At 40.8% G+C, this 143,467-nt stretch overlaps 2 protein-coding genes and 1 long non-coding RNA gene across 23 annotated transcripts in view; 1 reads left to right on the forward strand and 2 right to left on the reverse strand.

Annotated features, from left to right (window-relative positions):
* Window positions 1-1,554: 1,554 nt before the first annotated feature.
* On the reverse strand, window positions 1,555-82,093 carry IL23R (interleukin 23 receptor). The gene is made up of 11 exons (XM_070078295.1): window positions 81,883-82,093; window positions 80,092-80,163; window positions 78,015-78,308; window positions 70,891-71,014; window positions 43,030-43,190; window positions 38,206-38,351; window positions 25,045-25,201; window positions 11,986-12,078; window positions 9,529-9,631; window positions 5,873-5,963; window positions 1,555-3,567 (listed from the first exon to the last, which is right to left on the reverse strand). The coding sequence occupies exons 2-11, from the start codon at window positions 80,159-80,161 to the stop codon at window positions 2,938-2,940; spliced, it is 1,869 nt and encodes a 622-aa protein (XP_069934396.1). The 5' UTR covers window positions 80,162-80,163; window positions 81,883-82,093; the 3' UTR covers window positions 1,555-2,937.
* A 34,617-nt stretch (window positions 82,094-116,710) lies between these two features.
* Window positions 116,711-143,467, forward strand: part of C7H1orf141 (chromosome 7 C1orf141 homolog) — a 67,198-nt gene continuing 40,441 nt past the window's right edge. For 2 of the 21 annotated variants that reach the window (XM_017346198.3, XM_070078302.1), the window contains exons 1-4: window positions 116,908-116,989; window positions 117,941-118,130; window positions 122,807-122,897; window positions 130,475-130,632. In XM_017346198.3, the coding sequence (XP_017201687.3) occupies window positions 122,820-122,897; window positions 130,475-130,632 (236 nt within the window). In that variant the 5' untranslated portion in view covers window positions 116,908-116,989; window positions 117,941-118,130; window positions 122,807-122,819. The other 19 variants (XM_070078310.1, XM_070078311.1, XM_070078299.1 and 16 more) reach the window with 18 other exon arrangements.
* The window catches only part of LOC138850636 (uncharacterized), a 22,628-nt gene continuing 19,269 nt past the window's right edge, over window positions 140,109-143,467 (reverse strand). The window contains exon 2 of the long non-coding RNA XR_011390672.1: window positions 140,109-140,483. This is a non-coding gene — a long non-coding RNA (uncharacterized lncRNA). The remainder of the gene's footprint in view (window positions 140,484-143,467) is intronic.

Raw genomic sequence — 143,467 nt, forward strand, 5'->3', positions numbered from 1 at the left:
GTGAAGGAGGACCTGAAGTCACCAGCTCCTCCCTATAGTCCCATCTGCTCTGCTCAGATTCCTCTGACCCTCCCCCTACTTCTACCCCATGCACCAGAAAATAGCAGTTTCCACGAAACTGCTGCTTAGAACAGGTCCTGCCAAAAATAACTGACACAGCTGCTGGCTGAACCTCCACAATGACCTTTAACTAATTATAATGTCATCATAATAAAATTACCATGGCTGACACCCCTGCTCCCATCATGCACCTGAGGCCATGACACTTTGAAGTTCACAAAAGAGGGCAAGGAGAAATGTTTAGTACTCAAACTCTGCCTACTATGAGTATTCAGTTATGCCTTGCCCTTGACGCCACATCTATGGCCCCAAATCTTATAAAGGGATGGACCGAAGCTCACTGAGTGCAGCTCACCTTCAGGCACGTCCACGTTCCCTTTTGAGTGTGTACTTTGCTTTGCATGTAAATAAATCTTGTTCCTCTGCTGACCTTTGCCTACATCTTTGTCAATTTTTTTTTCTTGGGCCAGAGACAAGAATTAAACCCAGGCCTCTTGACCAAGCCACCTTATGACACAATCACAAGTGTCTCCCGCATGCTGAAGAGTGATGTGAGTGAAGGGAAGGTACCGAAGAACAAAAAAGCTCCTTTTCCACTTGTGCGGGCAAGGAGGAGCAGTTTTAAAGGAGGCACTCACTCACTGCCTGGAAAGCATTTGTAGGAGATCAAATAATGCTGTAATCCTTTAAGCTCCATAAAAGCTATTTTGATGAGAAGTGGGTCAGTGAAACGCCTTATTAATATATTCTTCACCTGTTACCAGATATCTTTATCAGGTTGGTAAATATCAAGATTTGCCTTGTCTCTTGTTACCTCTATCTGAAGTACTATTTGCCTCTTTGCTTCCTTACAGTTCTCCCTTTGGAGGGGAATAAAGCAAAGGGATCTGAAAATTTACAAGTCAGGATATTTTACATTGGTATTTCATTAGTGATTAAAACATGCTCTTTTCAGAATATGTAAAGCAAACAAATAGGTACGTATTTTAGGGTGAACGGAACACAATATCACAGCAGGGGATTTTTTTTTCTTTACATTGAATATTAATGTTCCATGTTGAAGAAAAATGACTTTAGTAAATTATAAAAAATAAAAGGAGATTTTCCACATAAAAAGATGAATTCTCATGAAATACTAGTGCATTAGACATTAAACAGACTTTGTAGACTAAGTGAACATATGACTTAATCACCTAAATGGGAGATGTGAAAAGGGGCACTCATCAAAATGAACACAAGGGACAGGAACAAAAATCATGGAAAACTAGGCTGTGTAGTTAAACCATTACGGGAATAGTCACTGACACTGAAAATTGTACCTTAAAATACAATGTGCATGTTTTAATAGAAATGTCAAACAATATCTGTTCATTTGTGTCCTGTAAAATTGCTAAATGTAATGACCAGTATAGGTTGAAAGGAAAAAATTCACCAAATTTTTTTCTTAATTACTTAGTCTATGACATAATTAAATTAAACCCGTAAATCATTTGGTGAATTCTTTTCAAACTATACTGGTCATTAAGAAATTTTACAGGACCACAAATTCATCAGACAGATAACTCTGCTATGGATCATTTCTCGAGTTAAAACATGCACTTTGTATTTTAAGGTCACCCCTTTTCAGTATTGAGCTGGTTGGCAGTTTCATCTCCCATCCTTGTCCTTATTGACTGTGGCCATCAAAGAGGTCCCGGTTGAGCACAGCAGAAAGATATCTGGTGATCAGTTAGTGATGTCTGCAGGAGACATAGTATGTGGAGCAAAGGGAGGTAGGGCAAAGATGTGCCATCCCAGATTTGGACAAGGATCTGTGCTAACAATATCTGATATACATCTACTACATAGTTAATAACAAAAAATAATGACGTGCCGATGACCCTGCATCTACTACTTCTCACAAATGTTATTACAGTGTAAGTAAGACAGCAGTCTCACTATGGGAGGACAATACCATCACTCTTAACTTGAATGAAGACAGCCAATTTATTATTTCCACACTTCACTGTTCTACAACTCTTCTATACCAGAATCACACTCAGGAGAAATCAAACCCCTGATCTTTTCCCTGAATGGAAAGTAGGGGAAAAAATAACCCAGAAAACATCCTAATTAACTGCTCCTCTGTCTTCTACTTATTTTGTTGTTTGGGGCTATATTTTTATCTGATCATGAGAACTTTAAGTGACAAAATGAAAAGTAACCTTGATTCTCCGTTTGCAAGTATATAATAACATTTAAAGAAGTTTTCAGTGTTTAATTTCCTGCCACATATTTTGTATCGCTCATGTTTTTTTAAGATTTTTATTTTATTTATTTGCAAGTCAGAGTTACACAGAGAGAAGGAGACGCAGAAGGAGAGAGAGAGATCTTTCATCCGCTGGTTCACTCCCCAATTGGATGCAACGGCCAGAGCTGCGTCGATCTGACGCCAGGAACCAGGAGCTTATTCCTGATCTCCCACGTGGGTGCAGGGGCCCAAGGACTTGGGCTGTCTTCTACTGCTTTCCAAGGCCATAGCAGAGAGCTGGATCAGAAGTGGAACAGCCGGGTCTCGAACTGGCGCCCATATGGAATGCCAGCAAACAGAGCAGGCGGCTTTACCGGCTATGCCACAGCACTGGCCCCGTGTATCTACTTCATACAATGCAGAGAACTGCTCCACCTCTTTCATGGAGGGGCCATAAAGAGGAAACAGCTGATACTTTAAACACAAATATGGTAATGCTGCTTTTCTCCTGACTTCAAAGTATATTCCATCTTTGGATCTGAATTCTCTGATTTTTCAAAATGAGGCCAAATCGAATTTCTATTGAGGAGGAGATTCAATTTCCAGCTGCAAGGTTATGCTCCCATATTGCTTCTGACCACCCAGCTCTACTTTTCCAAGAGTGAAATCCTGTTGAAGTTGCTTTCCAAAATATTTTGTGGAAAGTAAGAATCAGTAGATGGCAATTCCTCATTCATGATCCCCAAACAGGAGACAAATTCGTCAGGCAGAAAGGTCTGTTCTGGAATAGGCTCATTGGGTGCATCATTTTCCAAAAGCGTGCTGGCTCCTTCCTCTACTGAGTTTTGTATGATACATTCCCCTTGGTTTAAAATGAGGCTTAATTCTTCAAGAAGTAGTGTGTTGCTCAGTGAATTCATGCTGGATATAGAAAAAGCAAAATCTGGGTATTTTTTTAACCTTGGGTCCTTTCCCAGGTCTAGGGCATCCACTGGTGCTTCAAGAGTTGAGGAGTCTCTCTTGTCGTGGCTGTTGAGAAAGTGTGAAATCTGGGGCTTATATCCAGTGTTGAGGTCAGGAATATACACGAGTGTAGAACTGTCAGGCAGGGACTTCTGCGGGCAGTCTCTTGTCTCCAGGGAGCCTGTATTCTTTTCCTTCTTAGAGTCTGTAGGCTTGTGTTCTTCTGGGAGAAGGATTTCTCCTATCTCAGTAATCATGGGATCCACATATAGGACTTGTTCACTGGGGTTATGATTCATAAATTCACTTTTATCCTAGGAAAAAACAACATTGTTTAATGTTACCTCCCAAAAAACAACTTTTAAAAGACCAGCTGAGCAATTGAATAAGGGCTGAAATTTTGCTTTCCCTCGACCTTCCTTCCTCCCCACCTTTTCTGAAGTTGTTTGTCTTCCCCTGTGATTTCCTTCTTTTGTCTTTTCGTTATTCTGCTTACTTCCAAATCCTTATTACATTGTCTCATAAGGAGACCAAAGGAAAGGAATAATAAAAATAATCCATGTATTAATCACATCTCTTGGTTAAAAAATTTTAAAGAGAAAGAAGAATCTTGCACATTATTTGAGGGTCTTTCAAAAGTTGGGTTTTTGACTATGTTGGGATATTCTTAATTTTATGGAGCCTATGCCAAGAAAATAGGTTGCTGCTTGAATCAAGGAAAAGGGGGGTAGAAGACTATGTTCCTTGCATATTGAGAATGAGGTTGTGATAAGTGCCTTGTGCTGAGGTTTTAAAGGCACTAAAGCTACTCACAGTTCAAATCTGTCTGTGATGATCAGAATGGGCTGATGACTTTTCTGTCAAGAAATGGACTGGAGGCCTTCCAGCTCGTGGCTGCCCTCCCAGGGCAAATAACTCTCATGCAACATAATTATAAAGTTATCACCACCTGAATGCTATGTCTCCCCTCCAAACTGGTCTGTGGAAGCCAACGGTATGTTATTTGGAGGTGTGGTCCAGGGGAAGTAATTAGGTTGCAGGACTGGCACCTTCATGAGTGAATGGAGTAGGTGAAGAAGAGACGTGGGAGAGACGATCTCTCTTTCTCTCCCTGCAATGTGAGAAAGCAGCCGCCTGCAGGAGAGCCCTTGCCAGGAACGCAGGTGGCCAGCCCCTTGATCTTTGACTTCTCAGCCTCTGAAACTGGGAGATAGAAATGTCTTATTTAAGCCAGTCAGTCTATGGTGTTCTGTTAGGGCTGTCCAAGCAGACTACACCACCATTCCTTAATCTCTTGGGCAGAAAACCACCTCATCAGGAGAAGCCCCAGGGTTCACCTCTAATTCCAGGAGCCCAAACGAAGAAGGGAGTTAGGCAAAGAAGAGGAGTTTGAGTACAGTGGCGTGTGGCGCCATTCAACTTTTCTTTGGGCCCAGCTCCATGGGGGGGGGGGGGATAGGTCACCAGATTTTGACAGGAACAGCATGTTGGGTGCTGCTTTATCACAAGGTGTGACAGGAGGATGGCTGGAATAATGCCAGAAAGCGACTGGGATCAGATTACAGAGGGTCTTGGGTAGTGGGTCTTAGACTTTGTTCCATTCTGTTGACCAATGGTTCAAACTCAAAAACTTATTTTTAACTCGGATAACCTTTGTTCAGATGATATATGCTGGAGAGAGTGTTGGTTAGTGGGCTCAATGAAGCTTTCAGCAGAACCACTTTTATTTGTTTCACCAAATACCTTGTCTTCCTACCCCACGTGCTGTTTTCACCTCTTTACGCTTGCTCATGCTGTCCCCTCCACTTTGAATGTTCTCTCTTTCCACTAAGCAAGTCCTTCTCATCTTTCATTGTGTTTCTTCTCTACTCCCATTGTATGTCTGGGTTCATTTTTGTCGCTGCACTGCTAACACTACACGGCAATACCTGGATGCTGTGTCTGACCCCTCTGGCCGGGTTGTGAGCTCCTTGTTTACCAAGAAGAGTGCCAGAAAATAGCAGAAACACACATAACGGATGCTTCCCCCACCCCCCCCACCCCTCCCCTGCCAAACTAGCAAAGACCTTATATCCTCAGGGTCTTCCCGATGCATGCTCTTCTCTCCTTTGCTGAAATGGAAACCTAGCTCACCCCTGGTGACTCCATCATCCACAGTCTTCTTCCATTAATGTTCTCACACTGCAGGGAGTCTGAAGAATGAAGCGAGGCCCTGCTTGGGCTCCACCTACTGTTCCATCGCATGTAAGACAGAAGTCCCTCTGAGTCTCTGAGGCTCAACCCAGCGAGCTCCTCTTCCTGCCCTCCTTCCTTTGTCTCTGAAGACACCTGCCAATTCTGTCCCAGAATCTTCCCCTAACTTTTCTATTGCACTGACTATTCTTCCTTCCTTCCTTCCTTCCTTCTCTCTCTCTCTCTTTCTCTCTCTCTCTCTTGCTCATTTCTTCTCCTATCTCTAGTCTCTCATCTCTGTTAAGCAGGATTTGAAATATGTACAATTTGGTTAGTATAGTTGTTTATGATTATGTTACTATGTCTACACATAGAATGGGGAATTCTAGATTAGTTATTAGATTGTCTCAAATGCCACTGAGGTTTTGTTAGATGGTGTTTAGTTACCTGCAGAATTTTCACAGCATTACTGTTTTCCATATTAGGAATGTCCTCATAAAGCCACTTTGGTATTAGCAATAAGATTCTTCTTTTAATTCTAAAAAACAAAAGTGACATATTAAGAAGATTAAGAATCACTTTAGTATTTGGTGCAGGTAATCATATAGGAGATTAGGATGTCAACTAAACTGCAAACCACAATAAAAACCAAGTTTTCTGAAGTGTGAGTAAGGAAATCATCCCAGTAAGGAGATGATGAGGTGGGGAGCAGATGGGAGGTCCAGCGAAAATTTTGTCCTGTAGTTCTGATCTGCCAGCGAACTTCAAAAAGTTAATGGAAAGTGGAATCAAAGGATAATTTTTCTGGTCAAAATAACAAGGAAATTTATGCATATGAGAGGTCTTCAAAAAGTTCCTGAGAGGGGTGGGCATTGTGGCCCAGCAGGTTAAATCAATGCTTGGGACACGTGGATTCTATATGGAGTGCTGATTCCTATCCTGGCTATAGCCTGGATTGTTGTGGGTGTTTGGGCAGTGAACTAACAAAGGAAAGATTCTCTCTCTCTCTCTTGCTCACTCTCGCTTTCGCTGTCACTCTCTCTGCCTTTCAAATACATAAATAAATAAATCTGTTTCAAAAAAAGTATATGAAAAATACATATAAAAATTGTGTAGACTTCAAAGATTTTTTTGCATAAAAATAAACTTTTAATTCCATTTTCCATAAACTTTGTGAAGGACCTTGCGTAGTCTTTTGACTACAATTCTGAAATGCACAGATTTTGGAAAAGAGTTTATGTATGTATGTAATATAATGTATATACTTACTTTCTTGTTGGTTGCGTTAGGCACAGTCACTTGGCAACAAAACTTCACAGGAGGCTTCTTATCATAGCTACTTATCCCATTATGGTAAAAAATCATTCATTATGCATCATTGTAAAAAGTTGTGCACAGGAATAAAAAAAATCGAATTTTCTGATACAGGAAATAAGGTTTCCTCTCAAGAAACTTCAGTGGGAAGCTGATTGAATACCTTTCAGATTTTCCTCCTGTTTCTGTAGGTCTACCTCTTTCTAATGAGCAGCAACACTTCAAAACACTCACACTAGATTCAAGTAACTGGGAGAACCGCTCTGGCAGTGAAACTGTACACATGCTACATTTGGCAAACCACTAGCAGCAGAGTGGGAGAGTTTGAAAAATGTAAAGGATATTTTATAGACTTTTCCAAGGTGACCACAACTACATGGTATTAAAGAGGAGAACGTTATTTAGTGAAATTCTGGAATTCAGGCAATTCTAATTCTGAATTTTGTAATTATTCCAGATAGGGTTGCAATGATAGTGGTACTTCCAAGCTTTTTTTATATGGAGGAAGTAGGAGATGGGTAACTTTGCCTTGCGGTTTTGTGGAACTCTGAAACTGTTTTTTTTTTTTTTAAGATTTATTTATTTATTTGAAAGAGTTACACTGAGACAGAGGACGACACAGAGGAAGAGAGATCTTCCATCTGCTGGTTCACTCCCCAAATGGCCACAGTGGTTGGGGCTGGGCCAAGCAGAAGCCTGGAGCCAGGGGCTTCTTCTAGTTCTTCCAGATGGGTGCAGGGGCTCAAGCACTTGGGCCATCTTCTGCTGCTTTCCCAGGCATATTTGCAGAGAGCTGGATCTGAAGTGGAGCAGCCAGGACTCGAACTGGAGCCCATGTGGGCTGCCAGTGTTGCAGGCGGTGGCTTTACCTGCTATGCCACAAAGCCGGCCCCTGAGGCTGGTTTCTATTTAGAGTGTGCTTATTAAGGATCATTGGAATAGGATGATGCAAAAAAGGGAGAGAAGTTGAAGTGTCCTCTTCCCCCAAGCAGCTCCTCAGAACCAACAGTTTCTGAGTTGACTCTACAAAGTAATTTGAGCAAGAAGGTGGTGCCAGGAACTTAAGAGAGACTAAACTGATCTCAGGCATGTTTCTACATGTTAGCCATAAACCCAGGAACGACGGACCAAACCTGTTTATCTGTTTTACAGGTTCTCTAAGGACTTCCACTAGCAACTGAATGGCTAAATGAACTTCACGAGTCCAATTTGCTCTTGAACTTTAGGGCAAAAATGGTTTCTTTACACATATTTATATAATGGTTTATGATTCAGTTTTTAAAACTAATTCATATTCTCTTACTATATTTACAATTAGACCAAATCAGTAAGTCTATTCTATTGTAGCAAAGTTTTTATATAGCACACTGATACATGGAGGGCACATGTATGTGTATTTACCTGCTCTTGGTTTCATTATGTTTAAAATATTTGTTGTCTAGTCTATTTCTGTTTCTTGTATAAGGCTTTTATAAATAATGTATGGTTATATTAACCATGTCTGCTCATATGTAAATGTCTATATTATCTCTTGTTTCTTTTATCTTTTAAAAGACGTACTTATTTAGATAATAAAATTTTCAAAGATTACCTGGCTTCCTTATTTGTTATTACCAGTGGACAAATTTTAGGTTATTCTTAGTAGAAAATTTAACATTACTTACAAGTTCACACTAACCAGGGCATCTTTGGATAATAGCACAAATACTGATATTTTTATGTGTATTAGTTGGAAGTTAAGATAATAGAAAGGATTTTATAATCAAATATTTTTTAAAATCTAATGTAAATATAATTCCATATTAGTTTGCCCAACTCACAATGGCATTAGGAACACATTTATTAATGTGTAATTTAAATTCTGAATGTTACAGAAGTTCTGATGAAAAAGCCTACGTAGATAAGAAATCATGAGTATACTTTATTCAGAATAGCTCACTTAAAATCTTCCTACTGCATTTTGATTACAAATTTAAAAGAGAGATGATCTCATGAAGCAAGTGATGGCAAGAAAGAGAAACTCAGTGTGAGTCTGGCAAAGACTGTGCGTATGTGTCAAAATCTGTGACTAATTGGGTATACTGGGAGACTGCCACAAGAAACAACTTGTCTGTTAACAGATGAGAAATCTCCAAGCATCCAGTAAAATGTAGAAACCCAGAGGCCTTGCTTTCCTCAAAGTTTCATTTTCAATAACAAGCCATATTTTTTATTGATACTGATATAGGAAAAATTACACCTGATGGAAGGAGGCCAGGAAGGTGTTGTGGGACTGGATGTTGGATCACCAACCCAATTGGTAACCAAGTGACAAATGCAAACCTGCCTCATGTCTCTGCACACTGATTCAGAGGACTTGTTGGGTAGAGCTCAAGGCAGACCATGACTTAACCACTTTACAGAATCTGCGTGCAGTAGATAAACTGGAAGCACAATGAAAAAGGCTGGGTCTTGTCGAAGAGAACGTGAGTTTTGGTTTCAATTGTGTCTGGACTTCTGGCTTTGTGCTCAGCGACTGCGGGTGGAGGACTCATCCTCTCCCTGAGCCTTGTGTTATCATCTGTAAAATGGGCCACAGAGCTTTTCCGGCAGGGTCACAGTGAGGACTAAATAAATGATTTTTGACCAGAGTCTAGCAGGGATTGATAGTCATCTTACATTGCTGCTTTCATTTTCCTCTTTCTGAATGAAAACGTTCATGGATTTTCCTTGTAAATAACTGAATTGATTACAGTTTGATGGTACATATTTAGTCTAAGTTGGAAAAGAGAAATTCTACAAAAACCTACCCAGTTCGGAGTGTTCTGTTAAATATCCCAATCAAAGAAAGAATTGACAACATTACAGCGAAGAGGATCATTCCCAACAGAAGTCCAGTGTCTTGCCTGCTGTCTAATGGAAGGAAAGCAAAATAATGTTAACTATGCACTAGTGTTCATCATCCTCCCTACTCTGCTCAAAGTGAAAGTCATTGGTCTCAAGGAAAGGGGGAAGAAGGAAGCAAAATTACCCTTTACCTTGGACTGTAAAGTGACTGTTCTTCCGAACTGCACACCTGTACCCCAGGAAACAACTGCTTGTTTGAGAACATCAAGCTGCACATATCTGATGTCAGTGGGTTATCTCCAGCACATGTGGTCAGTTTGTGAGTGCATATTTGATATAAATATTTTCAGTGATGAACCTCATTTGGTTTGTCTGACACAGGGGAGAATTCCCAACTGCCTGTAACAGGATCTAAAGCTGACCACAATCACAACTGAGGTGTTCTTTTTAACTTTTTGTGCACGATAAAATTTACATGCAATGTGTCATCATTCTTCAAAAATTATTGTTCATGAATTTTTTTTCCTGTTAAGAAAGGACATTCACTCTATGTTGAACAATGTGTTATAAAAAAGAAACAACAATTGCCATCTATCTTGCACTCACACTTATTATAAAAACAATGCTTCTCTTGAATTTTGAAGTTGAATCTATTTTCTAAAAAATTTAAGTAATTAATATAATTTATTCAGCAAGTGTTACCCAGCAGGGTCATCACATTTTCTACATGGGCTATGAAAAACCCTATCTTCAAATACCTACGGAAGGTTGTTGAGACATGCCTTACGCATTAGAATTTGGAGACTGAGTAATGACCTTCCTTCCATCCCTCCTGCTCCATCCCTCCTTCCTACAAATATGAATTAGATACTTACCATGTGGCAGACACTGTATAGGCTCCACCCTAGTTAGTCCTCATCTGTGCCTACCGTACACATGTTGGTCTCCAGCCCCTCTTCTAAAGCAAAATGGTGGACAGGGCCTGTGTGGCTTTAGATTACTCCAAAATCACAGTGGGCTATGGAATTAGTGTTTTCCTAGGGCGAAAGACCTACTGCTGAGTATTTGAAACAACAAATGGTGTGGGGGGTGATGTCCAGGCTTACAAACACCCTTGGGCTTTAGTGCCTGGAGGAGGACAGAGCACCCCCAAGTTATCACTGTGCCAGGCAAAGGGATCTAAAGAGTAGAGCAAAGTGACCATGAGCACCCCTTGCCTGGGTTCAAATTGAGCTCTGCCACCTATCAACACTGTGACCCTCCATCATAATTTGAAACTTGCCAAGGCCCAGGTTTTCTGTTCTGTGAGATAGTACAGACCCAATAAAGCTGCCATGAGCTCCTAGCCTCCACAATTCCCACAGAAACATGGAGGTGCAGGTCTGTGTAGGCATCTGGGCTTCAGGGATCCATACAGAACCTAGGCACAGCCCTTGGCTTACAGCTGATTCACATCTACACATTCAAAATGCCCTAACCTCGTTTAATGCTCCTCTGGGACCCATCACCACCACAGTACTTGCTGTCTTCTTCGTGGCTTTCCTCCCCTGTCTGTCTAGCATGGAAGCACCATGCAGACAGGGGCTTGGTTGGTTCATAGTTTACACTGCTGATCCCGCAGTACCTGGGACAGTACCTGGCACATAGGAGTTGTTGAGTGAATATTTATTGAATAAATAAACAAAAAATGCAAAGAATATCAATGTAACCTGAAAAATTCTTGTACTATTCCTGCCTTATTTCTGTGTAAGGAGACAAATGGTCCACTTGTGATTAACGGTGAGATGGTCCTGTCTAAAGTTTTTTTCATTTGGAATTTATATTTGGAGTCTTATTTGCTCCTTGCATACTTGACCTAATATTTTTTCATATCTGAAACATTAAGCTTTGCTCCTCAACAGAAGAACACTCGGTTATACTCACAACATGGGAGCTGGTTTGAATGAGTACAGACTTCAGGATGTAGAACAGGGTTTGATTTTTTGTCTGCCACTTAGCGGCTGTGTGGCTTTGGATAAGTTTCTTAGCTCTGTGAGCTTCGGTTTTCTCATTATAAGATGGATATACAGCACCTCCCTGGCTTGTTTCAAAGATTGAAAAAGGTGATGCATCAAACTCCATCATTTGTCCGTGGTAGACAAATAATGACATTTTAGAAAGAAGTTTTGGGTCTTGAGACACAGCAGCTATTGAAATGAGAAGGTATCCAGTCCGTGGCAAAAGCAGGCATATTCCACCCAACCCACTCTAAACTGAGTTTTAGGCAGATATTTGTAGTTGGTCTATTATTTTCCTGTAGAAAGTGCATAGCACACCTTGTAATCCAGAAACTTGGGTCTGATCTATGATTGTTTAACATGGAGAGTTAAAACGAGTAGTTACTAAAGAGCACCCCAAAAGCCCAAATGGTGTTTTCTTACCAGAAATAAAGTGGTGTTCTTTAAAGGTGGAAGCAACTAGAAGGCCAGAGGTCTGGGTATCGTGGTGGACTGATTCCCGCATGACCTGGGAAACTTAAACAAAAAGAAAAGAGCCTCAGCTTCTCACATTTTACACCTCCTCAGTTAGAGGTGATTAAATTCAACCTGAAACTTTAATCAGCTTGAAAGACAGCATAAAAGCAATGGCTTTGCATGAGTCTCTCTTTTTTATTTAATTGGGTGAATCTCAAAGGAAGACACACAGCAAGGGCAATGAAAAATTACCTAGGGTTTGTAAAACTTGAGGGCGTGTCCCCTAATTTCCCGAAGCTTCCAGGCAACAAATCCCTAGGAACTTTATTTCACTGGAGCCAGAAAAATGCCCAGCGACTACTTTCTACACGATTCCTTCCAACAGATGATGTAATCAAGTTTGAGTTTCCTTAATAGCCTCCAAGATGTGTCACTTTTGCTTTTGTGCAATCTTTGGGGCGCTGCTCAACCTCTCTTGGCTCTGCATAAGAAGCCGGATTTTGATTAGCAGACATTTTGGGGTTGTAACACAGGGGTGGAACGTTAATGACTCCTCTCTGCTGCTTTCCTGCAAAGATCCTGGCCAGCCCTGTCTAGTCATCAAGGCTGTCAGGGCCCTTGCTAATGAAAGCTTCTGACCAGGGTGGGGTGAGCAGCCTTGGCAGCTAACTTACTTTCATTCTGAATTCAAAAGAATCCTGCAGTGGCTTTGCCCAGCTCCTCCCTCCTGATAATTAAAAGCTGCCAGAGGTGACTTCAAGGACACAGTTCTCTTGGCTGACGTGTCTGAAGATGGTTCTCAGGTCTGGATCCCAGAAAATGCTTCAAAGGCTATTTATTCAGTCATTCAAGTTTGGGGGTCCAGATTGTTCTTTTCAAAAAATGACTTTTGCAGCTAGGGAGAGATTGCGACTTTGACGCATCTCTGTCATTGAAATCTCACAGGCTTGTGTGATGAGCCACGAGGTCCGAGGAGCCTGGGACTCTCTGAGAAAAGGATCACACATTTCACAACAAAAAGGTTCCTGTGGGTCACTGGAAAGTTTTGTAAAAGGCTAATTTGGGTGCAGGCATAGGATCACGTGCAGGGTATTTTTCTGAGAACAATTGGTAGAGGATTGTAGAAGATGAAAACATCAGAAACTCCAAAAAATTCTTTCCTATGCTTTTATTCTGGTTTCTCCACAGTGAGTGGAAAAGGGTTCCTGTGAATTGTGATGAATCAGAAACTCTCTTTAGCTTCTCAAATTTCTTTTGCTCCCGGGGTATGTTGTTTCATTAGACCCCGAGGGAATACGGTTATGTCCTCAAGGCCAGGTTTTTTCATCTGAATCAGTACTTTGTAGGCCAATGTTCACTCAGGGAGCTCAAGCAGATGCTACGTTATTTTGAAATTTAAGAATAGAAATAATACATTAAAATGTAACACAGTTTTCAATTTGGCAAAATTATGGGTTTATAGCATATGTTGCTATATTATTTTTGTTTTAACAGATTATTTTTAGGTTAGTAGTTTTATTTAAACTGGATGAATGGTTCTATTGGCTTTTAATGCAGGTTAATGTAATTCTGCTGTATCAACTGCAGGTGGTTATTTGGCAATGAAACTTGGTTCAGTTACTAATTTATACTGTATAAAAATAATTTTTAGATCTGAAATAGGGCTTTAATAGCCGTAAGAAAGAATAAACATAATCTTCCTTTTAGAGTCTGTTATCATAGTTTCAAATCAAACAGGTGCATTAATTTAAATTAGATTAACTAACTCATTTAAAAGAAATGCTTAATTATCACAGGGTAATTTCACAAAGCATCAGATATCTGAAGTAAATCAACTTATGAACAAGATTGTGAAAGAAAAATCAAGTCTATCATGACACTTTTAGCATAGGACTGAAATGAAGCCACACAGAGGATATTCTTCAAGGCATACTGCCACCAAGTGGATAGGTCATTTCTTCTTAAATCATACTTAACACTGCTCACTATAAAAGCAGTAATTATAATAGGGAAATATTTTTAATAGGAAAAATGAAAAGGGGAGAAAAGAACCACACCTAATCGTATCTTCCTTACTTCCATGCTGTTAATATTTTATAGGGTTTTCAAGTATTTTAACAGACAAAAGCATCCACACACGATGATAGAACATACACACACACACACACCACACACACACACACACAGAACTTTTACAAACAGCTGTAATCATCAGCATGTTGCCTAAAGTGCTGGAAGAAAGTGCTGGAAAATATTTTAATTATTTATTTGAGGGCTGTGGTATTATGTTCATAGGGGACAATTCTATCTCTCCCCGCAGCAGAGTCTTAAATTATGCCTATTACTATACTATTACTATTACAATTATTACACAGGATATAATTGAATACACTTGAAAAACCAAGTCATTTCTTTTTTTTATAACTTCTTTTTATTTTTTATTTGACAGGTAGAGTCATAGACAGTGAGAGAGAGAGCGACAGAGAGAAAGGTCTTCCTTCCATTGGTTCACTCCCCAAATGGCCGCTATGGAAGGTGCTGTGCCGATCCGAAGCCAGGAGCCAGGTGCTTCCTCCCGGTCTCCCATGCGGATGCAGGGGCCCAAGCACTTGGGCCATCCTCCACTGTACTCCCGGGCCACAGCAGGGAGCTGGCCTGGAAGAGGGGCAACCGGGACAGAACCTGGCGCCCATATGGGATGCTGGCACCGCAGGTGGAGGATTAACCAAGTGAGCCACGGTGCCGGCCCCAAGTCATTTCTAATTTAGGAAAAGTTTTTATGTAGCTTATGCACAGACATTGGACATCAATATTGCAGTAAGCAGTGTGTAGGGAATTTGTAGTGGTTTCAAATAAGAAATGCCATCTCTTATTCTTGACTACACTCTTTGTTTAGTTTAATCAAACCTTGCTTTAGAAATACTGTAATGTTTTACATCTCTCTCTTAGCGATGGTGCCAAGTCATTGCCTCAGCTCTGCTCTCTGTCTACCTTGGGGTAATGTTTTTTGTTATCCTTTCTAAGGAATCAATAATGTGTTCTGATTATGTTCCAGGCAACATACTGTCTCTCAATTAATCATCACAACAACCCAATCATGAAGATAATAATATTGCCCTCATTTCATGGACAAAGAAACATGCGTAGAAAGAATGAATAACTTGTTCCAAGTGCCTGGGTAGACACTGAAGAGTAGAAAATCCCAGGCAGAGCTGACACAGAGGGTGTCCTGATCACCGGCCCCATTAACTAATAACCTCACTTCTGCAGCAGGGCGCTCAGGGTGGGCGGAACAGGCAGGCAAAGGCAGTCCCTCTAGCAGCTGCTCTGGCTTTGCTGGGCTTCAGACCATACCACGACAGGCTGACTGGGATAAGCTATTTAACATTGATTTATTGGATCTTCCATTCCAGTGTTATTTTCTTCTTAAAAGCAATCATTTTCAGTGCCATCCCTGTGGGGTATCAGGTTAAGCCTTTGGGTGCTGGTTTGAGTCCTGGCTGCTCCACTTCTGATCTAGCTCTCTGCCAGTGGTCTGGGAAAGCAGGCGAGGATGGTCCAAGTGCTTGGACCCCTGCACTCATGTGGGAGACCCAGATAGAGCTCCTGGTTACTGGCTTCAGCCTGGCCCAGTTCTGGCCATTGAGGCCATTTGGGGAGAGAACCAGCAGATGGAAGACCTCTCTCTTTTTCTGCCTCTGCCTTTCCTTCTCTGTAACTGTCTTTCAAGTAAATAATTGAATCTTTAAAACAAAACAAAGCAAAACACTCAACTATATTCCTTGATTGTACAAGCAATATATGCTAATTTTAGGATGGTTGAAAAGCTTAGAAATGAAAACACAATTGTTTATTTGTCCACAAACTAGAAGCAATCATTTTTTATGTTTGTTAGCAGTGTTTTTATGGATGTCTGTACCCTAGTGGAGATGATACTCTTTAACAATGTTGTACACTATCTCCTTCACTCAATGTTATATAGCAAACATTTCCTCATTTTATTAAAAATTGTTCAAAGCACCCTACTATCCCATCGTGATTGTATTCTACTCTTTTCCTACTGAGAAAGTATAGGACTTGGTGATTCCAAACACCAACAGTGAACTCAGATGAAATTTAGTCCAAGTTCTGCCTGCACCACTTGGAGTAGCATGGCCCAGGGCTAGTAGCTTAACTTCCCTGTGACTCAGTTTCTTCATTTGTAAAATTGGATAATAGCAGTGCTTCACTGATGAGGTTTGATGAGATAGTTCATAGCAGGCACTTAATACCATATTTGACACAAATTAAAACCTTAATAAGTATCAGCTAATACTGTTGTCAGGCTTTTAGATTGCTTACAAGTTCTTATTTTTTATCACTATTTTTTGATAGATATCATTATATATGAGTTTCCTTTCCGTATCTTTGATTATTTCCTAGGGCTGGATTTCTACAAGCGGGATTACTGGGTCAGAAGGTATCGGCATCTCTAAAGTTCATTTACTTCCGTCCTTCCCAAACTTGTTGGTAAGGGCATACTAACACATGAAGCTTTCTGGACTGCTCTTGCAGAAGATTGTAGATAGTCAAGAAAGAGGAGTCATATTACAAAAGATATAGGGTGTGTTTTTTGAATTATTGAAGGTTTTTTGCCTCTCTCCTATGTTTCTTAAGGCATAAGCATCTCCTTTTTGTTTCTCTGTTTCTCATCTCATTTTCATAAGTCAGTTTTTCATAGCATTTTAGTGATATCTTCTCAAACTGCCATTTCAGATATATGATTGGAATTCAACATTATTAGGCCAAGGGCAAAGATTTGATCCTGGCCCATGTCAATTAGCAAGGTGAAAACAGTCATCACACATATCAGATAGGCACCAGCAGCCCAGGGCAGAGAAAACTATATGTAAGAACAAATTTATTACCACATCTTGCAAAACAAGTCAAACAATGAATCATTTAGTGGATTATGGTGTCATCCATGTAAATTAAGGATGGCAGGGTGTATATAGCATACTCAAGAGATTATCGTCAATCTTCTATTCCTGGGCTGTAAGTACCTGGTGTGTATAGGCAGAAGATAAGAAACGTACATATGCAGTCATATCATTAAAAAGAAAGAATAAGGGGAGGAAAAGGTAAAAGCAGCAGCCACCATGCCCTAACTGACATAGACTGTGTGGAGATACAATCTGGTGTCAAAGTGCAGCAGACTTCCACAAGCCCAAATGGGCAGTTTCCACATTTACCAAGTGGTCAACAATTCTTCCAAAGTGCAGCTTTGCTCTCAGCTACAGCATGCCTCTGTCCCCGAGTCTGAAGAGTCAAATGGACATTTGTCTTTTGTTTCCATTGCCCAATACCAGGACATATACTTTATGAGAATCCTAAAATAGGTAACAGGCAGGCATTGCTTCCCATTGTGGAAGTCTCAAGGGAGCAGAGACTCTCTGCACAGCCAGCAGTTGACAGTAATCTGAAGACCTAAGCCCAGCCAATAAGATACTTCTTCCCCAACTCTCAGACTCAGAATATGGACTGAATGACAAAGAGCTTCAGGAAGCCACCTAGAATTCAACGTGGGGACAGCAGCTGTACCCAGAGCCTGGTGATAGCAACCTCAGTGAGCTGTCCAGGGTACAGGGCAGGAGGGGGCGGCAATTACTTTTCAGCTGCAGGGTCCTTACCAGATTCTTCCTGAGCTGCAGTTTTGGCTGTGGTTATGACTCCTGCTGACATTCAGATACTACTCATGCCATTTTGCCAGTCTCTTTACAGATTTCCAGCTATATTTCCAATAATTCCTTTTTGATTAAGATATCTAGATTTGATTTCTTTTGCTCAATTTTACTTAAGTATCCTGACTGGTAAGATTATGTCTGTAGGTAGTGGGTGGGTTGATGGGGAAATGTGGTGGGACAAGTAACGTGCTGCCCATGCTCTAGTCCCTGGAACAGGTGAGTGGATTGCCTTCTACAGCTAAAGGGACTTGAGAAGGGACAATTATCCTAGATTAGATGAGTGGATCCAATGAAGGGCAACAGTCAGAGAAAGACTGAAAGATGCTGTGCTTCTGGCCTGGATGGGGCCATGAGTCAAGAAATGCAGACAGCCTCTAGAATCTGGAAAAGACGATGAAATCGACCTGGATTTTGGAGCTTTCAGAAGGAACATGGCCTTGTTGACACCTTGGTTTTGGCCCAGTGATTGTGCTTTTTGATTTGTCACCTCCAGAATTATAAGAAAACAAATGTATGTTGTTTTAAGCTACCAAGCAGCCATAGGAAACTAATACAGAAGATGTTACTTCCTCATGGACAAGTGTAATCTTTATTCTCTATTAGTGGGTTACAAACCTCAGAGAGATTATGAACTTTTCTGAGCTTTTAAAAACAATTTTACTTATATTTTCTTGAAAGGCAGAGGCTAAGAAAGAGACAGACAGATGGACAGCCAGAAATTTCCCATTTGCTGCTTCACTCCCCAAATGCCCATACTAGCTAGCATTGGGCCAGACCAAGCCAGGAGCAGGGAACTTAATCCAGGTCTCCCATGTGGGTGGCTGGGATCCAACTACTTGAGCCATCACCTGCTGCCTCCCAGGGTGCATATTAGTAAGAAGCTGAGCCGGGACTCAAACCCAGGCACTCCCATATGCAACGTGGGCATCCCAAGTGGCGTCTTAACAGCTGGGCCGAATCTTACCTCTCTGAGGTGCTTTTTTATTCTAGAGAAACCTGGCGGTTTATTAGGGACAGGACACAAAGACGATTCAGTCTAAATTGACTAGTTAGGGCAGATATTTGGCTTAGAAGTTAAGATGTTGGTTTAGATTTCGTGTTCTACCCGGGATTCCTGGGTTCAATACCTGGCTCTGGCTTTCAGGTCCACCTTCTTGCTAATATAGACCCTGAGAGGCAGTGGTGATGGGTCAAGTAGCTGGGCCCCTGCCACCCATACGGAGGACCTGGACTGAGTTCTCTACTCACAGCTTTGGCCCACCCAGCCCTGCCCATTGCAGCCATTTGGGAAATGCAACAGTACATGGAGTACATGCACACCCTCTTTCTCTCTCTTACTATCAAATGCATTAAAAATAAAATAAAATGATTTGTTTTTTCAAGAAATACTATGTGCCTGTTTAGCACAATGTAGTAACACAGAATCTGCAAATTCATAATCCATCTCCACATGGATTTCTAATTAGAGATAATAGAATTTTTGAAAACACACTCTGTGTGCCACCATCTCATTTGCATTACATTTAGTGTTGCCTATATTTAGTTCCATTGGTCTAAGATTTGCTTTTCTCTTTTAGTCACTAAAAGTCCTGAAAAATTAATGAGAATCATCAAGGACTTAGAGTTAATCCAGGAATCAGTAGTGTTTTGTGAGAACAAAGTAATATGTTGTTCAGTCTCTTGCTCATACATGCCTTCCTCTGGAAAATTGTCAAAAAAAAAAAAAAAGGGTGACATGGTATCTCTGGGAAACTCTTCTCGGGCAAATAGCAATCGCAGCAGGTTAATTAGTCAGCATGAAACGTGGCTGCTCTTCCTGCAGGCCTCTGACTTGTCATTACCGGAGTTATAGAGCCTGTGTCTTAGCTTCATCCCAGAGGGATATGCGTGTCGATCTGTGGAGTGCAGATGTGCCGAGCCTGTCCCGCCCGTAAGTCTGTTTCACCTTTTGCACGCGGGAAGTGGATTTAGGGAACTGACGTTCAGGATTTCAGGGTGGGTTTCTATACTGATCAATGATCTTATCAATGATCTTCTCTACTGTGGGGCCCTTGTGGCCCTGCTCAACAAGCCCCAGGACATTTAACAGTGACTTGTCCAGGCTGGTGGGTTAGAAGCTCCAATGTCAGTAGCCCTCCGGGCTTCTCAGCATCTCTACTGCAGCCTCAATCCAGAGGCAGGGCAGGATCTGGGCAGACGCGGGTGTGAGGAAGGTGAGCTGGGGCAGCAGACCTGTGTCCTGGGCTTCTTGGGACTCTGTGCTGCCAAGCTGGCGAGGGACAGTCAGAGCCTTGGGGGAAAGAGCAAGCGAGAGGGGACCAGACAGTATGAGAGGTAGCTCTCACATGTCCATCCTTCCCCACCCCCTGAAAACACTCACGATGGGTTGGGCAACCAGGTCTCCCCTTTTCTGTCCACATGTCCTGTTCATATCCTGTGGTATCTTGCATGACACTCCCCCTTCTTATAGGGAGTCTGACTTCTATGGCACTGGTTCTTATGCATCATTTTAAGCAGGTGCCATGGTTTCTGGTGCAGAAACACTGCTTTTCTGGACCAGTTCCAGTGGGAAAACGCAGTAGTTACTCGGTGTGCTGGTCCAGTCTTTGCAAATGCACTTTTCCCACCTGTACTGCATCCTTGTCTCAGACTTGCCCCTCCCAAGTTTCCTGGAGTTTCAGGGTTTCTTCTTTATCATCTCAACCCCAATCTGCTTCTACAACTTGTATTCTGGCCAAGGTAGAAATGGCTGGTAACATCAAGTGGCTCTTTTCTGATGTATTTGCATTTTCCCAACAAACCCTGCATTGGAAATGAAGCTCAGTTTTATTGCTAACTAATATGCACAAGAGGACTTGGCCAGGTGGCTGGTGCAGGGTGGGGGACAATGTGAGACCCATCTATGTCTCTTAGGAAGGGGACTGGAATAAATAATGTGCTGGAATCCCAAAGCCCGAGTTGTGCCAGCTTTGCCATTTACCAGCTTGGTAACATTTGGCAAAACTGCGGTATTTCCCTGGGCATCATCCTCTTCATCCACGCCGTAAAAATTACACTCCTGGGGCCGGTGTTGTGTCATATTGGGTGAAGCCTCCGCCTGTGATGCTGGCATCCCATATGGGGATGCTAGTGCATGTCCTGGCTGCTCTACTTCTGATCCAGCTCTCTGCTAATAGCCTGTAGAAAAGCAGCAGCAGATGACCCAAGTCCTTGGGCCCCTGCACCCATGTGGGAAACCCAGAAGGTGCTCCTGCTCCTGGGTTCAGCCTGGCACAGCCCTTGCCTTGCAGTCATCTGGGGACTAAACCAGTGGATGGAAGATAGATCTCTCTCTCAACTGGTGGATGGAAGATCTCTCTCTCTCTTTCTCTCTCCCTCCCTCCCTCTGTAACTCCAGCCTTCAAATAAATATAAATCTAAAAAAAAGAATTCCAAAGAGTTACACTCCTATTTATTTATTTATTTATTTGACAGATAGAGTTAGACAGTGAGAGAGAGAGACAAAGGTCTTCCTTCCGTTGGTTCACCCCCTAAATGGCTGCCATGGCCGGCGTGCTGCACCGATCCGAAGCCAGGAGCCAGGTGCTTTTCCTGGTCTCTCACGCGGGTGCAGGGCCCAAACACTTGGGCCATCCTCCACTGCCTTCCCAGGCCACAGCAGAGAGCTGGACTGGAAGAGGAGCAGCCGGGACTAGAATCGGCGCCATATGGGATGCCGGCGCAGCAGGGGGAGGATTAGCCAAGTGAGCCACGGCGCCGGCCCCAAATCATACTCCTTTTACAGAGAAGGACAATTCAGATGTGAAATGCATATTGTCCAGTGCCCAGCACACAATGAAGATCCAACGAGCATTATTTCTTCTCCTGAAGTTACTCAACACTTCAGCCACTTAGCTGGTCTCTTGTACTACACTAGGGTGGAATACAGCAGGTCTCCTACCCAGATACCTCCAGTGTTGGCTAAAGCTCAGTGTTGCATTCTGAGGAGTTGATTTTCTTTCTCTTTTTTAGTATAGGGCTTTGTTTTCCATTAACATCTAAATATTTTAAGGGGGAAGAAAAAGAGATCGAGTCGTATATGTTACTTGTAGACCTTCTTGCAAACGAGTTGTCTTGGTTTCTTACTGAGACCTGGTTTTCAGAGGCTGAGGACAGGAGTGGTCCAGAGAAGGGACACACCAGCAGGTGGGGGACTGCAGCCCAGGCCGCCTCTGCGTTATGATCTGTCCTGCAGTACTTGCTGGGCATCATTTTGAAAGCACCTTGTAGGGGCCGGCGCTGTGACTCAGCGAGTTAAAGCCCTGGCCTGAAGCGCCGGCATCCCATGTGGGTGCCGGTTCTAGTCCCGGCTGTTCCTCTTCCGATCCAGCTCTCTGCTGTGGCCTGGGAAAGCAGTAGAAGATGGCCCAAGTCCTTGGGCCCCTGCATCGGTGTGGGAGACCTGGAATAATCTCTGGCTCCTGACTTGGGAGCCTCCTGGCTCCAGCCGCTGTGACCGTTTGGGGAGTGAATCAGCAAATGGAAGACCTTTCTCTCTGTCTCTCCCTCTCTCTATCTGTAACTCTACCTCTCAAATAAATAAATAAAATCTTTGAAAAGAAGATAAGGCATATTTGACAACATACATCTGCATTTTAAAATGTGCTTCTCTGACCTCGGAATCAGCCCTTAAGGCATTCTGGTCTGGCTGAAAAGCCCGTGAGAGCATTTCAGGCATGGAAAAAACCAAGGCACTGTGGCAAAAAATGATCTATGTGAAGGATCTCTTTGGATGAGACCCCAGTGGAAAGAAGGGGCCATCGAAGAAGGATGTATTTTTCTCTGAAGGGAGGAGAGAACTTCCACTTTGCTTATGGCCTTGTCTAAATACTGACAGAGTTTGTGGATTCAAAAGGCTTCCACAGCCTAGGCAGCTCATGTCAAGAGCCTCAGGTGATCACTGACGTCATACATAAGAGTGTTAATTGTTAAATTAACAACAGGAGTCACTGTGTACTAACTTTCCATGCAGGACCTCTGTCCTCAATGAGTTGTATTATGAGAGTTAACTGTAAAACTTGTTCTCAGATTTATTTCATTTTAGTTTGTTAAGTGGAAGATAAGAACAGCCCTTGACTCAATTATTGAGTAACAGGTGTTTTTTTTTTTTATGTGCAAATTGCTGAAATCTTTACTTATATACTTATATAGAGTTGGTCTTCTGTGTATTAAGTTAATTGAAAATGAATCTTAGTGGAGAATGGAACTGGGAATGGGAGAGGGAGGAGGACGAGGGGTGGGAGTGTGGGTGGGAGGGCTGATATGGTGAGAAGAATCACTATATTCCTAGGGTAGTATTTATGAAATACATGAAATTTGTACTCCTTAAATAAAAGGTTTCTTTGGGAAAAAATAAAATTTTGGCAAAAATAAAATTAATCAAAAAATAAAATGTGCTTAACATTTGATCCAATTCTTTTTTAGACATAAAGAAATAAGAGAGTTTGAAAATAAACCTACTCAAATAAGTTTGTTAATAGTAGGAAAAAATGGAAATAACACAAATTATTTATTTAGTATGATTTAAATAAGGAAATTACTAAATAAATAAATAAATTGTAATACATTCATAAATTAAAAATAGATAAATTAATAAATAATTGTAATACATTAATTAATTGGAAGGTTGCACAGCCATTAAATTAGTTTTTAAAAACTAGACTAAGAAAATCAGGATATAAAACAGAATACACACCATAGCATCAATCACTAGAAAAATAGGTGAATAGGAAAAAAAAACCTAGTATTCATTAAAATGTAAATAACAGGTGTTTCTCTGTTGTATATTATAAGTTTGAATTGCTTTTGCAAACAAAAAATAAAGAAACACATTCTCAAAAAGATTTAATATTAGCACTTTCCATAGCATGTGTTCACTTCCTCAAATAAGAATTTGTGTCAAGAAAATAATCTTTTGTTTGTCTTAGCTAACATACTAAACTTAGATAACTGCAAGTTTTCAGGAGTATTTAGCATATTTTTCCCCTTCAGGAATTTTTCTCCTTAGGAAAAAAGCCTTTCAATTTAAACTATTGAAGAGCAGGTGTGGTGTTCTTATTCCCTATTTCCTGGTACTTAAAACCTTACCTATGGAGAACAGCCTGATATACAGCAGGTGATGGTTGGGAGACCTGGACTGAGTTTTGTATTCCTGTCTCTGGCAGCCCAGCCCCAGTTGTTGTGGGCATTTTGGGAGTGAACCAGCAGAAAGGAGTTCTGTCTGCCTATTTGTTTCTCTTTTATGCCTCTTCACCTCTCAAATAAATAAAAATTTTTAAAAGATAGAATTGATAGTATTGGAAAAAAATAAAGAGACACTTATTCATTTAATGTATTTCTAAGAGTTGGGCATTAGGGGGCGCTAGAAGAGCTTTTCAGCTCATCTGGCTCCTCTTGCTCCCTCTTATTTGTCTGCTATTAATAACGCCAAAGCATTTTGAAAACATAATCCTAAAATGTAATAAGAATGATATTAACAATACTGTGATTATGATTAAATCCTTCAGTCTTAAGGGGAAATTTTTAAATTTAGTGCATAAGCTACCTTCAGTAAGGGGGTGTCTTCAGATAAATGAGGCTGTTATAAAGTTTTATGACAGCTAAAATAGATTTTTTTTATTATTACACTTGAAGTCCATTTGGTTAAGATGTTATAGAATGACTTGGGTAAGTGGATATAAAATTAAAATAACAATATTAAAAATAAGAAAATATTCTACAGCTCTACCACCCTGAACACACGAGATCTCAGCTGATCTTAGAAGAAGAAAATATGAAACATCCTGTTGTTGAGAGGATAATTAATCTCAAGTTTCTGATTGGTTTACATATAGTAGTTAACCAGTGTTTATTGATAAGATTTGATTTGTGTCCCTTTTATCAGAATGTCTTAATGAGTTTAATGTAACTATTTTTCAAGACAAGATCTTTGATTAATTTACACCCCACAATCACATAAGACATTTGCACACGTGAGATTTTTGAGAACTCCCTACTTCCCATGGTGGAATCAAACCCTTGGTGGGTGGGGATGGTGAACATGCATCTCAAACAGACACCCTTACGTGGTTTCTATGCCCAGGTATGTTTGAGGACTATTGCATCAATTATAGTCAGTCTCAACAAAATCAAAGAAAAATGACAATTCAGATTGTTTTTTCAATTCTGGTATAAGTCAAACAGGAAAAAAAAATATGTACTTAGAAGAGAAACAAAAGTTAAAATAAATGAAGCCTAAGAGAATAAAGTCAATAAATATTCTCACCTTTTTCAGGTGTCCTATGAAAGAAGGGTGTACTCCAGGGCTGCCAGTACTTTTTCCCTGTTTCTTGACATCTCACTTGAAATATATATGTAATGTTTAGCTCCAGGCAGAATTCTGACTGTTGCACATATGTAAAGTTGGTGTTTAATTTTCTAACCTAAAATGGATGAATGACAGTGAAAATACAGTATACAGTGAAAACACAACAATTATTCCATTCAGCAGAAACGTATGAGCGCCTTTTATCTTCTAAGCACTCTTCTAGAACCTGGAAAAACAGAAAGGGATAGAGCACTGTTAATGCAAGTGTCTTTCAAAAAGTTCATGGCAAGATGAAATTAAAAGTATGAGCTCATTTTGGTGCAAAAAAACTTTCTAGTAATATTTGGACAATGTATATTGTGAGAAAGCTAAGATGGATTTCAATTCATTCTTTTTTTTTAAGATTTATTTTATTTGAAAGGCAGAGTTACAAGGTGGGGGAGGGGAGGTAGAGAGAGATTGTCCATCTGCTGGTTCAATTCCCAATGGCCACAGGTGGAGGATTAACCAAGTGAGCCACGGCGCCGGCCCCAACAAGGCATCATTTTGAAAAGGGTCTCTATCAGAGCATGAATTCTGTTCAAATTGAAACAAGGACAAACATCAAATTTATGGTGATGCTTGGGGCCAAAATGATAAAATCATCGACGTTTTACAAATTTTATGGTAACATTTCCCCAGAGAAGTCAGGAGTTTAAAAGTAGATCATTTATTTTAAGAAGGGATGAGACGATGTTGAAGGTGAAGCCCATTGCAGCAGATCATCTTCCCCAACTTGTGAGGAAAAAATGATCCCTGTTTGTGCCTTAATCGGAGAGACTAACAATTCACAGCAGGAACAATAGCCAGCACCGTAGACACTTCAGCAGGTACCTCTCACACAGTTATTCTGATTGAAAAGTCAGGGTTGAATAAAATTTTTGCTTAATGGATGTCAAACCTGTTGCATCCAGATCAGCTACAGTCAGGGGCAGAACTTTCGATGGAAATTTTAAACACATGCATCAAGATCCTGAAGCATTTCTTTGAAGAATTGTAATAAGAGTTGAAACATGACCTTACCAAAAACAGTCCTGAAGACAAAGCACAATTAAAGTAATGGCTACCAAGAGGTAGAAGTGGTGCAAAGGAAAATGGGTCAGTCAAGAACAAAGATCATGGCAATGGTTTTGGAGATACTCCAAATTGCTTATTGACTTTCTGGAGGGCTCGAGCGTTATAAACTTCGCTGGTCAGCAGAGTGGAGAAAGTTAGACAAAGCTTTAGCAGAAGGACTCCCAGGAAAGTTTCAGGAAAGAGTCCTTGCGAGCTACAATGGTCCTGCTCATTTCTCTCATCAAGAAACACCAATTTGGGGGGAGATTTTTAATCATGGAGGTAAATATTCTTTAAAAAATGTGTTTATTTATTTGAGAGGGAGAAAAGGAGAGGGAGTGGGAAAAAAGGGAAAGAGAGAGAGAGAGAGAGAGAGATCTTCCATACATTGATTCGTTCCCCAGTTGCCTGTAACAGGCAGGAGTAACAGAAGTCAGGAGTCAGGAATTTTATCCAGGTCTCCTCCATAGGTAGCAAGGACCCAAGAACTTAGAACTTGGGTAATTATCTGCTGCCTTCCCAGGCACATTAGCAGGGAGCTGGATTAGAAGCAGAGGACAGGACTCAACTGGCACCCCAACATAGAATGATGGTGACTCAAACATTGGTTTAACGTACTGTACCACAACACCCACCCTTGGGAGAGTTTTGAGGGAAAGTCAGTAGGAATTGACCTTACAATCTTGATTCAGCTCCTTCTGCATTATTTTTATTTCCTAATCCTAAGAAATCTTTAGGAGTTACTGATGTGGTGCAATGGGTTAAGCCTCCATATGTGACGCTTGCATCCCATGTCGGGGGACTAGTTTGAACCCCAGATATTTGGCTTCTTATCCAGCTTCCTGCTGATAGGCTTAGAAAAGCAGCAGAAGATGGCACAGGTTCTTGGGCCTCTGATACCCAACAGGAGACCTGGATGTTGTTCCTGGCTCCTGGCTTTGGCCTGGTTCAGCCCTGGCAAGTGTGGTCATTTGAGGAGTGAACCAGCAGTTGTAAGATCTCACTCTCTCATTCTCTCTGTGTCTCTACCTTTTAAATAAATTAAGTAAATCTTTAAAAAAATCTTTAAAAGACTTCCATTTTTCTGCATTTAACAATATAAGAAGACTGCACTGATATGGTTAAATTTCCAGGATCCTTAGCTCTTCAGGGATGGACTAAATGACTGATGTCATGCATACAAAAAAGTCTCTTAAACTTCATGCAAACGATGCTGAGAAATAAAGTTCATATTTTTTATTTGTATCTTTTACTTTCATTTTTTCCAGGAATATTTTGAAGACTCTCACATGTATATGGGAGGGAAATAATAAAGAAAGTACTTAAGAATACTGAATCATAAAAATCCTATGTATATATTCCATTCTTTTTTATATAAAAAGAAAATAACTGAGGAACAAACTTCAAATCTCTTTTCTAGTGCACTACAATGTGCTATAAGCTGTAACAAAAAATGACCCCAAACAAGCTGTTTCAGTTGGAAGAGGAAACCAAAGTACTTGAACAGTGTATTACAGTAAGTGACTTACTGAAAAAAGCAAAGCATGATTGAAAGGCAGACATTAAATACATCTAGAAATGCACTTATATAATGATTTGGAGAAAACAGTTACCAAATGCTCATGAAAAAGAAAGTTAAAGCTATCAGGATGAAAAACAACAACAATAAGGTTTCAATGTCATTCAGGGAGTCCTCTATTAAAATCCAATTTTAGCATAAATCTTTAAAGCTTATAATACATTGAAAATGTAAAATTCATGAGGATACCTGTTGAGAGAATGGCATGGTCCCTGAAAGATATCAGAGTTTCTATAACTCATGGCCCTTGAGATTTTCAGCTTTGTAAATATGACTGATGGGCACCTGGAGTCTCCTGGAATCCAGGAGAGGTTTTGGTTATTGCGTCCAAGATTTGACTTTCAAATGCACTCTGCTTTATAATAGCTTCCCCTGCAAGGAAGTTGTTATCCTCCAATATGTCTCGTACCATTATGTTTACAGATAAAGTTCCCTTGAAGAAAAGAAATACTCTGAAGTGCAGCCAGAATTCAAAATAGAAAGAAGACTTTTTCAAAGACAGATTCTATTGTGTGTATTTAAGATATCCAAAGTGTTATGGGACACATGTACCCAGTAAGAAGGTTACCATAGTGAAGTATATCAGCATATCCATCGTCTCACATAGTTACTCCTTCTGGTCTGTTTTTATGGCAAGAGCAGCTAAATTTTGTTCACTGAGCATGAATCCCATGTGTAGTACAATTTTACTATCTATAGCTCTCATGTTCTATGTTAACTCTCTAGACTTGTTCATTCTATGTAACTATGATTTTGTATTTTGTATACGTCTCCCCAAAGCTTTCATGACCATTGTTTTCTTCTCTATTTAGATTTTTTAAAGATTTATTTATTTATTTGAAAGTCAGAGTTACACAGAGAGAAGAGAGGCAGAGAGAGAGAAAGGTCTTCCATCTGATGGTTCACTCCCCATTTGGCAGCAATGGCCAGAGCTGTGTTGATCCAAAGCCAGGAGCCAGGAGCTTCTTCCAGGTCTCCATGCAGGTGCAGAGAGGCCCAAGGACTTGGACCATCTTCTACTGCTTTCCCAGGCCATAGCAGAGAGCTGGATTGGAAGTGGAGCTGCCGGGACTTGAACCAGTGCCCATATCGGATGCCAGCACTTCAGGCCAGGGTGTTAACCTGCTGCACCACAGCACCGGCCCCTCTATTTAGATTTTTAAAATATATCCTACTGGTAAGTGAAAAAGAGGCTCTTTTTCCTGCCTTATATCCTTTGCCTTTGCTGTGTATCCTTGAGGGTCTTCCAAATCTGCACTTGGTCATGTGGCTTCTTTGGGCCAATGGACTGTTAGTGAACACAATGCAAGCAGAAGGCAGGAAGGTGCTACTGAGATTGGGCTTAAGTGCTCTTGCTGTCTGCCATCAGCATGAGTATGACACACCCAGGCTAGTCCATCAGTCCCAGGAAATGGACTGTGGACATGTAGAGGAGAAACCATGGTCAGGCCCGTGAGCAAGTCAGCTGAACAGCAAGCAAAGATCCGCTCTTAGCTGGACAAGCTGAACCCCCTAATGGCGAGGAATGAATGTTTCTTATTTGCCCTTCACTTCAGTTTCTATGGCAGATTGTTATCCATGGTTGTAGGACTAGACACAGATATAAACTTTCAGGTTATAAAGTAAAGCAAGAAGAAGATTTGAAGTTCTAGAACTTCTGTATTTAACTGGTAACATTAGGCAGGAAGACAGACATAAGCCTGTGTGTGTGTGTGTGTGTGTGTGTGTGTGTGAAAGCCAGGAAGTTTGTGTAGTTGAATGAGGGAAGGACCTAGATGCCTTGGGGAGATCCAGCCCTTGGGAATCTTCCTGTCATTAGGTTTCTGTCTCTTCACTCCCAGGACTTCCCAGGGGAATCCTCTTGGCTAAGCACCCAGGGATCTTTCTGTCTGATTACACTGTGTGATTAACCACCCCTCCCCTGGCAACGGGTGGGACTCTCATGTGTGGGAAGCCTTCCATGTGTCAATATGCCGCAGGAAGGTGTGTGGGGAAAAGTTCACCCCATACGCATAAACACCCCAATCTAAAGCAGAAGGGACACTCAGTTTTCTGCTGAGTAGCTCGCCTGATCTGTAAGGTGTAACTCCTTCATCAAACTTTCCTAGCTTGCTAATCACCAATCTCTGTCTCTTTCCTGAATTCTTTTCTTGCAGTGAGACAAGGATCCCTGTTCCAGCCATACCCATAGTCAGCAGTGGAGGAAGTCTGCGCGACCTTGCCTGCAGGCTTGAGGAACGTCCCAAGTCTAGCTGACTTCTTCCTTTTCCCCACCTTGTCTGTCTTGCTCAACAGGCAGCCATGGTCTCTTTTTGCTGTACCTGTGCAGGCATGAGTTGAGCAGTTAAATGCCAGACTGAAGGAAAGAACTCAGGAAGTGGCCAAAATATTCCCAAGGGAAGTTATGAACCACTTTAGTGGCCTCTAAAGACCACTACAAAGTGATAATGGGCTTTTATTCATTTCCCAGATTACACAAGAGATTTGCAAACCCTTAGGTATAACCTGGGATCCTCACTCTGCTTGGAGACCTCCATCTTCAAGTAAAGTAGAAAGGCCCAACCAGAGCCTAAAGAAAGAATAGAGAAAAATTTTCCAGGAAACCAGCCAAAATTGACTTTTAGTTCTCCCAGTTGCCTTGCTCAGAATTAGGACAGGGGCTAACTCCCAGCTTTCCCTAAGTCCCTGCGAAGCTTTTTATGGAAGGCCCTTCTTCCATTCAGACGTCCTTGTAGAAATAGAAACAAATAGTGCTGTTAAATACTGCATTTCTCTAGCTCAATTTCTTTCTCTTTTAAGACTTTTTTTTAAAATTTACTTTAAAGGCAGAATAACAGACAGAAGGAGAGAGAGAGAGAGAGAGAGAGAGAGATATCTTCATTATGCTGGTTCATTCTCCAAATGGCTGCAATGGCTGGAGCTGGGCTGGTCCAAAGCCAGAAGCCAGGAGCTTCTTTCAGGTTTCCCACATGGATGCAAGGGCCCAAGGACTTGGGCCATCTTCTACTGCTTTCCCAGGTGCATTAGCAGGGAGCTGGATCAGAAGGGGGGCAACAGGGGCTCGAGCTGGCACCCATATGGAATGCTGGTACCCCAGCTTTTCCCACTATGTCACAGTGCCAGCCCTGAAAATTCTAATTTAATACACATCATCTGTCAGTTTGCCTCCCTCTTACAGAAGGTGTGTACTTTGTGAACTGTCTCTCTACCAGTGCTTACCCATCAGTTGGATGAAGGCTCTCCACACTGGCCCATGTTTTATCTGCCATATATATTTCCAATGTCTCAGCTCCCATACTGACACTCTTACATAGCACTTCTCAGGCTTCACAAAGAGTTGGCTTCCTGCTCCCCATCCTGGTGGACATTAGCACTCTGGCCAGGGTAGCAAAAGTAGCCACAGGAAGAACTGGGACAGTCTCAGCAATCAAGGTCTTTGTCAACCTCTTCACTGAATTAGCTGGGCTTAACATCCAGGTTGAGGCCTCCCTCTTCACCCTCCAAAATCAGATCAACTCTTTGGCTCCAGTCTTTCTTCAGAATGGGTAGGCCTTAGATTTGCTAACTGCTGCCCAAGGGGGCATTTGTGATTGTTGTTTTGTGGTCATACTGGACAGGTGCTAAATCATAGTCAATGTATCTTGGACAACTCCAGGACCAGACCACACAGGGCTGGAATTTTTGGCCTAGCATCGTGGATATTCTGGCCATTGCTCCTCCTTGCCACTACTTCTTCCATACTCTTACTACTTCTCTTTAGACTATGTGTCTTTAATTTTGTCTATAATAGAATACAAGCCACCCAGGTCCAGAGGGTGATGAGACAGGGTTTCCAGCCTGTCGTGTCCGATGATATGACCATCATCACGTCCAATGATATGGATTGTTCAGGGCAAACTTCCTAGACTGCTGCTTTCAAATACCACAGGACCGTCAATAACAGAATACCCATAACCAGCTCTGTGCACCTATGGAAGCAGGAAGACGCTATAAAAAAGACAGACCTCCACCCGTGCTACCCACGTCAGGTTCTTGGGTTACTTCTCTTAATGGGGGAATGTTAAGCAGGAAGACAGACATAAGCTCGGGTGTGAGAGTGAGAAAATAAACACAGGAAGTTCATGCAGCTGAACGAGGGAAGAGACCTAGATGCCCTAAAAGCAACCTGATATTTGCACATCAAAGACCTACCCAACAGCATTGTGGGGGAGGCCCCCTCCCAGCAATCTCCTGTCCTTGTGTAGCAACATTGTACAGGGATCAGGCACCCAGGACTCTCTCTGCCCAACAACGCTCCAGGGGAATTTTCCTGGCCCTGCACCTGGGAACCTTTCATCTTGTAACCCTGTGTGGGAAGCCTTCCACCCAGCAATATCCCAGAAAAGGCAGGGGGAACAGCAGGAAAAAAATTGTCATTTGTCTTGTATTTGTAAAATCTCGTGTCTAGACACAGAGGGGGCACTCTGGCCTCTGCCAACCTGGCCACCTGATCTGTCAGGTTTATTCCTTCAATAAACTCTGCTACTTTCTTATCATCAACCTTTTCTCTTGAATGAATTCTTTTCTTAAAGGAAAACAAGGATCTCTGTTTCAGCCATTCCAGGAACAGTGAGGAAGCAGATGTACTAAAATTTTGCTGCTTAAAGTGGGATCCAGCATGATTGCCAGCTAAATAGTGGATTTGGCGGTGGTTTTGTTCAGATATGCAATTTATAAAGTAGCTTTTGGTGGTGTAACATGGTGACTTCACTGCTACTGTACATGTATTTCTTATAAGAGAAGCTCATTGTGTTGTTTTCTGATATGGTAATACTTTGAGGCCCTAAGCTAGGTCTCACTGTGTGTTTAGTAAATGTGTCTCTGGGTGTATATCCTCACACACTTGTATAACTTCTCCTGAAGGTGTTGGACACTACTGGTGTCAATCACCTATTGAGATGATTCTTATTCTTAGGAGAGTTATTCTTAGGCATAATTAAAACTTAGAAGACAAGTTTAAATGAAGAGCAAACAAATATCTGTATGGAAACTGCTGTCTTACTCCATAGATTAGATATAAAAGGATATCACAGAAAGTTTGTGGAAAATATACATGACCTTTAAATTCCTTTTTCATGAATATTTGGAAGTCTCCTCAAACAGGAGGAATATCCTTATGTTGGTTAAAATGGTGTCTACTGTGTGGATTAAAAACTTAAGCTAGATTGGATGTAGCCTACCAACCATGGGGAGTAGTCATATTTGCTAATTCAGGTTGTGCCGTGGCTAGTTTTTCTTTCATATATTTATTTTTTCTTCCTTAAGTTTTAAAAATTTACTCATTTATTTTTATTTATTTGAGAGAGAGAGGGAGTGAGAGAGAAAGAGATATCTTCCATTCACTGATTCAATTCACAAATGTGTGCAACAGCCAGGGCTGAGTCAAACTGAAGCCAGGGGCCTGGAACTGAATCTGAGTTTCCCACATGGGCAGAAGGGCCCAAGTACTTGAGCCATCACCTGTTGCCTTCTGGATGCACATTAGTAGAAGCTGGAATTGGGAGCCATGTTTTCATCCCAGGCTCTCCTGTATGTAGGCATCCCAAGTGGTGTCTTAAATACTACACCAGGGGCTCACATTTTGGCCTACCAGATTAAGCCACCGCCTGCGAGGCTGGCAACCCATATGGGTGCCAGTTTGAGTCCCAGCTGCTCCACTTCCAATTCAGCTCCCAGCTGGTGTGCTGGGAGAGTAGCAGAGGATGGCCCAGGTCCTTGGGCCCCTGCACCTATATAGGAGACCTGGAAGAAGCTCCTGGCTCCTGGCTTCAGTCAGCCCAGCCCTGGCTATTTGGTCATGTGGGGAGTGAACCAACAGATGGAAGATCTCTCTCTGTTTCTCCTTCCTCTCTCTCTCTATAACTCTGATTTTCAAATAAATAAGTAAGTAAGTAAATAAGTAAAAATATATAAAAAGAAAACCGCTACACCAATACCTACCCCTAATTTCTTCTTGCTATCTGTGAGACTTTACTAAACTCTGCTTTAAATGTTCTGGTCTGGACTCAGCTCCACTACTGCGGAATTGAAATAGAGGCTGAGGCAAATGAGGAGGGGCAAGATGTTTGTAAATGTTCTTAAAATGCAACTGAATCATCTCCAAGGGCAAAATCTGAAGCTTTCACTTGGAGGCGTTTCTCAATAAATCAATATTCTCCCATCAGTGTCAGCCTCGTAACTCATCACAAGGACGGTTTCCTTTAGCTTCCTCAGTCTGTAGACAGCTTAGCTAAAGAGATAGACACGCATTTTCATCATGCACATTTTCAGGCAGACTTCTTTGCACTCCCATTGTTGCTGCATGGTCCCCTGGAGGTCAGGATGAAGGTCACAGTGATAGCTGGCATTCCCTGGACATTAATGCTATTCCAGGTTCTGGGCTTTTAGATTGTGTGATTCCTCACCACTCACTCTCACACAACTGGATGAGGTAGGCGTTTGTCTTACCCATATTTTAAGTATGGGAATAATGAGACATTGAGAAGACAAAGATGTTGATCAAGTACGCACAGCTGGAAAGTAGTGAACAAGGTTTTGAACTCTGGAGCGTGTATTTTAGCCTCAAGGCTTTCCTTTTGGCAAACATAAAGCAAGTCTTCATTCTGGTTATTGTGACTTGGGTAGCTGGGTAAAACGGTAACTCACTTTTCTCTGTGTCAGTGGATGTATTTAGAAGCTTGGTAGAGGTGTTAAAATATGAGTTTTGAAGCAAAACCTGATCTTTCATTTTCTCGATTTTTAAAGATTTTATAAGGGGAGAGAGAGAGAGAGAGAGAGAGAGAGAAATGTCTTCCATCTGCTGTTTAACTTTCCAAATGCCCACAACAGCTGGGGCTGGGCCAGGCAAGATCTAGGAGCCAGGAGCTCCATCTAGGTCTTCCACATGGGGAATAAGGATTCAAAGCCATCATCTACTGCCTTTCCAGGGTGCACATTAGCAGGACGCTGGATCAGAAGTGGAGCAGGAACTCAGACCCAGGCACTGATATGGAATGTGAGCATTCGAAGCAACATCTTCACTCTGAACCAGATGCCTGCCACCACTTCATCATATTTTTAAAAGATTTATTTATTTGAAAGGTAGAGTTACATTGAGAAAGGGAGACACATACAGAGAAAGATGTTCTACCTGCTGGTTCACTCCCTAAATGTCCACCACAACCAGTGCTGGGCCAAGACAAAGCTGAGAATCAGGAGCTTCATCTGGATTTCCCATGTGGGTGGCAGGGCCCCAAGCACTTGGCCATCTTCCACTGCTTTCTCAGGCTCATTAGCAGGGAGTTGGATTAGAAGTGGAGCAGCCAGGAATTGAACCAGTGCCCATATGGGATGCCAGCATTGCAGGAGGCTGCTTAGCCCACTGCATCACAATGCCAGCACCTACTTTTTTTTTTTTAACTGGGTATCTAAAATATTTATTGGTTCTAAGACAAACACTTAGTTACTGACTGTGTAAAGTCCAGAAAAATCTGGCTGGATCTCTCTTGAGCTCTATTTTCTCATTTATGTAATGGAGCCAATCTTGTCTATTGCAAAGGATTCTTATGAAGATGATATGAGACAACATTTTTTCAGTTCCTTCATTTGCCACTGCTGGTAAGGAGATTTTGAAAAGTAACTCAAATTTACTGTCCTGGTGGCACATGCAGCACCACTAGGGGGAACAGAGAACTGAAGTTTCAAGAGAAAACAGTGGTTTTTGAAAACCTTCAGAGATGCTAATTATATGCAGCTGCAGCTGTACACTACACAATGATATTCCAGTCAACAACAGGCCACATACAATTATAAAGCTGAAAAATTCCTGTTACCTGGTGATGTCACGACTGTCGAAAGTGCATAGCCTAAGGCATTACTCACGTGTTTGTGGTGACACTGGTGTAAGCAAACCCACTGTGCTGTCAGTGGACTAAAACTGTAGTGCACACAATTATGTCCAGTACATGATACTCAATGATGACGATAAATGCCTATGCTGGTGGTTTGGGTATTTACTCGCCTACTTATTGTTATTTTAGCATATTCTCCTTCCACTTACAAAAACAATTTGACTTCAAAACAGCGTGCTGTGCTAACCCAGCACAGCCGCAGGTGTCTCTTGTTTACCATACCTCCTGATTGCATCAAGAGACCACGTCCAGGGGCTTACCTGTCCCATCTAGGTTTGAGTAATTGCAATCTATGAGGTTTGCATAATAAGACTGCCTAACGACACATTTCTCAATATATATTCCTGTTTTAAGCAACAAATGATTACAATTTCTTTCTATTTTTAAGCACTCTTATAGTTGACTACTTTTTATTTACACCAAATAAGGGAGTTTAGTATCTTTAGTATTACTCTATTACTGTGGCCTGCACAAAGGACTACACTAGGTCACCCCATTTAATTCCAAATCTAAGAACTTTACTTGGGTTGCTTTTTTACCCAAACTTCCCCCATGCCAAAGGAGCCCAGCAGGATCTTCATTGGGTTGTTGATACAGCGATGCAAGGACTCCTACTTAAGTGCAATCAAATGACTGTGAAGTTCACATTTAGATGTAAGGGAAGAAGGGTGAATGAAGGCTCAGGTCTCAGGGTAAAATCAGTGAAATCAGTATAATGTCAGCCTCACTTGCTTGACACTTTAAGAACATCTTACTCAGCAAAATGGATGTTCAGAATGGTGAGGCTGAAGCAGTAGAGGCCTTTGAAGTCATGTCAGTCACCAAAGAAGCATTAAATTTTGTTTCATGTATGTTTCAGTGTGTTAAATGTACATCATTTTACTTAAGCCCCTAAAATTAGATAACTCATAGCTGATATATAATTCTTAATTAAGTAAAATCAGAAACTTTATTCCTTAGTATTTGTACTAAATGACAATTTATTACACTTGAAAATAATAAAATGACATTTTTTTCTTTCTTTCTTTTTTTTTCTTTTTGTCTTTTTTTTTTTTGACAGGCAGAGTGGACAGTGAGAGAGAGAGACAGAGAGAAAGGTCTTCCTTTGCCATTGGTTCACCCTCCAATGGCTGCTGCAGCCGGCGCACCGCGCTGATCTGAAGACAGGAGCCAGGTACTTCTCCTGGTCTCCCATGGGGTGCAGGGCCCAAGCACTTGGGCCATCCTCCACTGCACTCCCTGGCCACAGCAGAGAGCTGGCCTGGAAGAGGGGCAACCGGGACAGAATCCGGCGCCCCAACCGGGACTAGAACCTGGTGTGCCGGCGCCACAAAGCGGAGGATTAGCCTAGTGAGCCGCGGCGCCGGTCAAATGACATTTTTTTCAAAGAACACCAAAACTGGAAATTTTTCCCAAGACAGATTAGTGCTACTCCACAGGTCAAGTTAATGAGTCTTGATTGATTACATTGTCACAGTTGATTGATTTTATTAATGGACCTTGCACCTACGCCTCTCCTAAGACATTTGACAGTTTATCATTGGTATTTAGAAATGGCTAATTGGTTGGTGTAGGGAATCAATCACAGGCAGGATTCAAAATTCAAAAATCTATAGCAGTCTAATTTTTAAATCGAGAATTTTGTATGGCCTGTGAATGATGTTGTAAATATCCAAATGACCCTTGGCAGGAAAAGGTTCCTCAACCCACTAGACATTCACTTTATACTTTAAGCTCATTTAAGGATGAGTTCTCTGCTAGTAATTTAAAAAGAGACATCCATAAACCTAAATTCCCAATTTTGAACAAATTTTATTTCCCTGGATACCTGTCAAGCTTCAGCATAGAATACTTAAATTTCATATTCGTGATCACTGATGTGAAGTTTGCCATCTGAATTACAAGGAGCTAAATAGATAGATCCCTCTCAGCTGGAGATTTGTATATTTAGCAATTTGTAAAAGGCAAGAAAATCTTTTTAGGAAATAGCTCTCTGGAAGTGCGTGATAGCTGTCATCAAAACTCAAGTGCTTTAAATATCATGCAGACATTCATATAAAAACATGTTAAGTGGATCATTGTAATCCACTGTGGCCCCTGATAGTTGGTTAACTTATCTTTTTTTTTTTTGACAGATACAGTTAGACAGTGAGAGAGAGAGACAGAGAGAAAGGTCTTCCCTCCGTTGGTTTACCCCCTAAATGGCCGCTACAGCTGGAGCTGCGCCAATCCGAAGCTAGGAGTCAGGTGCTTCCTTCCAATCTCCCATGCAGGTGCAGGGACCAAGCACTTGGGCCATCCTCCACTGCCCTCCCGGGCCACAGCAGAGAGCTGGACTGGAAGAGGAGCAACCGGGACAGAATCCGGCACCCCGACCGGGACTAGAACCCGGCTCCCATATGGGATGCTGGCGCCGCAGGCAGAGGATTTAACCAAGTGAGCCACGGCGCCAGCCCAGTTAACTTATCTTTTAAATCATTCAGTCACATATTAAAGAATCATGAAAGTTTAACTTACATTCCAGGTTTGGTTTGTTGTAGCCTTGTATCTCATTTCACAGGAAATCTTTTCAATTGTTGTTAGACTATTCCAATAAATGACGGTCTTGGGCACTGTAGCATTTATATTCTCAGCCCTGGAAATGATGGATGCAGAAGGTATCACTAGAAAAACAAAATAAAACACACACAACCTAGCAGTTTAAAACCTGCCTAGTAAGAAACTGGTATCTTTTCATCAATACATAGACCTGCTTAAAAAAAAAAAGATCTAATTAGCAATTAACATTTTCTTGTTTGCTAATCTATTCATATCATTCTTCATTTCTTTTAAACTTAACTCTAATTGTGCTTTCCTTCCCCTAACTGCCACCTCTTCAAATCCCAACTAATGAAATTCCAGAACCTAATCCTATTAACCAAAGGGTATAAAAGAGAGATAAAGGAGGTATCTCCTCTTGCCTACATTAGCTTGGGAGAGATGACATTTTCACATTCAGTTCAGAAGATCTGATTTGATAAGATGTTAATTGACACTTTTCACAATAACGTTCTTATTTTATGTAATGGGAGAACTTGTATGAATATTTAGATCTATTGCAGACTTGTTTCATTTCTCTTCAAGGTAAATTTGTCCTTGGAAGTAAGATTTGACAAAATGAGTCTCCAGAATGAGACTTTACAAATTGTTGCCATGTTCTATAACAATAAGAGAACTGAAATTCTTACTAATTAGCTTACTAGCTGTTTTGTTATTCTAGAACAATCATGGAACTAGAGTCACTGTTTCTAAACTGTATGGGGCAGTCATTTGATACAGTGCATAAGTCCATACTTAGGATATCTGCATGCCACTTAGGAGTACCTAGTTCACGTTCCGACTTTTCTCCTTCCCATTCAGCTTCCTGCTAATGTACATCCTAGAAGCCAGCAGGCGATGGCTCAAGTACTTGAGTCCCTGCTACCCGTGTGGGAGATCCAGATGGGGTCCCAGTTCCTGGGTTTGGCCTGACCCACTCCTGGCTGCTCACAGGTTTCTGGGGAGTGAGCTGGTAGATGGAAGATCCCTGTCTTTCTGCCTTTCAAACAAAATGAAAGTTAATAAATAAGTTTTTAAATGCTCATAAGTTTGTTTTGCCTGAACAGATTAGAATCACTGACATTTTCTATTTCTCCTGTATGCATCATGGATCAATGAAAACCTGCAACTTTGCTAGATGTATTAGTTAACAAAGAACCCAGGAACCCATGTGTGTGTGTTTTTACAGACCATCATTACAGCTTAAAATACTCTATGAATTAACTTGTTTGCATTTATTCTAAGTTTATAAAGTTTTATTTGGGAAAATTATTGCTTTATTATCAGTTACTACTTTCTAAATTTATGTGTACAAGTTAGTGACTTATAGAGAAATACAAAAATTAAAGATTGGCTCTCCAGTGACACAGTCCTATGATAAAATATTTAGGCTAAATCTAGCATAGAATAGGAGTAGTAGTGGAATAGATTAACTGAAGAGATTATGGTACTTAACTTTTATCTTTGAATTCTGAAGCTGCTCTCCCTCTGCTCGTACAAGCTTCTTGTAACAAAAATCAACACTCAAAGATTTCTAGAGTGAAGAAAGCAGATCCATGCTGAGACCACACAGGGTCATTTAGGCTCCCTCAATGCCATAACTGACCCTCCTCCTCCTGCCTCCCATCTCTCAGTTTGGCTTGGCCACCGTCTCAGTAGCACAAGCATTCTTAGGCCTGTGAAACTGTCAGAATCAAAACGGAGTTGCTTGTGCGCCAATAAATAAACCGAGCCAGGAGGCTGTGAAGGAGGGCATCTCATGCACATTTGCCTGACACCAAGAACTGTCACAAAGACCGCACAACCATACTCAAGTGTCACTGCAACCTTCCACAGAAAATACTCATGCAAGGACAGCTGCCCAGCAGCTCCTGCTTAAATCTGATGGAGACCACCCTTGAAGCCAAGGATAACTGATTCAAGACAACTTACATAATCCTCCTCATCTTGCCTTTGAAACCTTCCCATTTCAAAGCAGTCCCTGCTATTACTCCTTGGAGAATCTCTGCCTGGGTATTATTTAGGTTGACAGACCCTTTTAAGAAAGAAATATTCTGAGGAAGCAAAAGTTTTTGTAGTCCTATGAGAAATGCAGTTTGATGAGAGCTTTCCCATAAAACAGGTCAACATGATAGAGATCTAATCCTTTAGGTTTGAACAAGTCCCTATTCAATAGATATTTGAAGATGTAGTTTATTATATCAGACTCCAGTATTGAACTTTTACTCATTGCTTATGTTGCAAACATTCCTACTAAATCTTACTTTTAAAAATCCATCATAAATGTCATGCTTTTAGGTTCCATTTGCGTTGAAATAAAGATCCTGATTATAGTGTTGTTTTCCCAACAACATATAATTTATCTCTGTTTATACACTGATGAAAATTAATGTTCAAATGGCAGGCAGAAGGCACTGCACTTTCTCTGTTGAAATTTATTTCTCTACAAGAGATCTTTAGAGCACTCCTCTCACTTGTCATTCTGGTACAGGGTTACTGCACAGCTAACTCTGCCCTGTGTTCTAGCATAACCTCCCTAACGTGGTTAAAGCCCAATCTCACAGCTGCTGTGTGGAAATTGCTCCCAGGAGCGTCTTCTGTTTTCTATTTTGTAGAACATTTCATTTATCTGACTTGCAACGTTCCATTCTCAAAGTGTCATCAATGAAAGAAGCTCATTTTCTAACAATTCGATGATTTCGTTGACTGGAGCTCCCTACTTCATTAACCCAGAAATTTTATCCTGAGCTTCTGAGTCTATCTTGGGGTAATAAGAAAGCAGGAATGGGATGAGAAGGAAGGGCAAGTAGAGAGAGAGGGAAGAGAAGGAGAAGGAATAACAACTCTAGGCTTCCAGGTCACAGTGTGAGAAGCCAGACTTGGAGGTGGAGGTAAGGTGACATTTTCTTTTGTGGGTGGTGGGATGTAGTTAACCACAGCAAGCCAGCAGGTCTAGGATAGAACCTAGTTCCACCTAGGATGGAAAATAGTTCTCCTCTTCACTAGTTAAGTGGCCTTGGCCAAACTATTTTACCATTTTCTTCATCTGCAAAATGGGTACACTACTATCATATGTTGTTCCCAAAAGTAAATGTCATATGCATCTTAAGTGTCTAAAACACGCTGTGTGTTCAATAAATGGATATAATGATATTAAGACCATACTGATAATAATAGTAATAATACTACTGCCAATTATAAAGTAGTTCCTAAAAGTGACATGGCCAAAATGATAATGGACACGTTTGCCTTTACAAGTCATTAATCTATCAAGGGGAACCTGTTTTAAGAAAAGGATATTATTGCATCTCACCTCAAAATGTAAAGTGTCAAAAATGTCTAGATCAGGTTCAACAGAACTGTAACTCCAAGAAGATACAGTAAATTGGAGTTATTGTTCATCACCGTAGTCAGGTGTGCATGCTTTCAAATCCAATGTTCAGAGCATAAGGGATCTTTAGACCAATCTCATTAATAGAAGTAGTTGAAGTCAGTTGAGATATTAGTTGTGATAGAAGACCACAGTGATGAACAAAGTGGACCTCTGTTGTAACCCAAGGGAAGACTTCACATCTCTAGATCATCAATCAGCAGGAAAGTTGTCAGGCACATTGCCATGTGCTTTTATTTTTCTCATAAGGACTGAAGATACGGGTCATAGATATTGGAATTAGATGCCTCGCAGCTCTGCTACACAAGTTTTCTTTTAATGTCACTAAGCTTTAGTTTCCTCATGTGCAAATTGTGATCTCTTCTACAAAATAACTGTTGTGTGGGTTCAATACAATAATGTACATAAAAGTAGCTAGCACACAAGAAATAATAACCTACATAATAATAACCTACATAAATGGTAGGCTATTGAAACCATCTTTAATTATAACAGAAATAAGTTGTACTAATATCTCCAAAGAGAGACTGACTTTTTACACCTGATGCTGATGTTCTCTGTCTGAATTTTGATTTTAAGACTTGTATGTAGTTGTGCAAGGCTCAAGTATAACTACATTTTGAAATTTCTTTCAAAATCAATGAGGAACTTAACAAAAATTTAGCCACAAGATTGTTTATGTCAATATAGTTTCCATCAGTGAAAAATTGAAAACAGTGAAAATTTCCAACAAGAAGGGGCCAAACTATTATATATTCAGACATTAAAAACAACATTTTAGATTAAATTGATAGAAGTATTTATTACTTATTGTAAGTTTTAAAAAAGGCAAAACCCAAAACATCTGAATCAACATGGTTAACATGTGTTAAATCTGGCTGATAAACAGAGATGTTGGCATAATTCTCTAATATTCTATGCATTTTAAAAATTTCTCAAAACTAAAGCAAAATGACCCTATGTAAGTTCCCAAACAATGTCAAATGCTTTAATATAAGTCTCATCTCTTTATTATAATCCTTTATTATAATCCTTGTTTCCTGCCATCTTCCCTGGTAGATTACAAATTATGCCAGGGAAGGTACCTTGTCCATCTTATTTTTTCTGGCTTTTAGAACAATGGTTGGAATACAAGAAGTTCCCCAAAATTTCTGTCAAAACACCCACATCCATATAGAAATACGACTGAAGGACATCCACAGAGGTGGTAGCAGTACTCCTCTCTCAGTCGTCTCTCACAGGACGAATTACGAGTAACTTCTGTTTCTTTATCTGGAAGAACTCTGAGACTTGGTTTTAGACCTAGGCTTCATTTGATCAGGCGCCATGAATTAGTTATTATCAAAGACATGATAGAATTTCTTATACTTTACCTATATCATCCAAGTGAATTTGCAATGGTTTTGATTCCTCCATGCCTAGCGCATTTGCAGCTTGGACCCAAACCAAGTACTTCTTGCCACCATGTAATGAATCAGTGGAGATGTTAATAAAGCTTGAGGTGAGATATTGTTGTTGTTCTTCTGTCTCCAAACTTTAAAAAAAAAGATAGTCATAAGTTACATTTAGTTTTGATTAATTATTCCAAAAGTATTTTTTTAAAAATATTTCTTTGTTTCTTTGAAAGCAGACTAACAGAGAGGGGGATAGATGGAGAGACGAGAGAGAGAGAGAGAGAATCTTTGTCCACTGGTTCACTGCCCAAATGACTACAACAGTCAGGACTGGGTCTGGCCAAAGCCAGGAGTCAGGAGCTCCATCTGGGCTCCCACATGGATGACAGGGGTCCGAGTACTTGGGCCATATTCTGTTGTCTTTACAGATACATTAGCAGAAAACTAGATTGGAAATAGAGCAGACAGGGCCTGAACTGGCTTCATAAACTGAGACTTAACCCACTTCACCACACCAACAGCTGCTAGCATTTTAAGTTGGCTTTCTGACATGAAATTTTATTGGAAAATAAATTTTATCTTCAAAAAGTTTTAAAACAAATTCAAATTTGGCAAAGGTTCTAAGCATTTTTACTTTCATGGACCCTGTCCTCAATTTAAAAAAGTACATGTATGTGTCCATCTCTATAAGTTATATCTACATATAAACTTAAACTTATGCATTAAGTTATATAAACATAAACATACATATACGTATACACATATGTACATGCCTACATGTGTTCACGTGTATTGTTTTAGATCTATCACTCTAATGGCAAATATATTAATATTATATATTAAACATTTTCTTTAATGTAACAGTGCATTTTTATCTTCTGATTTTAAATGAAATTAAACATTTTCGTGGAATCCTATACATGCTGTGGGTCCTAGGCACTATGCATATTATGCCCATTTGGCCCTGGACATAGCTAGAAATAAATGAGATGAGTCCAGGGAGGAGCACTGCACAGGGGTTCAGTTCAAGGCTTTGAAGTCAGACATTACTTCCAGGATATAGGGTGAATGGTGAGGATGGGAGGAGGAGTTGATGTGGGGTGAGAGATCAAGAAGGGTATGATAAAGTTAACTTTCTAGGCAGGAAAAAAACCAGCATGGGGTGGACACTGGGGCCCAGTGAGTTGAGCCACTGTTTGGGACACCAGCATTCCTTGTAGGAGTGCCTAGTTTGAGTCCCAGCTACCCAACTTCCTGTTCATGTGATTTTGGGAGGCAATAGGTGATGGTTCAAGTACTTGAGTTCCTGTCACCGACATGGGACACCCTGGTGGAGTTCCAGGCTCCTGGCTTCAGCTTGACCCAGGCCCAACTGGGGAGTGAATTAGTGAATGGGGGCTCTGTGTTTCCCTCTATCTCTGCCTTTCCAATTAATAAAAACAAACCAATACACATAATTTTAAGAGGAAGAGCAAAGCGACGTGTTCTAAAACAAATAAGTGAGAGGTCTTGACATTTCTGAGAAAGTTCAACAAGTGCATTCCTCTGAAGCATAGAAGCACAGAAGTGCCGGCCGCCGCAGCTCACTAGACTAATCCTCCGCCTTGCGGTGCCGGCACTCTGGGTTCTAGTCCCGGTTGGGGCGTCGGATTCTGTCCCGGTTGCCCCTCTTCCAGGCCAGCTCTCTGCTGTTGCCAGAGAGTGCAGTGGAGGATGGCCCAAGTGCTTGGGCCCTGCACCCCATGGGAGACCAGGATAAGCACCTGGCTCCTGCCATCAGATCAGCGCGGTGCGCCGCCCGCGGCGGCCACTGGAGGTGAACCAACGGCAAAGGAAGACCTTTCTCTCTGTCTCTATCTCTTATTGTCCACTCTGCCTGTGGAAAAAAAAAAAAAAAAAAAAAAAGAAGCACAGAAGTAACTTGAAGTAGAGCAGTGTGAGCTGCTGACGGGTAGATCCTGTCATGTGAGTGATGGGAAGAAAGTGAATTTAATCAGATTCTCACTGCTTTGAGGGTTCCCGTAATAGGGGATAGATAGGCAGCCACATGGGTGGGAAGTACCTACAAACCACCCCTCCCCCCAAGTAATTCTATCTTCCTACTTGTCAATCAAAATGTGCCCTTTCCCAGGATGTAACTGCTTCTTCTCAAACCTAAGGAAGGGAAACACCATGAAAATACAGGTATTCAGCTCCATGTGTAAGTTGTGGAAGTGCCATATAATTCCAGGTGCCATCATGCCTACATGCACCGCCCCCAACCTCATAAAAGAGATCAGCAATTGGGAGGAGCTGTCTCTCTCTCCTGCTTCAGACCACTGGCTGGAGGTGTTGCAGGGCTGCTCCCTCTGTCTCCCCTCCACCACCCCTTCTCCTTTCAATCTTCTGGCCCATTGCCCACTCATGATGGGCATTTCTCTTTATGGGGCATGCTCATGTGTGTGTGCTCATTTTCTCATCTTTTATATAGTTTTTATCACTTTATACACATTACATGTGTCAGCACTTCGAATGCTTGTCTGTGTGCATGACAAGAGCCTGGAAGGAAATCTATTTACCCCTTGCCCACATCACCTGGGGGTTGTACTGGTCCCTGGGGCTGGAGGGTAGATAGCAGCGAAATGAAAATAGAGGTAGGAGAAAAAAAAGTCTATTCAATAATCAAAACTTGCATTTTTAGTCTGAAGTGAGTGGAGATCGCTGGGGATGGACTTTGAAAGTAGAACTGACTGGAACTTGTAACCAATGGGACAAGGGGAAAGGAAGTCATTTACTGCCCAAGACGGTGATGACAATAGAAGAGAAAGACCTGGTGTGGAATGGGGAATAGAGAGAACTATTAAATATCATTAAGATTATATTTATGTTTCTATAACTGGGTGATGATTTTTTTTTATTTGACAGGTAGAGTTAGAGAGAGAGACAGAGAGAAAGGTCTTCCCTCCGTTGGTTCTCTCCCCAAATGGCCACTATGGCCGGCACTGTGCCCATCTGAAGCCAGGAGCCAGGTGCTTCCTCCCGGTCTCCCACTGCTTTCCCGGGCCACAGCAGAGAGCTGGACTGGAAGAGGAGCAACCAGGACTAGAACCCAGCGCCCATGTGGGATGCCGGTGCTGCAGGCCGAGGATTAACCAAGTGAGCCACAGCGCTGGACTGGGTGATGATTTTTAATTAGCCAATTAAGCTTGGAAAAATTTTAAGGGCTATCTATTAGTGCTGAAATTCCCAGTTTTATAAATTGACATTGGGTTTGGACAGAAAGTTTGAGCTCTGTTTTTAAACTTCTATCCTCCAAATAACCGCACAACACTTTTTTTTTTTTTCTGACAGGCAGAGTGGACAGTGAGAGAGAGGGACAGGGAGAAAGGTCTTCCTTTTCCGTTGGTTCATCCTCCAGTGGCCGCTGCGGCCGGCGCACAGCACTGATCCAAAGCCAGGAGCCAGGTGCTTATCCTGCTCTCCCATGCAGGTGCAGGGCCCAAGCACTTGGGCCATCCTCCACTGCACTCCCTGGCCACAGCAGAGAGCTGGCCTGGAAGAGGGGCAACCGGGACAGAATCCGGCGCCCCGACTGGGACTAGAACCCAGAGTGCTGGCGCCGCAAGGCGGAGGATTAGCCTAGTGAGCCCCCGCGCCGGCCGTGCACAACACTTTTAAGGGGGTAACAGGCAGGGTAGTGTTGAGGACAGTGCTGCAAAGTGTTTCTTCTCCTCTTTTACGGCTTCTGTGAAGACAGATTGTCCTCAGCCCTTGCCTCCTGTCCACCCCCAATTCCTTCTGCCCTCTTGAAGATGAAGGCCACCCTCCTCATCCCTGACTCATGGATGAAGAACTGGGCATGTGCAGAGTAGGGTAAATCTGTCTATTCTGGGAGAAACTTCACCACATCCCAAAGTCATGCTCTACATTAACAGCTTCATTGTTAATAAATATCATTAAATATTTGAAATATTAAAAAAGTATTTGGACATTTGAAAGTAGTTAAATATTAAACTAAATGTTTATAATTAATTATTACATTTTGATATTTGGATTGTGCCTGCTGACCCCTTGGTGTCTCTCAGTTGGCTTATAACACATGTGGAGGCCGGCGCTGTGGCTCACTAGGCTAATCCTCCGTCTTGCGGCGCCAGCACACCGGGTTCTAGTCCCGGTTGGGGCGCCGGATTCTGTCCCGGTTGCCCCTCTTCCAGGCCAGCTCTCTGCTGTGGCCAGGGAGTGCAGTGGAGGATGGCCCAAGTGCTTGGGCCCTGCACCCCATGGGAGACCAGGAGAAGTACCTGGCTCCTGCCTTCGGATCAGCAGGGTGTGCCGGCCGCAGCACGCTGGCCGCGGCGGCCATTGGAGGGTGAACCAATGGCAAAGGAAGACCTTTCTCTCTGTCTCTCTCTCTCACTGTCCACTCTGCCTGTCAAAAAAAAAAAAAAAAATAACACATGCGGGAAGTCTATGGAGACAAACACTGGGCCCCCTGTACTCTGAAGCACACCCCATTATCTATAATCAGGCCCATCTGTAACGCGGCAGTGTTTTCAGTGGACTTTGCTAAGTTTACAAGCGTTGAAACCTTCAAGCACCCAACTCTTTATATTTCCTTTTCTTAAATTTCTCAGTGGGATTTTCTACATTCTTAGGCATTCCATCAGAGCTACTATTAATCTTTTAGCCTTTTATTGTGATTTTACTTTCCCCCTGAAACTGCTCTGCTCCAACAAAGGCCTTTCCATGGTCGAGTGCCCAGGTCCTCATTGGAGCATTGGTCCCTCCGCACTTGCCTTTCCCCATGTGCTTTTCCCCTGGGCTCCCTCCCAATCTTGGCTCCAACAGCTACCCCACAGTAGGCTATTAGGCATTTGTGCTTTCCGTGGGAGCTTCATTAGGTGTCAGACTAGGATCATAACTTTAGCAGATTTACAACTAAATTATCTTTCCATGCAAACTAGCACTTACAATACCACTAAGTTCCAAGTTTTTAATTCTGTGACTATTTGACAATATAATATTTATTTTGAAGTTACCATAAGTGGTATATATTGTTCAATTTACGTCTTGGTAGGTGTTCTAGATACAGGACAATGGGACATAATGGGTTACAGGCATTCTGTCCTTTGTTCTCAGTTTGCCCTTTTAAAGAATTTTCTCTCATTAAGAGCCACCCAGTTACCAAACAAGGTTAAGCATTTTTAAAAATAATATTTTCTTCGTGTGAGTGGTGCAGAAGTTAAAACACCACTTGGTGTCCCCACATTCCATATCAGAGTCTCTGGCTTTAAGTCCCAGCTCCACTTTAAATTCCAGCTTCCTTCCAGTACAGACTCTGGAGGCAGTAGATGATGGCACAAGTACTTGGGCCCCTTATCATTCATGCGGTAGCTCTGGACTGAGTTCTAGGCTCCTGGCTTTGGCCTCCCCCAGCCTTGGCTGTTGTGGGCATTTAGGGGGTAGATGGTGGATTCTTTCTCTCTCTCTCTCTCCTTCTGCCTTTCAAATAAACAACAAAAAATTAATAAATAAACATTTATAATTATATTTTCTTTTATCTTTCCTCACAGTTTTCATACCTAGATCCATGATCTAGGCCTTATATTAGCTGTTGAGATACTGCCCAGAGATTCCTAAGTTAATTGTGCTCCATTGCAAAACCTAATTTGATAGTCATACTAATTTAGATGGAAAATAACTTTGAAATTTGAACAACAGTGGAAAGCCAGGGGCGCTCCGTTCTTATAGTTGATGACTGGAAATACTTCACATCCTTCCTCGGGGTCATCTCCTCTTCTTTGTAGAGCATTCAGGCTCCTGAGGCAAACTCTGACCCGATTTCCTTATCTAGTCTCACCTCTTCCTGGAGAACACAGAGCTTACGTTCACTGTCGTTTCCCCCTCCAAGCTCCGCTCCAGGTGCTGGCACTGCTGTGACCGTTCAGCAGCGCAGCGGCCCAGCCAGGATTTTGCTCGCTGGCCACCTTTGCATTTGGACTCTACACCACACGCTTGCTGAGATACCAAAAAGAGCAACTGGGCCTATGCTGCCAAACCGTAAATGCATTTATGAATCAAATTCTACAGAAACGATGATATATATAAATTTATATATATCATATCTATGATAATTCATATATATACATATATGAATTTATTGCTACCACCAAAGCAAGATAAACAAGGGATCAGGGAAATTCTCTAAGGCGAAAGGTTCATTGGGGTTATTCATTTCCATGAGTTTTCCAATGCTGTCTCTCTGCTCACGCCCGTGGGATGCGAGAGAGACCCATCACGGTTACTAAAAGCAAAGGGCTTGGGTTTTAGAGACGGAACTAGGTTCACATCTCAGCTTTGCCCCTTGTTAAGTTGCGGGACTTGAGCAAGTTTCTTAACCTCACTGGTCTACTTTGAACTTCAGTTTGCTCATTTAAAGTAGGAATAACATTGTTGTTTTCCCAAATAACTCAGATAAATGAGTAAATGAGATAAGAAAGTAAGATGGCTTCCTACATAATAAAGTACTCATTGAACACAAACTCATTATGATTTAAAAGGTATTTCTGATATACTTTCTTACATTCTAATGAATACAAAAGAAATTTCAAAAATTGGTATGTTTTAGTCAGCGACATTTCATTTATATTGCACGTATATAATTTTAAATTATGCTGCTAAATTTAGATGTTCACATAGTTGCCTTATATTCTTTGTAAGATAGGAGACAACTTGTTAAAAGGAATGCTAACCTGCTGAAAAAGAATTCAAACGTGAAAACAAGAAAAATGGCAAGCGTGTGCAAGCGGTAAGTAGGGCATTGTTGGGTATTTTCCAGTTAGAGAAAACCACACACATGTTTTCAATTGGTTTGTGGCTATTTCTTTCACCACACATACTGAGATCACAAGTCAAAATGGAAATTTATGCTCAAACCAACATTAACTATAGTTTCTAGGTAATTTAATTTTGCTTTTAAAGTCTACCTTATGTTAGCATCAAGACCACGATGCACTATTTTAGTTGAAGAATCCAATAATGAGTGACTATATCTTAGGGCTGTTTTACTGTAGGGTTTGTGATACTGTTATATAGTAAGAAATAGATTATTTAGTCTCTGCCTGGTTCCTGGCACATAGCTCCTGAAATTTCTGTGATCTTCAAAGCATGAGTGACTTTGTACTACTGTGATGATTGATGGGAGTGGTGCTCTTGCATAGCCTCAGTACAGTGGCTGGTTGCTGGGGGAACCAACCATGTGATAAGAAGTTTGGGACTTTTAGTCCCAACTCCCACCTTTGGGGGAGAAGGACTGAAGGTAGAGCAGATCACTTATTGCCAATGATGTAATCAAACAGCCCTGATAAGGAAGCTCCCATAAAGACCCAAAAGAACTGTGTCCAGAAAACTTCTGGGTAGCTGACCACAGGAGATGCCTGAGGACGCTGTGTTCAGAGAGGCCATGGAAACTCCACGACCCTCCCCACCTGCCTTGCCCTGTGCATTTCTTCTACCTGCTGTCCTTCCCCTCTGTATCTTCTGTAAAATCCTTTGTAACAAATGGGACAACATAAATAAAATATTTCTCTGAGCTCTGTGAGTCACTCTGGCAAATTAGGTGAGAGTCATAGGAATCTCAACTTTTAGTTTTTTTGGTCAGAATAGTTCACAACTTTTGGCTTGTGATTGGCATCTGAAGCAGTGGGTGTGACCTTGTGGGACTGAGCCCTCAACCTGTAGGGTGTAAAGCTATCTCCTGATAGACAGTGTGAGAAAATAATTGAAGGAAGCCTACTTGGTTCTAGGGGACAACTAGTTGCCATGTGGAGAAACCCCTTATCCCACCCACATTTGATGTCAGGAGTGTTGTGCTGACAGTAGAGGGGATATCTCTTACAGAATCACATCTTACAATGTTTTTGAGTTCCTTATTTTTTGTGTGTGGGGACCAAAATATAACAACTTATTTGCTGAAAGTGATATGGGTAGGCAAGTAGCTAGTGAGTGGAGAGGAATCAAAGGATTGCCAATACCCACGTGACACGTACTGCTCAAAGCTCATCACTTTCTGTGTCTACTCAACACGGCTGAAGACTTGGCACACCTGCTCCCCACCATACAAAGCCTCACTTTCCATTAGGCATCAGATGCCAGGACACTTTCCTGGAGGCCACCACAGGTACTGAAGCACCACTCAAACCCTGCCTCCATTGAACTCCATTCAATTAGCCCCTGTGTTGACCATCACCCCTTATCTATAAAAGGACAACCCCAGCCTGGGTGTGGACAATTCTCTTATGATGTTGTCCACACTCAGATCTGAGTGGGCAATATCAATTTGCCTTTCAATAAATATCCTGCTTTTCTGTTCTTCTCCCCCTACATCTCCTGGCTGTATTCCTACACCTCCTGGCTGTATTCCTACACATGGGCAGACAAGAATCTGGAGGGAGTCTAGCTGGGGGTCTCTCCAAATCAAGCTCCAACTCCCGAGTTTCCCAACATCGGATGGAGGTTCCGATGTTTTGTTACTCCTGTAAAAAAAGGAGTAAGCATGATTTTTATTTTTCTGATTTTCCCATGCATTCAGCCTTAGTTATAATTAATAGATTTCTCAATAAATACTACTGATTGATGGTGATAATAGTGAATAATGTCTTCCATTTGTTTAATCACTCACTCAGCAAATACTGAGTTAACACTGACAGTGCCACAGACATATTTGTAGTCATAATAAAGTCCCAACTTTCATGAAGCACATATTCAAAGAAAAGCAAGAAGATCAGTGAGGTTTCAATAGGAGGGAGATGGAAAGGAATCAGAGATGAGATCAAAGAGTTTTGGATAAGGAGATTTAGAAGTCTTGTAAGGCCAGTAGGGATGTTGAAGAACTCTGGCTTAGATGTCTGAGTAAAATGTAAAGTTCTGATCAGAGAGGTGACATGATCTGAGCGGCATATGAAAAAAGATTAATTTAACTACTTGTGAATGAGAAACACTATGGGTGAAGACGGAGGCTCCTGGAGATCCATTAGGACATTTTTGTACTAACGCAGAGAAGAAATGATGGGGCAGTGTAGGTGGGGAGAAGCGGCCAGCAGGTTAAGACAGATTCAAGTGGTTTTGCTGCCCAGCTGGACAAAGAGTACGATACAGAGGAATCCAGGACTACTCCATTGATTTTGAGTGAATGATGAGATGGACAGAACTGCCAATCACAGGGACTGGGATGCAAATCTGGGGAGAGAAAATTGGGCATTTGTTTTTGAGAAATGTTAACTGGAGAGACATTTTGGACATCTATGAGGGAACTCTGAGTGAGAAGTTAGCAATAGGGCAATGACTGCTCAGAGGAGCCATCTGCACTGGAGATGTACACTGAGGAGTTTTACATCATAAATCTGGATGATAAACACTATGTAATGAGAAGTCCTAGGACAGAGCTGTAGGTCACTATTACTTTACTGGAAACAAAGGGGAATCAGCAAACAGACTGAGAAAAATCATCCAGGGAGGAGGGAAGAGGAGCAAAGGGGAGTGGTGTCCTGGAAGCCGAAAGCAGGAAACAAAGATCTGGGTGAACAGCGCCTGTGACACAGGATGAGGACTGAGAATACTATCGGGTCTGACAATGCACAAAGCATCAGTGACCTTGATACAAACATTTCAGAGGAGTGGTGAGGGCAAAGACTGTGATTAAACTAGATTAAATGGAGGCAAGAGAGAAAGTAGAGCCAGTAAGACAATTCTTTTGAGGAGTTTTGTCATAAAAGACAGCAGAGATACAGACGGACGTATTTCTCAGAAGGGCAGATGTGACAGCATGTCTGTTAAGGATCCAATAAGTGTAGAAGAGACAGTGACAAGGAGATGGGGAAATCGAGGGAGCAATGTGGAGGCACTGGTGTGAGGAACAAGATCTAGTACACAAGTGGAGAGTTGGCTTAAGGGCAATGGTGATTTAGCTGTATTAATAGAAAAGATGGTCAAGTGTATAAGTACAGATGTCTATGCATTAGTACAAGAGGGAGGGTGTGATATTTCTCATTGAACCAATTTGTTCAGTAAAATAGGAAGTAGATCAGCAATGGAGAGTGATGAGAGGAAGATGCTGGAGACCAGAGATGAGAGAAGAAGTAATGACATAATTATCTGGCTTGGTGGGGGAGTGACTTGACTGGTGAAATGTAGTAAGACTACTGGCAGCTCTCTGCCCCCATGGTGTAAATGGTCATGAATATAAAATGATACCAATCAGGAATGTTGTGTTTTTCTCTAGACACAAGTAGCTCTGAGGGCACAATTGGTTAGGGAATGGATTTTAATATGAACTACTTATTGGGTCCTAAAAGAATGACTGAAAACTGACATCATGGCCTTAAAAAGATTTGCAATATCCAAGAACTCTTTGTGGCTACCAGAAATACACAAATGGATGAGATGTGGCAAAATGTGGCAAAAATAAATAAGATTTTATTTGTAATAGGAGGCAGTTGATTTTAAGGTGTCTAAAATGATATCTAATCTAAAAATATTCACCTGATTCATCTTCCATGGTGCTTGCAAATGTCCCCATTGGTGTTATAAAAAAATTGATGAGCTTACCATGCAAAGAGATAGTGCCTGTCTTTTTAATCTCCAGAGTTTAACACACTGCCAGGAAGACATGATACACTAAATAGTTGCTAAACTGACTTCAATGGAACAGAATATGTGGCTGTCATTAATTCCTTTTCACTCAGCAAGTAGTTATTGAGTAGAAGGCACTGTGCCAGACAATGCAAGAGCGTCCAAGATGGAGAAAGAGCAGCCGAAGCTCAACATACGCTGTTAAGGTAGTGGGACAACAGTAACGAGGCACTAATTAGCAGTGATTAATTTTTTTTTCTAGCACCATCCATTGGAACACAGCAAAATACAGGAGGTAGAAGAGCTACATGAATAGCCAGGCAGCTCACCATCACACAGGAGCTGAGGGGAAGAAAGTTCTTGAAGAAATGTAGACATGATTGCTCTTCTCAACAACTTCAAACCAACGCCTGGAGGCCCCTGATGGGCCAGACCGCCATGGAGGGAATACTGCCTCTTCGCCACTGGTGAAAGCAGTGGGTGGCTGAGGTGACAGGCTTTGATATAAGGGCAGTTTTACTGGAAAACAGCCACATGAATTGGAAGTGAAACCTTGCAAACGCCAATATCTACCTCTCTGCCAAGGTGGAAAACCCCCTGATCACTCAGGACCTAGAAGCACGTCTTTAAATCATACTTAATACCTCAACCACAACATTCACTATAAGTCAACTGTTTCCTGGAGGGAAAGATTTTTTTGGTAGTTGGAGAAATTGACTTTCCTCTAATTATTTTCAACTTACAAGTCTGTTTTTAATTAATTGTAAGCAGAATAGATATTGGTTTCCTTTTCCCACTTGTCTATGCTTACAGGAGCTCATGCGTTCCATTTGCCAGAGAAGAAAATTCGTTTTTAAGCTAATCTGCATTCTGTCCTTGCTGCTGGCAACCCATGTGGGCACCAGGTCATGTCTCAGCTGCTCCACTTCTGGTCCAGCTCACTGGTAATGGTCTGGGAAAAACAACAAAAGATGGTGCAAGTGTCTGGGTTCCTGCCACCCATGTGAGACCCAGAAGAAGCTTCTGGCTCCTGGCTTTGGTCTGGCCCAACCCTGGCTATTGGGCAGTCTTGGGAGTGAATCAGCAGATGCAAGCTTGCTCGCTCGCTCTACACCGCCCGCCACCCCATCTGTCCCTCTCTCTCTCAAACTGACTTCAAATAAATAAATAAATAAATATTTATAAGAATGCTAAAATCCTGTTAACCTGGACTTCCTCAATTCAGAATCTGGATTAGATTTGTCAGAGTTTGGCTAATGTACAGTTTCCCTTATCCGCAATGCTTGCAACCAGAGTGTTCAGAATTTCAGATATTTTTTAGTTTTGGAATATTTCCATATAATGAAGAGATATCTTGGAGATGGAATCCAAATCTAAATATGAAGTCCAATTATGCTTCATGTATACTTTTTGGCCTGAAGACAATTTTTCTATAATATTTTAAATAAATTGTCCATGAAATAAAGTTTCACCGTGTGGAATTTTTCATTTGTGGTGTCAGGGACTTACTGAAAAATGTTGGATTTTGGATTTTCAGATGAGCGAACTCAACCTGTACAATTGCATTTTAGGAAAAACAGTGAAAAATAATTTTAAGAATACATGTGACCTTGTATTATTATTATTTAATTAGACTGTGAAGGGAGAATGCAATAAATGTCTATTTTTAGTTATCAATTAGAACAACCACTGGGCAAATACTTATTGAGCACTTACTAGGTATCAGTCTCCATTCTAGGCTCAATTGGTACAGCTTTGAAGAAAACAAAATCTCTTGCCGCATTGAACTTATACTCTAATCTGAATGATGGAGTGGATTTATGATTGTCATACATGCACAGAATGGTTACAAGATTACTCTTTCTTTTTAGAACACACTCAACAGTTTAAATTTTTTAAATTACTGTATTACTATAAAATAATGTGAATTTTGTTATTTTTGTAGTATCCTGTAAATGATCATTTTTTCACTTATATTAATCTTCTCCAAATCAGTCAGGTTTGATGTAAGAACAAATCAAATTGCCTAGCGAATTAGCCTTGAGGGTACCACAACATTCTAAAAGTCCTCGCTGGTCGTCTGAAGATTGGTGTGCCCCTCCAAATTCCTGTGTTGAAACCTAACCCCCACTGCAGTTGTATTAAAAGTGGAGCCTCAGGGCTCCAGTGGGTTAAATTGCTACCTGTGATGCTGGAATCACATATGGGTACCCATTCCATTATGATCCAGCTTCTTGCTAATGTGCCTGGGAAAGCAGTGGAAGATGGCCCAAGCCCTTGAGCCCCTGCCACCCATGTGAGAGACCGGGATGAAGTTCCAGGCTTCTGACTTCTGCCTGGCCCAGTGTTGGCGATTGCAGCCAATCTGGGGAGTGAACCAGTGGATGGAAGACCTCTCTCTCTCTCTCTCTCCGTCTCTGTAATTCTGCCTTTATAATAAATAGATAAATCTTTTTTCTTAAATGGCTGCAATGATCAGGACTGGGCCAGGCCAATGCCAGGAACCAAGAGTTTCATCCATATCCCACGTGGGTGAAAGGGGCCCGGAAACTTGAGCCATCTTCTGCTGCTTTTTCTAGGCCATTAGCAGGGAGCTGGATTGGAAGTGATACATTGGTGACACGAACCGGCACCCATCCATACGGGTTATTATGCTAGTGTGATTATGCTAATGTCACAGGCAACAGCTTTCCCCTATATACCACAACTCCAGCCCCAAATAAATACATCTTTTTTGAAAAAGTGGAGCTTTTAGAAGGTGATACTAGGAGGACTCTACTCTCATGAATGAATTTAGTACTCTTATAAAAAGAGGTATCTGTTTTTCTTTGTTTTGATTTGAGAGGTAGAGAAAGAGAGAGAGAGAGGGAGCTCCCATCTGCTGGTTCACTTCCCAGACATCCACAAGAGCTGGAGCTGGCCAAGGTTGAAGCCAGGAGCCCAGAATCCAATCCAGGTCTCCCATGTGGGTGGCAGGAACCCAATTACTTGAGCCATTATCTGTTGCTGCCCAGTACATGACTTAGGTGTGGGCTGGAATCAGAAGTGGAGCCAGGACTTGATCCCAGGCACTCCAGTGTGGGATGTACAGCCCAAGAAGTGGCTTAACTGCTAGGCCAAATGCTCACTCCTAAAAAGAGGTTGAAGGAAGCTACCTTGCACATTTTACCATACAAGGACACAAAGAAGGCAACATCTATGAGGAAAGGGCCCACACCAGACAATCTATGGGCAACTTGCCTCCAGGACTGTGAGTAATAGAGATCTGTCTTTTATAGCATTTTGTTGTAGCAGCCCAAATGGATTAGAATGTTTCTTTCTGTCTTTGCTATTTCTGAGCATCTCCTACATGCTTTCCTGTAAGTTTTATGGTATTAATTATTCCCATATCACAGGAGGCAGAGGCTCAGCAGGCCTAACCAACTTTTCCAAGGTCACACAGCAACTATGGCAGCTAGTGTTGGGTGGCAGCACCACATTCCATCTTCAATGTCCTCCACCCAGGTTCTCATCAGCTGGCGTAGACAAGACACGTGACACCCTTTTGGCCAACCCTTCAGGTGTAGAAGTCCATGGGAGGGTGTCAGCAGCACTTGAGGATTAAGGGTGACCCACTGATGATCACAGAGCAGCAGGATCACTAGCCATCAGGAAAATGCAAACCAAAACCACAATGAGATTGCACCTTACTCAGCTTAGAATGGCTATTTTCCAAAAATCAAAAAATAACAAATGCTGGTAAGGTTGTGGAGAAAGAAGTACCCTAGTACACTATTGGTGGGAATGCAAATTAGTACAACCATTTTGGAAAACAGTGTACAGATTCCTCAGAAAACTATAAGTAGCTCTTCCATACTACCCCGTTGCCTGCTGGGAACACATCCAAAGGAAATGAAATCAGTACATGCAAGAGTTCTCTGCCTTCCCATGTTTATAGCAGCTCAATTCACAATAGCAATGATACGGAATTAACCTAGATGACTGGAGAAAGAAAATGTGTTTTATATATACAATGGAATATTACTCAGCCATGAAAAGAATAAAATTCTGATATTTGCAATAAAAATGGATAGACCTGGAGATCATTATGCTAAGTGAAATAAGCCCATCTCAGAAAGACAAACATCATATGTTTTCTCTTATTTGTGGAAGCTAGAATAGAGTATAAAAATTATGTTGATGTCATATATTTGGCATACAGTTACAAATATTGCTTCATCGAATTGTACCATGTAAAAGACAACATACCCTTTTCCCCTTGTTATGATCATTATCATGAATCTCTTACTTTTTTATATTTCCTAAACATATGTTATTCTTTACAAAAGATATTACAATGCCTTCAACATATACCATTCAAGGTCTTATGTCAAAATTAACACTTGAATAATTACTTTATTTTATTTTTTTCTTTTTGCTGAGAAACCTTCTATTTAAGGTATACAAACTTCATGCGTTTCATATACACAAATTTAGGAACATAGTGATTCTTCCCATCCTACCCTCTCTCCCGCCAGTACTCTCATCCTTCTTACTTCTCCCTCTCATGTTCCCATTCTTATTTTTTTATAAGCATCTATTTCCAGTTAACTTTATACTCATAAGATTAACCCTATACTAAGTAAAGAGTTCAACAAATAGTATGATTAAAAAAAACACTGTTAGAGACAAGGGCTGTTCAAAATCATTGCATTTTAAGTGTCAATTTCACTCCCATAGATTATATTTTAGGTATTCTATTAGTTGCCACATATTAGAGAGAATATGTGGTATTTGTCTTTTGGAGACTGTCTTATATTACTAAGTATAATGGTTTCCAGTTGCATCCATTTTGTTGCTAACGACAAGAATGAATCCCTCAATTTTATGACATTAATATCTCTGTTTTCAACAAAAATAAAATAAAAGGAAAGAAAAAAAAGATTGTAGAGCAGAAAGATGGGGGTATAACTGAATTATCATGCCAGCTCTGTACTGAAATAAATAGGTCTTGTCCATTGCAATCACTGCACTTAGACTTTCTGATATTTGCAATATAAAAGACATCTGACTGATAAGTTTCAGAACTGGAAATCAAATGCAAAACTCAAAAGTCCACTGTCTTTCCAATGTATGTTTATGGAAGCATTCTGCCCAGTAAATCTTTTTTTTAACTTTTATTTAATAAATATAAATTTCAAAAGTACAACTTTTGGTTTATAGCGGCTTCCCCCCCCCCCAACCTCCCTCCCACCTGCAACCATTCCATCTCCCGCTCTCTCTCCCATCCCATTCACATCAAGATTCATTTTCAATTATCTTTATATACAGAAAATCAATTTAGTATATATTAAGTAAAGATTTCAACAGTTCGCACTCACAGAAACACAAAGTATAAAGTATTGTTTGAGTACTAGTTATACTGTTAATTCACATATTACAACACATTAAGGACAGAGATCCTACATGGGGAGTAAGTGCACAGTGACTCCTGTTCTCCTGTTGTTGATTTAACAATTGACACTCTTGTTTATGGCATCAGTAATCACCTGAGGCTCTTGTCATGGGGTGCCAAGGCTATGAAAGCCTCTGGAGTTCGCCAACTCCAATCTGATTTAGACAAGGTCATAGTCAAAGTGGAAGTTCTCTCCTCCCTTCAAAGAAAGGTACCTCATTCTTTGATGGCCCATTCTTTCTGCTGGGATCTCACTATCAGAGATCTTTCATTTAGGTCATTTTTTTTTTTTTTGCCAGAGTGTCTTGGCTTTCCACACCTGAAATACTCTCATGGGCTTTTTAGCCAGATCTGAATGCCTTAAGGGCTGATTCTGAGGCCAGAGTGCTGTTTAGGACATCTGCCATTCTATGAGTCTGCTGTGTATCTCGCTTCCCATGTTGGATTGTTCTCTCCTTTTTAATTCTATCAGTTAGTATTTCTGCTCAGTAAATTTATTAATACTTCCAGAGCAGCTTCCCAAATATTGAGATTAATTTTAGAACTCCTATCTAGGTATTCCTTACTTTATAAAGTAGAGTCATCTCTCAAAAAGCCTGATGTAAATAATTTAAACATGCATATTTTTGAACGAATGCTTTAAAGAATTTTTAATGAGAAGTATATAGAAATAGTCTTGGGGCAGGTGTAAGATGCTGCCTGGAATGCCCATATGCCATATCAGAAGGTCCGGATTTGAGTCCTGGCTCCACTTCCAATTCTAGATCTCTGTTAGTTTGCACATGCTGGGAGGGAGCAGATAAAGGCTCAAGTCCCTGGAACCCACGTAGGAGGTCTTGACTGAGTGCTGGACTCCTGTCTTCAATCTGTCCCAGCTACAATTCTTGTGGGTGTTTGGAGAGTGAACTGGCAGATGGGGGCTCTCTCTGCCTTTTTCTTAGTAATTAAATAAATAAATAAACATTGTAAAAAGCGATCTCAAAGATAAAAGTGATAAAATATTTGGAGAATGCTTTTATGATGCTAAGTATTATAATATTTTTAAAAAGATTTATTTATCTGGGGAATAGAAAGGGAGCACACTGATAGTCCGGGGAGAGACAGTTTAATAAAAGTGGAGATACTGCAGGTTCAAGGAAGAGTAGGGGAGAAAACAGCAGAAGAAACTCTTCCGGAATGCGTGATTCACAGCAGACCTGCGTGGAGAGCGTGGGAGCCCACAGTTCGGGACACCAGCGGCAGACTCAACACACCAGTGCTGGAACACGAGGTGAGCCGAATCTCAATAGCCCGAGACACCAGCAGGCAAGCAGAGAGAGGAGACTAGAGGGAAGGACCCCCAGGGGGGAAAAGTTCACCAGGCTAACTGGAAGAGAGAGAGAGAGAGAGAAAAAAAGGTGACTGGTACGGACACGGGTTTCTCTCTCTCCGCTCACCTCTCAAAGGCGAGCAAGACAAAGAGCAGGCGCCATCTTGGACATACGTCATAAGCAGAGCGACCTCAGGTCTGCACCGGCCCTGAGCCTAGCAGGAAAACCTGACTCTGGGTGGGGCGAATTAACAGGAGATTAGGACCTACTAAATTTGTGGTGCTACTGAACTGAGACTGTGAAAAAAGAGACGGTGGGGGAGAGAACTCACGGAATTCACATGAGTACTCTCCAGAGATGCTACAATTCCATAACTTTGGCAACCCAGTGGGAGACTGAAGGAGAATTTGAGCCCACTCTGAGGGCAGAACAGATTCCCTGTGTGGTCCTTGGGAAAGAGCTTCCGATCTCTGGCTCCTGTGGGTATATCATTTGCCTGCTAACTACTTCCAACTTCGTTCAGCTGTGTGGAATTACTTCCCTTTTGAATCAAAAAAAGAAAGAGAGAGAGAGAGAGATTTACCATGCCTAACCTGGGAGTGTCAACTTTGGCACACCAAACAGAGCTCTCAGGCCACACCCATCTCAAGCCCTAAGGCTCCATCAAAAACAGATAGTTCACTTAATCTAGAGTCATAGTATAACAAGAAAAAGCACCACAGTGAAGAAACCAAATATCTCCAATATGCCAAATAACAAACGCAAAAACCGAGGTAATAAAAACAAGGAAGTCACCATGACGCCCTCAAATGAAAAAGACACCCCAATTCAAGATTATGAAGATGATGAGATAGAAGAAATGCAAGAAGCAGATCTCAAAAAATTGATAAGAACATTAAGAAGTTCTCAAAAACAAATTCTTGAACTACAGAAATCCTTAATGGACAAGATAGAAAATCTCTCTCGTGAAAATGAAATATTAAGGAGGAATCAAAATGAAACGAAACAACTAGTAGAACAGGAAACTGTGATAGTGACTGAAGTGAAGAATTCAATAGATCAAATGAAAAACACAATAGAGAGCCTTACAAACAGAATGGGTGAAGCAGAAGAGAGAATATTGGACTTAGAAGACAGAGCACAGGAAAGGATACAGTCAGACCAAAGAAAAGAAGAGGAAATTAGAAATCTAAAACATATTGTCGGGAATCTTCAGGATACTATTAAAAAACCCAACATTCGGGTTCTAGGAGTTCCTGAAGGCATGGAGAGGGAGAAAGGATTAGAAGGCCTTTTTAGTGAGATATTATCAGAAAATTTCCCAGGTTTGGAGAAGGACAGAGAAATCCTAGTACAGGAAGCTCACAGAACCCCTAATAAACACAACCAAAAGAGATCCTCACCACGACACGTTGTAATTAAACTCTCCACAGTGAAACATAAAGAAAAGATTCTAAAATGTGCAAGAGAGAAACGTCAGATTACTCTCAGAGGATCTCCAATCAGACTAACAGCTGACTTCTCATCAGAAACCCTACAAGCTAGGAGGGAATGGCGAGATATAGCCCAGGTACTAAGAGAGAAAAACTGCCAGCCCAGAATATTATATCCTGAAAAGCTATCATTTGTGAATGAAGGTGAAATAAAGACTTTTCATAGCAAACAGAAATTGAAAGAATTTGTCGCCACTCGTCCAGCCCTGCAACAGATGCTTAAAGATGTGTTACACACAGAAACACAGAAACACGGTCATCAATATGAAAGAAAATAAAGGAAGGAAACCTCACAGCAAAAGATCACAGGGAATTCAAAGCATATATTAGAACTTATCTTTGGCAAATGGCAAGGCAAAGTTACCACTTTTCATTAGTCACATTGAACGTTAATGGCCTGAACTGTCCAGTTAAAAGACACAGATTGGCTGATTGGGTTAAGGAACAAAACCCATCTATTTGCTGCTTACAAGAAACACATCTTTTCAACAAAGATCCATACAGACTGAAAGTGAAAGGCTGGAAAAAGATATACCATGCCAACAGAAATGAAAAAAGAGCGGGCGTAGCCATCTTAATATCAGACAACATAAACTTTACCACAAAAACTGTTAAGAGAGACAAAGAGGGACACTATATCATGATTAAGGGATCAATACAACAAGAAGATATAACAATTATCAATGTATATGCACCTAACTACAGGGCACCGGTTTATCTAAAAGATTTGTTAATGGACTTAAAGGGAGACTTAGACCCCAATACAATAGTACTGGGGGACTTCAATACTCCACTCTCAGAAATAGACAGATCAATAGGACAGAAGATCAACAAGGATACAGTAGATTTAAACGACACTATAGCCCAAATGGATCTAACAGATATATACAGAACTTTCAATCCTACAGCTAAAGATTTTACATTCTTCTCAGCAGTACACGGAACCTTCTCTAGGATTGACCACATACTAGGCCATAAAGCAAGTCTCAGCAAATTCAAAAGAATTAGAATCATACCATGCAGCTTCTCAGACCATACAGGAATGAAGTTGGAAATTAGCAACTCAGGAATCCCTAGAGCATACGCAAACACATGGAGATTGAACAACATGCTCCTGAATGAACAATGGGTCATAGAAGAAATTAAAAGAGAAATCAAAAATTTTCTGGAAGTAAATGAGGATAACAGCACAACATACCAAAACTTATGGGACGCAGCAAAAGCAGTGTTAAGAGGAAAGTTTATATCAATAGGTGCCTACATCAAGAAATTGGAAAGGCACCAAATAGATGAGCTTTCAATTCACCTCAAGGATCTAGAAAACCTACAGCAAACCAGACCCAAATCTAGTAGGAGAAGAGAAATAATTAAAATCAGAGAAGAAATCAACAGGATTGAATCAAGAAAAACATTCCAAAAAATCAGCCAAACGAGGAGCTGGTTTTTTGAAAAAATAAGCAAAATTGACACCCCATTGGCCCAACCAACTAAAAAAAGAAGAGAAAAGACCCAAATCAATAAAATCAGAGATGAAAAAGGAAATGTAACAACAGACACCACAGAAATAAAAAGAATCATCAGAAATTACTACAAGGACTTGTATGCCAGCCAACAGGGAAACCTATCAGAAATGGATAGATTCCTGGACACATGCAACCTACCTAAATTGAACCAGGAAGACATCGAAAACCTAAACAGACCCATAACTGAGACAGAAATTGAAACAGTAATAAAGGCCCTCCCAACAAAGAAAAGCCCAGGACCAGATGGATTCACTGCTGAATTCTACCAGACATTTAAAGAAGAACTAACGCCAATTCTTCTCAAACTATTCAGAACAATCGAAGAAGAGGGAATCCTCCCAAATTCTTTCTATGAAGCCAGCATCACCTTAATTCCTAAGCTGGAAAAAGATGCAGCACTGAAAGAGAATTACAGACCAATTTCCCTGATGAACATAGATGCAAAAATCCTCAATAAAATTCTCGTCAATAGAATGCAACAACACATCAGAAAGATCATCCACCCAGACCAAGTGGGATTTATCCCTGGTATGCAGGGATGGTTTAATGTGCGCAAAACAATCAATGTGATACACCACATTAACAGACTGCAGAAGAAAAACCATATGATTATCTCAAGAGATGCCGAGAAAGCATTTGATAAAATACAACACCCGTTCATGATGAAAACTCTAAGCAAACTGGGTTTGGAAGGAACATTCCTCAATACAATCAAAGCAACCTATGAAAAACCCACAGCCAACATCCTATTGAATGTGGAAAAGTTGGAAGCATTTCCACTGAGATCTGGTACCAGACAGGGATGCCCACTCTCACCACTGCTATTCAATATAGTTCTGGAGGTTCTAGCCAGAGCTATTAGGCAAGAAAAAGAAATTAAAGGGATACAAATTGGGAAGGAAGAACTCAAACTATCCCTCTTTGCAGATGATATGATTCTTTATTTAGGGGACCCAAAGAACTCTACTAAGAGACTATTGGAACTCATAGAAGAGTTTGACAAAGTAGCAGGGTATAAAATCAATGCACAAAAATCAACAGCCTTTGTATACACAGACAATGCCATGGCTGAGGAAGAACTTCTAAGATCAATCCCATTCACAATACCTACAAAAACAATCAAATACCTTGGAATAAACTTAACCAAGGACGTTAAAGATCTCTACGATGAAAATTACAAAACCTTAAAGAAAGAAATAGAAGAGGATACCAAGAAATGGAAAAATCTTCCATGCTCATGGATTGGAAGAATCAACATCATCAAAATGTCCATTCTCCCAAAAGCAATTTATAGATTCAATGCAATCCCAATCAAGATACCAAAGACATTCTTCTCAGATCGAGAAAAAATGATGCTGAAGTTCATATGGAGGCACAAGAGACCTCGAATAGCTAAAGCAATCTTGTACAACAAAAACAAAGCCGGAGGCATCACAATACAAGATTTCAGGACATACTACAGGGCAGTTGTAATCAAAACAGCATGGTACTGGTACAGAAACAGATGGATAGACCAATGGAACAGAATTGAAACACCAGAAATCAACCCAAACATCTACAGCCAACTTATATTTGATCAAGGATCTAAAACCAATTCCTGGAGCAAGGACAGTATATTCAATAAATGGTGCTGGGAAAACTGGATTTCCACGTGCAGAAGCATGAAGCAAGACCCCTACCTTACACCTTACACAAAAATCCACTCAACGTGGATTAAAGACCTAAATCTACGTCCTGACACCATTAAGTTATTAGAGAACATTGGAGAAACCCTTCAAGATATTGGCACAGGCAAAGTATTTCTGGAAATGACCCGGGAAGCACAGGCAGTCAAAGCCAAAATCAACTATTGGGATTGCATCAAATTGAGAAGTTTCTGTACTGCAAAAGAAACAGTCAGGAGAGTGAAGAGGCAACCGACAGAATGGGAAATGCCATCTCACTATTCCAAGTGATCAATTTCAGTTCACGATTGATCATAATGAAAGGACTAAGAGTCAAAGGGAGCACATAAACAGGTCTAGTACCTGCTAACACTAACTGATAGAATAAATAAAGGGGAGAGTGATCCAACATGGGAAGGGAGATACTCAGCAGACTCATAGAATGGTGGATGTCCTAAACAGCACTCTGGCCTCAGAATCAGCCCTAAAGGCATTCGGATCTGGCTGAAAAGCCCATGAGAGTATTTCAGGCATGGAAAGCCAAGACACTCTGGCAAAAAGATCTCTGTGAGTGAGATCCCAGTGGAAAGAACAGGTCTTCAAAAAAAAATATTTGCAAACTATGCAACAGATAAAGGGTTAATAACCAGAATCTACAAAGAGATCAAGAAACTCCACAAAAACAAAACCAACAACCCAATTAAGAGATGGGCCAAGGACCTCAATAGACATTTTTCAAAAGAGGAAATCCAAATGGCCAACAGGCACATGAAAAAATGTTCTAGGTCATTAGCAATCAGGGAAACGCAAATCAAAACCACAATGAGGTTTCACCTCACCCTGGTTAGAATGGCTCACATACAGAAATCTACCAACAACAGATGCTGGCGAGGATGTGGGGAAAAAGGGACACTAACCCACTGTTGGTGGGAATGCAAACTGGTCAAGCCACTATGGAAGTCAGTCTGGAGATTCCTCAGAAACCTGAAGATAACCCTACCGTTCGACCCAGCCATCCCACTCCTTGGAATTTACCCAAAGGAATTTAAATTGGCAAACAAAAAAGCGGTCTGCAGCCTAATGTTTATTGCAGCTCAATTCACAATAGCTAAGACCTGGAACCAACCTAAATGCCCATCAACGGTAGACTGGAGAAAGAAATTATGGGATATGTACTCTTTAGAATACTCTACTGCAGTAAGAAACAATGAAATCCAGTCATTTGCAACAAAATGGAGGAATCTGGAACACATCATGCTGAGTGAAATAAGGCAGTCCCAAAGGGACAAATACCATATGTTCTCCCTGATCAGTGACAACTGACTGAACCCCAAAAAGGAAACCTGTTGAAGTGAAATGGACACTATGAGAAAGGGTGACTTGATCAGCATAGCCCTGACTGTTAATGAACAACTTAATACATTATCCCTCTTAGTAGTTTTTTTGTCTGTTCTACTTAATATGACTGGTTTAATTCTGTAATTAATACACAGTTATTCTTAAGTGTTGAAATTTAACTGAAATGTGATCCCTGTTAAACATAAGAGTAGGAATAAGAGAGGAGAGATGTACAATTTGGGACATGCTCAAGCTGACTTGCTCCAAATGGTAGAGTTAGAAACATACCAGGGGACTCCAATTTAATCCCATCAAGGTGGCATGTACAAATGCCATCTCACCAGTCCAAGTGATCAATTTAAGTTCACAATTGATCATAATGAAAGGACTAAGAGTCAAAGGAAGCACATAAACAAGTCTAGTACCTGCTAAAACTAACTGATAGAATAAAGGGGAGAGTGATCCAACATGGGAAGGGAGATACTCAGCAGACTCATAGAATGGCAGATGTCCTAAATAGCACTCTGGCCTCAGAATCAGCCCTAAAGGCATTCGGATCTGGCTGAAAAGCCCATGAGAGTATTTCAGGCATGGAAAGCCAAGACACTCTGGCAAAAAGATCTCTGTGAGTGAGATCCCAGTGGAAAGAACAGGTCTTCAAAGAAGGAGGTACCTTTCTCTGAAGGGAGGAGAGAACCTCCACTTTGACTATGACCTTGTCTAAACAAGATAAGAGTCGGAGAACTCAGAGGGCTTCCATAGCCTTGGAAACTCATGACTGGTGCATAGGGAGATTACTGATGCCATAAACAGGAGTGTCAATTGGTAAAGTCAACAACAGGAGTCACTGTGCACTTACTCCTCATGTAGGATCTCTGTCCTTAATGTGCTGTACATTGAGATTTAATGCTATAACGAGTACTCAAAAAATATATTTCACTTTGTGTTTCTATGGGGGTGCAAACTGTTGAAATCTTTACTTAATGCATACTAAACTGATCTTCTGTAAACAAAAAAAAAGAAGAAAAGAAAAGAAATTATCAATTCCCAACTAGACTCTCACTGGGATTAAACATGACAATAGGTCTGATCTGATTTCATCATCATTTAAAAAAAATCATCTATTATTTTTCACTTTATGTTTCTGTGTGGGAGCAAACTGTTGAAATCCTTACTTAATGTATACTAAGCTGATCTTTGTATATTAAGATAATCGAAAATGAATCTTGATGTGAATGGAAGGGGAGAGGGAGTGGGAAAGGGGAGGGTTGTGGGTGGGAGGGACGGTATGGGGGGGGAGCCATTGTAATCCATAGGTCGTACTTTGGAAATTTATATTCATTAAATAAAATTTAAAAAAGATTTATTTATCTGAAAGGCAAAGTTATACACAGAGAGAGAGAGACAGAGAGTGGGAGAGAGATATCTTCCATTGCTAGTTCACTCTCCAAGTGGCTGCAAAGACTAGGACTGGGCTGGGCTTAAGCCAAGAGCCAGGAGCCAGGAGCCAGGAGCTTTTTCCAGCTCTCCCATGTGGATGCAGGGGCCCAAGCACTTCGGCCATTCTCCACTGATTTCCCAGGACATTAGCAGGGAGCTGGATTGAAAGTGGAACGGCAGGGACATGAACTGGGGCCATGGATGCTGATGTCACAGGCAGTGGCTTTACCTGCTGTGCTACAATACTGGCCTCCAAAATTATATTTTTATGATATCAAACTTGTTGGCAAGTTTGAAATTATCTAACAAATATACTTGCTCAAATTGTTGTATGTGTATTCCAAATTTACAATGCAATTTTACTGTCAGAAACCGAAGAAAGAAGTTGAGTGGGGCTTGAAAAGAATTAGCCCACATTCATGAGGATGGCATTCATCAACAAGATAATAATAAGTGTTGACAAAGAGATGGAGCTATTGGAACCTCCCCCCCCACCCCCACATTACTGGGAATGTAAAATAGGGCAGCTGCCTTGGAAAACATTAGTGCTATCCCTTGAAATGTTAAGCTTAGAGCTATCATATGACCCAGCAGTTCTATTCCTAAACACATGCCCATGAGAAATGAAATCATATACTACACAAAAACTTAAAGCACATGTTAATAGAAGCCTTATTCATAATAGTCAAAAGTGGAAACAATCCAAATGCCCATCAACTAGTAAATGAATATGAAAATTACGACATATCAATAAAATGAAATTATTCAGCCCTCTCCCCCTCTAAAAAATAGTATGAAGTATTGATACATGCTACACTATCAATCAACCTTGAAAGAAATATACCAAGTGAAAGAAGCCAAACACAAAAGACCATCTATTGTATAATTATTATTATATTATGTATCCAGTGTAGGCAAATCTACAACAACATAAAGGAGATAGTGGTTGCCAGGCACTGGGAGTGGAGAGGGAAAATAGGAAATAATGGTAATGGTTTTCTTTTAGGATTAAGGAAAACATTCTGAAATGTGCTTTGGTCATGGTTGCATAATTATGTGAATTTAATAAAATCATTGGTATATATCAAATAAAGTGAGTCGTATGGTAGGTGAACTGTATTCAAGAAAGCAGTTATATAGCACGAGAGAATGAGTTCACCAGTCAACCAGGAACATCAAGGTCTTGGGATGCTTCCAGACTCCAAGAGACAGCAAAACTCATCAAGGTACGAGGCTACTGCATGAATCTAGCACTGCCCAGCTTTTTTATGTGAGCTTGAAGTGTGGGGTTTGCTTTGATATTGCCCTCATTTCCACATTCTTAAATCTTATTTAGGAATGAGCTGCTAATTCTCTTGTTCTCATGTCCACTTTTCAACTCAGCAGGATATTTCATTTCCCAGAAGCCTCACCTATTAACACGATTGTATTGGGGGTTAGGTTTTGATTTATGAATTTCAGGGAGACACACACCTTCAGACCATAGCAGCATCTCACAATGTTGTATAGGGGATTCAATGAAGTAGCAGAGGCAAAGCTCTTGGTCCAGTGCTTGACAGAGAGTAAGTGTCCATTAAACGCCTTCTTGTTGAAAAAAAAAATTAGTGGGGGCTGGGGCTGTGGCTCAGTAGATTAAGGCCTGCAGCACTGGCATCCCATATGGGCGCCAGTTCAAGTCCCAGCTGTTCTACTTCCAATCCAGCTCCCCACTAATGTGCCTGGGAAAGCAGCAGATGATGGCCCAAGTGCTTTGGCCCCTGCACCCATGCGGGAGACCCAAATGAAGCTCCTGGCTCCTGGCTTCGACGTTGCCCAGCCCTGGCCATGGCAGCCACTTGGGGAGTGAACCAGTGGATGGAAGACCTCTCTCTTTCTCTGCCCCTCCTTCCCTCTCTCTGTAACTCTACCTTTCAAATAAATAAATAAATCTTAAAAACAAATCGTTCGTGAAATTTTTAAGAAAAAGTGTGTACTTCAAATATGTTATGTGAAGAATTCTTTTGTTAAAAAATAAACTAACAGGGGCTGGCACCATAGCACCCTAGGTTAATCCTCCACCTGCGGCACCAGCATCATACATGGATGCTGGTTTTAGTCCCAGCTGCTCCTCTTCCAGTCCAGCTCTCTTCCATGGCCTAGGAAAGCAGTGGAGGATGGCCCAAGTGCTTGGGCCCCTGTACCCGCATGGGAGACCAGGAGGAGGCTCCTGGCTACTGGTTCCTGGCTCCTGGCTTCGGATCGGCACAGCTCCGGCCATTGGGGCCATTTGGGGAGTGAACCAACAGAAGGAAGACCTTTCTCTCTGTCTCTCTCTCTCTCTCACTGTCTGTAACTCTACCTGTCAAATAAATAAATAAATAATCTAAAAAAACCCTAAAAAAATAAATAAACTAACAAATCAGGAAACAGTGAGTAGGGTGATCAGTTTTCTGGGTTGTAAAACTGCAAGTCTTGTGTCTAGGAAACCCCTTTAGTGTTGGGCAAATCAGGACAGTTGATCAGCCTGTATAGATAAAAATTAAGATCTAGGAGTCATTGTTAATGACTAATAGCTTCCATGAATTTCATGCTACCTATGGACCTGGTACTGTGATACATACTTTAAAAGTCAAATTCCACTAAATTAATTACAACAAAGTTGTGCATTCGTTTCCATTCTTAGGCCTATTTTAAAGATAAAGAAATGGTAATTTGGAGAGATTGGGTTAATTGTCTAAACCCTACAAGAATAGAACTGGAATTTAGGCAAGGGTTTTAAACTGCTTTGCTGCACCATTAGGTTTCTGTTACCAGTCACCCAGCAACGAGCAAAAAGAACAGAAGGAACACAGAACGCATTGCCTCACAGGCTGAAAATCTTCATGACCCAAACAGGGTGTTGGGAGCTTCCCTGATCATAATTAGGAAGTTCAGCATAACCGGAGTAAATATTGAGTGCTTGAGGCTGATTTCCTGGATGTGAACTTGAAGCTCAACCCAGGCTGCACTGCGATGGAAGTCTTAAGTGAAGCCATGAAAGAAGGCACGTACCTCTTCACATGTACCACATACTTTGTGGCTATGTGAGTGAGTTTCCCGGCATTCCAAGTACAAGTCATGTGGTCTGAATATTCATGAATGACACAGGTTACGTCCTCAGGAGCATCTGGTGGATCTGCAACAAAATGTATCACCTAGGAGCCACCTTAGGAAGCAGGAAGTTCTTTGTAGTTAGTCAGTTTTGGGGGAAAACCTGGCCAGTTGGCACTCAATGCCTCGTTCCATCCCTACCACCTCACCTTGCAAACCACTTTTAACATTAAACAGCGCTGCTCTCTTTCATTTACTTTAGGATATTCTCTTTTTTTTTTTTGTATACTACTAACATAGTCAAGTTCCTCCTATCCAAATAACTTCACATCACATTACATCATGACATGACATATGATATGATGTAACATAACATAACATGACATATCATAGATCTCCCAAGTCCCGCCTCACTTCAGCTACCACTGTAGCTTTCTCCTTTTTATAATGGCTAAATGTTTTAAAAGAGTTCACAATTCTTTATCTCCCTTTAGTCATGAGCTCCAAACAACCAGGATCTGGCCCCCACAATTCCACCAAAACCACTGTTGCTGGAATCTTTAAGGTATTTCCCTTCAACAAAGCCCATGATCTTCTATCAGTTGGAATTGACCTCCGTGTCTACAACATTTAATGTTTTGCAGATTCCTTCTCTGTTCTTTGGCTCTTGTAAAAGAATTTTTATTTCCCTACAGTTTTTGGTTTGTTTGTTTACTGCTCTGGCAGATTAGCTCCCACTGTGGACTCATGCATATTTCATTATTCATTTTAAATGTTTTTTGTCCTTGCATGCAATGGTATATTATCTAATTGTCATAAGGAAGGAAATTTCAACACATGCTACAACATAGGTGAGGATGGATAACAGTATGCTGGGCAGAATAAGCCAGACACAAAAGGAAAAACACTATGATTCCACTTATATGAAGTACCTGGAATAGTCAGCTTCGTGGAAACAGAAAGCAGAAAGGCAGGTGCCATGGGCTGGGGGTGTGGGGAAACAGAGTTCTTGTTCAATGAGTACAGAGTTTCAGTTTTAGGTGGAGCTAAATCATAGTAACTGTTTTACACAGTGAATATGCTTAATGTCACTGAAATGTACACGGAAGCCTGGTAAAATGGTCCATTTTATGTTAACAGATTTTTTTGAAGTCTGATACTCACAGAATTTCATGGTTCTTTCTCTCTCTCCACTTCCTCCTCCCCTCCGTCCCACACCTACTTACATTTTTTTCCAGGTGGCTAACTTATGGAGCTCATTGTGACTTTTTGCCTGCTAGCATCTTTCTCCTTTGAGAACCAACTTGCCCCCAGTCACCCATCTCCAGCCTCACTCCTGCTCTACCCCACTCCAAGGGGTTGCCAATCACTAGACTCTAAAAAAGAGTGCTCTTGACCTAGGCTGACTAATCAGAGAATTTCCCTTGGGAATGAGCACATGACTCAAGATGAGCCAATCAGAATTCTCCAAGGGACTTTTTCTGGAGTCATTGTAAAAGAGGTGCTTGTTGTCTCTGAGTAGCATGTGAACTCTGAGTTGTTGATGACTGTCTTGTTGTCATAGTGAAACAGTCTTGTAAACAGCCAATATAGGGGGTAAAAAACCCAAGAAAGGGGAAAACATGGGAGGATTCTGATGATATCTATGGAAGAACATCTGTAATTTTCATTCATATCATCCAATAATTCATAAATAATCATGGTGAATATTCTTAAGAATAGAACTATGGAAATATTGAGTATTTATTAAATACCCACTTTTCAATTATGGCTTTCTCAGCTTGTCTGTGTACATATGAAATACTGCCAGGGATATTTGACTCTTAACAGAATGACCAGACAGATGGAAGAATGAGGATTTGTAAGGAATAAACATACAGACATTTGTGCACTTGAAGTTACAGTCAAAGATGTATCAGGTATACTCTTACATCACCTACAAACTATCTACCAAGAATATCACTTATAAAACAATAAATATGTTAAAACAGATCCTTATTGCAAATCAGAACAATGTAATCAAATCATTTAAATTTATCAAGCTGGCAAGGATTTTGAAAAATAGTAATATGCACTGGTAATGGTAATGGACTTGGGGAAATCCTTTAACACACTTCTGGTGGAGTACAAATTGGTACTATCTTTATAGAGAGCAGTTTTTACATCACAGTCTTTAAACATGAAAATAATATCTTGCAACCCAACATTTTACATCTAGGAATACATCCTTAATAAAATGTTCATAGATATATAAAAATATTTAGCAAAGGCCGGCACCGCGGCTCACTAGGCTAATCCTCCGCCTAGCGGTGCCGGCACACCGGGTTCTAGTCCCGGTCGGGGAGCCGGATTCTGTCCCGGTTGCCCCTCTTCCAGGCCAGCTCTCTGCTGTGGCCAGGGAGTATAGTGGAGGATGGCCCAAGTGCTTGGGCCCTGCACCCCATGGGAGACCAGGAAAAGCACCTGGCTTCTGGCTCCTGCCATCAGATCAGCGTGGTGCCCCGGCAGCAGCGCGGCGGCCGCGGTGGCCATTGGAGGGTGAACCAACGGCAAAGGAAGACCTTTCTCTCTGTCTCTCTCTCTCACTGTCCACTCTGCCTATCAAAAAAAAATTTTTAGCAAAAGTGCTGTTCCCTTGAAATATTATTTGTAATAATAGGATAATTGGAAACTATCTCAATATCTGAAATAGGGTTCAATAAATTATAAGACAGTCTAAATATATGTCCAAAAATAATTCTGTAGGAGAAACTTTAGTACCTGGAATTTGGAAGTAATTAGAAATATATTTAGTTAAGTAATCATTGAGTGAAAGAAGCAGGTTGCAAAATAGTTTGTGGCACAAAATAGTTTGTGGCTTAGAGAGGGAGAGAGAGAGAGAGACTGAAAACAGAAATACATATTCCAAATTATTGAAGAGAGATTATGGAATGACAACATTATGGGATTATAGCAATAATGGGCATTTCTTTTTTGCTTGTAAAAATTTTTAAGCTTTCCATATTGAATTGAAATAGTTGAAAAACTATTTTCAAAGGATAAGGAACATCCTAAAGTACTGTAACATATTTTGGTGAGTTGTAGCATTGAATTACATTGGGGAGAAACTAGGTTCCAACTAGGGTAAAAGAAATAATTTTAAGTTGTTTTGAGCCTTAAAGGAGACAGATGTGGAACAGTAATCATTTTGGATACTGAGTACATTGTGGTCCCTTATTGATTTCAATGATTTGTGCTGGAGTGATTTTTAATTCTGATTTTAGATAGAGGGTAGCATTCATCTGGCCGTCATAAGAAAAAACCATCAGTCTTTTAGACTCTGTTACTCCACAGCCTTATACATGAAGTGAGTGGTGAAGGTTCTAAATGTCTGTTGGTTAATTAGCTTTGCAAAAGATCAAAACTATGACTTTACATATGCATACGCAAAGAAGCACAGGATTTATTAATATGAAGCAATGTAGAGACAGAGCCATTAAATGATCAAGTATAAATACAACTGCATAGGGTTTATTTTAATTTGGTATTTTCAAATGATAAAGATATTTTGGAGTGTTTTATCCCACAAATACTATGACCTTGTTAGAACAAATATACTGTATATGTACACTTAATTACAGATAAAATATCTAAGTAGTGCTTAAGTTTATGGCTTAAATTTGAAATTGTGATAACATAGTTTATATGTACGAATCACACAATAAAATACACTTTTCAGGGAAACCAATGACTCATTTATCTTCTATACTTTATGAATTGGCTTCAGTTTAAAAATAAAGAAATAATCCTTTTGTTCAAAGCTGTAAGGGTGATTGACATAGCAATGTTCACAGGACAAACATCCTGCGATCAAAGTGGTACAGTGAAAGCAAAGTGATTTCTAGAATGCCGCGAAAACCCTCAAACAACTTTTCTTGACCTAGTTAAATAGGAAGTCTTGCTGGTGACGAATGCAGCAGCCGGAAGCACATCAGCTTGAGTACTGGGGTCTGAGTAAACCCTTACGTGGTAGTCACATTTTCATACTCAGAACCAGACAGCTGCATCAGGATTTACAGTGCACACGCTAAGTGGATGGAAAGAGTGGTGCTCCTTCTACACAGCCATCAGTGGAGAGAGTGCTTCTGTTAGGTACAAGTCAGATAGGAGCTTGTGTGTGTGTGACAGAGGCCTAAAGAGTTGACATCTAGGTCCAGCATATGCATCTCAAAGTCATCCTGATAACCTGCCAGGTGGGGGTCCCGCCCCTTCTGCCTGATAACCTTCCAGGTGCAGTCCAGTATCTGCACATCAAACATCCTACTGATCTTCCAGGGGGCCCTGCCTATCCTTCCTCTAACCGGGGCTATGCCAGCCAGGCTTCCTCCTGTCTGATAACTTCAGGAGGAAAACTCAGATAGGAATTTTTCGTATCTACATCCAAAAAGTCCTTTGTTCCAGGAGGAGCAGAGTGGGAAGGCAAGGCCCATCCCCTTAAAATCCCCAGGGTCAACCGGACTGCGCGCTCAGCCCTCTGCCTCTCTGCTGAGTTGCCCACCTGGCTTGGCCAGGTGTACTCTCTCCACTCACCATGTAACCTCACTCTCCCCCAGTCTGAGCAACTGGGCACTCTCTCTCAGGTCCTGTCTGGAGAGGTGCCCATCCGTTCTCACGGATGTCCCGGCCCTAATAAACTTTGCTGTTTGCTTTCCACTTACTCTGTCTCACACCGGAATTCTTTCTTGCGCAAAGACAAGGACCCTGCTGTTCTCCAGTAACACTTCTACTGAATTGTCCTAGGAGGGAATCGAAGTCCTTCTCTGACTGTCAATATTACCTGTGTTGGGTTTGAGGGCAGAGGCTCCTCAGTCAACACTGGCAGGGGTATTGGGAGTCATCAGCCCCACAAAGTGCCGCACAGAGAAGGATGTCTTAAATACAATTTATAGGAGGTCCCTGTTTTGGACTGAGCTTCTGTACTAGGTCCTAACAGATGAAATCAAAATGGAATCACTGGTACCAAGTGCTGCACAATTACACTGAAATATTGAGGAAGCAGGTAAAACCCAAACAGACTAGTTTGTCTAGAAGCCAGGAGATTCACAGCCAACAGTTGGAATTAGCTTGGTAAGGAAGTTCCTTCCGCTTTAACCTTTACAGGGAAAGTAACCTGATGTTAACCAATCTGCTCCTACCTTGAGAAAAACCAGCCAGTCTGTCATGCCCAGTGGAACACCTGTCTATTTTATAGCATGAGATTTTGCCTGATTCATGAATCACAAATAAAAGTCAATCATATCCATCAACTAAATTTGTTGGGACTTCGGCTCTCAACAGAGGTGATACTTGTTTTGCTTCCTTTTCCCCTCTGGCTTCAGTGAACAATGACCTCCTGCAACAATGGAAGTTGCTTTTTTGCTGTCTGTAGAATTTGTGTTTTCTCCTCAAACCCCTCCTATCCCCTAAGGATTACTAGAAAAGTAAGAGGGGACTTCAACAATTCATGGAAAATGGAATTAAAAGATAAATTTATATTGATGCACAGATATTTTTTTAAAAAAAAGCATAGTCGTTTTAAAAAATATGCATTTTCCATGCACTTTTGAAGACCCCTGCATTTAAGATTTGAGGGTTGGTTTTGTTTCCGGAGGATGTGGACAAGCCAAGGAGATTTCATACATCCGATAAGATATCTACCTGTGGTTTAATTTCCACAATTTAGGGCAAGTTTAGCATGGTTAAGGCATACATTTGTCAACAATATTCTTTGACTGCAACACTGAACTGGTTTCCTTCCTCAACTTCTACCACTTCCCATATATAGGATCAGATGCCCAGAACTGAGTAGGGCAATGGACTCATTAAAGAACTAGGAAGCCTCCTGCTTTTCAGGCTGCCACTGGAACAGCCAAGCAGTAGTGGCAACAGTGGTCTGGCTCTTGTGAACTAGGGTCTGGAGGTGAGGAATAAACAAGAACTCAGATCTAAGTCTTAAAGTTTAACCGAAAGGAATATTGCAAAGACCTGAAGCCCTTGAGCTTTCACTGATAATGGGCCCAAGTGCCATCGACAATGAATCTCTAAGTTTAAACAATGCTGAATTTGATCTACCCTTCATAACCGTGGAAACAAGAATTAAACATGTGTAATTATACAAGCCAGCTCATATTACCATAGTAACACAAACACCTCCATAATGCTATGAATACAAATTGGAGTTAGGATATATTTTTAAGATGAACTTGACTAAGGTTTTTTTTAGTCTTCGGTGTAACAAAGGGTGAATTGCAACGGGGAAGTGGGATGAGAAGCAGAAGACTGTATTAGTATCTATCCATATTTTATCAAAAAGATGCATTTTTGAGGATTTGGGCATTGGTGTTGTACTTTAAAGTTTATAATATGTATTTAAATGAATTATTGGATTTGGTGTTTGACACAGCCAAATATAATTAGCCTCATTTTACAGACAAGGAACTGAAACTCAGAGTGGTGGAACAACGCACACAAGGTCACATAGTTGTAAGCAGTATTGTGGGAAGGCAAAGCTGTGAGTTTTGCAACTCTCCCTGAATCTTGGCCTCAACATTTCTCATATGAATCGGTTTCCAGGTTGATGATATCAATTTTGAAAACAAACAAAAACCACAAGTTTAAAAAAAAGGTGAAAATAGCAACATTTTAAGTCTGAGGGTTTGGACCCTTACACACACATCATGTTTGAGCAGGGTAATAGTAAAATACTGAGTTGTGAATGCATTAGCAACCTTTCAAAATTTGGAGAGCTCACATTAGAAATTCCTATTTCTGTCTGGCTTTGAAGAGTCAAACACTAGGGGCCCTGAGCCCCCACGATGCTGGGTCTGGAGTGGCTGTCCCAGCAGACCATCCGGGTGCTTTCTTCTCTGCACAGGTGCTCCAGCCTCCTCTGCTCATTACAGCTCCCCAGCCTGGCCCTGGAGGCGGCTGACATAGCAGCTCCCATATTAAAACCATCAAAGGAGTGAAATACATCAACTTGTCTCTATTTTTAGACAAGACTGGCAATTATTAGTTAATAGTTAGATGTTCTTTTGTTTGCATTCTAAATGTGCCCCAACACTTACATCCAGAAGAAATGTCTTCTCCACATATCAGTTTCTCTCCAGGCTGTCCCAGGCATTCAGCGGTGCAGTGCACAGAAGCCCGTGGCTCCGCAAAGCTTTTATACCAAAGCCGGGCTGTTGTTGCATTGATCCTCGTGCTTTGAGATCTTTCCTTAATGCCATTTTTGTAAAAATAAAATTTTCTTGCTTGACAATTCTTAATTGTTCGGCAATATATAGAGATATCCATACCCATCTTAAAGATTGTGGCTGGTTCTACCCAGACGTGGCCAGAGCAGTTTATATTTGTAATACCTGGAAATAAACAGAAGAAATAATGCATTCTTTGTGTAAAATTAAAATAAGTCATTCAGAAAATAATGGCATGGCATTTAAAATTGATTCTTTTCTATTAATGAAATTATTTCATTGAAAGAAAATTTTAAGGCCTAGTGTCTGCTTTCTGTTGATTAGTTTATGATACTGTGCTTTTATCCTGCTTCTATTGATATTTGGCAATATCTCACAAGACTAGAGTGAGTCTTTTATCTTCTCTAAATGTCTAAAGAGCAGATATAACTAAACCTCCTGTATCAAAGGGGAGAACGGAGACATTATGAAGCTATGCTGTTTTTCAAAGATATAATTAGACTAACACTGAGCCCTGCAGAATCCGAACCCCTTTCCCTAGCTACTCAGCCAATCTTCCTTTTTTAGATAAAGGCTACTTTTATCAGCAAATTCTGAACTTAACAAATAAAGCCATACCCTTGCCTATGACAAAATTCTGGTGCTTGACAACCAAATAAAATCCATCATAGTTTAACAATATGAAGAAGTGCTCACAATATATTGTTAAGTAAAAATGCAAGTTGCAGGGCTGCCACTGTGGCGTAGCAGGTAAAGCCGCCACCTGCACTGCTGGCATCCCATATGGGTGTCGGTTTGAGTCCTGGCTGCTCCACTTCTGATCCAGCTCTCTGCTATGGCCTGGGAAAGCAGAGAGGATGGCCCAAGTCCTAGGGCCCCTGCACCCGCACGGGAGACCAGGTGGAAGCACCTGGCTCCTGGCTTCGGATCAGCCCAGCTCTGGCCGTTGTGGCCATCTGGGGAGTGAACCAGCAGATGGAAGACCTCTCTCTCTCTCTCTCTCTCTCTCTCTGCTTCTCTTCTCTCTGTGTAACTCTGACTTTCAAGTAAATAAATAAATCTTTTTTTTAAAAAAAGCAAGTTGCAAAACAATGTAATTATTATAGGCTCAATGTTAAAAAGAAGTAAATATATTTCCCTATTTCTCTGTCAACCTGTCTTTCAAATAAATAAAATAAATCTTAAAAAAATTTAAAAAGATAGGAATAGGAGCTGGCGTTGCGGCACTGAGGGCTAAGTCACTGCTTGCATTGCTGGCGTCCTATTTCAGTTTGAGCTTCAGATGCTCTGCTTCCTGTTCAGCTCCCTGATGATGCACCGGGGAAGGCACTAGAAGGTGGCCCAAGTACTTGTGCTGCTGCACCCATGTGGGACGCCTGGATGGAGTTCCAGGCTGCTGGCTTCAGCCTGGTCCAGCCCTGGGCCATTGTGGGTATTTGGAGAGTGAAATAGTGGATGGAAGATATCTTCCCCCGACCCCCGTCCCTTTGCCTTTCAAATGAATAATCTTTAAAAAGAAGAGATGGGAATACTACTAGCACATTATAGTACCGCACAAAGTGGTCTTGAGGAATGAAAAGCTGTCACAGAGCCTGACATATGGTGACCATCACTGAGTGGTTTGTACAAAGAAATTAAACTCAAACTTTTAGTCAGTTACCCCATAACAGTTGCAAGAGATAGAACACGCCAACTCAAAGCAATAAGCTCCTTTGTGGAAATAATCATTTATGAAATTAAAGAGCTGTCCAGCAGGTATATTGGAGGAAAGAATTCTGCATTTGGAGGCAGCTTTATCTCATTGCATATAACTTTCATATACATACAGTTTTCCCCAATCTCATTATTTTTATTCTTTAGAGATTGTAGCCTAATAAGTCCAAAATAATAATCACTCAATATCCTACAGGGTAAACAAAACAAGGTTTAACTATGCAAAATACTCTACCTCCATGACACCAACTGAAGAGGATATAAAGGGCTATGACCACATCCCATTGAATGGAGACCTGATTCATGCCTGAAAGAAGGAAAAAATCTTTTGTTTCTCTTTGGAAAAAAATGTGAAAATGCCTAACTTGTTATATTTTAATAAGATAATGAAAATATTTTTTAAAGATTTATTTATTTGACAGGCAGAGTTACAGAGAGAGAGAGATAGAGGGAGAGAAGAAGTAGAGAGAGAGAGATCTTTCATCTGCTGCTTCACTTTCCCAATGGCACACTGTTGGGGCCAGGCCAGGCCAAAGCCAGGAGCTTCTTCCAGGTCTTCCACATGGAGTGCAGGAGCCCAAGGATTTCTTCCACTGCTTTCCTAGACGCATTAGTAGGGAATTGGATTGGAAGTAAAGCAGCTGGTACTTTAACTGGTGCCCATATGGTATGCCAGCTGCAGACAGGGACTTAACCCGGCACCACAGTACCTGCCCCTATATTTTTGTCTTAATAGTTATGGATGGAAACCTTTCTAAGGTTGAAAGAAAGAGAGGAAGAAGGAAGTGAGGAAACAAGGACAAAGAAATGTCACTGGCTTGTGAGCAGGTGCAATAAAAGGCAGAAGAATAAAACTACAGGGCAAGCATCTGACCTAGCAATTAAAGTGTTGCTTGGGATGACCCATTCCCTATAGCGGTGCCTGGGTTCAAGTGCCAACTCCACTTACAATTCCAGTTTTCTGTCAATGTGCACCCTGGGAGGCAGCAGGTGATGCCTCAAGTACCTGAGTCCCTGGCACCCACATGGGAGATCCAGACTGAATTCCTGGCTCCCGGGTTTGGCCTGACCCAGCCCAGCTTTTGTAGGCACCGGTGAGTGAATGAACAGATAGGAAATTTTTCACTGCTTCTCTCTGCCTTGCAAATAAATAAACACTTTTAGCAAATCACAATGAATTATCTTAGCAGAAATTTTTGACTATCGGTAAAATGCAATTCCTCCCAGTCGTCTTTCTCATCAGATATCTCCGCTCTCTGCTCTAACTCTGAATTATTCTCCTGACAAGAGTTATAAACTTTTGAGCTGTAAAATATCAGTCTTTGATGAGCAAAACTAGAGAAATCCAAAAAGTTCAGAATTACCAGAGGAAAAACATAGAAAGTAAAGAAAAACAAGGTGAGACAAAGGCAAAAGTGCTGCCTTCAGTGAAACTCACGGAGAACATTTTGATCTCTAAAGAATTCAGAAGCAGCACAGGGTAAAAATTCCAATACTAGCGTCACTAGTTCACAACCAGAGCTGCCTGCTGCCATGTATCACTTACTTATGTTATTGAATAATTCAGCTACTCAATAATCAACATCATTCCATCACTGCATTTTTAATCTGTTTAGAAAAACCTTAGTCTGTAATATAGAACAATGATAAAAAGCAAAACTCCTGGCTCATCAGATAGCATCAAACACCTGACAAATTTTTAAAAATAGGGGTCCCCAAGATCAGGTATATAGGCATCCTTTTCATAATTTGTTGGCAGTAGATCTTCCCTTTATAAGGAAGAGGAATACAAGCCCTGAAATGGTCCTAGTTATAAATTAATAGAGTATGACTATGTAATGACTGCATCTATTCTAGTATATGAAGTAATTGTTATTGAAAGGGATGTGATATCTAGCAATATTACTGCTGCAGCAACTTCCAGGAGTCCCCAAATGCTATAACACAAAATCTTAGAAAACCACTTGGCCCTTGTATTTCCAAAAGGAAATAAAACTGTCTATTCGGATAGCTATTGTCTCTTTACCTTTCAACCTATTTGGAGCTCATAATTCCATGTAGATGTAGGTGGCTTTGCTTGTTGGCTGTGTCATGCCTTCTGCCTCCTCTGTCTGCTTGTCAGTGCTCACTTCAGATTTTCGGCTATGAAGCAGTTGGAAATGTCAGTAGAGCCCTGACCTACATTTCCTGTTCTTAAAGAGGAACTCAAACTGTCCAGTTTGAAATGACTGGCTCTCAAGTCACTGTTTGGGAAAACCCAGATTACTGAAAGTGAACTGCCTAGTCAGTACTTTCTTTCTTGGGTTCATTTAAAATTATATGTCTCATCCAAGAACATACACACATGCCTTGTCAAATTTTTTGACATCGAAAATATACTTTTTTAATTTGCAACTAATATCATATTAATTTATGTGCTTATTTAAATTTTTAAAACTTTTTTAGATATAATTAATTTATTTAGTTTTTAGGCGAACAAATTTCATCTATGTCATATATACAGATTTAAGAGCATAGTGATACTTTCTTCCCTACCCTCTCTTCCTCCCAGGCTACCACCCTCCCTTCTCCTTCCTTTCTTATTCTTTCTTTTAATTTTTTCAATGACTTACTTTCAGTTTATTTTATACTCATAAGATTAACTTTAAGTAAAGAGTTCAACAAATATTAAGCAGAAAATAACACTGTTCCTCAACAGTAGAAATAAGGGCTGTAAACAGTCACTGAATCTCAAAATGCCAACATTGCTCACACATTACATTTTTTAGTACTCTATTAGTTACCACAAATCAGGGAAAAGATATGGTATTTGTCTTTTTGGGACTTGCTTATTTCATCAAGTATAATGATTCCCAGTTGCATCCATTTTGTTGCAAAAGACAGGATTCATTCTTCTCTTGTGGCTGAGTAGTATTTTATACTATATATATATATATATATCTCAATTTCTTTATCCAGTCATCAGCTGATGTGCAACTGGGTTGATTCTATATCTTAGCTATTGTGAATTCAGCTGCAATAAACATGGGGGTACAGATAACTATTTCATATGATGATTTCATTTCCTTTGGGTAAATTTCCAGAAGTGGGATTGTTGGGTCATTATGGTGTGGTGGAATGAGAAGGCCATGCCAAGGTGGCTGCTGGCAAGTGAGCGTCAGTTACTCAGGAATGGTTTTGAAACCCACCTGGCAATGGAGCCTGCCTGGCAACAGGCTGTGATTGGTTGGGGCACAGACCACCCCTTGAATGGATTAGCTGGTCTTGGCTATATAAGATGTTTTACCAACTGAAATAAACGAGTCTGTGGGTTGCTTGCCTCAAGCCCGCTTTTACCCGATTCCCGAGGTCTGTGTGGTGACTCCATGCCTCTTGCCCCCACCACGCTCCTCTTCTCAGAAATGAATCCACTGAAACATTGTTGAGAAATCAACTGCAACATTATGGTATATCTGTTTTCAGATTTCTGAGGAATCTCCTTACTATTTTCCACAATGGCTGCACTAGTTTACATTCCCACCAATAATGGATTAGGGTACCCTTTCCCTGCATTTATTTATTTATCATCACCAGCATTTATTGTTTGTTAATTTCTGTATGAGAGTCACTCTAACTGGGATGAGGTGAACCCTTGCTGTGGTTTTTATTTGTATTTCCCTTAAGGGTAGTGATCCTGAGCATTTTTTCATGTGTCTGTTGGCCATTTGAATTTCCTGTTTTGAAAGTGCCTGTTCAAGTCCTTTGCCCATTTCTTAACTGGATTGTTTTGCTGTTGTTGAGTTTCTTGAACTCTTTATATATTCTGGATATTAATCCTTTATCAGTTGCAAGGTTAGCAAACATTTTCTCCAATTCTGATGGTTGCCTCTTCACTTTGCTGAGTGTTTCCTGTGCAGTACAGAAGTGTCTTAGCCTGATATAGTTCAATCTGTCTACTTATGTTTTTATTGCCTGTGCTTCTTAAATTTTAAAAATTTGCAGCTTTGGAGTATAATTGATGAATAAAATTTTATAATTTTATGGTGTACACATGATGATTTGGTATACACATATTTTGTGAGATGACTACCACAATCAAGTTAGTTAATACATTTATTGTTTCACCTAGTTTTCTTCTTTGTTGTTTGATTCTATGACAAGAACATTTAAACAAATGTCAAACACAAATTTCATATATTTTTAATATTAGCCTCTTATCAGATATATAGTTTGCAAATATATTCTCCCATTCTTCAGATTGTCTTTTTATTTTATTATTTTCTTTGTTAAACAGAAGTTTCTCTTCCTCCACCCCTCTCTCCCTCCTACTCACCTTCCTTCTACCTTTCTTTATGCCTTTTTTAGGTTTAAGATAACATATCTTAAATTTACATTACAGTAAAAATTTTAATACTTTACCAAATAAGATGTTTAACAAGTAAAAAACAAAAAGATCCTAGTTTAGTGGGAATATAGACAATGGATATAAACAATAATTAAATAGAAAAATGGCCATTTCACCCATATATAGAATTTTCTTTGTCAATTAGTCATTCATAATTTCTTTCAATGAAATAAAACCAATGACAATGTAACATCTAAAAATTTCCTGTATGGTTACAAGATAATAATTAAGTTCATGTAGACTTTAAGCCATATTCTCTCAACAGTTCATGTACAGGAATAATTTTATGCAGATTATAATGCAAATAATTATACATTACTTTTTTGTACTCTATTAGCTACCAAAGATCAGGGAAAACATATGTATTTGTCTTTTTGGGACTGGATTATTTCATTCATAATGGTTTCCAGTTTCATCCATTTCATTGCAAAAGACAGGATTTCATTCTTTTTTATGGTTCAGTAACTTTCCATAGTGTGTATATATGTGCTGGGCTTCTGGGTTGATTCCATATCTTAGCTACAGTGAATTGAGGTGAAATAAACATGGGGGTACAGATAACTCTATTTTTTTGCTTTTTTTCTATGCTTTTAATGTCATATCCAAAAAAAATCTTTACCAAAACTATTGCTGATGAAATTTTCCTCTTTGTTTTCTTATAAAAATTTTATGATTTATGGTCCTACACTTAAGACTTCAAGTTAATTCTTGTGAGTGGTATATAAATCTGTTTCTTGAGAAAAGTAAGTTTAAATGTTATTGTTGATAACTCACTTTTTCAGCAGCACTTTTAAAAAGCCTTATTTTTTACAGTTTATTTGAAAGCATTTTTGAGCTAGTGGTTATAAAACAAGCTGAAAGTATGTCATTGGAAAATTAAAAGAGAGAATAAGAAAGGAAAGAGGAAGAAGGGTGCAGTGGGAGTGGAAGGGAGGGTAAGGTGGGGAGGATCACTGTGCTCCTGAATCTGTATATATGAAATACATGAAATTCGTTCACCTTATATAAATTTAAAAAATTGAAAAAAATACAGATAAGCTTCTTTTGAGTGACAGTAAGCCTAAATCCAATGGAAGCATCCTTACTGGAGAAAGAGGAGGACTCACAGAGAAGCAGTGAAGAATGCAAATGTGAAGACAGAGGGGTCATCTGAATGATACATCTTCAAGACGAAACAGCAGGAATTCCTAGTTATCCTCTCTATGGTCTCATTATCCATTCAAATTCAGAATATCTTTCATTTTTGATGAGTTATCCTATATTTTCTTTATGTGTTACCATTTTGATAGACATGTTTAAGGCAAATACATGGACCACAAAATTGCTATTTACCATCAGCAACAACTCATTTTTGCCCTTGAGAATTAGTTTGGTTCCTTCAGAGCAAGCAGCTCCCAGAAGGAATCAACTCTGTGCAAATCTTGATTTCAGACTTCTGGCCTCCTGAACTGTGAGAGAATCAATTTTTGTGTTTTTTAAGCTAAAAAGTTTACTTATTAAAAAGACAGAGCAAAGGAAAGAAAGAGTGACCTTCCACCTGCTTGTTCAGTCCTCCAATGCCTGCAAAAACAAGGACTGAGCCAGGCTGAAGCCAAGAGCTAGGAGCCATATCTGGGTCTCCCACGTGGGTGGCAGGGACCCAAATACTTGAGGTATCGCCTGCTGCCTCTCCAGTGCGCATTAGTGGGGCACTGGAATGGAAGTGGAGGTGTGACTCAAACCCAGGCATTCCAATTTAGGGTGCAGACATCCCAAGCAGCAGCTCAATTTGTTGTACCACAACAGCTATTTTGTATATTTGAGCATTTTGAATGTGCCAGGTATTGCTCTGACTTTAAAGACGTTTGGCAATTAATGGTGGAACAACTCCTCTGTTGTATTATTTATGGTGATTAGATTACAGATCAGCTCCTTTGAACCATTGCTGATAACTTAATATGGTTCCAGAATTAAATTTGGTTGGTTTATAGTAGGCATCTTCATTTGTTCACTCACCGGACTCCTTTCTGTTGTAAACGACACTCGTGTAGTACTTGTTTTCTCTACAATGAAAGTGTCTACAAAGAAACTTCATACTATGTTTTTGTTTGTTTGTTTGTTTGTTTTGACAGGCAGAGTGGACAGTGAGAGAGAGAGAGACAGAGAGAAAGGTCTTCCTTTACCGTTGGTTCACTCTCCAATGGCCGCCGCAGCCGGCGCACTGCGCCGATCCGAAGCTGGGAGCCAGGCGCTTTTCCTGGACTCCCATACGGGTGCAGGGCCCAAGCACTTGGGCCATCCTCCACTGCACTCCCGGGCCATAGCAGAGAGCTGGCCTGGAAGGGGGCAACCGGGACAGAATCCGGCACCCCGACCGGGACTAGAACCCTGTGTGCCGGCGCCGCAAGGTGGAGGATTAGCCTGTTGAGCCACGGCGCCAGCCCATACTATGTTTTTAATATTTTGAACCAGATACTCCATACTATCTTTTCAATTTCTGCATCTCTAGTACATAGAATATTAGAGTTCTTTGGGGGAATATTATAACATTCCCATGTCCAGACTCATTCTAACAATGAAACCAGACTTTCTGTGAGGGAGGAAGGGCTGGGGAGGAATAGTTTTTAAAAGCCCTCCAGGTGATTGCAATGAGCAGCTAAGGTTGAGAACCGCTGGGATATGTGAATAAGGTTGTCTTTGAAGATCGCCCAGGAAGAAGGAGCCTCAACTGGATGTTTCAACGATTTTTAATAATTTGCCAAGCTGTGAAGGAAGGGGTGAGAACAAACCTTTGATGGGTCAGGGACACAAAGTTCAAATACCAGAGATGCTGGGGAATGGGCAAGTTGTTTTTCCAGGTTGATGGGAATAAGATTAAAACTGGACAATCAGGTCAGCTGCAGTAAGAAACAGACTTTATATTCCAGCCAAGTTTAGCCTTTATGTTTAAGAGATCATCCATCTGCTAGTTCACTCCTCAAATGCCTACAACAGCTGAAACTAGACCAGGTTGAAGCAAAGAAGTCAGAACTCCACCCGGGTGACAGTTACCCAAGTACTTGGGCCCTTATCCACTGTCTTTCCAGGTACATTAGCAGGAAGCTGGATTAGCAATGAAGGAGACAGGACTCGAATTGGTACTCCAATATGAATGCAGGTGTCCAAAGTGGCAGCTTAGCCTACTATACCTTGATGCTCACTCCATAATTTCCTTGATGGACATTTTAAATTTTAATTCCAGTTCATTAATTATTTTAAATATATATATCTGTCTATCTATTTTAGAGGGAGACAAGAAGAGGGAGACCAAGACAGTGAGATCTTCTATTCACTGGTTTACTCCTCCAATGCCCACAAAGCTGGGCTGGACCAGGTCAAAGCAGCAGACCCAGCTTCTTGAGCCATCACCTACTGCCTCCTATGGTCTGCATTGTGAATGAGCTGAAATTGGGAGTAGAGCCAGGACTTGAACAAGGCACTTTGATATGTGATGCGGGTGTCCCAACCAATTGCTTAACTTCTTTTTTTTTTTCAAGATTTATTTTATTTATTTGAAGGTCAGAGTTACACAGAGAGAGGAGAGGCAGAGAGAGAGAGAGAGAGAGAGAGAGAGAGAGAGATCTTCCATCCGTTGGTTCACTCCCCAGATGGCTGCAAAGGCTGGAGCTGCACTGATCCGAAGCCAGGAGCCAGGAGCTTCCTCCGGGTCTCCCACATGGGTGCAGGTGCCCAAGGACTTGGGCCATCTTCTACTGCTTTCCCAGGCCATAGCAGAGAGCTGGACTGGAAGAGGAGCGGCCGGGACTAGAACCGGTGCCCATATGGGATGCCGGTGCTTCAGGCCAGGCCTTTAACTCACTGTGCCACAGTGCCAGGCCCCCAACTTCTAGGCCAAATGCCTACTCCTAATTATTTTTTTTAAGATTTTTAAAAATTTATCTGAAAGACAGTTACAGAGAGAGGTAGAGAGAGAGAGAGAGAGAGAGAGAAAGTCTTCCATCCACTGATTCATTCCCCAAATGGCTGCAACAGTCAGAGCTGAGCTGATCCAAAGCCAGGAGCCAGGAGCTTCTTCCATGTCTCCACATGAGTACAGGAGCCCAAGGATTTGGGCCATCTTCTACTGCTTTCCCAGGTACTTTAGCAGGGCGTTGGACCAGAAGTAGAGCAGCTGGGACTCAAACTGGCGCCCATATGGGATGCCAGCACTGCAGGCCAGGACTTCAACTCATTGTGTCATAGCACTGACCCCAACCCTTAATTATTTTAATAGTTTTTTTTTCTGACCATCTACTCACATTTCCATCAATCATTCAACACATAATCTTGTTTAATGTGTTTCTGCTGAAATATATCTTTATATAAATAGATGATTGAGTCATTAACACTGAGCTAATTCGCAACAATTATAATCCATGCCTAGATAAAGCACATCTGACACATGTATTTTCTCTGGAGGAACATCATGGCCTTCTTGCTCCTCGCTCTTAGGAATATGAGACAGTACTCCAGGACTAAACATGGAGGCCATTTAAACAGCAAAGCACCAACACAGAGCACAAAAGTGTGAAAAACAGGACACCAACTAGACATTAGAAAGGACGCTTGTTTACAATAGGAAACCAGGAAGAAAGATTGCAGAGTGTTGCCTTATTCAACTTTAGCTGGGAATGTTCATGTCAGGCAACTCAAATATTTTGCATATTTTTTTAAAGATTTATTTTATTTATTTGAAAGACAAAGTTACAGAGAGAGATAGAGACAGAGAGAGAGAGCTTCCATCTGTTGGTTCACTCCCCAGATGGCCACATGGCCAGAGCTGTGCTGATCCAAAGCCAGGAGCCAGGAGCTTCTTCCTGGTCTCCCACGTGGGTGCAGGGGCCCAAAGACTTGGGCCATCTTCTACTGCTTTCCCAGGCCATAGCAGAGGGCTGGATCAGAAGAGGAGCAGCCAGGACTAGAACTGGTGCCCATATGGGATGCCGGCGCTTCAGTCTAGGGCTTTAACCCGCTGTGCTACAGGGCCAGCTCCGATACTTTGCATCTTTATGAATGAACACCCCACCAAAATGCCAAGAGTATTAATTAATAATGAAGCTGTATTGTATACAATCTTGTATGTAATTAGTGTGACTTCATTTGCTAATGAGAAAGCTTCAGACCCTTTGCCTTAGCTTTCTCTTGGCCGGCAGTGCTGTCATTTGAGTTGGCCCAAAGACAGTCCAATTCAAGCTTGTCCCCATGTAACTTTAAAGAACATCTCATCTTATTTTTTCCAAGAATTTATCAACACATTAGGTTCTCAGGGTCACAGCAAATGCATGGCAACTACTACAACACAATTCTTATGTTAACGTGATATTATGCAAAGAGAATAGATTCAATGAAGTTCACATATACAATTCTAAGAATATATTTCCTTCCTTCTCCACCCCCACCCCTCCATATCCTATTTTATCTTCAAAATTATTTCCATTTGCAAAAGGGTAACAGTATAAAATGTATGATCCTGAAAACATTTTAAATTAATAATTATATTATCATATCTTTAGGGCAAATAGTGCAATAGTTTAGATATTTCCCAAACCTTCAAAAGAAAATCCTTCCTGGAGAACTTAAAGCCAGAACACATGGAAACAACTAGAATTGTGGTCCTTGTGTAATCATGTTTTCTATAAATTTACCTGCAGTTAGTGGGTGGAAAATATCTCCAGTCCCCTTGCTAGAGGCAGCAAACATTGTCATCAGCTAACTGGCTACTGGAAGAGACTTGTCTTAGTCCCTGTGGGTTGCTGTAACAAAACACCTTATATGGGATAATTTATAAACATGAGAAATTTATTGCTCACAGTTCTGGAGGCTGGAAAGTCCAAGTTCAGGGCACCAGTAGTTCAGTGTCTGGTGAGGACTCACTCTTTTCTTCACCAATAGTGTCTTCTAGGCATCTGCACAGGACAGAAGGGACAGACAAGACTCTCCCCACCACTCAGCAGGCCTCCTTCCACAGGCACTAATCCCACTCACAAAGGCTCCACCCTCATATCCCTTGCATCTTCCAAAGGCCCAGTACTTTTATTTTTTTTTTAAAGATTTATTTATTTGAAAGGCAGAGTGACATAAGAGGGAGGAAGAGAGAGAGAAAGAGAGAGAGAGAGAGATGGAATGAATCATCCATCTCCTGGTTCATTCCCCAAGTGGCCACAACATCTAGTTTCAGACCAGGCCAAAATCAGGAGGCAGAAACTTGCTTTTGGTTTCGCACATGGATGGCAGGAGCTAAACACTTGTGCCATCTTCTGCTGTCTTCCTATATGCACTAGCAGGGAGCTGGATTGGAAGGAGAGTAGCTGGGTCTCTAACCAGAGTTCCAAAAGGGAATGCTGGCATCACAAGCAGCAGGCTTAACCCACTTCTCCCCATTCAAGGCCCCACTTCTTACTACCAGAACATTGAGGATTAAATTCCAACATATGGGTTTAAGAGGGACGCAAAGATTTAGACTATAGCAGGGCTCCTTGATGTAGACTGGTTGCAATCTTCCAGTTAAGAACAGCTAGAGGCCGGCGCCGCGGCTCAATAGGCTAATCTTCCGCCAGGCGGTGCCAGCACCCCGGGTTCTAGTCCCGGTCGGGGCGCCGGATTCTGTCCCGGTTGCCCCTCTTCAGGCCAGCTCTCCACTGTGGCCAGGGAGTGCAGTGGAGGATGGCCCAAGTCCTTGGGCCCTGCACCCCATGGGAGACCAGGAGAAGCACCTGGCTCCTGCCATCGGGTCAGCGCGGTGCGCCGGCTGCAGCACGCCTGCTGCGGCGGCCATTGGAGGGTGAATCAACGGCAAAGGAAGACCTTTCTCTCTGTCTCTCTCTCACTGTCCTGTCAAAAAAAAAAAAAAAAAAAAAAAAACAACAACAAAAACAGCTAGAGACCAAGACGGCCCCTGAAAGGAGTCACAACGAGAGTGGTAGGAAGGTGGAGGGGACAAAAGGCCTCTCTGGTCCTGCGGAGAATGTTCTCACCCTAGCCAGGAAACCGGTCTGAGTTAAGAAGCAGGCCTGAGAATGGGGGAGACATAAACAATCTTGTTGATCAGTGGGGAGAGAAGCAGGCTCTGGATTCAAGGCCACGTATAAGGTCAGGTAGCTGGAGTTGTCTGTGACCAGTCTTGGGAGTATGGGGAAGATAAACAGACACCCCCCCCACACACACACACACAACAGGCTCCAAAATGGAGCTTTTTCTTTGTTTTGTGAGAAATGTCTGATGTTTCACATATATAAACTCCTGGCACAGGAAACAGTGAGCACTACCCCCAGCTAACTCCACAGGAGTTTCTCATTTTTCTTATCTTTCCTTTTTCATGTGCTCATCTGTTTCATTCTTTGTGGCAGACAGAGCAAGTTCCCGGGGTTCATCTGAGCTGTTAAACCAAGATGTTCAACTGTCGCTTAGTGACACTGGGCTGCCCTGAGGGGAGCAAGTCTGGAGGGATCTATTTTATCTCAGGATCCAGATGCTGTAAGTGGTGGGGAATAGACAATGAATAGAACAGGGAATAAACTGTTGAATCCTTCAATGGCAACTTAACCAATCTCTGCGTATATAGAAGGGAACCTTACTGTCTTTCTATGGGAAGCATTAGGGCAACTCTAGCATTTTTAATAGGCCTGGCTGAGGGCTGATGATCTGATTAGAGAGAGGGACTAGGTAACTAGAGATATGAGCTTGCATGGCAGGTACGCCTTTCTTACTTAGATTACTATGCTTCTTTGAAGTGATTTTAGTGGAGGAGAGGGTCCGAATACTACAGTAGTGTAGAGCTCCCAAGCCTTCCCTCTGCAGGCACTGCAGGTGATGCAGATCTTGTTAGAAGACATGATTTGGGAGATTTAAAATTTAGTGCCTCAGAATTCTAGCACTGCAGTATGGAATGGAGAAACCAATATTATGGGAGGACAGAGTGGCTGGTGGGTGGTTGGATGAGGGGGTTTTTGAAACAGAGATGATAATGTCAGCTCCTTGGAGAGGTCAAAGAGTCCTCTAATAAATGAGTGTGTTCAGGAAAGAGGCGGCACAATTCTTGGTAGGCAGGATGCCATGGGACATCCCCTTCTCTCTCTCTACACTGGGTACAAAGCAGATGCCTCAGTGAGAAGGCTTACTGTACTGTGATGGGTGAAGTGTGGCTGCAACCCCACCTCACTCCCTGCCAGAGATCAGAAACATACCTGCCCTCTTTCTTACATGGTCGCGAAGTGAACCAAGATGACAAAACTGCCATTGGAAAGACAATTCACAAAGAGGGACAACAACGTGGGTGGGTCCTCGCAAGTTGAGGATGAGAGAAGCAAGGGCCAGGGTGACTGCGTGTGCTGTAGGCAACCCCTCATGTCCCATTTAAGGTGGTTTCATACATACAGCACCAAGGGCTAGACCCCGAAGAAATCTTTTCCTTTGTCCAACACACTACAGAGTGTGTGCAGTAGAAGGCAACACTCACTCTGATACCTGATTGGACTTCCTGTTACTATAGGACTGCGTGTTCACCAAGGGCCTTCTGTGGGCCAGCATGCTCTGTGCTTGGAACTGGGGCAGAGTCCTCTGACTCTGAAGTGGCAAAGATCTTTTAATATACAAAAATTACTAAAACACTCAAGTAGAGATATGAAAATAGCTGAGAGCAGAGAGGAATATATGACAGTGTCAAGGTCACACTTTCATACGCTCTATCCCTGAGTGGAAACTTCTACAGGGCTGCATTTCACTGATTTGACTTCACTAATGCAGGGTGGTTTCTTGCCCATTCTTTGACTCTCTCTGACATTTATGACTTTGAACTAGCTTTCATGGTCCTGGCATCTTTCTTTTGACTGGCTCTCCTGCTACTCCCGTGGGTGTGTGTACCACCCCAACCATACCCATTCTGCTTCCCCAGTGGACTCAGTTCATTGCCTAGCCTTGCCCTATCTTCCAACACTCATAAATATGTAATTTTAAAAAAGCACAAGTTACATGTTTCTCAAAAATATTAGACTGATTTTTCTAACTTTATGGCCTTGAAATTATGCTTCAATTACCTTGAGAATACTTTTACTCATGCTTCAAATATGCCAAAAAATGAGGTGCCACTTAGGTGTATTAATTTTCTTAACAACTGATTTGACAATCCTATTATTCATCAAGAGGCACATAGATTCTTTGAAGATAAATAAAATTCCACAATCTTTTGAGCCCATCCAAAAGATTACACTACTCACATGCAGTTGGCCCCATTCATCTCAATAATTAGCACCCATGGTTCATTCAGCTCTGCTGGAGGAAAGGCCGCTGCAGCCTGGATCATCACTATTTCTGGTAAGCTGTGAATTAACAGTCAACTTTGCCTATTTCCTAGGAGCCTGTTAGATACTTAAAAGTGCTAAAAGTAGAGATGATAGTAGACAACTCTAACTCATAAAGACCATATGCATGCTTTTAAGGAAGTCAGTTTCCAGATTCTCGACTTCATATGTGTCCTTTTCTAAATTTGATTTCTCTCAGTTCACAGTTGTCATTCTCTCAATTCATAAAGAACAGCACCCCTGCAACCAAAATCTGTCTCGTGCACTACTCTGGATATAAATCGCACCAATGGGTAAGTGGAAATATTGCTTCCAGGGGAACCTCTTTGCAGAAATAATCAAGGCATTTTAATCTCACCTTATATATTTTTTGGAAAAGTAAAACTTACTAAGATAGTTGTATTTTCAGTCCATATTCGGATACTGTGAACTTTAGCCATTTCAAAGATATAAAGAGGCTCAATTTTGAATAATCTGAAGTTAGGGCATCAGAAGCAATTTGTGACCCTTTCCATGCTACCCACAGAAGGGTCCATACAGCATTGTTCTTGATGCCCGACGTAACTTCAAGGGAAGCTTTCACAATGTCCGGAGCCCTTGATGTTCTGCAAATGAAGGATAAGGGTTTCCTCAAATTCCTTGCTACAGAAATCCACTTAGGTGGCACCAATCTTGACTTCCAAGTGTAATAGGACATCTACAAAAGGAAAATGGTGACACCCACATGATAAATTCAAAGAGGACCTGGGAGAACCTTCTGTTGGTGGTTCATGACATTGTTGTCATAGACAGCGTTGCTGATGTCAGTGCCATGTCTTACTGGAACACTGGCCAGAGGGCTGTGCTGAAGTTGCTGCTGCCTCTGGGACAACTCTTATTTCTGGCCATTTCAAGCCTGGGAACTTCAGTAGCCAGATCCAGGCAGCCTTCCAGAAGCCATGGTTTCTAGTGGTTACTGACCCCAGGGCTGACCACCAGTCTCTCAGCCCCAGTTGTAAATTTTACTTCCTATTTTAGATGTTAACTTTACAATATGCAAGAGGATTAGTGGTGAAGTTTCAAAGCTTCTTTTAAGAGTGCTCAAGGAAAACATTTCAAAGAGTGCTACACTAGAGCTTACTACACAGGTCAAATAAAAACTGTATGTGAACAAAGGACTCCAAAATATCCATAGTGATTTTTTTTTGAATTATAGAATGAAGATTATTTTTTGATTCCTTTTAATTTTTTGCAACTTTCTATTCTGGGGATGATTATCTATACATATATAGAAATTGAAAATATTTAAAAATTACTAAATACATTGAAATACAAAAAAAAAAAAACATTAAGGGGCTGGCGCTGAGGTATAGCGGGTAAAGCCACTGCCTGTAGTGCCCACTGCCACTTCCTGTAGTGCCCACATCCCAAATAGCACCGGTTTGAGTCCCAGCTGCTCCACTTCTGATCCAGCTCTCTGCTATGGCCTGGGAAAGCAGTGAAGAACGGCCCAAGTCCTTGGGCCCCTACACCCACGTGGGAGACTGGAAGAAGCTCCCGGTTCCTGGCTTTGGACTGGCACAGCTCTGGCCATGTGGTCGGGGAGTGAACCAGTGGATGGAAGACCTCTCTCTCTCTCTCTGCCTCTCCTTCTCTCTTTGTGTAACTCTGACTTTCAAATAAATAAATCTTTAAATAAATAAATAAGCATTAAAAGGGTTGACCTGAAAGCATAGTCTTTAGCATTGGCACAAGCAAGCAGAGAAAAACTTTGAGTATCGCCTGAAGATGGAAGAAAAAAAATTAGGGGCTTTACACGCATTGCCACAGAGCCGGCCCCAGCCCCATTATTTAGCAATAGCCAGTTTCTCTAAGTGATATTTCAGTTTAGTGCTTCAATAAATGCAAGAACAAGTCGGAAAATTCAGTAGCTAAGAAAATACATGAGCGAACAACATCATCCAAGTGATACATTCTTATGAACAGTTATAGGAGGGGATTCAGTCCCCAGAGAGAGGTTCATTCATGATCACCCCAGGCAGGACTGAGTCCTATCTCTGTGATTCACATGGTGTGTAGACGACCACATCTTTACATGCACCAGCCCACTAGCCTCATCCTGAAAAGTCACATCCAGAAAATAAGTTTTCTTTTTCCTAATACACGTTAAAGTGAATATACACCTATTAAATGAAAATATTCATTGATGTATCACTTAAAATTAGCTATTTACCACCAGAAGGACATACTAGGACTCAACCCAGAATGCTATTATGTAAAATATATCAGGAAAAATAAACTGAAACAATTTTTCTGCTAGACATATTAAGAGGGTTACCAGGAAATACACTTATTTATGATTGGGCAAATTGTTAACTAAGTACAGCTGCCCCTCTGTATCCGCAGGTGTGAATTTAATCAACCATAGATCAACTTTGCAATGCTATTGGTGACATGTTCCGTGCAGTTAGGCTTATGATGGTTGTATCTGTACTGAATATGTAAAGACTTTTTTTCTCATCATTGTTCCTTAAACAATACAGCATAACAGCCATTTATACAACATTTTTCATTGTATCAGGTATTATAGCAATTGAGCCATGATTTAAAGTATATGGGAAGAGGTGTTTTGGTTATATTCCAATATTATTTATTTATTTTTATCAGAAACTTTTTATTTAAGGAATCCAAACTTCATGCTTTTCATAAATATGATTTCAGGAACATAGTGATTCTTCCCATCCTGCTTGCCCTCTCACCCACAATCCCACCCTTTTTTCTTCTTGCTTTCCTCTTCCCATTCTTATTTTTTACTAAAATCTATTTTCAATTAACTTTATACACATAAGATTAGCTCTATACTAAGTAAAGAGTTCAACAAATTGTATGAAAAAAGAACTTCCTCAACAGTGGAGACAGGGTTGTTCAAAGTTATTGCATCTCAAAGTGTCAATTTCACTTCTATAGATTACCTTTTTTAGGTGCTCTATTATTTACCACAAATCATGGAGAATATATGCTATTTGTCCTTTTTGGACTCATTATTTCACTAAGTATAATGTTTTCCAGTTTCACCCATTTTGTTGCAAATGACAGGATTTCATTTTTTCTTACTGCTGTGTAGTATTCCATGGTCCCATAATTTTTTTATCCAGTCTTCAGTTTACAGACATTTGGGTTGACTCCGTATCTTGGCTATTGTGAATTGAGCTGCAATAAACGTGGAGGTATAGATAACTCTCTCATATGCTGATTTCATTTTCCCTTGGGTAAATTCCCAGAAGTGGCATGGGTAGATCATATGGTAGGTCCATAATGAGATTTCTGAGGTATCTCCATACTATCTTCCTCAGTGACTGTACCAGTTTACATTCCCACCAACAATGGATTAGGGTGCCTTTTTCCCAACATCCTGACCAGGATTTGTTGTTTGTTGATTTCTTCATTCTAAAGGAGAAGAGAAACCTGATTGTGGTTTTGATTTGAATTTCCCTTATGGCTAGTGATCCTGACCATTTTTTTTCATGTGTCTATTGGCTGTTTGGATATCCTCTTTTGAAAAATGCCTATTTAGGCTGGCGCCGCGGCTCACTAGGCTAATCCTCTGCCTTGCAGCGCCGGCACACCAGGTTCTAGTCCCGGTCGGCGCGCCAGATTCTGTCCTCGTTGCCCCTCTTCCAGGCCAGCTCTCTGCTGTGGCCTAGGAAAGCAGTGGAGGATGGCCCAAATCCTTGGGCCCTGCACCTGCATGGGAGATCAGGAGAAGCACCTGGCTCCTGCCATCAGATCAGCGTGGTGCGCCTGCCGCAGCGCGCCGGCTGCGGCGGCCATTGGAGGGTGAACCAATGGCAAAGGAAGACCTTTCTATCTGTCTCTCTCTCTCACTGTCCACTCTGCCTGTCAAAAAATAAAAAAATACATAAAAAAGAAAAATGCCTATTTACATCTCATATAAACACCAGTTTGAGTATTAGCTGCTTCACTTCAGATGCAGCTGCCTGCTAATACACCTGGCAAAGCAGTGGAAGATGGCCCAGTGATTGCACCCCTGCACACATGTGGGAGACCACAAGAAGCTCCTGGCTCCTGATTTCAGCCTGGCCCAGCTCCAGTTGTTTTGGCCATTTGGGAAATCAACCAGTGGATGGACGATCTCTTTGTCTTTCCCTCTCTCTTCCTGTCCTCTCTCTCTGTAACACCGCCTTTCAAATAAATAAAATAAATCTTAAAAAAGAAAAAAACGTCTGTTTTAATTCTTTGCCTATTTCTTAACTAGGTTGGTTGTTTTGTTATTGCTGAGTTTCTTGAGCACTTTATAAATTCTGGAAATTAATCTTTCATCAGTTGCAGAGTTTAAAAATAATTTCTCATATTCTGTTGGTTGCCTCTTCACTTTGATGGGTGTTACTTTTGCAGTGCAGAAGCTTCTCAATTTGATGCAATCCCATTTGTCGATTTTGACTCTGATTGCCTGTGACCCTGGGGTCTTCCCAAGAACTCATTGCCCATGCTAATATCTTGTAAGGTTTCCCCAATGTTCTCTAGTAATTTGATGGTATCAGGTCATAGATTTAAGTCTAATCCATTTTGAGTGGATTTCTGTGGAAGGTATAAGGTAGGGGTCTTACTTCATACATTCAGAGATCCAGTTTTCTCAGCATCATTTATTGAAGAGATTGTCCTTGCTCCAGGAATTGATTTTAGCTCCTTTGTCAAAGGTAAGTTGGTTGTAGATGCATGAGATGTTTTCTGGTGTTTCTACTCTGTTCCATTGGTATATACATCTGTTTTTGTGCCAATACCAGGCTGTTTTGATTGTAACTGCCCTGTAGTATGTCTTGAAATCTGGTATTGTGACACCTCCAACTTTGTTATGTTGCATAAGATTGCTTTAGCTATTCCGGGTCTCCTGTGTTTCCATATAACTTTCAGCATCACCTTTTCTATATAAGAATAATTTTCTTGGTATTTTGATTGGTATCATATTGAATCTGTAAATTGCTTTTGGTAGTATAGGCATTTTGATGATATTGATTCTTCCAATCATTGAACATGAAAGATTTTTCCAATTTTTTTGAGTCTTCTATTTCTTTCTTTAATGTCTTGTAATTCTCATCATAGAGCTCTTTGATTTCCTTGGTTAAATTTATTCCAAGGTATTCAATTATTTTTTGCAGCAATTGTGAATGGCATTGAGCTTATAAGTTCTTTCTCAGCTGTGGCAATAACTGTGTATACAAAAACTGCTGGTTTTTGTGCATTGATTTTATATCCTGCCACTTTACCAAAGTCTTTTATGAGTTCCAAGAGTCTCTCAGTGGAGTCATTTGGACCTCCTATATATATAATCATGTCATTTGCAAATAGGCATACCTTGACTTCCTCCTTCCCAATTTGTATCTCTTTGATTTCTTTTTATTGCCTAATGGCTCTAGCTAAAACTTCCAGGACCATACTGCATTGCAAAGGTGAGAATGGGCATCCTTGTCTCGTGCTGGATCTTAGTGGGAATGCTTTCAATTTTTCCCTATTGAGTAAGATGTTGGCTGTGGGTTTATCATAAACTGCCTTGATTGTGTTGAGGAATATTCCTTCTGCTCAATTTGCTTGAAGTTTTCATCATGAAAGGATGTTCTATTTTATCTATTTTATCAAATCTGTATCTACTGAGGTAATCATAAGGTTTTTGTTCTTCAGTTGGTCAATATGATGTGTCATATTGATTGATTATGAATGTTGAACCATCCTTACAAATCAGAGATAAATCCCACTTGGACTGAGTGAATCATCTTTCTGATATGTTGGTGCATTTGACTGGCTAGTATTTGTTGAGAATTTTTGTGTCTATGTTCATCAGGGAAATTGGTCTGTAGTTCTCCTTCTCTATTGTATCTTTTTCACGTTTAGGAGTTAAGCTGATGTTGGCTTCATAAAAGGAATTTGGGAGGATCCCCTCCCTTTCAATTGTTTTGAACAGCTTTAAAAGAATTGGAATTACTTCTTCTTTAAATATCTGGTAGAATTCAGCAGTAAGGACATTTGGTCCTGGGCTTTTCTTTGTTGGGAAAGTCTTTATTACTTATTCAGTTCCTCTCTGGTTTATTGGTCTATTTAAGTTTTCTATGTCTTCATGGTTCAATTTAGGCAGGTTATATGTGTCCAGGAACCTATTCATTTCTTCTTGGTTTCCTGATTTGTTGGCACACAGCTCATTGTGGTAATTTCTGTTGATTCTTTTTATTTCTGTAGTATCTGTTGTTACATTTCCTTTTTCATCTCTAATTTTATTAATGGGGGCCTTCTCTCTCCTTTTTTTTTTTGGTTAGTTTGGCCAATAGTGTATCAATTTTTTTATGTTTTCAAAAAACCAACTCTTCCTTTTGCTGATCTTCTGTATTGTTATTTTGGTTTCAATTTTGTTTATTTCTTCTCTTACGTTAATTATTACTTTATTACATTTCTCCTACTAATTTTGGGTTTGTTTGCTTTTATTTTTCTAGGTCCTTGAGATGTATTTATAGATCATTTATTTTGTGCCTTTTGGTATACACTTTCCTTTAAATACTGCCTTGGCTGTATCCTATAAATTATGATACATTGTATTCTCATCTACATTTCATTACATTGGGCTCAGAGAAGATGCATGATATGATCTCGATTTTTGAGTTTTCTGAGACTTGTTTTATGGCCCAGCGTGTGATCTATCCTAGAGAAAGTTCCATGCACTGGTGAGAAGAATTTTTATTCTGCAACTGTAGGATGGAAAGTTCTATGAATATACAATAGATACATTTGGTTTATACTGTTGATTAACTCTGTTGTTTCCTTGCTGATTTTCTGTCTGGTTTATCTGTCGATTGCTGAAAGTGGGGTATTGGTTTCCCATTATTATTTTATTGGACTGCATGTCTCTCCTTTTAGATCCATTAACATTTAAATAGCCAGGTGCTCTATAATTAGGTGCATATACTTTTATAATAGTCAAATATTCATGCTGAATTGATCCCTTAATCGTTATACACTGCCATTCTTTGTCTCTTTTAACAGTTCTTATTTAAAGTTTATTTAGTCTGATATTAAGATGGCTATGCCAGCTCTTTTTTGGTTTCTGTTAGCATGGAATATCTTTTTCCATCCTTTCACTTTCAGACTTCATATCTTTGTTGGTGAGATGTGTTTCTTGTAGTCAGCAAATAGATGTTTTCTCTTTTTTAATCCATTCAGTCAGTCCATATCTTTTGACTACAGAATTGAGGGCATTTACATTCAAGGTGACTATTGACAAGTAACAACTTGGCCCTGCCATTTCCCCATAAATATTTCTATTGTTTACTTTGGATTTCCTTTGTACTTTCACTGGGAGATTTTCTGCCTTCATCTTCTTTCATAGTGATGACCATGTTTCTGTGTTTCTGGGTAACGCATTCTCAAGCATCTGGATGAGTGGTGACAAATTCAATTTCTGTTTGTTGTGGAAGGTCTTTATTTTACCTTCATTCATAAATGAGAGCTTTGCAGGCTACAGTATTCTGGGTTAACAGTTTTTTTTCTTTTAAGATTTGAAATATATCCCGCCATTCTCTCTTAGCCTGTAGGGTTTCTGATAAGAAGTCAGCTGTGCAACTAATTGGAGATCCTCTGAAAGTAATCTGGTGTTCCTCTCATGCATGTTTTAGAATCTCTTCTTTATGTTTCACTGTGGAGAGTTTGACTATAATGTATTGTGGTGAGGATCTTTTCTGGTCATGTCTATTAGGAGTTCTCTGTGTTACCTGTGCTTGGATTTTCCTTTCTTTCTCCAAATTGGGGAAGCTTTTTGTAATTATTTCACTAAAAAGGCCTTCTAATCCATTCTCTCTTTCCATGCCTTCAGAAACTTCCAAGATAGTATCCCATAGATCTCCAACATGATTTGTTAGTTTTCTAATTATTCCTCCCCTTCTCCTCCTCCTCCTCATCCTCTTCCTCTTCCTCCTCTTCCTCCTCCTTCTTCTTCTCTTTGGTCTGAATAATACTATCCCACTATATACTAGGGGATTTATCATCTTGGATTGTTACATTATGGGGGTCTTGGGGTCAATCTTCAGTAGATACCAAGGAATGTTTTCATGTCAAAAAATCATAGAATCTAAATATTCAATCTGAAGGATGGTGAAATTTAATCTGCTGAATGTGAGGCAACAAATACTTTGATCTTTAACAAACTAACTTACTGAATTCTGATTTAGGGATTTAATTTCAGCCTAATCATAGGCAATGGAATGATTAAAAATCAAACCTCCAGTACAAAGTTAGTAAGTCAAAAAAGTCAAAACATAACACATGATGGTAAGGATGTGGATAAAAAGTGACCTTAAAGCATTGTTGGTGGAAATGCAAATTAGTATAGTCATTATGGAAAACCATATGAAGATTCCTCAAAAAACTAAAAATAAATGTGCCATATGGACCAGCTCTCCTAAACCTAGGAATACATATGAAGAAAGTGAAGTCATCAGCTTAAATAGATAACTGCACTCCCATGTTTATTGTAGCACTATTCACTAAAGTAAAAATGTGGAATTAGCTTTGACATCTATCAGTGGATGAATGGATAAAGAAAGTGTGGTATATGTGTACAATAAAATATTACTCAGCCACAAAAAAGAATGAAATCCTGACAATTACAACAAAGTGGATGAAGTTGGATATCAATATACTAAGTGAAATAATACACAGAAAGACTAATATCATGTTTTCTCTCATATGTGAAAGTCACTGTAGAAAAATGTGTAACACATTTATAGATATTTATAAATGTTGTCTTTAATGAATTATACCCTTCACATAATAATATACCTGTGTTTCCTCATTTTATGATCTTTTTCATGAATCTGTGAGATTACATGATATTAATAAATCTACCCCTGCTTTAAAAAACAGTGTGTATATATATAAATGATATTTACATATGACAAAAATATATCAAAATGTTAACAATTATTAAATCTATGTGTACTAATTGAAGTCTTCTTTATACTTTTCTGTAGTATTTGAAATTGTTAAAAATGACATACTATTATAGCATTAATGATCTATTACTTTTAAAATGTAGTTTATATTAGTGAAATAGATATCTTTTCATTTGAAAAAGACTATTTTAACTAAATTTTAATTTTAAACTAGACCATACTTTTTTTAACCTTTGTTTTCATAAATAAATACATATTTTAAAATATGTTTTCAATTAGATAATAAAATGTAAAGAATTTTATTTTCTTGAAATTAGCTTGAAAAGTAATCTATTTTCATCACTCTTTTCCCATTAATGATTTAAAAAAACTTGACAAAATAAAGTAAATAAAAATACAAAAGAAATTTTTAAAAGTAGATGAGAATAAATATGGGCTTGTTGAGATAAAAGAAGAGAATCCAGTTTTAACTCAGGCATTTTAGTGGTAGACCACTCAAATTCTACAAATATTCACTGAGAGTCTATTATGTCTAAGACATTTGATAGGGTACTTTGGAAATATAAATATTGATATAACATTGTGCTTTTCATCAGAAAGATCACAGCACAAAAAAAAAAATGGAATTAATGGAATTCTTATCCCTGGATAAGAACCAGAGAAAGGAAGAGATAAGCTATGGAGATCTGAGTAAAAAGGAAGTAATTCTCTATTGAGAATATACAGGATGCAGAAGGCATGGCACTTAAAGAGAGCCCCTAAAATATGGGAATGATGGAATTTTTGCTGTTAAAAAATTTAGCATGGCTAAAGGTCAGGGTGAGAAAGCTTAGAAGAGTGTTTGATTGGTGGCTTGTTGTGACCCAAACTGAAGAAGCAGAGATTGTATAAAAAACTAATAGTTTGAAGTTATCAAGAAAATATGTGTATTCACATACTTGCACGCTCATGTTCATTGTAGCATCACCCACAATAGCCAAGAGGTGGAATGTTCCTCAAGAGATAAATGGATAAAGAAAAGTGGTGTGTGTACAATAGAATATGATTAAGCCTTTGAAACGAATGAAATTCTGTATTATGCAACAACAAGGACACACCTTAAGGACATCTTGCTAAGTGAAGCAGTCCAGTTACCAGAAGACAAAAACTACATGATTCTGAGGATATTGGGTATCTGAAAGCCTCAAATTCAGAAACAGCACGTAGAGCGGTGATTACCAGAGGTAGGGAGGAGGGGAAGGGAGCTGTTCAGTGGGTGCAGGGGTGCAGTTTTGCAGCTGAAAAAGTCCTAGACACCAATGAGCTGTTCACTGTACACTTGAAAATGGTTAACATGGTGCATTGCATGTTACATGGGTTTTGTCACAATGAAGAAAAGAAAATGAAGTGTGTGTGTGTGTGTGTGTGTGTGTGTGAATACACATTCAAATTAAAAGACCAAACCCAACCAAAATATCTTCACCAGAAAAGGAAACATTCATGGGTTCATGGAACCTAAAAACAGACAAGGTTGCCTCAAGGCCATAAGAACAGCAACTATAAGAAGCCCCTAGGTGTCGCCCTTCGCCTCCTGACTTGAATTCTTTCTCACTGCAACTCTGCTTTGTCCACAAGGTGGCCACCATCTCTGCTTAACTACTGATGGGTGTTAGACTTCTGATTTTTTAGAACTAGAAGGAGTGCCTGATGTCCTCTCTGTAAGTTGAAAATATTGAGAAGAGTTCTAGATGGCCCAGTTGGCCTCTGGAAAGTGATGTCAGGAAAGGGGGATCTGATCTGATAAGAACTTTCTGAGTCCAAGGGTTGTGGATAGTGGGAGCTATAATGGTCCATAACAAAGCATGCCAGCCAGAGGTTCAACACAGCTGTCATTCATCACAGAGATCTGTCAGCTGGCTGGGGCAGCTGTGCTTCCTGCTGCTGGGGACACTCTGTATCCACCCAAAGATCGTATTCTTCATGGAGCCAGTAAGCCAGACTATGAACATCGGAGGCCTCCGAAGTTCAGGTTTAGACAGCACTCTGGCCTCAGAATCAGCCCTTATGGCATTCGGATCTGGCTAAAAAGCCCATGAAAGTTTCTCAGGCATGGAAAGCCAAGACACTGTGGCAAAAAATGACCTAAATGAAAGATCTCTGTGAGTGAGATCCCAGTGGAAAGAATGGGCCATTAAAGGAGGAGGTACCTTTCTCTGAAGGGAGGAGAAAACTTCCACTTTGATTATGGCTTTGTCTAAATAAGGTCAGAGTTTGTGAACTCAAGAGGCTTCCATAGCCTTGGCAGCTCATGACAAGAGCCTCCGGTGATTACTGATGTCATAAATAAGAATGTCAATTGTTAAATCAACAATAGGAGTCATTGTGCACTTACTCCCCATGTCTTTAATGTGTTGTACTATGAGAATTGACAGTAAAACTAGTCTTCAAACAGTACTTTATACTTTGTATGTCTGTGTGGGTGCTAACTGTTGAAATCTTTACTTAGTATAGAGTTGATTTTCTGTATATAAAGATAATTAAAAATGAATCTTAATGAAGAATGGAATGGGAGAGGGAATAGGAGATGGGATGGTTTGCAAGTGGGAGGGTGGTTATGGGGGGAAAAAACTGCTATAATCCAAAAGTTGTATTTTCATAGTTTACGTTTATTAAATAAAAGTTTTCTAAGAAAAAAGAAGTTCAGGTTTAGAGCTATCCTAACTTCCACATGTGCCTTCAAGCACTCGGTCAAAGCAAGTCCATGGCAGAACACCAAGTCCAGGGCAGAGAGATATACCCAGGGAAGCTGTGCATGTCTACAGCGGAGCCCTGGTTAGAGTGGGAGGTAAGGAAGGACAGGAGGCGGGTGCTGTCACTTACTCTCCACAGGGTGGATGTGAGAAACACAATCCAGAAGACCGGATGCTGTGCAAGAAAGACAGTAACTGTCCACTTTAGGATCACTACAGAGATACAAGCTCAGTAAAATGGGGTACATAGAGTCTGTCAATGTCAAAATGTTAAAGTAGAGAACTAGGCAGCTCTTGAAATGTCGGAGACTGTACTGGAAATTCTACAGATGTCACTTCAAAGAAGCAATAATACCATTTTTCTACAAACTCTCTCAGACTTTAAGGAACGCATCCCCAAGTATTCTAAGTTAAAATTGTTCTTTCCAAATTACTGAGTTTTTAAGAGCAGGTCATGTCTTTTAAATTTTATTTATTTATCTATTTATTATTTAGCAGATAAAGAGACAAGGAGACAGAGTTCCCATCTTCTGATTTGCTTCCCCAGTACCCACAACTGCTAGGGGTGGGCCAAGACCATAGCTGGGAGCCAGAAACGCAATCCAAGTCTCCCACATAGGTAGCAGCCATCCAAGTACTTGAGTTGTCACCACTGCCTCCCATGGTGTGCATTAGCAGGAAGCTGTAATTGGGAGTGGAGCTGGACTTGAACCCAAGTATTGTAATATGGAATGTGGGTGTTGTGTCCCAAGCATCTCTATGCCAAATGCCCATTTCATGATCTGAGGTTGAATTCCAGCATAGCTATTTACTAGCTGAATGATCTTAGACAAGTCACCAACCTCTTTTATACTCAGTTGCCTTCTCTGTAAAATGCGGACAGTAATATATACTGTACAGGGCTTGGGGAAGCCGTGAATGTACGTCTATAACATGTGCATCACAGTGTCTGCCACATAAGTACTCATACTCAATGTTAGTTTCTTGGTTAATGGGGTGACAAGTGAAATAGGACAGAACTCCCACATTGAGTTCCATGCTTTGCTCCTTTGCACATTTTTATCCAATATCACAATAAAATGGAAAAAGTATAGAGGAAATAGAGCACAAGTTTGCACTGGGAAAAAAGTAAAATGTTGAATTCTTTAGCACTATACTTGAGAGCATACCAAAATTCTATTGAAATATAAAAGCAGTCTTTTTTTTAAGTACAGCTCTTGGGAGACTCTCTTGGCAATAAAGCTATGTTTCATGTTTCTGTCCGTAGTGGAGCTCAAGTAGTTTATTATTAAATTCTGTTAGAGCACAGTAATTTAAGCACTGAGGAGCTTAACACACTTTCCCTCACTTGAAACTGCAGACATAACTTAATTATTCTTACCTCAGGAGAGATATTAACTTTATAGTCAGTTGCTAACTGACTTTCAGAATATTCCTTCCAAACATCTCATTTTCTTCACATTACTGGGAAATTAAAGTGTTCACACTAGTAAACAGGTAATAAGTTAGCTTGTCACATTACTGCTTTCTCATTTAACAGAGTAAATCTAGGGTGATTAATTTATCTTCTTTAGACATCTTCCTATTTTATATATTTCCTATGTGACACTTGTTTTGGCCTTGTTTATAAGAACCTTTACATTTTACTCATCAGTTGTTAAATTAAAAAGTGATTCAATATGTTAGAGTTTGGCACAGTGGTTAAAACAGCACTGGGGATGCCCCATCCCATATCCAGGTGACTGGGTTTGAGTCCAGCTCCACTTCCATTTCCAGCTTCCTGCTAATCTGCACACTTGGAGGTAACAGGTGATGGCTCAAGTACGTGGGTGTATACCACCCATGTGGGAGACCTGCACTGAGTTCCAGACACTTGGCTTTGGCTTGGCCCAGCCCCAGCTGCTACAGTCATTTGAATGGGGGGGGTATCAGTGATGGAAGATTTCTCTTTGTCTGTCTCTATCTCTTTGCCTTTCAAACACAACGAAAATATATACATAAATATTTTAATAAAAAGAATTAAATCATGCTCATATTTTATTCTAAAAAGCAATAGAAGGCTCCATTAAATTCAGACCACAAGAGTAGCATATATTTTTTCTCTTGTAAGTAGCAAATTTATAGATCTACTCATTTTTCAAAAATCCAAAATTCCAGGGACCAGCATTGTGGCAGAGTGGCTTAGGCTGCCACCTGTGACAGAAACATCCCATATGAGTGTGGGTTCAAGTTTTGGCTTCACCACTTCTGATCCAGCTCCCTGATAATGCACTTTGGAAAGCAGTGGAAGATGTCCCGAGTGCTTGGGCCCCTATCACCACATGGGAGACCTGGATGGAATTCTGGGATCCTGATTATGGCCTAGCCCAGCCCTGGTCATTGTGGTCATTTGAGGAGTGAACCAGCAGATGGAATCTCTTTCGTCCTCTCTCTGTCACTCTACCTTTCAAATAAGTAAGTTGTTAAAAAATTAACAGGAATCTGTTAGGTAGCAAAGTATGTTTTGAACACAGAGAACAAAATGGATCAAATTACACAGTAGTTGGAATAACCTATTAAATATGACTAGAATCAAAGTGGTGTGGCTAAAGAGTCATACTAGAAGACTGATCAGGTTATCACCTTGGGTACCACAGGCTGGCTTAGAGAAAACTGAAAAGGAAGTCAGAACTCAGTTCAACATAGATTGGATTCAGATAGTAAAAGTTTCTACATACTTGTGCTGCATAATTTTGACGGAATTCTGAGGGCAATGTTGAGCCTAGGAAGGAAATAGAGAGAGAAAAGAACCAAGAAAGAATACCAGGTAGAGGAATACCAAAGGGTAGAGGAATAAGAGTCTGTGGAAGAGGGTAATCAGGAAATAGTAAGTGAAAAAGAGAAGCAGGAAGGAGGCACAATTGAAGTCAAGGGAAGGGAACCTTTCAAGGAACCAGAAGTGAAAAGTTTCCAATTCAGAACAAATCAAATACCGTAAGCACAGTCAGAGATGGAAAGCCAGAAGGGACAAAGAGCCTGCTATCTAGAACAAGAGAGATAATGGGTTAAAGGGATGAGGGGCTGTGGTGGGAGGTAACCTGTTAGTGAGTAAGATTCCAGAGTTGCAGTTTTAAAGGACAATGAAGTAAAGACAGCCTTAGTGTGGAAGGTTAATGAGTTTTTGAGGCAAGTCCATTGACTTCATGGACTTGATATAAAAAGGAACATCAAGAAAGTTTCCAAATCTGTAAAAGAAGAAAGTGACTGGAAATTTGTTCATGAGTCACATGCCACAAGGCATCCAGGAGTCTAATGAACCTTGCAGGCAATCAGTCATTCATGGCTATGTGATGAACCTGACAAAAATTCTAGGCACAAAACTTGGGTGTGTTTCTCTGGTTGCCAATATTCCATATGTCTTGTCACACAGCAATATTGGGAGCGTGACTTGTCCTGACTTCCCAGGAAGAGGACACTGGAAGCTCCACATTTTGTATTTCTCCTAGAACCTGGACTCTACCTATGTACTTGTTCCCTTGGCTGATTTCAGTTGATATTCTTTCATGCAATAAATTTTATCCTAAGTATAATTCTCATGCCTTTCAGTGAGTTCTGTGAGACTTCTATTCAGGATTTTGGAAACTCCTTGCACTTAGTATCTGAAGAAAGGACAAGAACAGTCACAGAGAATTTGCCCTCTGAACTTTACAGTTCCATTCCCTTCCGTGATTAGGAAAAAGGCCATATGTATTAATTTCTTTGCTTTCAATCCAGACACAGTTTATATCTTAATAAATTTGTATACTTTTAAAGGAAAACATTATTGGGCTCTTTACTTTGTATTTACAGTAAGTTCATGAATATATCCTATTAATGCCCATTGAGCTTCACTGAGAGCAACTAAAAAGGAAAGAATCCATTTAAACTCTTTTTTTGTGTACATTTCACCATATGTCTAATATTAAAAAGAAAATATTTTGTGTTATGTTAGTATTTACTAACTGTATGATGTGTGAAAATCATGTAGTTTCTTTGCATCTGCATCTGATGATTTCTAAAATCAAAGGTAATATATTTTCCATAGATTCTAAAGATGAAAGATTAATGAAAAATGAATGATAAAGTGAGAAATAGTATTAAAATAGTTTAGCTAAACATTGGGCATGTATTAAGTAGAACAAACTTAATACTTTTGGTTGAATACTGTAATCAATACACAATTCTTCTTAAGTGCTGAAACTTAACTGAAAAGTGATCCCTGTTAAATATAAGAGTGGGAATAAGAGAGGGAAGAGATGTGCAATTCGGACATGCTCAAGCTAACTTACCTCAAACGGTAGAGTTAGAAACATACCAGGGGATTCCAATTCAATCCCATCAAGGTGGCATGTACCAATGCCATCTCACTAGTCAAAGTGATCAATTTCTGTTCACAATTGATCATAATGATAGGACTAAGAACCAAAGGGATCACATAAACAAGAATAGTGTCTGCAAATACTAGCTGATAGAATAAAAAAGGGAGAGAAAGATCCAACATGGGAAGTGAGATACACAGCAGACCCATAGAATGGCAAATATCCTAAACAGCACTCTGGCCTCATAATCAGCCCTTAAGGCATGCGGATCCAGCTGAAAAGCCCATGAGAGTATTTCAGGCATGGAAAGCCAAGACACTCTGGGGAAAAAAAAAAAAAAACCTTAATGAAAGATCTCCACGAGTGAGATCCCAGTGGAAAGAATGGGTCATCAAAGAAAGAGGTACCTTTCTCTGAAGGGAGCAGAGAACTTCCACTTTGACCATGGCCTTGTCTAAATATGATAAGAGTCGGTGAACTCAGGGGGCTTCCATAGCCTTGGCAGCTCATGACAAGAGCCTAGGGTGATTACTGACGCCATAAACAAGAGTGTCAATTTGTTAAGTCAACAACAGGAGTCACTGTGCACTTACTCCTCATGTAGGATCTTTGGCCTTAGTGAGTGTGCTGTACATTGAGATTTAATGCTATAACTAGTACTCAAACAGTATTTTTCACTTTATGTTTCTGTGTGGGAGCAAACTGCTGAAATCTTTACTTAATATATGCTAAACTGATCTTCTGTATATAAAGAGAATTGAAAATGAATCTTGATGTGAATGGAAGGGGAGAGGGAGTGGGAAAGGGGAGGGTTGCGGGTGGGAGGGACGTTATGGGGGGGAAGCCATTGTAATCTATAAGCTGTACTTTGGAAATTTATATTCATTAAATAAAAGTTAAAAAAAGGAAAAAAATAAAAAGGATAGTATCAAGAAAAAAAAATTGGGCATGTAATACATGTCCTAAATATTAAATCAGATAATGCTAATATTCTAAGAATTTCACATAGGAGTCATCCTTTATAAATTTTACTGGCTAAAGATTGAGGAGTAACTAACTATTCTGAACTCAATTTTTCTTGTAAGTAACCAATTTCACGTCTGTGTAAATTTATGAGCGGTAAGTGTTACAATAATTTTAGGCAAATTACCACTATTAGAGTCTTGTTATGAATTCAATGCAAACTATTTTTCTTGAGTCTACATTGCTTAAAAATATGGTAGAATCAAACATACTTTTCATGATTACAATTCTTATATTTTAAGTCTGTGAAACAAATTACTTACATTGTTTTCACACATTGATGTTGAAAAGCAATATCTAGCCAAGTTTTTATTAATACATTGCTATAAATACATTTTTTTTGCACACTTGCTGCTATTACTACTAGCAAAGACTTGTAGTGGTTGATAATGCTGTTTTTAAAGGTTTTTTTTGTTTGTTTGTTTTGATTTGTTTCAGATAGGTTACATCCCTGAAATGCTTACAGCTTAATTGTTAATTAAAAAATCTCATCAGTGTTGAAGAAAGCTCCTCCATCTTGTTCAAATACAAGTTGTTTTCAAACGAGTTATCTTCAGACGACAGTTCTGCGGTGTATATATGTTGGTGTGTGTATGAAAGAAGTGGGATATGTGTGTCCAAGCTTTCTATATAATTTATAAAATCCAAAAGTAATCTTACCAACCATCGCCTTCTTATTTTGGGTGCTAAGAGTAAATCTTCTGCCGGCGCCGCGGCTCACTAGACTAATCCTCCACCTTGCGGCACCAGCACACCGGGTTCTAGTCCCAGTCGGGGCGCCAGATTCTGTCCCGGTTCCCCTCTTCCAGTCCAGCTCTCTGCTGTGGCCAGGGAGTGCAGTGGAGGATGGCCCAAGTGCTTGGGCCCTGCACCCCATGGGAGACCAGGAGAAGCACCTGGCTCCTGCCATCAGATCAGTGCGGTGCGCTGGCCGCAGTGCGCCGGCCGCAGCAGCCATTGGAGGGTGAACCAACAGCAAAGGAAGGCCTTTCTCTCTGTCTCTCTCTCTCTCTCACTGTCCACTCTGCCTGTCAAAAAAATAAATAAATAAAAAATATAAGAGTAAATCTTCCATCAAATTTTCAAATAGGAGCAGTTGACTTTCATTCAGAAATGCAAGCTGCATGGGGAAAATTTTGAACTTCTTTTTGTAATCCTGTTTCCAGGTAAGTATAAAAGAAAAAAGGAATCACAATAAAGAGAAGCAAAGTCACTGCATCCCAGTTCGTTTTGCCCAATCTTCTCCCTTTCTTAATCTCTCTTTCCACACCTGCAGCCCCTGTAAGTATTTGGTGAGTCACTTTGGCTGTTAGTGAAGAAAGTACATGGGCAAAACCCCTGCTAGGAAAGGTAACATCGCTCTCAACACCTTTTTGAACTGGGAAAAGCACAGGAAATTGTTTCTATTTATACAGGACACATGACTATTGGACTACATAGGAGTATAAAGTGACCACCAGAGCCAGAAAAGAGAGGAAAGTAGATGCTGGGAAAAATAGAACTTGAAATTCATACAGTGACAAGAGGTGAAATAGGAGAAACATAGGTGCTTTTCCTGGTCTCCCATGGGGTGCAGGGCCCAAGCACCTGGGCCATCCTCCACTGCACTCCCTGGCCACAGCAGAGAGCTGGCCTGGAAGAGGGGCAACCGGGACAGAATCCGGCGCCCCGACCTGGACTAGAACCCGGTGTACCGGCGCCGCTAGGCGGAGGATTAGCCTAGTGAGCCGCGGCACCGGCCTCAGGCAGATTTTTTGATATGAGGGATCTGCAAAGAGTTTGTGGAAAGTGTTTATTGGGGAAAAAATACTATGTGAGGATTTAGCATGTTTTGCACCAAAATGAACTTATCTTTTGAATTTATTTTTCCGTAAACATTTTGAAGTATTGGACTAGAGTCCACCCTAACAATTTCAATTTAACTTTTCTAAAGTCTGAATCTCCAAATATAATCAAATTCTGAATAGGGAACAGAGCTTTAACATACGAATTTGGGACAGACATCATTCAGCCCATTATAAAGGCCATTAAATTATCAGCATTTTAGGTTTGAAAGACAAAAGATTCCCTTGTGTCTGCACTTGAATGTGAAGTAGTTCAAATCAGACAGTTATCTCATCAGTGAGTAAAAATCAGTCATTTAACAGAGAGATGGCTTACTGTGGCCCCAATACAACACTTGGTAGACTGTGTCAGGTAAAAGTGTCAGGCCTTAGTGCTGAAAAATTGGACCTATGCATGTAGAAGTATGAAACAAGACCCCTACCCTACACCTAATACAAAGATCAACTCAAAATGGATCAAGTACATAAATCTATGACCTGATACCATCAAATTACTAGAGGAGAACACTGGGGAAAATCTGCAAAACATCAGTATAGGCAAAGATTTCTTGGAAAAGACCCCAGAATCACAGGCAATCAAAGTAAAAATAGACAAATGAGATAATATCAAGCTGAGAAGTGTCTGCACCACAAAGGAAACACTCAATAAAATGAAGAGGGAACCAACAGAAATGGAGAAAATATTTACAAACTATGCAACTGATTAAAGGATTAATATCCTGAATCTATAAAGAGCTCAAGAAACTCAGCAACAACAAAACAAACCAGTTAAGAAATGGACAAAGGGCCAGCGTCGAGGCTCGCTAGGCTAATCCTCTGCCTGCGGCGCCGGTACTCTGGGTTCTAGTCCCGGTTGGGGCACCAGTCCTGTCCCAGTTGCTCCTCTTCCAGTCCAGCTTTCTGCTGTGGCCCAGGAGGGCAGTGGAGAATGGCCAAGTGCTTGGGCCCTGCACCTGCATGAGAGACCAGGGAGAAGCACCTGGTTCCTGGGGCACCGGCCGTAGTGGCCATTTTGGGGGTGAACCAATAGAAGGAAGACTTTCTTTCTCTCTCTCTCTCTCACTGTCTAACTATACCTGTCAAAAGAAAGAAAGAAAGAAAGAAAGAAAGAAAGAAAGAAAGAAAGAAAGAAAGAAAGAAAGAAAGAAAGAAAGAAAGAAAGAAAGAAAGGAAAAGAAAAGGAAAAAAGACATAAACAGGCATTTTTCTTCTTTTTGCATTTTTTTCTTTATTTGACAGGTAGAGTTATAGACAGTGAGAGACAGAGAGAAAGGTCTTCCTTCTGTTGGTTCACCCCCCAAATGGCCACCATGGCCGGAACTACGCCAATCTGAAGCCAGGAGCCAGGTGCTTCTTCCTGGTCTCCCATGCGGGTGCAGGAGCCCAAGCACTTAGGCCATCCTCCACTGCCTTCCCGGGCCACAGCAGAGAACTGGACTGGAAGAGGAGCAACCGGGACTAGAACCCAGTGCCCATATGGGATGCCGGCACCACAGGCGGAGGATTAACCAAGTGAGCCATGGCATTGGCCCCATGAACAGGCATTTTTCAATGGATGAAATATAAATGGCCAACAGACACAAGAAAAAAAAATGCTCAGGATCACTAGCCATCAGAGAAATGCAAATAAAAACCACAATTAGGTTTCACTTTACCACAGTTAGAATGGCTATCATCCAAAAATCAAAAAATAACAAATTCTGGTGAAGATGAGGGGAAAGGTATCCTAATGCATTGTTGGTGGGAATATAAATTAGTGCAACCATTACAGAAGACAACTAAGATATGGAATCAATCCAGTTGTTCATCAACTGATGACTGCATAAAGAAAATGTAGAATACCACTCAACCATAAAAAGAATGAAATTCTGTCTTTTGGAACAACTGGACACCATTAGGCTTAAAGAAATAAGCCAAACTCAAAAAGAAAAATATCATATGATTTCTCTGATATGTGGTTTAATATAGAAAAACAAAAAATGTACAGGAATGAAATGGACATTTTGTGATTTGATTCTTTTTTTTTTTTTTTTTAGCCTTTGCTTGTACTCCTGTGGAACTGTGGTCTTTCTACTTTTTATACATTATGGCTAGTGCTGCATTAAGCCTGTGATTATAGACTGGATTGAAATTAAGTTTTTGCAAAAATCAAAGAAAAAAAGGAAAGAAAGAAAGGAATTGGGGGAAGGAAAGCAGAGAGGGAAATACAGTTAAGTATGTAGAACTGTACCTATGAAATACATGAAATCTGTTTTCTTTACATTAATAAAAATTAAAAAAGTGTCAGACTTTGTATTCAGGCTGTAAGGTTTGGAACTAATACAGACATATAACAGAAGTAAATTCTATTTTAAGCCTACATTTTATAGGTAATTGCTCAGTCCAGCTCTTTAGCTTGTGAGTGTTGAGACTCTCTTAGTTGTCCTGAACTCACCTTTTTAATAGGGGATATTTAGAACTTACTGAAAAATGGGGCCAGCATTGCGATGTAGCAGGTCAAGCTGCTGTCTGCAACACTGGCATCCCATAGGGGCACCAGTTGGGGACCTGGTTGCTTCACTTCCAGTCCTGCTCCCTGTTAATGCTTCTGGGAAAGCAGCGGAGGATGGTCCAAATACTGGACCTCTGCACCCACATGGAAGACCCTGAAGAAGCTCCTGGCTCCTGACTGACCTGACTCAGGCCTGGCCATTGCAGCCATTTGGGAACGAACCAGCAGATGGAAGATTCTCTTCCTCTCTCTCATCTCTACCTCTTCCTCTCTCTGTGCAACTCTGACTTTCAAATAAAAAAATAAATCTTTTAAAAAAAACTTGTTAGCCGGCGCCGCAGCTCACTAGGCTAATCCTCCGCCTAGCGGCGCCGGCACACCGGGTTCTAGTCCCAGTCGGGGCGCTGGATTCTGTCCCGGTTGCCCCTCTTCCAGGCCAGCTCTCTGCTGTGGTCTGGGAGCGCAGTGGAGGATGGCCCAAGTGCTTGGGCCCTGCACCCCATGGGAGACCAGGAGAAGTACCTGGCTCCTGCCATCGGATCAGCGCGGTGCGCCGGCCGCAGTGCGCCAGCCATGGCAGCCATTGGAGGGTGAACCAACGGCAAAAGGAAGACCTTTCTCTCTGTCTCTCTCTCTCTCACTGTCCACTCTGCCTGTCAAAAATAAATAAATAAATAAATAAATAAATAAAAAAACTTGCTGAAAAAGACTTAGTGGAACTATTATGTTGACAGTATTGAGTTTTGTTGGCTTTAGTTTTCAGTTCCAAAGGTGTCATTAAAATGAAATAGTGCTCTTAAAACAACCTTTCTAAAGGTCTATACTGCTATTTTTGTAACGACCCAGCCTGTGATGTTCTAATAAAGTTGACGCTGACCTCTTTGATGCCGACAAGCCTGGCACTGAAGCCTGTGGATGATTTACTGTGACAGCGATTGGGTATTTATTCTGGCCTACTGGGAGAATTCTCTATTTCATTGTATACTTTTTGACCCCAAAAATGTCATTATCGACCCAATAATTAAGGACATAAATCCAAGTTTCATTTTAAAACAACTTTTACTGAGTTTAGATTTGGCAAGAGACATATTTTATAATTCACTCAACTTCATAGTTCATGCTCCAGTAAATCATCACAAAGTAACATAATTCATTGCAGATCCACTGGGATTCCTCTTTCTAAAATGTCACATTCAGAGGCATCCCCAAATTGCAGCGTAATTTTCAGATCCCAGTGAGATATAACTTTGCCTAGTGCAGAGAAGGGGGCGGGGTAAGTGGCAGTGGACAATAAGAACATACAAGGGAAAGATGGTGCCACTGAGACAAGGGAACAAGGAAAATTTCATAAAAAAGTCATCTCTGCACCACTTCCTGATGAAGAGGAGGCTTCTGGCTGGAAGACAGGAGGCCAGAACACTTCCAGTGGAAGGAAAGGCAGGCATAACGAATGTGATTTGGAAAGGGGATGCGTCCCAGGCATGGGAGCAGTAGCCTCAGTGGAGGGGGCAGCAATGGGGCAGACAAATGGGAAAGGGGAACCGGGCCAGACCCTGGCTGACTTCCTCAATGGTCTCGCATGTCCTCTGAGGAGTTCGGCTGGTGTTTTGTAACAGGACTGGAGCTGAACCCAACTAGTGTCTGTTTAAGCAAGACAGCTCTGGTGGTGTTTCCAGGTCTCCCTATTTGAGGGCTGAGAGAGAAGGTTAGGGACAGGCAGATTGGGGGTGGAGCTGGAGGTGGGGGAGGATCAGGCCATAACTCAGGGCAGGGAAAGTGCAAACCTGAAGGTCTGCAGGAGGACAGCAGCCATGGAAATGAAAGCAAGGATCACAACGACCTCGGCCCCCGCGTGTGACTGCAGCCCGGCTGCTGACGGGATTCTGTGGGAGACAGTTGGGCCGTTCTAGCTCGGAGATTCCAAGGCGGGCTTCTGTGACCCAAGAAGCCCAAGGTTCCAGGGGAGAGCATTTCTTCCCGCCGTAAGTACAGAGTGCTTCGGATGGGGACTGGGAGGGTTGGGAGGGATTGAAGGGGTACAAATCAGAAAAACATAGAGGAATCTGGGTGTGATTCAATAAGTATGACCAATTTAGTAATATGGGATGTTAAAAATAGAGGAGGCTGGGTGAGGTTTATAGGCTGTGACAAATATATCATGGGAACATAAGATGTTAACCATAGGGGGAGCTGTGTGTGGCTATGCGGGAACTCTGTGCTACTTCACAGTTTTTGTTTTGTAAATTTAAAACTATTCTAAGTAAAAAGGGTATTTTTAAATGAAGTATTTATGTATTTACTTGAAAGGCAGCGTGACAGAGAGAGACAGAGAATGAGAGAGAGAGAGAGAGAGTGAGAGAGAGAGAGAGATCTTCCATTTGCTGATTTATTTCCTGAATGGCTGCAATGACCAGTATTGGGCCATGTCAAAGCCAGAAGCCCATAAGTCAATCTGGGTCTCCCACATGGGTGGCAGGGGCCCAGGTTCTTGGCCTGTCAGTGGTTGCTTTCCCAGGCACATTAGTAGGCAGCTGGATCAGCAGCAGGGTTGCTGGGACTCAAACCAGCTCTCCAACATGCGATGCTGGTATCTCAGGTGGTGGCTTAACCCACTGTACCACACCACCAGCCCCAACCAGCACTTATAAAAAGTGCTACAGAAATATCTATACCTACTAAAGAAGTAAAATCATCTCTCCAACCCCTAGTTATGGGGAATAATTGGGCTTAATGAAGACAAAACTAAGTTTGTTTTTTGATGAGACTCTAGCGCAGTGACCTAATGCTTCTTAGGCTAATCTCCCTGAATAGTTGTTGGCTATTTAAGGTCTAGCCTTGGGCTTTACAGGACAACGGGTTTTACTTTCTGTTCCCTGGGCTCAGAATAAGAATCTAACAGAAAATTCAGAAGTAAAACTATGAAGAAATTAGGGAAAGACAAGAAACCATAATCAGATGTAGAGAAGAGAGCGAATTCTTGAATTAAAATAGAAGATGCTAAAGTGCTGAATGTATTTTCATTGTTTCTCAAGTTCCAAAGTGGGAAATGTTTGAAACATAATTGAAGCAACGTATTGAGAAGGAAGCAAGTAGGAAGTTAGACGTATGGAGATCGCTGACAATCGTGTGCTGGCAGGTATGGTAGAAAGAAGCTTAGCGTGCGAATGGACACTGTGCCTCTGGCAGCGTTTATAATAAGGAACTCCCACACACCTCCACCTGGTACGTGTCTCATTACTTAAGACTTATTTATTTACTAACATTTATATGTCATTTACATTGGCACAGTTAAAATGCATAACAGCCCCCACGAAGCAGCTACTTTTACTGCTTCCACTTTCCAGGTGGACAACACAGAAAGGTTAAGCAGCCAGCCCATGATCACGCAGCTGGTCAGTGGCAAAGCTAAGGGTTCAAATCCAAGCAGATGGACTCCCGGGTCTATGTCGTTAAGCACTGTGCTATGCTGCCTCTTGATCTAGAAGAACCTTGTCAAGATTCTGTCAAAGATTTGTGCATAATAATGAATATAAACTAAAAGTCACAGCAGGCTAAATGCATGCTAACAGTTCATAGCATTTACAGTTGTGCATTTCCTTTGTGGATGATGATTGACTCATTTATTTAAGTTGTTAGATACTAGAATTACAAAAATGAATGAGACAACCAGACACGGTTCCTGCCTTCCAGGAACCCATCATTTGGAGGGGGAATAAGGCATGTATACAAAGTGTCTTACTGGAGTGTGACAAGTGATAGATAGCCGTATACTAAGATTTCACATGATCACAGATTTTTGGCATCTAAATAATAAAGTATCTGGGAAAGCTTCCTAACAGAGGTGTGACTTGTGTTGGGTCTAGAATGACCAGGACTTAGGAATACAAAGAATAGAAGATTGGCTTTCAGGCAGAGCAAATAGCAAAATCAAAGCAATAAATAAATACAACACAAGTTGTTCATTATGACTGAGGTATCAAGGGTATATGAGCAAGTGACAAGTAAAATTCAGGATATGGTCAGAGGTCAAACGATGAGCCTCATATGATGAATCAAGGATCTTTTTTTTTAATAAAAGATTTGTTGATTTATTTGAAAGTCAGAATTACAGAGAGAGAGAGAGAAAAATAGAGAAAGAGAGAGAGAGAGAGAGAGGGATATGATATCTTCTATCTGCTGGTTCACTTCCCAAATAGACACAGCTGCCAGAGCTGGGCCAGACCGAAGCCGGAAGCCAGGAGCTTCATCTATGTCTCCCTTGTGGGTGCAGGTGGGCCATCCTCCATTGCTTTCCCAGGCACATTAACAGGGAGCTGGATGGGAAGTGGAACAGTCAGGATTCAAATCGGCCTTGCCTATGGGATTGCCATAGTGCTACAGATGGTGCTACCCCTGAATCAAAGATCTTGACATTTGTTCTGAAAGCTGTTGGAAGGGGTTGAAGCTTTAAGCAGGGAGGCGTGTGACCGTATTTTCCTGAAAAAAAAAAAAATTCAGACAGATATGAGGAATAGAATAGACAGAATGGAGGATGAAATGGATTAAACGTATGGATAAACTTTGAAGCTACTGTAATATTCCAGGCAACAAGCTATGGAATCCTAAATTGAAGTAATAGCAATATGAATTGATCAGAAAAGAGCTAAAATATATTTCAGATATAACATGTGTAAGATAATATTTTTGTGTACATGAAGGTGGGAGAGGTGAAAAGGAATTGAGCAAATCCTGAACTTCAGTAATAGATTGCTAATCTTCACCTCCATAAATTCTGACTTATAGGGCAACTGAGAATCTCCATTCCTTAGAGGCTTTCTAGTTTATCCTACAGGTATAATGACGATCAAGACTTGCTGTCCCTCCTAGGAGCATGAGCTACAGACCTAGAGATATTAATGTGACAATAAAGGCTAGAGGAGATTTTCTGTTGGGAGAGGAAGGGTGAGAACAAGCTACTCCTAATCCTGCACTTGGGCTACTCCTAATCCTGCACTTGAGATAATGGGTTGAGCCAAGAATATAGGTTTGGAGCTCAGAAGAGAGATTTTGTTTGGAAATAGGTGGTGGTAGATGAAGCATGGGTTGCAGAGGTCGTCTTGGAAGAGTACATGGAATGATGAGGAAGACGGCTGGACCCTTAGGACTACTGGTGTTTAGGGAGTGAGGTAAGACAGAAGAGAAAGTTGGGGACATGACAAGGGGTCTTTAGAGCAGGAAGATGTGACTGTTTTCACAGGGACCAAGAGAGATAAGAGTTAAAGGGGAGAGTGATCCAATATGGGAAGTGAGATACTCAGCAGACTCATAGAATGGCAGATGTCCTAAATAGCACTCTGGCCTCAGAATCAGCCCTAAAGGCATTCGGATCTGGCTGAAAAGCCCATGAGAGTATTTCAGGCATGGAAAGCCAAGACACTCTGGCAAAAGATCTCTGTGAGTGAGATCCCAGTGGAAAGAACAGGTCATCAAAGAAGGAGGTACCTTTCTCTGAAGGGAGGAGAGAACCTCCACTTTGACTATGACCTTGTCTAAACAAGATAAGAGTCGGAGAACTCAGAGGGCTTCCATAGCCTTGGAAACTCATGACTGGAGCATAGGGAGATTACTGATGCCATAGACAGGAATGTCAATTGGTAAAGTCAACAACAGGAGTCACTGTGCACTTACTCCTCATGTAGGATCTCTGTCCTTAATGTGCTGTGCATTGAGATTTAATGCTATAACGAGTACTCAAACAATATATTTCACTTTGTGTTTCTATGGGGGTGCAAACTGTTGAAATCTTTACTTAATGCATACTAAACTGATCTTCTGTAAAAAAAAAAAAATTATCAATTCCCAACTAGACTCTCACTGGGATTAAACATGACAATAGGTCTGATCTGATTTCATCATCATTTAAAAAAAATCATCTATTATTTTTCACTTTATGTTTCTGTGTCGGAGCAAACTGTTGAAATCCTTACTTAATGTATACTAAGCTGATCTTCTGCATATTAAGATAATCGAAAATGAATCTTGATGTGAATGGAAGGGGAGAGGGAGTGGGAAAGGGGAGGGTTGTGGTTAGGAGGGACGGTATTAGGGGGAAGCCATTGTAATCCATAAGTCGTACTTTAGAAATTTATATTCATTAAATAAAAGTTAAAAAAAAAGAGTTTCCATGGAAATAAATAAATGTTATAAGAATTCAACGAAGAGCAGAAAAGTGTATGGTAACTTATAAGATGGTGACCCTGGTGACCTATGAGAGCAGACTTTGTGAAATTATTCAGAAGGAAACCAAATAATGGTCAACTGGGAAGAGAAAGGATTTAAGAAATTAGAACAGGAGCCGGCGTTGTGGCATAGAGGGTAGAAGCCATTGCCTGTGATCCCAGCATCCCACATGGATTCTGGTTTGTGTCCCCAGATGCTCTGCTTCTGATTCAGCTCCCTGCTGGTGGCCTGGGAAAAGCAAGGGAAGATGGTCCAGGTGCTTGGACTTCTGTCACCCATGTGGGCAATCTGGGTGAAGGTCCTGGCTCCTGGCTTCTGCCTGGCTCAGCCCTGGCTGTGCGGCCATCTGGAGAATGAAACAGTGGGTGCTCTCTCTTCCTTCTTGTGAACAAGCAGCATGTCCTTGTGTAATTACGTATTCCTCAACATGGGGAACCCACTCACTTCCGTATGCTGATGCTTCCAGTTATTTAACTTTCCATCTCTTCCTGAGAAATAGAAATCTTTGTAATAAAAGAAATTGTGGTGAGGACTCTGGGGGCCTTTTTCACTTCCTTAAACTCATTCCATTTAAGGGGAACCCAGAAACTAACATTTCATAGTTGTTGTTATGATTTACAAGAGGCCTGGTTCCTGGGTCTGCAAGGAAAGTATACAGTATCCAGATACTCTGATATTCTCTCCCCAAATCTCCTGGAGGAGATCCAGAGAGCCTAAGACATTCACATTGTGTTAACTCTTACCCTGCAGCACAACCAAAGGTAATCTAGTTCGTAACAAGATGTACTGTCTGCCCTCACCCCCATGATCCAGAAATTCCTGTGTGTAAGTTCTTTGCCTCATTGGTGCTATGGTGTGGATATGTTTTAAGTATGTTCCCCTAAGGTTCATAGGTTAGAAGCTTGCTCCCCAGTGTGGCAATATGCAAGGTGCTGGAACCTTTAAGGGGTGGGGCCTAGTGGGAAGAAAGTAGATCAGTGGGGTGGTGCCTTTAGAAGGAATTAATGTAGTTCTTGTGGCCATAGGGACTTTGTGGTCTTCAGTTTTTATATCTAAAATGAAAATAAATTATACTAGGTCCTGATGCCTAACGTAGAGCTTCCTGAGCCAAACATTTGTCCTTTGACCTCAGATGAGATGTTCAGTGATATTAATCAACTAGAAAACATTTACAGCTAGGTATTAATTAACTGGAAAATAGTAATAGAGCCTAACCAGCTTAGCTGCTACTCCTTCTGTGTGACTAATTGCCTGCTAAGTACTATATTAACAGCCTTGGATCATTAACCAACTTGATTTAAATGAAATTAAATATATAAATCTGAGGTCTTTGCTTTTACTTTCTTTAAAATTATAGCATGACAAAGAGCAAAGAGATGTAAATCAAGCCATATGTCCCTACCTTAAGTATGAGTCACATCAAATCCTCATATGGTAATCTTTATCATAAATTAAGCAATTCTGTGGCCCACACAAACCTGGCAGTTCTGATCACATGGCTTGCTATTGGAAAAACTTTGGCACACTTGCAATTCTATGATTATTCCAGGATGGCTGCAATTCTGATGTTTGCCTAAAACAGAGATTTAAAGGTGAGTCTCCTCTTAGCTTATGCCTAAATAATTCACTATAAATTTAAATTTGAATTTCTTTGTAATTTTTTTCTCCCTTTTCAATAGGAATTACTGACTGATGATGGCAGAAAAAATCTTGGAAAAGTTAGATGTCCTGGATAAACAAGAAAAGACACTCTTGGAGCAAAGAGCAAAGGTTCATAAAGGAAAAGCTAAAGTTTGATTTAATAATTATGAAGTTAATGTTTCAAATAAGAATAATTTCACTTTTTAGGATGATTTATAAATATGAATATGTAAACTGATTTGTTAAAAGCACATAAATAAATAAAAAAGTTAAAAATATTTAAAAAGATTGTATTAGTTGAAAGAGTCATCTGTCTAAATGAAAAATATACAGAATATACAAAATAACTTCTGGATATCTGTCATGCTAGGTTACATTATGTATCAAACTTGCTTAAAATAAAAATCCTAAGCAGTTAAACCTTAAATGTGGCAACTCTATAGATCCTACCAATATATTAAATATATAAAAATTAGTTAGTTTATCTATTAAAGAGAAGGGGCCAGAGTTGTGTATAATGGGTTAAGTCATGGTCTGCAGCTCCAGCATCCCATATGGACACCAGGTAGAGTCCCTTTTTAATGATAAAATGGAATAATGCATACATAGTCTTGGTAATTCTGTATCTAAAGTTGCAAAACTTGCATAAGGAATTCCAGCAGTTTTCCATCCATACAAGAACTCCCCTGTCTCTATCCATAATTATCACTAATTTTTAGTCCTGTATAATTTTGAAAATTTTTATATAAATTAAATCATTCACTGTAAAATTTTGGGATTGACTTTTCACTAAGTATAATAGACCTTGAGGTTCACTGTGGTTTTTGCACCATAATATAAATGAGATAGAAATTTCGTTGCTGAATAGTATCACATGGATGTCCAGAGTTTCAACAACTCATTCATTGGAGGACATTTAGGTTGTTTTTAGGATTCTGCTACTAACAATATAGCTGCTATGAATGTTGACATAGATTTTTGTACGAGGAGAAGTTGTCATTTCTCTGGGGTGAATGCCCAACAGTGACTGCTATGGCAATCATTTTCCTAAATTCAACAAGATCAAGGCCACAAAGTTTGGTTTCAGTTCAGGCAAACACATCAGGATTCCCCTCCCTGCTCCTTAGCCCAGAAACTGCCTCCAGGTACTAGATGGACTCTTGGACTGTTTACCCAATTTGGTTCTCTTCTTTCAGGGATCCGGTCCTGCTCTGTTTTCTTATGCTTGAAGGCAGTAATTTTCATTTCTGATTTCCTGGTTGTAACAGCAGGAGGTTAATTCTCCTAGCACTTACCCCATCATTGGCAGACTTTGCTTTCAAATTTGTCATCTCTTTATTTCTCTGTGCTGCGCTGAGAGTTTTTAGAGCAAACCTTAAGTCAGCTCCTTAAATAGTGCTTCAGTTATATCCTCTGTCCCCTTCAGTCCATCTGTATAAATATTTTAACAAAGTACTCTTTTGATTGCTTTCTTAACTCTATTTCTAACTCACATGAAGGTTGGTGTGACATTCACCATATGTGTGCCTACAGGAAGAGGAGCAGATTGGAGAGAGATGACTGCCATCATTCTAATAACTTTATCACTGTTGTCTTTGCTAAATTTATAGGTCTTTTCTTAAAATGCTTAAAACTGCTAGGAGATAGCACTTTTTCATCACTGCAACAAATACCACAGAGAAACTACTTGTGAAGGAAAGAGGTTTATACTGGATCATAATTTCAGAAGTTCACATACCAAGATTGGGCATACCCGACTGGTTCACTCGGCAGCTGGTGAGGCTAGGGGATGGCAGTGGAGGAGCATGTGTGGGGCAAAATCACATGGCCAGCCAGGAAGCCAAGCGGATAGGTCCAACTCAGCTCTTTTGTTTTTTAAAGATTTATTTATTTATTTGAAAGGCAGAGTTACACATACACAGAGAGAGAGGGAGAAGCAGAGAGACCTTCCATCTGTTGGTTCACTCCCCAAATGGCTGCAACAGCCAGAGCTGGACCTGTCTGAAGTTAGAGCCAGGAGCTTCTTCCATGTGGGTGCAGGGGCCCGAGTACTTGGGCCATCTTCTATTGCTTTCCCAGGCACATTAGCAGGGAGATGGATCAGAAGTAGAGCAACCAGGACATGAACTGGCACCCATATGGGATGTAGGCACTGCAGGTGGCAGCATAACCTACTATGCCACAGCGCTGGCCCCCAAACTTGGCTCTTATGACCATTCTCCTGTGAGAACTACCTTCCCAGGGCATGTCCACAATGAACTAAGGGCCTCCCACTAGGCCTATTTCTTTGGCTTCATGATTGGATTAAGCTTATTCTCTTTTAGTAGAATCAAATTATGACACTGGGATTTAACCACCTGCTCTAGTTTGGGAGCCAAAACCTATTGAAATCATAGCATCCCACCTCTGCCTCCCCAAAACTTGTCATTCTCACATACAACATACACTCATTCCATTCACAATAGCTTTAACTCAGTCAAACATTAATTCAAAAGTCTAAATTCCCAAATCTCTTCTGAGACTCAAGGTAAACTTCAACAGTGATCTTGTAAAAATCCGTTACATACTTCCACGATACAATGGTGAGTAGATAGGGTGACACGTTTCCATTCTAAGTAGAGGGAATTAATTGGACCAAAGCAAAAAAATCCAGAACCTAGCAGTGCAAGCATTAAATTCTTAAGCCCCAGTGGCCAGCGTCCCGGGCATATTGTGGAGGGTGAGATCCCAAGGGCGTGGATAACCCCACCCCTACGCTCCATTGGTTCCAGCACGTGGTGGTCTCTCACGAGCTGGAGTCTGCTTGCTGAATCTTCACTAGGCATTGCCCTGCTGGGGCCTCTACGGCAGCGCCAGCTGCACACCTCTGCTTGGCATTGCTTCAGCGGAGGCGCTCTCCAGTGGCTCCACCCTTGTTACAGGTGTGTGCGTCCATAGTCAAGCTGTCCACACGGTCTTTGAAATCTAGGTGGAGTCTCCTTGCCCCCACGCTCTGGTGCTCTCTGCCCCCCCGGCTGCTCTGGGAGGCTGCTTGTTGATGTTTGTACTTTCCAAGGCCTGTGCAGCATGCTGCTTGCCCCTTTGCCCCGTGAATGCTTCGCACTGCTGTTCGCTGTACCCTGCTGAAGTTTGCACTGCAGCTTCCTTCCCGATTCCCCCAGGCATTGCCCCCATGCAGGTGTTGCACGCAGGTGTTCCAACCCTGAGACATAACCCTGCCTGGTCCCCTAGGGTTTTTGTTTTTTTAATCTCAATGGAATCTGTCATAGCTCCATAATTCTTCCATTCTGCATTTCTGCAAAACCGGCATCACGTGGACTCCAACAAGGCTTGCCACCGCATGAGGCATCCCTGGGCAGATTAAATTACGGCTGCAGTCCTATGGCGCTGTGTCAGTTGTATGCAGAGAAATGAATGCTGAGGCACTCTTGGGAAGCGGGTCTGCTTTCCCAGGCTTCTGGGCTATGATGGGAGAAGAAAAGTTAAAGATTTGCTAGATGGGTTTCTGTACTGTGGCGCAGCAGGTTAAGCTATGGCCTGCAGCGCCATTATCCCATATGAGCGCCAGCTCCAGTGCTGGCTGATCCTCTTGCAATCTAGCTCCTTACTAATGTGCCTGGGAAAGCAGTGGAAGATGGCCCAAGATCCTGGGCTCTACACCCATGTGGGAGACCTGGAAGAATCCCCTGGCTCTTGGCTTCAGCTTTACCCATCTCTGCACGTTGTGGCCATTTAGGGAGTGAACCAGTGGATCGAAGTTTCTCTCTTTCTTTCTCTCCCTCTCTCTCTCTCTCTATATATATATCTATATATATATATATATGTCCCCTTCTCTCTCGCTGTAATGCTATCTTTCAAATAAATAAATAAATCTTTAAAAAAAGATTTCTGAGATGCCTTTGGAATCTATCTCACATTGTCTTGTTATTAGCAAATTACTCCCTTTTACTTGCACAAATGTTTTAAAAAGTTTATTTTTTTATTTATATGAAAGGCTGCGTGTGTGAAAGGGTAGTGAGAGGAGACCTTCTGTGTGCTCTAGTTCCCTCCCCAGATGGTCTCAACAGCTGGGGCTGATAGACTGAAGCCAAGATCCAGGAACTCCATATGCATCTTCCACGTGCTTGTCAGGGACCCAAGTACTTGAGCCATCATCTGCTGCTTCTCAGGTTTAATAGCAGGGAGCTGGATCAGAAGAGAGTAACTGGACTTGAACCAGCAATCCGATATGGGAGGTGGACATCCCAAATGACAGCTTAACTGCTGTGCCACAAAGCCAAACCTCAACCTCTCAACCCTGCACAAATCCCTTTATCAAGAAATTTTCCTGGGGCAGGCACTGTGGCATAGCAGGTAAAGCTGCTGCCTGTAGTGCTGGCATCCCATTAGGGCACTGGTTTGAGTCCTGGCTGCTCCTCTTTTTATTCAGCTCTCTGCTATGGCCTGGGAAAGCAGTGGAATATAGCCCAAGCCCTTGGACCCCTACACCCTTGGAAGACCTGGAAGAAGCTCCTGCTTTGGATTGGCCCAGCTCCAGCTGTTGCAGCCATTTGGGGAGTGAACCAATGGATGGAAGACCTCTCTCTCTCTCTGCCTCTCTGTGGCTCTGCCTAGTAAATGAATGAATGACTGAATAAATAAATCTTAAAAAAAATAAAAGAAATTTTCCTTCCCTACTCTTCTGTTCCAAACTGGGTTTTTCTTTGCTCCTTCCCTAGCCAGGCTGTGACTTTTTTTTTTTTAACTTTTATTTAATGAATATAAATTTCCAAAGTACAGCTTATGGATTACAATGGCTTTCCCCTCCATAACTTCCCTCCCACCCGCAACCCTCCCCTTTCCCGCTCCCTCTCCCCTTCCATTCACATCAAGGTTCATTTTCAATTCTCTTTATATACAGAAGATCAATTTAGTATATATTAAGTAAAGATTTCAACAGTTTGCACCCACATAGAAACACAAAGGGATAAATACTGTTTGAATACTAGTTATAGCATTAAATCGCGATGTACAGCATATTAAGGACAGAGATCCTACATGAGGAGTTAAGTGCACAGTGACTCCTGTTGTTGACTTAACAAATTGACACTCTTGTTTATGGCGTCAGTAATCACCCTAGGCTCTTGTCATGAGTTGCCAAGGCTATGGAAGCCTCTGGAGTTCGCCAACTACAATCTTATTTAGACAAGGTCATAGTCAAAGTAGAAGTTCTCTCCTCCCTTCAAAGAAAGGTACCTCCTTCTTTGATGACCCATTCTTTCCACTGGGATCTTACTATCAGAGATCTTTCATTTAGGTCATTTTTTTTTCCAGAGTGTCTTGGCTTTCCACGCCTGAAATACTCTCATGGGCTTTTCAGCCAGATCCGAATGCCTTAAGGGCTGATTCTGAGGCCAGAGTGCTGTTTAGGACATCTGCCATTCTATGAGTCTTCTGTGTATCTCACTTCCCATGTTGGATCGTTCTCTCCCTTTTTTATTCTATAGGTTAGTATTTGCAGACACTAGTCTTGTTTATGTGATCCCTTTGACTCTTAGTCCTATCATTATGATCAACTGTGAACAGAAATTGATCACTGGGACTAGTGAGATGGCATTGGTACATGCCATCTTGATGGGATTGAATTGGAATCCCCTGGTATGTTTCTAACTCTACTGTTTGGGGCAAGTCAGCTTGAGCATGTCCCAAATTGTACATCTCTTCCCTCTCTTATTCCCACTCTTATATTTAACAGGGATCACTTTTCAGTTAAGTTTCAACACTTAAGAATAACTGTGTATTGATTACAGATTTCAACCAAAAGTATTAAGTAGAACAAACAAAAAAAATACTAAGAGGGATAATGTTTTAAGTTGTTCATCAACAGTCAGGGCAAGGGCTGATCAAGTCACCGTTTCTCATAGTATTCATTTCACTTTAACAGGTTTCCCCTTTGGTTCTCAGTTAATTGTCGCCGATCAGGGAGAACATATGATATTTGTCCCTTTGGGACTGGCTTAATTCACTCAGCATAATGTTTTCCAGATTCCTCCATCTTGTTGCAAATGACCGGGTTTCATTGTTTTTGACTGCTGTACAGTATTCTATAGAGTACATGTCCCATAATTTCTTTATCTAGTCTACTGTTGATGGGCATTTGGGTTGTTTCCAGGTCTTAGCTATTGTGAATTGAGCTGCAATTAACATTAAGGTGCAGACAGCTTGTTTGTTTGCCAATTTAGTTTCCTTTGGGTAAATTCCAAGGAGTGGGATGGCTGGGTTATATGATAGGGTTATATTCAGGTTTCTGAGGAATCTCCAGACTGACTTCCACAGTGGCTTTACCAGTTTGCATTCTCACCAACAGTGCGTTAGTGTCCCTTTTTCCCCACATCCTCGCCAGCATCTGTTGTTGGTAGATTTCTGAATGTGAGCCATTCTGACCCGGGTGAGGTGAAACCTCATTGTGGTTTTTATTTGCATTTCCCTAATTGCTAGTGAACTTGAACATTTTTTCATGTGCCTGCTGGCCATTTGGATTTCCTCTTTTGAAAAATGTCTACTGATGTCCTTGGCCCATCTCTACTCTGTCCTTTTTTGCTTCTGATTCTCACTGTGCAGTGGATGAGAAGTGGCCAGTACTATCGATGCTCCCGCCTGAATGTTTTGCTCTTTAGAAGTCTCCATTGTCAAATAAATCAGTCCCTCATATTTAAGTTCTGCGTTCCACTCTCTGAGGCCAGGGAAACAGTACAGACAGGTTATTTTCCACGGTATAATGGGATGGACTTTAGTCCAATTCCCACCAGGATCTTAATTTTATCTGAAACTTTATCAGCATGGCCTTTACTGTCTGCATTCCTGTCCACATTCCGTCAGAGCCACTTAGCCAATTTCTAAGCTGTTCCAGCTCGTTCCTCATTTCCTTTTCTTCTGAGCCTTATCCAGAATCACCCATAATACTCAGCATTCTAGACTTGTCCTAGTCCAGCCTTTCAAACTCTTCCAACGTCTGCCAGTTAGTAGCTGCCTCCCCAATTTTAGCTATCCTTATAGTAATGATTCCATTCCTCATTAGCAATTTTCTGTATTAGTCAGCTTTTGGTCACTATAACTGATACTGGAGAAAGGCTACTTGTGATGGAGAGAACTTTATTTTGGCTCATGGTTTTGAAGATCACAATCATTGTGGGCAGCCACCGGCAGAGGCCAGAGGATGGCAATGGCAGAACACGAGGGAAGGAAAGATCACATGGCAAGCTTGAAAGCAGACAGCATGGCTGGGCCCATCTTGGATTTAGAAGCCACCCTCTCTCAAAAACTGTCTTCTGAGGTCACACCCCCAGTGATATATGGACCTATAACTCCGCTCACCTCCTAGACAGCACAGCTGGATTAAGTTTTCACTTTCTTAGTGCCAGAAACTTGTGACTTTGGAGCCCTAAGAGCCATATCCTGTTAAACCACAGCAAAGCCTTATCATCATCTATATAGTGAAACAGCTCAGAAGGTAGATGGAAAAGAGTGATTTGGGACATAGTGCAAAGACATAAAAAATTTTAAAAATTTGGTGCACTAGCCTCCTCGTTTTCTATTATTTTGCTGTTATGTGCACGTAGATGTATAACATGGTGTGCACGCAATCGTGTGTGTGCTGGCAAGGAGGGATTTCTTATATCAAACACACTTCCTTTTTTTTTTTTTTTCCTACTTTGACTTTGCTGTAGAAAAACCGGCTTCAGAGTGAAGGAAGAAAAAAGGTTTTGGTCATACCCCTGACATTTGATTTTCGGTTGGAATTTGAAGAGGCTGTTGCTACACCTACAGCTAAGGCACTATCAAAGATCAGAAAAAACAAGTTGAGTGACATCAAAAAACCAAAAGCGTAACTATCATAATTACCTCCAATTTTCAGTTTGAAGTTTTAAAGCATTACTTTATTTTTGTCTGATATTACACACAGTATTTTAAATTGAGGTTTGTCATATGGTGTATTTTATAATGGGTATGAGTTAAAATATACTAAATCACTGTTGTGGATATTCTTGGTTTATAAACTATTTATCATCATAATATTTCGCTAGTGTAGATGGTAATAGCAATGCTGAATTTTTAAAGAATTCTTTTCTTGAGCTCCATTATGTTGCTCCAGATAATTGTCAGGATTTACTTTAAATTTAAAGTAATACATTTGAAGAAAATGTCTGCCTAAAAAGACCACATAAGGTGGTTTCTCTGCATCCTTACAAGGGATGGCCTGAACAGGTCAACCTCAGTCATTCATTACCGTAAGTACATTTCTAATGTCAGAGAATTTTTCCAGGCATAAGAAATATAGAAGAGAGCCCAAGTACTAAGATGTAGAATCAACAAAACTTTTTTAAAGATTTATTTATTTGAAAGTCAGAGTTACATAGAGAGAAGGAGAAGCAGAGAGAGAGAGAGAGAGAGGTCTTCCATCCCTGGTTCACTACCCAGTTGGCCACCACAGCTGGAGCTGAGCCGATACGAAGCGAGAAACCGGGAGCCAGGAGCTTCTTCTTTGGACCATCCTCTACTGCTTTCCGAGGCCATAGCAGAGAGTTGGATCAGAAGTGGATCAGCCTGGATTAGAACCAGCAACCATGTGGGATGCCGGCGCTTCAGGCCAGGGTGTTAACCCGCTGCGCCACAGCACCAGCCCCTCAATAGAACTTAAAATCAACTGGATATTGCTGGTAGTATAAATACTGTTCTTTCATTTATCCTATTTAACAATCCACTGTGTAAAGCAGATTTTGCAGATGAAAAAATCCGTCTCAGTGAAGTTAAATCACTTGTCCAAGGTCACACAGTAAGAATTAGCAGAGATTGTGTTAAAATCCTAGAGGCCTGCAGTCAGAGCCTGTGCCCCTCCTCACTGCCTGTTTCAACAGGAAGTGACTGTAACCTCTCGGGCTTGTTGCCAAGGTGCATTGTAACATTTTGTACTTAGGTAGAGGACTTGTGAGGAGATTAGGTGGATGAGAGGATTAAAATGAAAGAGCTGTGATTCATCTCATTTCATTTTGTTTATGTTAAATATGCCTGTGAGGCACCCAAGGGGAGGTGTCTGGAAGAGTACTGAACAACGATTTGAAGATGAAGTAAAACAGCTATTCCCAAATTGTAGCTAATGCCTGACTTACTTGTAAGCATCCTGACTGTGGCAAGAAATATCACTCCTTCATATTTCAATTATTTACTGAGATTTACTGAGATACTAGAACATGTTTCCAATGGGGAGCCACAAGTTAGCAGAAGAGTTTTTTCCAGCATAAGTCAATACTAATAGTTTATAAAAGTTAGCTTTATCACAAATTTCTTACCTTACTTACTTTGTTTTAATTACTTTGCTTCAAAATCACTTATGGAACTATCCATATTAAAATATAATATATTAATGCCCAGAAAAATGGCATAAAATAAAAATTTGAGAATATGGGGAAGGAAAAAGAAGAATATATAACCACATACACATATGTACATATATATATATGTGTGTGTGTGTGTGTGTGTGTGTGTGTGTGTGGTGTACTATGTAACAGGATAGTATAAGGCTAATGACCCATTAGATATATTCAAAGGCAATGAGCAATGATTTATAGTTGTTGTTACTGCTTTTTTGTCTGAAAAGATCATTTCCTAAACAATTTGTAAAGACATCCTTGATTCTGTATTAGTGACAGTGAAACCCATCAACATCTGAGTAATGTTCCTTTTGAGTCAAGTGTAAGCCTGGCTAACTGGGAAGTGTGCGAACTATACCGACAAAGTGGTACATACTTGCAGCATTCAAAGACAAGGGAGATTTGTTTGATCAGTGTCCAGGAGAGCAGAATCAGCCAAAAGAAGAAGAAGATGGAGGAGGAGAAGGAGGAAGAGGAGGGGGAGGGAGAGGGGCAGGGGGAGGGGGAGAAGGAGAAGAAGAAAAAAGAAAAGTATTGGGCTGGTGCTTAGGCACACCGTGTTAACGCCCTGGTCTGAAGCACCAGCATTCTACATGGGTGCCGGTTCAAGACCCGGCTGCTCTACTTCCCATCCAGCTCTCTGCTAAGGCCTGGGAAAGCAGTAGAAGATGGCCCAAGTCCTTGGGCTCCTGCACCCTCATGGGAGACCCGGAAGAAGATCCTGGCTCCTGGCTCCTGGCTTCTGATCAGCACAGTTCCGGCCGTTGCGGCCAACTGGGGAGTGAACCATCAGATAGAAGACCTCTCTCCCTCTCTCTGCCTCTCCTTCTCTGTGTAACTCTGACTTTCAAATAAATAAATAAATCTTTTTTTAAAAAAAAAAGAAAAAGAAAAGTGTAAGAATCTCCACAAGAGTTAGGGTTTTCCTCCAGCCAAAGGTAATAAAATTTGGCTAAAGAAAGTAAGAAGATCAGGGATATTTAGGTAAGCCTAAGCAGCAGACTACTGAGGCTGTCTTGTGATGTAGACTGTTCCTGTCTCCCGCCTGCCTGTCTTCAAGTAGGTTTCCTCATATAACAGCTGTGTGTTATTTCTCAAAGTAAGCAAATTCTTTAGGTAGCAGCAATTTCTACAAAAGACAGAGTTCCTGATAACACTCATAGTTGTTAACATATCCTGTATAATTTTGTCTATAAAGTAAGACTATTTAAAATTGCCACCCATGTGTTAATTCCCTGCAAAATTACAAAGATTAGACCCCAAATAATCTATGCAAAAATTAAGAAACACAGCTTGTTTTCAATTACTGTTTAATTCTCTGAGAATATTAAGTATAACTTTATTTTAAAAAAATATTTATTTATTTAGTGGGGAGGTAGAGTTACAGCAGAGAGAGGAAGAGATATATAGAGATTTTTTTCTATCTGTTGGTTCACTCTCCAAATAGCTACAAAGGCCAGAGGTAGGCCAATCCAAGCCGGGAGTCAGGAGCTTCTTCCCGATTTCCCTTATGGGTGCAGGGACCCAAGGACTTGGGCCATCTTCTACTGCTTTTCCAGACCATTAGCAGAGAGTTGGATTGGAAAAGGAGCAACTAGGACACAAACTGGTGCCCAAACATTGCTATTTTATAACTTCCCCTGTGAACCTGTTTCTATTGCCTTTTATTTCCATTGTGCTTTTCATTATTTTCATGTATCTAAAAGCACATGGTCTTATCTTCTCATATGCCTGATTATTTTTATTGAGAACTGGAAGATGCAATTATAAAAGTATAAATATAATTTGAAGCTCCATATGTTCTGTTCTCTTCAATTGTGCAGACGTTGACACAATGTTTTAGCCAGACGTTTGGCTAGGCTAAGGAATTAGCATTCCCAGGTCAGAGTAGTTAATTTAACACTGAATTTAAACACTAAACTTCAGTTCTTTTGAGGGCTGGTGTATTTGTCGTGCACTCTCTCATTTAGGTTATAAACTATAAATATTTGGGGCCCAACCCAAGTCTGAAGAGTGTTCTAAGGTCCTTCCTCATCAGTGGGGCCTGATCTCCAGTTTTATTCCCACAGCCCTACATATTTGTCACAAGCACTGCACGACCTCTTGGTCTCTTTGCTGCCAACTTTAGAATTGACAAAACACAGTCCCGGGTGCCAGACTTGCCTGAGTTTCCCTCTTTGCCCAGCTCTTGGCCCCTCAAGTCATTATTGCTTTTCAAATTCTTAGAGGTCTTCAAGAAAATGTTGTTGTTGTTGTTTTAAAGATTGATTTATTTATTTGAAAGGCAGAGTTACAGAGAGGCAGCGACAGAAGCAGAGAGAGAGGTCTTCCATCCGCTGGTTCACTCCCTCAGATGGCCGCAACAGCTGGAGCTGGGCCAGTCAGTCAGGAACCAAGACCTTCCATGTCTCTTACATGGGTGTGGGGGTCCAAGTATGTGGGCCATCTTCTACTGCTTTCTCAGGCCATAGCAGAGAGCTGGATTGGAATTGGAACAGCCAAGTCTTGAACTATATGGGATGCTGGCATGGCAGGCAGCAGCTTTACCCACTATGGCACAGCGCCTACCCCCAAGCAAATGTTTTTAATCCTTTATTTCCCCCTCTCCTGGATTTTCTAGTTGTTCTCAAGGGGATTGCTTGGCCAAACCACCCACTTGTGTTTCCAGAAGTGGATCCTAGATTGCTATTTAATATAGTATTAGATTTCACTCAGACTTGAGTAATTCTCATTCTGGAACAAATTTTTTTGTTGTTTCTGGGACTGCTAACCAAATTTGAGTAAGAAATCTTTGAGGATTTCTTCAATTAACAACAGCTCTGATATAAACTTTTATTTATTTTATAGTATAATGAGTTGCTTTTATTCTACATGTATTTATTGAAAGACTGCTGTACTCTGAGGATACCACAGCAGTGGTGAAATACACTTATCCATTAACATTCAATAGGAGATCTAGATAAGTGAACAGAAACTAGTTGCTATAGAAAGATTTCTCTCTTGAGGGCCAGCAAAAGCTTCGTAGAGGAGGCAGAACCTCAGTGAAACCCAGAGAATTAGTGAAGGAGAAGCAGGATTGGAAAGGGAGAAATATGTTTCAGGTCAAAGCAGTAATTTTGACAAAGGACCAGCCAGATACAAAAGGAAGCTGGAAATCGGTGAGCGAACCACAAGTGGCTCAGTGTTAGTAGACTTGAACATGCTAAGGGATAAGACTGGAGAGTAATTGTTAAGAAGTGAGGCTGAAAAGGCACACAAAGTCAGGTCAGCGAAGGTCTTCTCAGCCAATTAAAGAACTGTGGACAATCTCCTGAGAAGGGAGGAGCATCTGAGGAGTTGAAATAAGGAAGTGCATACTCAGAATTGGACTTCAGAAATACCATTCAGTAGCAAAGGAAATATGTAGTTTAAAATTATGAGGGCTGCAAAAGAAAGACCAGAGTAAGTTCAATTTCCATGCCATTTTTCCTTAAATGTTCCTGTTGTTTACTTTGGATTTTCTTTCTAATTTTCCTGGGAGATCTTCTGCCTTCACCTTTCATAGTGATGACCATGTTTCTGTGTATAGCACATTGTTAAGCATCTTTTGTAAGGCTAGACAAGTGGTGACAAATTCTTTCAATTTGTTTGTTATGGAAGGTGTTTAATTCACCTTCATTCATAAATGAGAGCTTTGCAGGGTACAGTATTCTGGGTTGACAGTTTTTTTTTTTTTCCTTTAAAACTTGGACTATATCTCTCCATTCCCTTCTGGCCTGGAGGGTTTCTGATGAGAAGTCAGCTATGAGTCTAACTGGAGATCCTCTGAAATAACCTCGCATTTTTCTCATGCACATTTTAGAATCTTTTCTTATGTTTTACTGTGGAGAGTTTGACTGCAATGTGTCATGGTGAGGATGTTTCTGGTCATGTCTATTAGGAGGTCTATGTGCTTCCTGTATTTGGACGTCCCTTTCTTTCTCCACATTAGGGAAGTTTTCTGTAATTATTTCACTAAAAAGGCCTTCTAATCCATTTCCTCTTTCCAGGCCTTCAGGAATACTTAGAACCCATCTGTTGGGTTGTTTGATGGTATCCTATAAATCTCTAACACTATTTTTTAGTTTTCTAATTTCTTCTTTTTCTTTTTTGGCCTGACTGCAAAATTTCCAGAGATTTGTCTTCTAACTTGGATATTCGTTCTGCCTCACCAAGTCTGTTGTTAAGACTCTCCACTCTCTACTGAATTCAATTTGATCTATCAAATTCTTCATTTCAAATATTTGTTTTGATTTTTCTTTTAAATCTGAATTTCATGAGAAAAATGTTCATTCACGTCATGTATGTATTTCTTTAATATGTGTATTTGCTTCTGATTACTTTTAAGTAATCCTACAATTTTTTGAATTCTATTTCTAACATTTCTTCAATCTCTTCATTTTCACAGTCTAGTATTGGAGTGTTGTTGTGTCCCTTTGGAGGCATCATGTTGTCTCCCTTATTCTTGTTTTTTGAGTTATTGTGTTTATTTTTGGACATTTGTGGAGACAAGTGTTATTGTGTTTTTTTTTCCCCTGTGATGGGTTTTATCTTTGGACTATGCATCTGTGGATTAGTAGAGTGTCTGCTCTTTCAGTGAATACCTTAGGTGTGTGCTGGGTGTGGCCAGGGAGCTCTGTTCAGGGCACCAGGGTGAGGGGAGTGTCCAAGGTGACACCCAAATTGGGCGTGGTAAATATCTCTCTCTCTCTCTCTCTTTATCAGAGGGGAGGGTTAATTTGCTCTGTTGGTGTAGTCTCACACTCAACTCCTCTCCTCTGAGGAGACCAATGCCTGGCCACTAGCCCCAGTGGGTATAATATTCATTCTCACCAAGAACCACACAAAGGATATGTGTAGTCCTCATTTTGAGCATGGGTCCCACAGCAATGACCCTCATCAGGGAATCAGGGAGCCCCAAGCATGTGGAGCCACTTGCAGTAACTACCCAAAGACGCAGCCACCCTCTGTGCCCTCAGCCACCATGTTTTCACAGTCCCAGCACACAAGGCTCCCACAGTCATGAGCACTCAGCACCCTGTCAATTCTCTCAGCTCGACTCCGGCGTCTCCACTCTGCTGGTTGCTAGGCACATGGACATGAGCTGGCACAGCTGTTATGTATATCCAAATTGGCACCCACTCTCTCTTGGCTAGTTACAGGATGCTAGTGCCGGGTGATCAGGGAGAGGGGAACGTGCCCTGCTTTTTTTTCTCTGGGTTGGCAGGTACACTGTCCCCCACAGGTCTCCAAGCCGTACTCACATCAGTTTCTTTCCATAAATTTATCACCAATGGCTTGGGCTGCTGCAGTCTGGTCTCACCTCAGTCTCCAAAGCTGGTGCTGAGGCTCTCGGCGGCTGGGGTCCTGAGTTGTGCACATCCACACCCTCCACTTACATCCACAGCGCTCCTCAAATTTGCATGGATTTTCCTCTGCTATTTTATCCCTAATTCTTCCCTGAGATTGGACTTTCTCCAGGTTTTTTTTAAACTATTATCCCCTAGACTAGAGCAATCAGCTCCCTTCCTGTTCTGTCATCTTGGTGTCTCCTACAATTGTTTTCAATGAAATTTTTTTAATGAATTGGCTGGACATGCACCTTACCAGTTGACAGCCATGTCCCATGGAGGAGTACCTGGGTTCAATACCTGATTCTGACTCTGGATTCCAGTTTCCCGCTAATGCACACCCCTAGGAGGGAGTGGTGATGGCTCAAGCAGTTGGAATCTTGCCACTCATACATGAGGCTTGGATTGAGTTTTCATTTCTTGGCTTCTAGCTTCAGCCCAGTGGCTGCAGGCATTTGAGAAGTGTCTCTGTGAATCTCTTAAATAAATAAGCATTTAAAAAAATTAAACACAATAAAGATCCCAATAAATATACAGATGAGTATCTTTATTACAGAAAAATGTATCTTAAATTATCCCATGATGCCAAAATCAAAGTCTGTGTTTCCATCTCAAAGTGGCTGTATTGTGAAAACAAAACAATGTTACATGGGAAGTAACCCACAAGAATTTCCAGCTTGGAAGGAGCAGCTTTTAGAATGACCCCATGCTGCTATCTGAGCTGTACCTTCCCTTGGGTCTTCTTCCTTTGTATCCAGTGCCATGTCCGTGGCTCTTCCCACTTATGTGCAGCAGACTTCCTGTAATTCCAGCTCACGCAACTCAAATTCAAAGCCTTTGTCTATGTTCCCCTTAACTCAGCTAAGACCGATATACTTTCACAGGGAATTTTTCTAAATATAAGAGGAAGGAAAAAATGAAAGAAGGAAGGAAGGAAGGAAGGAAGGAAGGAAGGAAGGAAGGAAGGAAGGAAGGAAGGAAGGAAGGAAAGGAAGGAAGGGAAGAAAGGATAGATGTTTGTTTTTAATGCAAAATGCAGGAAGTCGATGAAAGACAGATTTAATCTTACACTGGGGCATTATCCCACCAAATTAATAATTCCAGGTTCTGGTCCCTAACTTCTATGAGAATCTAATGCTAGGAATACAATTCCTATTTCTAGGCTCTTATCCCTACGATTCCTTTTCCTACTTCCCTCCTTTTGTTCGGAAACAACTCTCCATGTATCTCTTGCATTTCTGTATTACTGTGTACAGAAGCATTGTAAGACTGACTTTGTAAGGATGTTTGTGTAGTGAACAACCTCAAAAGGTAGAAAGATATCTATCCTTTGGACTAACAGCAGATGTACACATTGTATATTATAGAAATTTAGATGCCCTAAACTCAGTGTTCCATTCCTGTGACGACCTATCCGCGCGAGTGTCAGCTGGCCCTCTGTTACTCTGTGTGACTGGCGTTCAGGGAACTGGTGTGTAATGTGATTGCTCCTACTATTGATAATAAATAGTTATTGTCTTTGATCAGGTGTTTCAAGTCTTCTCCCAACATTATGATAATGTGTTAGTTTATAAGTAGGATCAACACACACTGGTGTTGTGCTGTAGTGGGATAAACCACTGCCTGAGATACCGGCATCCCGTATAGGGTGCTGGTTCAAGTCCCACCTGCTCCACTCTTGATCTAGCTCCCTACTAATGTGAATGTGAAAGTAGCAGATGTTGGCCCAAATCCCTGGGCTCCTACACCCACATGGGAGATCCAGAAGAAGCTCCTGGCCTCTGCTTCCTGCCTCCTGGCTTCAGTTTGGCCCAGCCATGGCCACTGCAGCCACTTGGGGAGTGAAACCGCAGATAGGAAAAGTGAGCAGTAAAAATACTGGTGGACCAATCCTGATTAAGTAGTACAATGTCTTTATCTATGCCCCTATCAACCTAGAAGGAAACTATTTATATATCTGTTTTATCTATCCTGTAACTCTACTCGCTTCTAGATAGCAGGATTTATAATTTAGTCATATTAGTATGTTAGGTAAGTTGACAAAATTGATCCATATAATACAATAAAAAACATGACAAAGGACTATAAGGTACTTCAAAAAGTTGGTGGAAAGTGGAATTAAAAGACAAATTTATTTTAATGAAAAAACATTTTTAAATCAGTGTGTGCTCATATAAACTAGAAAAGAAAGTCAAGATCAGTTAAGGACAAGCTATATGTATAATTAATATTATAAGCTGAATATATAGCACTTAGTCCTTAGTTCAATATATTGATTGTAAATCATGTTAAATACGCATTTAAGGATCAAAGAAAAGCTGTCATCTCCCAGAAGTCCTGCAAACTTTGGCTTTCTTCTTTTAAGTACAAAGAAATTTTAAGGCATTTGGGAAAGTTAGCATGTCTAGTACCCCTTGAATGAATGTTAAAATTATGATAATTTGAGAAATGAAAAAGAACAAAATGACAATATAATAGCACCATATTGACAGTGTGGAAGGAACCATACCCATGAACATAGAAAAAAATGAAACATTATAAAGGAATACTTTATACATAGGATCTTTTTTTAAAAAGATTTATTTATTTCACTTGAAAAAGTTACACAGAGAAGGAGAGACAGAGAGAGAGAGAGAGAGAGAGAGAGAGAGAGAGAGGTCTTCCATCCACTGGTTCACTCCCCAGATTGCTACAATGGCTGGAGATGTGCCGATCTGAAGCCAGGAGCCAGGAGCTACTTCCGGGTCTCCCACATGGGTGCAGAGGCCCAAGGACTTGGGCCTCCTCTACTGCTTTCCTAGGCCATAGCAGAGAGCTGGATCGGATGTGGAGCAGCCGGAACTTGAACCAGCACCCATATGGGATGCTGGCACTGCAAGCAGTGGCCTTACCTGCTACGCCACCATGCCGGCCCCTGTACGTAGGATCTTTAAAAATTCCTGGAAAATACATTGAAGAAACTATGCATGAATTTCAAAAATTTTTTTGCACCAAAATGAATTCATACCAATTTATTAATAACATACCTAATCTGGCTTGAGATACTAAAAAAGAAAAAAAACCCATCAGTTTGAGGAGAGCCTATCAGAGCAATAGGAATCTGGTAAGATTGAAGAAGGAGAGCATCAAATTTATGGTGAAGCTTGGAGGGTAGAATGATGGAATCACTGATACTTAATGAAAATGTTATGGCAATTGATAACTGGGGATGGTGCTGTGGCACAGTGAGTTAAGCCACGGCTTACAGTCTCGGCATTCCATATGGGTGCCAGTTCGAGACCCTGCTGCTCCACTTCTGATCCCGCTTTCTGCTAATGTGCCTGGGAAAGCAGTGGAAGATGTCCGAAGTTCCTGGGACCCTGCCACCAACATGGGAGACTGGAAAAAGCTTTTGGCTGCTGGCTCCTGACTTTGGCCTGGCTTGGCTATGGCCATTGCGGCCATTTGGTGTGTGAAATCAGTGGATGGAAGATCTCTCTCTGTCTTATTCTCTTTCTCTCTCTATCTCTCTCTGTAACTCTGGCCTTTCAAGTAAACAAATCTTTAAAAAATTGATAATTCAGGGGCCAGCACTGTGGCACAGTAGGTTCATCCACTGCCTGCGATGCCAGCCTCCCATAGGGATGCTGGTTCTAGTCCTGGCTGCTCCTCTTCCGAGCCGGCTCTCTGGGAAAGCAGTAGAAGATGGCCCAAGCACTTGGGCCTCTGTGCCCATGTGGGATACTTGGAAGAAGCACTTGGCTCCCAGCTTCAAAGCAGTCCAGCTCTGGCCATTGCAACCATTTGGGAAGTGAAGCAGCAATGGAAGACCTTCCTCTCTGTCTCCCTCTCGCTGTCTTTAACTCTACCTCTCAATGAAATAAATAAAATATTCTAAAAAATTGATAATTCATTTTAAAAAGGGATGAGATGATGTTGATAATGAAACCTTCAGCAGCTGCCCATCCATGTCACATTTCACCTTTTCCAGGCTGTAATTGATGAGGACTGATGACTGACAACAGAAAAACATCCAACACCAAAGACATCTCAAGTGGTTAGGCTTCCACAGTGCCTACTGCAAAGTTACAGTTGGACAATCTTTCTGTTCAATGGATACCCAAAATGTTGCACCTAGATCTGTTATAGACAACAGTAGAGTTTTCAGTGGAAATTTTAAACAAGTGGGACCAAGATCTTGAAGCATTTCTTTGAAGAATTGTGATGGGAGATGAAACATGGCTTTACCAGCAGGATTCTGAAGACGAAGCACAGTAAGAGCAATGGCCACCATGAGGTGGAGGCAGTTGAGTAACATCAAAAGCAGACTCACCAAAAAGCAAATTGGGTCATGGCAGCACTTCTGTGGGATGCTCAAGGCATTTTGCTTACCAGCTTTCAGGATAGCCAAAGAATGAAAACATCTGCTTGCTGTGAGTTTTTGAGAGTTTAGCCAAAGCTTTAGCAGGAAAACACGAGGGAAGCTTTCCCAGGGAGTCCTTTTCCACCACAACAAAGCCCCTGCTAATTCCCGTTATCCAACCATGGCAACTTTGCAAGTTTTGATTGTAAATTGGACATTAACCTTACAGTCCTGATTTGGCTCCTTTTGATTTTTGTTTTTAACTTCAAGCTATCTTTAAAGAGCAGCCATTCTTTTTCAGTTAGTAATGTAAAAAAGATGACATTCACATACTTGAATTTCCAGAATCCCCAGTTCTTTAGAAATGGATTAAATGACTTGTATGATTGATTACAGAGGTGTCTTGCATTTGTGGAAAGTATGTTGAGAAATAAAGTTTGTATTTTTACTTTTCATTCCATTTTCCACAAACTTTTTGAAGTCCCTTTGTATACTTACACTGCTTTGCAATGTGGGTGTAATAACCGATGATCTTTTGGGAAAATATAAATGGAGAAAATAATCTTAGCAATAAAAAAAAGAGAAATGGATCAGGAACTGGAAAATTTTGAGAAAATAGTCAAAGATCTCTTTCACAAAAGCACCACTTTTAAGTTGTGTCAAGGGTGAGTTTCTGTAAAGTTTCAAAGAACCATATAAATGGTCTCTGAGAATAGACAAAGATGGAACAGTTCTCCATTCTTTGTTAAAAACACAGCTTTGATCCCAAAGTCTGACACAATTTAAAACACAATTTAAAAATACAGAATTTCAGAAATCTACAATACTAGTTTAGCTCTTATTCCCTATGCTTGATTCAAGGACATACAAATGTAAAGCAATTTCTCTAATTTAATTCACCCTTATAACTTAGGTTATTAAGAGTCAGTGAAACTCAGTATTTTTATCCCAAATTATAATTGAGGTTTTTGCCTTCCCCATACAAGACAGTCTAGCAACACTGAAGAAGCTGAAATGGAAAGAGGGCAAGGCCAACCATTTTATTTTCCTGTCTCTCTACCTATGACTGTTGGGTAGCTTTGACCTTCCTCTAGGACAACTCCTCCTCTCTCCTCTCCTCTTCTGATCTCTTTTATCTCATGTATGGGAACAGTGGTTTGCTAAAGTCAGCTCCTGCCAATTCGTTAGCTGGTTGTTGAATTCTCAACACTTTGGTGAGATGATTATTGAATATCCACTATTACAACTAAATTATGTAAACTAAAATTGCAATGCCATACTATATGGTGAATAAGTATTCTAGTATGCTACTGCACATCTACTCAATTCCACATTCGGTGATGTCACATTAGTAGCTTGAAATTGACCATGTTAGAATTTCCACAACAGAAATTGTCTAACACTACAAATCTGGGCTGGAGTTGTTGTTTGCCCAGATTTTAAAAAGTTGAGGAGCTGGCATCACGGCTTAGCACGTGGAGTCACTGCTTGTGCTGCTGGCATCTCATATGGGTGCCAATTTGTGTCCTGGCTGCTCCACTTCTGGTCTAGCTCCTTGCTAATGGCCTGGGAAAGGCAGCA

Source organism: Oryctolagus cuniculus, chromosome 7, assembly GCF_964237555.1.
Source record: "Oryctolagus cuniculus chromosome 7, mOryCun1.1, whole genome shotgun sequence".
In the NCBI taxonomy this organism is placed as follows: domain Eukaryota; kingdom Metazoa; phylum Chordata; class Mammalia; order Lagomorpha; family Leporidae; genus Oryctolagus; species Oryctolagus cuniculus.

Excerpts from the sequence above, each read along its gene's own strand:
- IL23R (XM_070078295.1), bottom strand. The coding sequence starts at position 80,161 with ATGAATCAGGTCTCCATTCAATGGGATGTGGTCATAGCCCTTTATATC. Across the intron at positions 25,202-38,205 it reads CAACAAACCAAACCTGGAAT|GTTAGAAAATTAAACACCAA; the intron begins GTAAGTTAAACT and ends CATCCATTTTAG. Across the intron at positions 3,568-5,872 it reads ATGCTGTGAAAATTCTGCAG|GATAAAAGTGAATTTATGAA; the intron begins GTAACTAAACAC and ends GTTTTTTCCTAG.